Source organism: Amblyomma mixtum, chromosome 1 (assembly GCF_055824585.1).
Source record: "Amblyomma mixtum isolate Tamu chromosome 1, ASM5582458v1, whole genome shotgun sequence".
In the NCBI taxonomy this organism is placed as follows: domain Eukaryota; kingdom Metazoa; phylum Arthropoda; class Arachnida; order Ixodida; family Ixodidae; genus Amblyomma; species Amblyomma mixtum.
Window position 1 is genome coordinate 24,697,357 of NC_143012.1, and position 105,397 is coordinate 24,802,753.

Here is a 105,397-nt window from a genome sequence, read left to right on the forward strand (position 1 = left end):
TCTTTTCGAGAAAAAACGCTTTATAAGGATTTGGGTTACATAGCTGAAGCGCACAGCGCAGATTGCTATTTATCGCAACTCGCCAAAGTCACCTGCTTCTTCAGCGTTTACCGTAACATAGTGCATTGGCCGCTTCAGTGAGCTTTCTAGCCATTGCCAAGAAAAATGAAGGCGTAAGATTTCTGCGTTCGCGCTTAATTTTTTTTTTTGCTCTATATCGAAAGGCCATCAAGTGCGTGACGACCGTATTGTCCACACTATATCATAAGCTACCGGCGTGACCTAGCGTCTGGCGCTTAGCTGTAGTTTTGGGTGCTTCTGTCAAACATTTGAAGCGTGATGACACGCTTTTAACGCGGAACCAGCGATAGAGACAGTGCATGGCCTATGGCCAGAGGTAGGGCCACCGTTAATTACGTGGGCCAGCTTGGACTCGCATTACGTCGGAAGGTGGGAGGAACGATTAGAGCACGTTGTGATGAGCTATGGAAAGAAAAATGACAGGTGTAAAGACCGGAAGCGGACCGAGTTTGTTAGGGAGCAAACGCGTGTTAATGACATCGTAGTCGAAATCAAGAAGAAATGGACTTGAGCAGGGCATGTAATGCGAATACAAGATAACCGCTGGTCCTTAAAGGTAACGGGGTGGATTCCAAGAGAAGAAAAGTGTGGCAGGGGGCGGCAGAAAGTTAGGTGGGCAGATGAGATTAGAAGTTTGTGGGCATAGGGTGGCCGCAACTGGCGAAGAACAGGGTTAATTGGAGAGACATGGGAGAGGCCTTTGCCCTGCAGTGGGCGTAGTCACGCTGATGACGATGATGATGATGGTTATGAGGAGGAGAGGCCTTTTGCAGACTGCACTGATACCTCAAGCGCTTGCCTTCTACTCCATTTGAAAAAATTCAGGGGGCACTTTGACTGTCTAAAGTGCGTAGAGGCGAAAGCGTTTTCCGCACCACTTTCAGTGCTTCTGTGGCACTGGTGGCGTCACATGTAATTGAGTACTAATTACTAAGTGATGACAAATCACTAATTAATGGTTAATTACTGATTAATGCCTGAATGCTAATTAACTGCTAATTACGCTTAAGCTTAAGCTTAAGCTTCGCCTTTCGGAGTGGAACGCGACAGCGTGTTGTAGCGCTGCCAGGGAGTCCACGGAACGCCACCACCCGTTCGGCACGATGCCTTGCCCTTTCAACGGAACGGTTTTTGAGGAAAGGAAATGGCGCAGCAAATCTCTGTCATCTCGGTGGACACCTGAACCGCACCGTAGAGGAACGGAGGAAGTGGGAGTGAAAGAAGAAAGACGAAGATGGCCCGTAATGAAGAAAATGAAAATTGTATTTGAGGAAAGAAAATTACGCAGTAACTGTCTCACATATCTCGGTGGACACCCGTCAAAATTCAGGGGGGGGGGGGGGGGGGGGTCACTTTTTTACCTAAAGTGTGGTCACTGATGTGTGGTTAAGATGTTAAGCTTCGCCTAATAGTGGAACGCGAGAGCGTCTTGCAACGCTGCCAGGGAGTCCATAGAACGCTATCGCCCATTCGGTTCTACGCCTCGCTCGTCGGTAAATTGGTTTTTGAGGAAAGGAAATGTATTTCTCTCTCATATCTCGGTGGACACCTAAACCTTGCCGGAAGGGAAGGGAGGAGGATGGCAGTGAGCGAAGACACCGTATTCATTAGACGTGCCTTTGTTCATTCCAAACCATCGAGCTGGCATGGCGGAGTGGATAGCATGCTCGTCTCGCACTCCGAAGACCGGGTTCGATTCCCGAGCTCGACCAATTTCTTACTAGGTATTTATTTATGGCCTGACTAGAGAAGTTAATTAGGCTAATTGGGTAATTAAGCAATTAACTAAGCTCAGTCCCACTTACTTGGAGCATCACTATATGGTCCCTTCAATTGGTTGCATGGTTACTAGCCAAAGTACAATTGGCCCCGTTTGAAATTGGCGCACTGTGACGTCACGACCGTTTCGACCAACTGAAAAGCGTGACATTCTCTGTCGACAACTGCTGCTTACAACGATGAGACATTAAAGGCTTTCGCCTTAATAACATCCGTTTCACTGCTAATGAGAGCACTGTCTCTGAATTACCGATACTACTACATCGCACGCACTGTCTGGAAACACTCATACCACTGTAATAATAAAAACGCAGGCTTCATCTTCTCAGATGAAAGGTGCGAGTCAATTTCGCCACGTCAGACAGCCGGAGGAGAATCCGGAATACGATCGCTTACAGCGGTGACAGTTAACCTATATGTCTGTTTCGACACTCTGGTTACAGCGTACGAGCTTGAACCCCCCTGGGAACACGGTAACACGAGCCACCTTTGCACACAGTTACGAAAACCGAGTGCCAGGGCCATTGACGCTTGTACTCATCCTTGTTTGGCGATGGGATTCGAACCAACCACCTTCAGCATCCGACGCGGACGACCAAGCCACAAGCCCAGGATTGCGGTTCAACTCAGTTTAAAAAACAAACTAAGAAGCCACATATGCAACTACGAGATTCTTCCATATAATCAGAAAAACAGTGGGTTTTGGGTGGTCCTGTAAATCAAAACCTTTGAATAGCCCTCTAAGATATTTTTAAAAAATAGTCAGAAGAAATAAAGAGAAAGCCTCGCTGCGCCCTGCTTCTCCGGGAATAAAGTTGAGTCACAGCCGTCTCATGAAAGCAGATGTTGGAAGCGTTTGCCAGGCCATCGCAGGAAGTTAATAGTCTATAAGGATACTCTTTATCGCACTGACAGAAAAATAAATTGATCTTTAATGGCTGGTTGAATGCGAACCTGAGGTGATACGCAAGGTTCTTTATATTCTTCATATATTTATTCCCTCCACGACGTCAATGCACATGTATCAAGGCTAACTGCTTAATAGAATAAAAAAGCAGGTGGCCCTATACGGGATCCGTGGGATGTTCAGCAGCAATATCTGTGGGAAACTTACGGGAAGATTCGGCCTTCTAATGGTGTCCATCGTATAAAATGTGGTAGAAGTCGTATATGGTGCCAACCAGACCGTGAACAAGCCTTGACCAGGTCTCGAGGTGTTTATGCGGACGGCTACATAACAGGGCCAATGCCGAGTAGTCCAGCGCTTCTTTCTTCTAGCATAAAAGCCCTGTGACATCCAGATTTTAGAATACACTCGTTGGCTGCCGAAGCGTCCAGTCTCACACACTTCGCAGCACCACTGCCTTCCAGCTCAAGAACACGGTTCATATTTACAAATACCGGTAGGCGCCCCGTCCGCAAACTCGCAGCGGTGACCAAGTGATGTGGGAGGTCTGACTGGGCACACTTCCCTGAGATGGATAATCATTTCGGTTTAATGGTCAATAGCAGAATCAACAAATTCACAGAGTGCATGAGAGGAAGCTTACCCTCTTTTTACTCCTTTCAGCTTAGAGTGTAGCAAATAATTTGGTTTAGTTTGGTTTGGTTAATGGGGATTTAACGTCCCAAAGCGCCTCCGGCTAAGACGGAAGCCGTAGTGAAGGGTTCCTGAAATTTCGTCCGCCTGCACTGACATTGCACAGCACACGGGCCTCTAGAATTTCACCTCCATAGAAATTCGACCGCCGCGGCCTGTTTATGAAATTATATGTCTAAAGACTCGTAAATATCGTGCAGAGAATTAATATGGCGTACAATACGAGGGGGTACCCAAAAGAAACCGGACTAAATTTTTTGGTCGGCAAAGCTTCTGTGGTACCGCGTTTTGCCACTAGGAGCGCATAGAACGAACATTCCAGAGTCAGTAAGCCGCGTGCCGTCGTTGAAGGAGGTCAGACTAGTTTAGGCAGAGTTTTAGAGTGACGACTGTTTTGTGTGAATGTCGTTATTGCAATGGCTGATTTTCGTGAACAGCGTGCGCCGGTGAAATTCTGATTTTTGCTCGGAAAAAGTTGAATGGAAACTCTTGAAATATTAAAAAAGACGTACAAGGACGATGCTATGGGGACAACTCAAGTGTTCCTGAATCGAATCCTGAATAAAAAAAAAACAATCATGCCAATGGAAAACTTCAAATTCCCCTCGCCTCAAGAAAGCTCGTCAGGTGAAACCAAACCTCAAAACAATGCTGATTTGTTTTTTCGACGAGGGAGGAGTCGTCCATTGAGAATTTGTTCCGCAGGGTCCGACAGTTAGCCAGGCTTTCTACTTGGATGTTTTGAAAAGATTGGGCAACAGCGTGCGGTGGAAGCGGCCAGATTTGTGGCGGTCGGGTGACTGGTTTTTCCATCATGGCAATGCCCCTGCTCACACAGCCCTGTCTCTACGACAATTTTGAACCAAAAATGGCATGACCCCTATTCCTGAACCCTCATACTCTCCCGACCTTGCCCCGTGCTACTTTCTTCGTTTCCTAGAATGAAAAAAATAGGTGAATGGAAAGCGTTTCGCTGATGTTGCTGAGGTGAAGAAAAAACGACGGAGGCACTGTCAAGCATCACAAAAGATGAATTTAAACAATGTTTTGAAAAATGGAATGAAAGATTCGACAAGCGTATCATTGCAAGTGGGGAATACTTTGAAGGGGATTGAAGGTGTGTGCTTAAAATGTGAACAAATATGTTCAAACAAAAATGAGTCCGGTTTCTTTTGGGTACCCCCTCGTACGACGAAGATGAGGAGGAAAACACTTTTATTGGCAGTCCTATTTAGACGATGATGTCGATGGCAAGCCGGGCCACAGCTCCCCATTTTGAGGAGGGGCACTTCTCGTCGGAGTGGCACTCCCTCTTGGTGGCAGAGTCGGCATTGCCTGTCTTCTATAGCGCCCTGTTGCGTGGCCGTGTTCTGTTGCGAGATGGCTGCGATGCTTATTTGTTTGGGCTCTTGTAAATAAGGTTTTTACGTCTAAAATTATTGCATTGCAGCAAAAATATGTTTGAGAACCAAAAGATGACCGAGGGGTCTAAAGCTTCAGCAAAGCAGGCTACTGACTCCGCGCCGGCGTGGGTTCGAATTTCTCTCTGAACGCACGCTAAGCTTTGTTTTGGTGTATGAAAGGATGTTGTGTAGTTCTATCTGCATCGAACGCGCACCGCCTGAGCATATTAACGTTGCCTATTGCTGGATCTCAGTATCTATGTGCTTGCTCTTATTCTTGTCCTAAGGCTGACGATTACACATGCCTATTGTGGAGGATTGGCCAAGACTGCCCAATTGCGCATAAAGGCACTACTACTAATCTTTGTGCTCCCCATTTATTTCGCTGTTACGCGCCACTTCTGTTAAAAAAAAAAAAGTCGGCTCACTGCGGGTGTTTCGAAATGTGTAAGGCAATCAACGCCGTGTCGTCCCGCATCTCCTGTGCAGTACACTCGCCGCGGTGGCTCAGTGGTTAGAGCGCTTGTCTACAGAGGGAGGGTACCCGGGTCCAGTAACGACCGCGGAGGCCCCGTTTCGCTGGAGGCGAAACGCAAAAGGAGCCCGTATGTTGTGTGATTATATGGCACGTTAAAAAACCCCAGTTGGTGTAAATGAATCCGAAGCCCTCCTCTACGGCGCACCTCATGACCTTAGTGCCGCTTCTGGACGTTAAATTTCACAATTTACCATTCTGTTTTCCTAGGTTTTTCAGCTTTGCGTCGAGACAATTTACAGTTCACAATTCCTATGGCGTGCTTCAGTTGGCCAACGCACTGGTACGCTACTGAGCCATCGCGATAACACAACTGAAAGTGCGCTTCGTCCTGCGTAGTTCCGTCCCTGTGTTTTCTTGTAACTTTCCAGCTATTGTTCCACAACATGAGGTACCCACTAGACCAAGCCTGAGGCCAGGTGTGCACGTCGGCAAACCGGTACCATTTGCAAGGCTCAGTATGAGCGGGATCACTCTGACTGTGGTGCCGCGGGCTATCAAGCTCGGAGATCGTGTAGAATGGCTTTCGCCAACAAGACAGCGACACCAACACGATTCTCCTAAAACTCGCAAGACGTGAATCTCAGCGGAAAGTAAAGTGCCTCGACGTGACCGATGTTATAGCACGAGCAATGAGCATTGGAACTCCCTTGGACGTCCCATGGATGTCCTGAACGTCCACAAGGCGTCCAAAGAGGTTTGAGTGCACACTGAGCTCATGCGTGATAGTAACCAACGCTCCCATCGTTTCCGTAGGTGTTCAGACGAGGTCGCCTAGCCGGTTAAGTCCGCGAGTACTGCATCCCCGCCGTTGTTGAACGAGAGTGTCGGAAAAGCACGACGCTCCACAGAGAGTCGTTCTCGAGGGCCTCTCGCCCCCTTTCTGCGGTCAAGTGGAATGCGGCTCTCGCCAACACCGCGTGGGCGAGCCGGGCTCGGCTCATAAATATTTATGTGTCTCCGCGTGGACAAGATAGCCGCAACGCGGCTACTATCTACACCAACGCGACGTGCTTGAGAGACAGCCGTGAACCTTCTCTTTTCGGTAATGCCCGGCTGCCTTTTTTTTTCTTTTGCTTTCTTCCTTCGTTCGTTCACTTCTGCTAACCTTCCTTGCTTTTTCCTCTCCTTCTGTAGTTATCTGTCTACTTTCGCGGTCCTCTGGCTCAATCTTACCGATAGCGGGGCACGGCCCTGCTCAGACCGTGTCCGTAGCGGGACCTCTGGAAACGTTCTGGAGTCACTGCACCTCGAAACAGGGCGCTCCTGCAACGCTTTGTCGGGACGGTCACCTCAGCGAATCTGTTGCAACGGTTGCGGCAAGTGGGGTCGGTTTCTGCGTTTCCGATAGTAGGGCAGAGTGCACAAGCGCTGGCAAAGTGGTGAGAAGCCTGAGGAAGATCGACGCGCGGAAATTAACTTGGGACGAACAAATAATTGTGCGGAAGACACTGTCGCATAATATTTCAATTTTTGAGAGCCGGAAAATTTGCATGCATGCAGCGAGGAAGCTGCACTGAAATGATATCGAGATGTGGCGGCACCCAAGTCTTTCAGGCGATCATAGAGATTGGATAGTTGAAAACAGTGCACTGACTTTGGTGCTCAGTAAGTACATCCAAAGCCGTCGCACTGAGCCATTGCCGTTTTATACCTTTACCCGCCAAAGCAGACGCCTTTCCTAAAGGAGCTGTAGGGTATCCCCTATGTTTTACAGACCGGAACTGCTAGCTGGCTGGCCTCTGATGCCTTCCAACTAAAGTAGATAACTTAGTCTGAACTCATCTGCTCAAAAAGGTTAGAATGCGATGGTATCCCGCGATGAAGCACTATCCTCGCAGATATACTCATACTGCACGGTACATGGATTCCATGGCCAGCCAACCAAATGACAGATTCTTCTTGTATCGTGCCCACTGTGGTAGCTGAGTGGTTACATCATTCTCCAGCTGAGCCAGAAGACGTTGGATCCGATCCTAGTAGTGAAGGCCGCGCGCGTTTCGATGGAAGCGAAACTCAGAAGACGCCCGTGAGCGGAGCGATGATTGTGCAGGTGAATGAACCAGGTGAACCCGCGGTGGCTCAGTGGTTATGGTGCTCGGCTGCTGACCCGAAAGACGCGGGTTCGATGCCGGCCGCGGCGGCTAGAATTTCTTTGGAGGAGAAATTCTAGAGGCCCGTGTACTGTGCGATGTCAGTGCACGTTAAAGAACCCCAGGTGGTCGAAATTTCCGGAGCCCTCCACTACGGCGTCTCTCATAGCCTGAATAGCTTTGGGATGTTAAACCCCATAAACCAAACCAAACCAAGGTTGTGGAAATTAGTCCGCAGCTCTCCGCTACGGCGCCCCTTTTTCGCTTTCTTCTTTCACTCCCACCTTCATACTTCCTCTCACGGCACAGCTGAGCTGTGCGCTGGGAATCGAGACAATTACTGCGTCTTCCCTTTCCTCCAAACCAATTATGAATTTCACCGAGAATGAGACAATTACTGGGTCTTTCATTTCCTAATAAACAATTTTCTTCATTGGTTTTCTAATCTTCTGCGCTATATGGATTGATCACTATCTTCCGCAGTCGTTTAGAAACCCTAATCTCACCAGCTGTCCCCTGGATGACCTAACTTAATTCGTCTTCGTCGCCTTGATTCTTTCGCCGTGCAGGTCATACCTATGAGGTCGGTCCGCGCTAGTGTGCTTGTCTTCCCCTCCCTCTTTTGGGAACACTCACCTCTTAGCACCTATTGGTGCTTGTACCACGTACTCACTGCATGCCCCATAAATAGCCATATAATCATAGTATGTTGGAATAAAAATAATAATCTTTTCGTAAGTTTCTATACTACCATTTTAGGTAGGGACCAGTCGAAACTAAAAATGGCTTGAGGTACTGGGCCAGGAAAATTGGTTAAACGTCATCGAGAGAACATTGGAAATAGAAAGAACATTCAACAAAATCAGAAAAAAAAGTGTAACATTAATTTGAAAACTCGGAATGGAGAATAAGTAGTCTCATCAGTATACAAAACCACAGGATCAAATGAAGCAAAACCATTAAGAGCAACGCAGGACACCAGCGCAGTCTTCATTGAACGCACAGGAAGTACCATAAGTACCATTGGTAAAGATACTCACAATAAACACACGAAATGAAAGTTAGATAGCCCATCTAGGACAGAAGAAAAGGACAAATGGTACTGTGAGGTTAAACCACTGTCAAAGAATACACCGAGAAAAAAGGTTATTGTATCTACGTATTCAATGGTCCTGCACTGATACTGAAAACAGGCACTGTTGTGCAGGCATACAGGCATATCAGTTATTACGGCATTTAGGCGATTTTTAAAGCGCACCATTTTAGTCTTATCTGCGTTTACACTCACGCAGTAATGATCGAATAATGATGTTAATAACAATTCTCTGAAGCTCAATCACTATAAGGGATGTAGTTGTTGGGTAAACCGAAAAAAAACCATAAACATACGACGCATTCATTTCTGTCATTAGTTTTTAACAGTGTACGTAAGCCCTACTTTTCTACTTTGATGCGAGATATACCTTTACAACCGTTTTGTGAAAGTTTACAACGGTAGAAACTACTCCTCCAGGTTTTCACCCGTGCCTTGCTGTGTTCTTGTTTTGCGACGCCAGCGCTAGAGGGTGAGTCTATTGCGACTATAAAAACTGCTCTGTTGTGTTTTTCGACTGGGATATACACTTTACAAATCACAGTTAGGGGGCGCTCGTTGCTGGTGCAAAGCTGTACACAACAGAAGTGTGGACCCAAGCTACTCGAAATGGTAAGGCGAAATTCTGCACCAGCCCCTAAACCCGAAGGCAATATACGGCCTTCCAAAAGTGTTGGTATCAGCGCACAGTTGCGTCTTTTCTTTTTTTTTTCTGTCTTTGCGTCGTTACGCTCTTCTATCATCCCTACAGACCAATCCGTCCATGAGTACGTGTTGTTAAACCTGGACATTAGTTTGCCCCAATGCGTAAAGATCTGGTTCTTTCAATTCTATACTTCACCCACCAACTCCACATACTACGCAGCTGCTGCATTCTCGAGAGGCCGGCTTATCGTGTGGTCTACAATGTCGGTGAGATAAAACGCATTCGCTTCCCTTTTTTTCTTGTCCGCAACGTGTATCACGAAAGTTTTATAACGCTCACTTCAGTCCCCCACTCGATCGGGAGGTCCTACGCCACTTTTATCGCTGGAATTCATGTTACCACACAGTTCCGCCTATTTTTAGCGGCAATCAGAAATGACTTATCTCGAGAAAGTGCAGTTTGCGAAAGCTTTATATTGACCCCTCAATTAAGTGCGTCAGCACCGCAAACTGCAATAAAATGCTCTTAGCCATCTAGTCATGCATTAGTGCATTTGCAGCCCTGAATTCCTCTCTGGATACTCAGAAAATATAACGAAGCAGACTTTAGTCCAAGCCTGCTGGATTTTGGATTTCACCCGTTCTACAGTCGTCTCAGGGCAAAGTTTGAAAAGGGGCTAGTTGGTTGTGCATCTTAGTATAGGGGTACGCTAACAATATTGTGTCTTCTCTTCTGTAATATCGTTAGCGCACCACTATATATGCTAAGGTTGTCTATGAGCTTCCCAAGAAGTGATACAATGCATGCTATTTTGTTTCCTTGTTTATAATGTTAGCACAGCGGTGCCATTGTGATACTTGGTTTTGCACTGTGTTGTTCGTCAATATCAGAGACTATTATCCGCTTGTCATTTAAAACAAACACAACTTTTCTTTTAAATTCGACACCGTACTGTTCTGCTCGTCGGCACCTTTGCTGTCCATAACAGCTCGAGCAGCCCATTTCCGGCCTTTCAGGGTTACGAGAGCTCCCCTTCGTAATCTGGAAGCGGCGGCCCCCACCTCAAGTGTGCCCCTGACCATTCTTACAAGTTTTCATGTTTCCCTGTCAGGACCTTTATCTGCTTAATTCGGGTGGCCTAGATATATTTTCCCCTTGAAAGCTTCCAGTGCCTTGTTAACGATCGCTTCTTATATTTCTTCCTTGGCCAGTTCGTTGACCAATACTTAGAAAGGAGCGACAGACGGTGAACATGTTTCCTTTTCCGTTACAGAAGTTAGTCACTCTGTCGCGTTTATGTCCTGTTCGGCTCCTCCCGATCGGGCGAAGATCTTCGAACACTGTTCACGCTGCAAGTGCTATCGTCCTCCGCACTTCCTCCTTTCCACCGGCTGCAAGAGTGGCGTCTGGAAAAAGCAACAACAGCGTCTTCGAGGCGAAGCCAGACACGGTTCGTTCGCGAGGCCTTCGAGTGGCCACTCCATGTCGACGCCGTCGGAGCTATTATGTCTGGACGCACAAGGTCCTCCAGCCGCGTGTCTTCACACGCAGCGTCGAGCTTGAGTTGTGTCTCCTTTTCCTCGCTGCCATTCTCGAGTGTTGTTCTTTACCACCGCCTCGCGCGCGTTGACATGAGGGACGCTGCGATCTTCAGCTATCCTCTTTGCATGTTTATGTCCTATCTTTGCTTTTTTTTTCATACATTTTTTGTGAGAAGGAAGCAAACCACTGTGGCAGAAAACATAGGAGAGACCCAGAGTTTGGAAATATTGCAACAAGGTACCCATGTGGGCTAGTTGGTGTACATCAGACATAACTTGACCAGCGCAAGAACGAGACACCAGGAGAAGAAGAAGCGTTGTCCAGCGTTGTCCTGTGTTCTTCTTCTCCTGGTGTCTCGTTCTTTCGCTGGTGAAGTTATGTCTTTGGAAAGGTTCTATTCCGGTCAGGGAAAGGGCACTCAGGTTAGAAAATAAGATACTTCGAACCTCGCGATGAATGTAACATTTTGGTGCAGTGTGTTTTTCAGTTTGGGAAAGAATAGCAAGGTTATAAAATGAGAAACATCGGACGTTGCGATGAATGTAATATTTGGGTATAATTTGTTTTCCGGTTGAAGAAAGGACAGTCAGGTTAGAAAACGACATACTTGGAACGTTGCGATGAATGTCATATTTTGGTGCAGTGTGGTTGGGAGATTCCCTCAATGTGCAGCATGTTTTCATAGTTCTTTTTTTTTTCATAGCAAGAGGTGACAATAGCGGCTCCACACAGCTTTCGATCAAAAATAAGTAGCTTTCGCATCTTGTTGCGATGGCGGTCAAGTTTCCGGTTATCTTGCTTGGGTAGATTTCTTGTTTTCTTTGATTTTTTCTTACATTCTCAATATGACGCAGGTTGTTCTCTACCCAATTTTAGCATGCTCTCACACAGCTTTCGATCAAAAATAAGTAGCTTTCGCATCTTGTTGCGATGGCGGTCAAGTTTCCGGTTATCTTGCTCGGGTGGATTTCTTGTTTTCTTTGATTTTTTCTTACATTCTCAATATGACGCAGGTTGTTCTCTACCCAATTTTAGCATGCTCTCACACAGCTTTCGATCAAAAATAAGTAGCTTTCGCATCTTGTTGCGATGGCGGTCAAGTTTCCGGTTATCTTGCTTGGGTGGATTTCTTGTTTTCTTTGATTTTTTCTTACATTCTCAATATGACGCAGGTTGTTCTCTACCCAATTTTAGCATGCTCTCACACAGCTTTCGATCAAAAATAAGTAGCTTTCGCATCTTGTTGCGATGGCGGTCAAGTTTCTGGTTATCTTGCTTGGATGGATTTATTGTTTTCTTTGATTTTTTCTTACATTCTCAATATGACGCAGGTTGTTCTCTACCCAATTTTAGCATGCTCTCTGGCGCTATATATTTGTTGCCTTCCGCCGCGGTGGCTCAGTGGTTACGGCGCTCGGCTGCTGACCCGAAAGACGCGGGTTCGATCCCGGCCGCGGCGGACGAATTTCTTTGGAGGAGAAATTCTAGAGGCCCGTGTGCTGTGCGTTGTCAGTGCACGTTAAAGAACTCCAGGTGGTCGAAATTTCCGGAGCCCTTCACTACGGCGTCTCTCATAGCCTCAGTCGCTTTGGGACGTTAAACCCCAATAAACCAAACCAAACCAAACCTAATGAACTGTAGTCGTCAGAGGCAACAGTCACGTGTGTCTTAATTTTTTCTTTCCTTTTTTCGTTCAATCCCTTTCCTTCTATCATCCTCGTCTGTTGGCGCTGCAGTCTAACAATGAAGCCCCTCCATCTCCCAGTTCAGCATACTCTTCCAGGTCCTTTCAATGGCGCTCAGCCTGCACTTTTCCCTGTTTTTAAAGCAGTAGTCCGCGCATAAACGGGTTCTAACACTCTCGCTGCAGGCCTTTGCTTATTCAACACCACAGCCATCAATTGGCCACCCTGTCTTCGGCGTAACTACCGCTTACGCCCGCCTGAGATATATCACCCGCGTTTGGCCCATCCGCTTTTCCGGTTCCGCGTCTACTGATGACGTTGATCTAGCAAACGTGCTCGCCGCAGTTATTTACTATGCCGTAGGGTGTGCATAATTTGATATGCTGGTTGCGTTCGAGCTGGAGAATTACCCGTTACTTAGGCACAGCGATGAATCCAAAGCGATCACTAAGTGCGACTGCAAGCGCTGAACGCGTAAACACCATACGCGTCCAGGCTTGGGCTCCTTCTTTTGTGGAAGCCGATATTTGGTGTTGTAAACTTCCCTATGTTTGTTAAGCATTTGTTTGCTAAACTTTTGAGCTAGCAGGTGCGAATTCGTTTTAGAAATTTTCATTAAAGCAAACCAAGTAGCGGAAAGAACTCTAGGTTCGTATGGTGAAAGCACGAACACCAGGCGATGCTGTAACGAACAGTAACCGCCGTCAGTTGATGCAGCAGAACCTTCGCATTTGTTTCTAGCCAAACTATTGTTCTGAAAGCAAACAATATTTATTTTATTACCTTAAGCTCGGAGCTTTCTTTAATATGAAGTACCAGTCGACAGCTGCTTAATGACTAAGAAAACAGGTATATAAATAAGGGAGGAGCCGTGAAAGAACTTGATAGGCAGGTACTGTTCGCGCTACTTGCTTAACATGCACATGTATGCAGTGGCTTGCCCCGCCCCTTCCCCCCCATCTTCTGGTGGATGTGCCCTACCCTTTGTTAAGTAGCGAGTTATAATACGTCATCTTGTTCAGTCTGGGGGGGGGGGGGGGGGGGCGTACCGGGAAGTGCAATGACTCTCTTGTGGCAGCTCCACACACGCCCCCTTGACCTCCCCTATCGATCTTTTAATTACTCGTCGATTCCTGTTAATGATCGCACCACCGAACCGTAAACGAGCCAGCGCTTCTCAATACACATAATGAGGGATCCCCAGTCCGCGCCCCTCCTAGGCAGGCTGCACCGTCCCGTCCTTCCAGATGCCTTCGTGGGCTATGTTCCCCCGTTCGCGGAGCTGCCGCTGCTTGAAAGCGAAGTGAAGGCTAGGAAATCCCCCGCGACCTGCATGCGGGTCGCCGAACGGACGTTACTCGGCCGTTTGAGTCACGCCCGGAGAATGCTTCTGGGACCTCACCGAGCGATAGTTCCTAGGACAGCACCGGGCGAACGGGTGATGCATACACCCCCGGCAGTCTATTCACTCCTGAGGGGAACCGGCCGGACGGGGGAGGTGGTTTGTGTGGGAGCGTTCTTCCAGCACTGTCACGCGAAAAGCAGCAGGAAGACGACACACCGTGTTACCGTCGCACTGAGAATTTAGTTGGAAAAAAAAGTTGGAAAATCTAGTCAAGTTGGCTAATCCTTTTCCAAAGCCTAAAGAACCATGTGGTATCAAGCACCGGGATGCTTTTGTAGCATGTGTTTCTGGTGTGGTTTATGAAATTCCTCTGTCGTGTGGCTCTAGGTACATCGGTCAAACTGGCCGATGTCTGAATGAAAGATTACTGGAACACAGGAGGAAGGTAGGCAATTATAGAGACGGTAATCTTTCTGAACATTCTCATGATTGTGCTGAAAAGAATAAGAAACCATGTAAGCCTGTCTTCAACGCATGCAAGATTGTGGCCAAACATAGTTGTCAGGATGTGAGAGAGATAATAGAGGCAGATTTGATTAGAAAAGCCGGTCCATCCTGCGTCAGCGCACCATCTGTCACACTGACTAAAAAGGAAATAATGTTTTTGGGAGCAGCCACGTGATGTCGGCAGGGCTATCAGTTTGACGTCATGCAGCAAGGTGTATATAATTGTCCTTGTGTATGAATAAACCTTTAGTTGAAAGTAAGCGCTCGTGTTGTCCAAGTCTCTTCTCTGTCCGTGTTTTTTTGCGCTTGTACGTGTCTTCTATGAACAAACTAGCCCAAAGGTCTGTGCTGCTGAGAATTTAAGCGGATGAAACGAAGAACTGTTATTTGGTAGAATAGCAAGAGAGCGAGCGCTTGGAATGTTTCAATACTGCTTCGGTTTGAAGCGCAACTTTTCGTTGCTGCTTGAAGCACGCACTAAGCTGCATTGTTTCCGCTCACGAAACTTGCATTTAATATCAGAAGGGAAGGGCAAAACAGATTGTAAATGAAAAATGCGAGTTAAGTGGTACGGCCAGTTAAAAACGGCGAAACAAGTAACGTTGAACTGCCGCCGCATCACAAGCAGTTAGTGCATGGCGTGCTTGAATATGGCCATGAAATGGGTACTAAGGATGCAATGGCGAGTATTGGTGTAACCTATGGTATGATGGAGTGCATAGTCCGACAAATAGGCTGACGAAGTTCACTGCACGAAGAATGCATGAAGGTAACGTGGAAGTGAATTTAAAGCTTATCCTCGTTTTTTTTTTTACCTCTTCCACGCTGCTCTCCTTCTGTCTTTATCTCCCAAATTCCCCTCCCTACGCAGAGTAGCATGCCAGCGATATTGAAACGCCGGCTAAATCCTCTGTATTTCATTAAAGAGTCTCTCTCTCTCTCTGAATAGGGCAACCTCCTCTGGCGCTAACAAGCCGCGAAATTGCAGTAGGAGCTTTAATTTGCACACCTTCAAAAATATAAAGAATTCATTTGTGTCAACATTCAAGTCCTGTCTTGACTGCTCCTAAGTGTTTTACTGAAGAACATCTATTTCTTAATTAGCAACCTCTCTGCCCGCTCGTTCGAAGCGAATCTAGTCAGGCGTCAAATAGGATATAGAGGCGGGGATTACATGACGATTCGATTGCTATTTTATTGCATTCGATCACTTTTCGCTTTTCGTTATTGGTTGTTGCGACCTCACACCTCCTCCATCGGCGTTATCGGCCAGTCAAAGAAAAAAAAAACATTACACTGGCCTACAAGGCAACCACGCAAACAAAAAAATTGAAAGTTTCCAGTTCATCCGCAGCGCCCGAGGGGTGTCACTTTCCTCACAAAGAGGCGCAATAGCACAGAAAAATAAACAAAAAGTGATTGATTATGATGTCAGAAAAGCTGTTCCTAGGATCTCTCCCACATAATAGGCGTCGATTCGCCGAATCACCGACACGACGCGGCGGCGGCAATTACAAGGTCACGGTTGTTGTCCCTGCGCTGACGTTCACAAGCGATAGCCCGAGTGCGTGACGTTCAGCGGTACATCTTCGGCAATGGACGACCGGCCCACAAAGAGCGCATTCGTGGCACCCTTGAATTCTCTATAAGTTGCAAGGAAATCTATCATAGTCGCACGGATTAAACGGAGGCTTTTACCTATGACCAAATGAGCATTCGGATGATGTCACGACTCGAATGCATGCTTGAAGAAGGTCCGAGGTACACACGGGCTGTCTTCTTAAACCTGCCGTTGCCTAACAAGCTTGGCCAGTTTAAGCGCTAAACATGCGAGTCTGAATTCACGAACATTACGTAATCTGACTCACGGCAACGACAAGCGTGCATTGAATCTAAGGCAGATCTGCAAAATTTTTATACCTTAGTTAAAAACATTTGTTCATAACAAATTTGTTCATAATCGTTGCTTTTTGGTGCACACTATAGCTAAGATTTTCTCCGTGTGAATACGGAATGCTTTCTGCCTAGGATTGTGCCCTGAATCCCGTGCCTATACCCAGCAATATATGGCGGCATTGATGAGTTAGGTTCCACAGCGATCTCATCTCGGCTAATCATTAAGACGATGTTGATGTTAGTGATGCTAATGCTATTGTTCCTGGTGACGATCCCGAAAAGCTCATCAAAGGCATTGCGTTTACTTGCCCAGTGCACAGTAATTTCTGCATGATTAACAGTCTGTGTAGCGCATATTTTTTTTTAATTGTTATATAGCCCCGACAGCTGATGAGGTTAGCTCTGGAAAGCAAAAAGCACCCGTGTGCGGCTGATCGGCTTCATTTAACTCAACTCTCCTGACTGGGAACACTATGATTTCGTTTTCTGTACGCGTGCACTCTTCCATGTAACGACACAATAAGCAACGCTCGTGATTTGACGCAACCGTTTCGCGTAGCGCGAACTTTGTTCTGAACACCTTCATGGATACATCATGGATACATGAACACCTTCATGGATACACCTGTTACCAAACTTTCATTGCCTGCACAAACAGTATTCATAGCCTTTTTCACGCTGAACGACCGGTTCGGTTGTTCTTCAAAGCGCATCGAATTCTTCTCTTGGCATAGTAACAACTGTACGCATATCGTAAACAAAGCGACTAGTGAATCTTAAACGTTCTACAATGGGATACTACTCAAGAACGAAGCGGCTTTTCCCCGACAAAGGACCGCCTTCCAGGCAGTGGCGTCGGCTGATTCTCATGACCCTGCTGGCTTGACAATGCAAGGAGTGGCGGATGAAACAGGATAGTCATCTCCTTGCATTACCGTCCCGCTCCCTGCATTGCCACGCTAGCAGAGTCATTAGAATCGGCCGACGCCATTGGCTGGAAGGAGGTCCTTTGACGGGCAAAATTGGTTTCGTGCTTGAGTTGTATCCGACTTTAAGAAGGTAGCACGCCATGGTGCACGCACCCCCCTTTTAAACGACTCAGGGTCTAGATATACTTATCCAGTGCGGCATTCCTTACGCGGCATTTTCTTCATTGAGGAATTTTCCAAATGTAGCGCCCGTCGCTGCAGCTTAGTTGTTTTGGTGTTCTGCTGCTAAATGCAAGGACGCAGGATCTAACCCCCTCCGCAGCGACCATGCGTAGCTTTGAGACGTTAAATTTCGCCTCTAGAGAGCTCATGCCACAACGGCACGCAGCATCAGATTTCGGGGCAGTTCTTCCTCTAGTTGTCTTCGTAGTACTTGTTCCTTAGCTGAACAGTTCTCGCGGACGAGGTGGAAAGTGGAAAAACGGGAATAGAGGTGGTGAGAGGAGGAGGAGAGGAAGGGAGTGTATCGCCTTCTCAGTGACCACGCTACCACACCTGACCTTTCATTCGCTCCGGTTCACTTTTTCTCAAAGAACTTGGCGTGTCCGCGGCTGCCTTCTGGAGTACGTGCCGCACCCGATCGACAGATGGAGGTAGGGGGCGCACCCCTGCATCTCAACTTAACGGCCGAGCGGGGCAGGCCACTTATCGCGCCCTCCTCTCTTCTTCAATGATCCAGCGAAAACAACCCGGGGCGCTTTCGCCGAGCCGGCTTTGAACAGCCCCGCCACACCCTCGGGCCAGGACGACGACCAGGGTGGGATGGTTTGCACGAAAACACGTGCACTCTATGTTATGGTCGTCTTCTTTTTCTTGTTAATAATTTACGGCCCAGCTTACTAAACTAAAGGCTATCGACGTCCGCTTTGTGCAGGTGTTGTTGGAGTGATTCTTGTATACTCGACTGTCCACCACCTAAGGCGCTTTTTAGCTCGCTAGGCCGCACATAGCGTCTTTGCCCATTTCCCTGGTATGTAGAGAGTCGTCGGCGTTGCCGTCTTTCTCGTACGTCTTGTTCAGTCTCATTGGAGGCAACCGCCAGTGACCGCCGATAGAGCAGATGCTCAGAGGAGAGTCACGTCATCCAGCTCGTTTTGTTTCTCTTCTTCCACCAAGGGCCCATGTCGGTGTGGTCAATGCCCACCGGCCTTTCTGTATAAAACCGGTCGCCGCCAAAGTCCGGAGAGTGTTCACGCATAGATAACGAAAGTGTTTTCGGACGCGTGCATAATCTGCCTGCGTGCTTCTAAAGATAGGCCTTCGAGGAGCACACGAAAGACTATTCTGAGTGTTTCTGCCCTTTGCATTTTTCTTTTATGGTTTTGGGCAGGGTCTGCCGGGGTCCGATCGCAAGAGATCAACAAACTATACCAAGATGCGCCCTGTCGATGCCTCTTAGTTCGCAGCGATCGGCTTTGCTCAAGTTTTGAGTAGAAAAAGGCACCGAAGGGCAACCTCAAGGGTCACGATATTGCCATGGGAGTTGTTTACATGCAAAACGCTAGACGGACCATCAAGATGCAAATATGCTAGCCGCGCGGTGAATGTCCTCGGCTGTTTTAAAGGGCTCTTCAATCCGAGGCTGTTCCATATCTGTCCTATATATATGGCCGTCATTCGCAATTGCCTCCGTTAGCCAAAGCCTAGCATGCTCATTGTTTTTAACATTTCTTAACGTTTTCAGGCCATGCTTCGGATAGATTGGCTAGCTTTATTCTTATTAATATTGAATCGATGTCATATCTTAGTGACTATGATGTGCGGCTCCTGAAGGCCGGTTCGCGGGATCCAATCTCGGTCCCTGCGATCGTATGCAAGAGAGCCCTTGTATTGTTATTTCGGTACAAGGTAAATAATTCTCGGATCTCGAAATTATTCCGGAGCCGTCCACTACGGCGTCTCTAATTTTTCAAGGTTTTAGTTTTCTACGCAAAAAAACAACAAGAAATCAAATCTTTTTGTTGTCGACTTCGATGTTCGTGCAAACAGATCGACCACTGCGGCTTTGGAGTCCGCGACAATTGTCAGAGAGTTACGCTGATAAATTCACAAACTATCTCTGTGATGCTAACCAATGCCGACCCGGACTGGGTAGTGATTGCGGCGCATGGTCTCAGTCCGCAGGTGATGAGTTGATGAGTGCGGATGGCTTGGATGGTATGCCTGCCGATGCTAACTCATAAGGCGCCGGTATTGCCAGCAGGTCTGAGATCCTCGCGGGCGATATGAGAGGAGAGAATAAGGTAAACAGGTAAGGTAAGGTTATAAGGTAAATAGGTAAGGTAATAAGGTAAGGTAAAAAGTGAGATAAGCGGTTTTTTTTGTAAGCAAAGAGATTAGATTAGGCAAATGCGCTGAGATACAATGGCTGCGGCCGGTTCTGGACAGGACTGTAATTAACGTCAGTGTAGTAAAAGCTCTCCTTTTTTTTTCTTCATCCGCGCTGTCATCACTGTGCTTTGCATTTATTCACGCACACAATAACTGTGGCACTTCAGCATGAGGAAACATTTACCACGGTCATTTGCACTTGATGCAACACGTTCAAAATCAGGCTATACGCATAATTACCTGCAGTACATACGTTTCTGATGCTCTGCCTTTGCTCCGTGAGCTTAGTATCGTAATCATTATTATTTGCTTCAGTGCAATGTAGTTATCGTGTTTTTCTTTTTTACATTAATCGACAGCAAACTTTGTTTTCACTGAAAACAGTTTTTTACAGAATACTAACACCACTAGTTTTGCAGCTCACAAATTTCTTTTGCAACCCCAATTTTTTATAAACTATGGAAAACAGAGTTTTAAATGCACCTGTATTTCTCTATCAAGTAATCTATCCCGAGTTTAATGTCGCTCATGTACTTCTCTATGTTTATGTCAACTTTGAAATTTTGTCTTCTACAAAAATAGTTAACAGCCTTTTTTTTTCAATGCTTTTCTGTAATTCTTCTCTTCCCATTGCCTGGAAAATTTTACTGCTTTAATGTATGCTTCTACAACTCTAACATTAAATTCTGGCCGCGCATACATTTACTAATGAATATTTATATTGTTTAGACTGCACTATCTCTTTCTTGTCTTTCTATTTCGTCTAATATCGTATAAGCGATGGTTATTTTTCTTCTGCATTTTGCTTTCCATCATTATAATTCATTAAATAGCTTCGTTTTCATCTAAATCAGCATTTCATTATGTATATTAGCATTGCGACTACAAGTAGTACCTGTCTGTTGCGGCTCGTTTGCTTGTAATTTAGTATTGATCTATCGAGGGTCCCGTAACAGCCTTCTGCCATCGGGACCATCGCCTGCGTACTGATATTAATTGATTCACTGATCCCCCCGTACTAGAATATTCTTACTTTAACATGATTTGAAAGTGTCCAGCCATCGTCCAACATCAAACGTAACCTTACTGATGATGAGGATGAGAAAGTCGCTTATTGAGCGTACATACAAGGTCGACAGTTTTGATTAAGCCGCAGAATTAACGATGTGATCTCTCTGTGTCTGATGGACATTGTTTTATTTGTCTCTCTTGTGGTATACGCCGCACATACTTCATTAGGAGAAAGCCAGCAAAAGGCCGGCCACAAATGAGGAGCGTTTAGAAAGGATTGACCGAAGAGCAAATTGGTACACTCGTTTTTACGCAAAGAGCGATAGCGGCGCACAGGGAGCATAGACACAGGCAGGGACACGACGCTACCCAGTCGGAAAAACGACAGGACCCCGTCAAAAATACGACCAAATATCTTGTAGCTTTGCCCTAATGACAAATTCTTCTGTTGTTTTGTCGCATTTTCTGTAGTACTGTAGTATTTCTGAAGCGCTGTTCTGTAGCCTGTAGTTGGGCAGCACTCTTCAGTAGTAACTATGAAAAATTAAGTTGATGCTATAAAACCTTCTGTTCTTACTATAAGTTTTTGGTCCAAACATTACAGATAGTCTGGTGTGACGAAATAAATTTTTGTTGCGTTTTAAAACTGGGTATACTGACAACTCCGTGTTTTATTGCGTTTACTAAGACGAAGGTAACAACGTAGAGTAAGAAAAAGAGGACGAAAAATGCAAGAGGACAATGAACCAGCAAGTCTTTGTGATCGGCCATCATCGTAACACACTCTCGACGCCAGAAGCAACACTTCCCAGTGGAAAAACACAACAGAAAAGTTTCTGTCATCCCATCAGACTTTCTGCAACATCTTTGACCAAAACTTGTAGTAACAACATCATTTTTGTAATTAGTACAGAAAAGTACTACCGAACTGTATTTATTTTATTTATTTATTCAAGTTACCCCTAAAGGCCCTCCAGAAGACGGTATTACATGGGGGGGTACAATCCTAAGTAATCGCGATACATTTTAACAAGTAAGTGTAACAAAAAACGTTACAGAAAAGTTCTACAGAAAAATCTGTTGTTACGACGAAAGTACAAGAGGTTTTTTCGAGTTCATGTGGGAAAAATAGTGCAAAAAAAGACGACGACGAAAGAAAAAGTACAGACACGAGCGCTTTGTCGTATTTTCGACACAGTTCTGTCGTTTTGTTCGACTGTTTTTTTTTCTTTCAAACACACCAAAGCGCTGCGAACGCATTTATAGCCTCTTTTGTCGATTTCAGAATCTTCAACAGTCTCTCTGGTTGCCCTGTATTTATGCTCGTCAATAACAAGAACGCCTGGTAACCACGGCGTACAAATGCAGCTCTAGCGATGGGCAGCAAGGTCGCTTTTCAGTGCAGTTTTTCGTGCACGGTTGGATTGTTCGCGCAACCGTTAAATCGTCTGCCCGAAAACCCAACGTAACCTTTTTCTCAAGACAAAATCCAAGTAAAGAGCGATGAACTATACTGGCAACAAATAAGCCCAACCGTCAGCAACGTGAGACAGCCCAAAATTGCGAATTTTCTGGCTTTTCTCCACTAAATCTGAAAACTGCTTTTCGATTTTACACATCAAGAAGAAAAGTAGTTGAAAAGCAACAACTGTGTTTCCCAGTCGAAAAACAGGACAGAAACGTGTCAAAAATAGGGAAAGTATTTTATAATTTTGTCGTCATGACCGAATTTTTTGGTGTTTTTAGTATTCTTCTGTAGTACTGTAGTTCTTTCTGTAGTATTTTACTGTAATCTGTAGTTCTGTAGTTCTTTCCTGTAGTAACTGGACAAAATTCTGTTCTTACTACAAGTTTTTGATCAAAAACATTGCAGAAGATTTGTTGCGGCGACAAATTTTCTGTTATCTTTTCCGACTTGGTTGCCACACATATTTGTGGACAAGCAAGTTGTTGGGCGATTTGGCGACGATATTCCATAACTACGGCGCGGCGAAGGGACATGAAGAAAGGAACACGCAGGAACACAGCACAGTGTCGTGCTGTGTCCCTGAGTGTTCCTTTCTTACACGTCCCGTTTGTCACGCTAGAGTCATAGATAACTACAGAGTAATCAACAAATGAATTCTCAGACTTTGTTCCCTCTACTACTACTGTACCGCTACATGGGTGTCAATTAGCCTTCCAGATACTAGAGGCTCCGCGATCAGTACGCTGTAATTCAACGTTGCCTCAATTCAATCAGCCTGCCGACTGTGTTTCACGATGTATTCCCTCCGCATGCGATTTTCTTCGCTCTCTGGGCGTAATTCTTTTCACTGAGCTGCCCTATATTTATAGCTTACCAAGGGACAAAAAGAAAACAGAAGGCTAGAAGAGGCGCACAGAGGTTCGCCCAAATCGCCCCCCGTATGTAGGTCGTATAATGGGCCGAGAAACCGCAGGGATGCACGCGTGTGTCTCTCTGCAGAGACCCGCCGTGCCTTTTCTTGGGGTGCCTGCGACCGGCTGGCACGCATTGTCAAGCGCGGGCGGAGCTCTACTTCACTGTTTGTGTTTTGGTTGTTTACTTCCCTCGTTTTTGTTTTGGTTTGGTTTTGTTGCCGGGCGCGGCGGCGTCGTCTTCAGCCTGCGGCGTTGCCTCAATGAGCGGCTACCATTTTCTCCGGCTGGTCCGCCGACGTGTGCCGTCTGGTCCACGCCGACGTCTTACGGCCACCGCCCCCCCCCCCCCCCCCCCCCCTGCAGCCCTCTGCCACCTTGACGCAAAGCCCGGCTCAAATCTCTCCCGACGTAAATAACAGTGGCGTAACCACACAGAGACCCGTAGACGCATGACATAGACTTTGGCAACGAGTATACTTCTGTCCCTGCGAATACCGCCATTGAGGATCACTTTACTTTTTCTTCAAATTGTCGCGGGTGTCTTCTTCGTGACGGTTGAAAAAGCAACGCGAAGAAGCAGTAGCGCTATCCGGTACGGTTCAAATATACCCGGCAATTCCGGACAAAAGAATTTTTGAACGGAAAAGAGTTTAGGAACGCAGTTTCTTTTCATTTATTCTAAGATTCCAGCATAACAATCAATATACCCGCACATCATCCGTTGGCAGTCTTGCATTTTTTGCTATCAACGTTCTTGCCATCGTCAAAAGCGTTCTCCATTGGTTTTCTATGCCAGTCTTAGCTGCTCGATGCGGGCGATGGAAGTACTTTAAAAGAAAGATTTTGCTAGACATCAGAAGAAGGGACCATTACTGTCATTATTTGTATAACGGTACCTTATACTTATCCAATATTCAAAATGTTTCTCCAAGAGTGTTGGACATGATTTTCTATGGACGAAGCGGCAGGACGGAGTGCTTCGAGATTCCTAAGTTAGATTATACGTACAGAAGGAAAAAAAATTGCCCACGGATCTCTAATCAGCCTTGTCTTGTGCAAGTAGCGGTCATCCTATCCCACTAAATTTGTAATCCCTTCTCCACACGTTGGTTTTTTTTTATTAGTCTTCCTTTGCGTTTTCTTTCGCCGCGGCGGCTAGAATTTCTTTGGAGGAGAAATTCTAGAGGCCCGTGTACTGTGCGATGTCAGTGCACGTTAAAGAACCCCAGGTGGTCGAAATTTCCGGAGCCCTCCACTACGGCGTCTCTCATAGCCTTAGTCGCTTTGGGACGTTAAACCCCACAAAACCAACCAACCAAGCGTTTTCTTTCAATCGGAGCCGGCTCGTGTTACCCTGATACATCATCGGTTCTCACTTTCCTCCGATTGCATGTCGCGCTTACTGCATTGCCTCCTCCTGGTTCCCTATAGGATATCAACTTCTTATCGAATCTACGGCGCTCGTTTTCTTCCTCTGTATGTTTCTTCTACCTACTTTTCTCATTTCGTTTGCTTCCTGCAAAATCATCATTTAGTTCTAACGTCTTTTCGTTAGCTTCCAAATCTAAGCCACACAGCTAGGTGAGTGCTGGTGGAATGCGTTCACATTGGCAGGAGGTAAGTGGCGTCACATGACCGGAATTGACGTCACTACCGATAAATGCATGAACAGCTTCTAGTGCTACCGCATGCGAACGCATACTCTAAGTGTACCTGTGAATTTTCGAACCCCAGACGTAAGCTCCCGCTTACTTTTCTCTACGTTCAGTGATCGCTGTACTGCCATTTTTGGCAACTGACATTGTACGCTATGTTATAGAAGCGTCCTTAACATAGGGAACCCCGCCGTGGTGGCTCAGTGGTTACGGCGCTCGGCTGCTGACCCGAAAGACGCGGGTTCGATCCCGGCCGTGGCGGCCGAATTTCGATGGAGGCGAAATTCTAGTGGCCCGTGTGCTGTGCGATGTCAGTGCACGTTAAAGAACCCCAAGTGGTCGAAATTTCCGGAGCCCTTCACTACGGCGTCTCTCATAGCCTTAGTCGCTTCTGGACGTTAAACCCCAATAAACAAACAAACATATTATAGGTATCTGCCATCCGTCCAGAGAATCATTCACTCCAATCCCATCTCTGTTCCAAGGCGTGCATTGCTAAACAGCAAGTGTTTACGCGTGTCAATTGGCGGCACGGTGAACATGCGCGTGCTAGAACACGGTCCATCCCTCCGCCGATGCGTGTCGCACCCTTTATATTCCGGGTCACGAAACTATTATTCGCGCGCTTGCGCGACACACTTTTCCGCGGCAGGAAAACAAAGGAAAACGTCCCAGGTTCAAAGCACTTTCGTCGCGGCTCGGTCACGTCCCTCGCGAAGCCCGGCGAAGCTGTTCCGATAGCATGGAGAGACAGAAAGCCGGAGAAACAAAAAAAAAAAAAAGGCGAGACTGAAGCGAGAAAAAATGCGAGTCAGCACTGTCGCGATCGGGTTGTGCCGTGGAATTCGTCCCAGACCCGGTTACGATGACGGGCGGCCTCGGCACGTGCAGGCTTCAACCACTTCGACCCGGTCGGCGTTTCCGGAAATCGTTGCCGAAGAGGATGCGCGTCTGCGCAGTGTGTGTCGGCGGTGGTGGAGACAGTCGAACCGTGCCCGACTCGACACTGGTTGGGTTTTACGCAATGCTGCTGGCTCGAATATTCCGGGCCCCAATAATTGTGCAATTTAAAAACTCCGAATCAAAAAGCCGGATGCATCCTAGAGCCAGAGTTTAAGCATCGCCGATGATGGCGCCATCCATGATCCGGCCGGCAGATATCAGTGATGCTCTACAAGCTTTTGTATGTGCATTTTCAGCTGTTCAAGCAGTTCTCCTGTATCTCACAGCTACTGCGATAGTAAGCTAACTGGTTTGGTTTATGGGGTTTAACGTCCCAAAGCGACTCAGGCTATGAGAGACGCCGTAGTGAAGGGCTCCGGAAATTTCGACCTCCTGGGGTTCTTTAACGTGCACTGACATCGCACTGTACACGGGCCTCTAGAATTTCGCATCTATCGAAATTCGACCGCCGCAGCCGGGATCGAACCCGTGTCTTTCGGGTCAGCAGCCGAACACCATAACCACCGAGCCACCGCGGCGGCTAGTAAGCTAACTACTAAACTGATGTACTGAAGTTAGAACTAAAGTAGTGACCGCACTCTCATGCACGCCCTCTACCCATTTTGGTTTACCATAGTGGCAGCCGGTATGGGTACGCCTACTGCTTTATGCTGACAAAATTCGTTGCGTAGAAATCTGGAAACATCAATGTTTTCTTAGTACGATATGCAATTGATATCACATTCACGTCTATTACGATTAAACTGGAACCTCTTGCACCGTGTTCAAGACCAGGGGTGTCCAGAAGTGAAGAACATTACCAAACGTTTATCAAAGACTCTGCAAACTTCAGAATTAGCAGGTCGCTTGAACCCGCCTTCCTATGGCTAGGGAGACGAGTGTGCATACAGCGAAAACCAAAAGTAGAAGCTTTTTGAAGGGTTTGCCGCAGACTGAACTCGCACGGCCAAACGGGTTGGTGCTGAATTGACGCTAGAACGCCTGAGTGGCACCACCCTGGTTCACCTGCCTCCTTCCTCCGGCAGCTTTGGCTGAGTGGGCGCCCACTACCTCCGTTTTCTAACCTTCTGCGCACAGCACTGACGTTCCCAAGTTTCCAACCTTGCCTTTGCAATCCCACCACGTTTTCCGCCGGTGCAGCTACAATCGCAAATCGCTTCGCGTGTCTCTTCATGTCTCATGTCACGAGGGTCAGGCGAAGCGACCGAAAACGGATTAGGCACGCACACGTAGGCCTTTATACCGCTGCCGAAAATTCGAAACAATGTTCGGGGAGCGACACGCGGAAGTTTGCAATGACAGACAGAATAATATGAACAAGGTTTCGGCGTTCCAGATCCTGCCTTACGTAGCGCAAGGGAAACAGAAAGGTTTGCTTTCTTTACGTGGAAGCAAACAACGAGCAATTAATTATGTATGCATCCAAACCCCATAGAGTTTCGCTTCGGAATATGTCAGAAAGGTCAGACCGCCGAAGCCTGGTTCATATTATTTTGACCGAGAAACTTGGTTAGTTGTATGATGCATGGGTAGCATTGACCAAAGAGCACCATGGCACTAGATGTTTTTTGTCTAGACAAGGTGTGGTCAAAGGCCAATTTCCCGAGCATTTCACACCCCAAACAAACATAGCACCTATCCCGGCGAAAGCTTCCACCCACTGTATGACCGATGGGTGCCCGGCGGCACTGGGGGTCGAACCCCATACCACCCGCGAATGAGAGGGATGCTCAAAACCCTAGGCCGCCGCTGCCGTGACTTAACTTCGTGTCATACAGTGGAAGCGAAAAATACGAACGCAAAAGAATACCATAAAAATGTCTCACTTCCTCGCCTTCGCTGCGGTGAGCAGTGGTAGCGTTACCAGACCGATGGTGGTCGCAGGAAAGTCCCAGTTTTTTTTTAGTTAACGAGCCTAGTGTTAAAAAGAAACTGTATTGCTCGGAGGGACATGTATTAGCGTGGGCGCATAAAGAAATAGAAATAAAATTGCCCAACTCGAAACTCGAAGCGGCAGGGCCAGCTAGATGAAAATAGGTTTGGTTTGGTTTATGGGGATTAACGTCCCAAAGCAACTAAGGCTATCAGAGACGCCGTAGTGGAGGGCTCCGGAAATTTCGACCACCTGGGGTTCTTTAACGTGCACTGACATCGCACAGTACACGGGCCTCTAGAATTTCTCCTCCAAAGAAATTCAACCGCCGCGGACGGGATCGAACCCGCCTCTTTCGGGTCAGCAGCCGAGCACCATAACCACTGAGCCACCGCGGCGGCCCTAGATGAAAATAAAATACGTACTTACGCGATGAAGAGAAGGACAGATGAACAATTGTAGGACACGTGCAGTTCACAGTGTCCGACCTGTTTTTCGTTTGTCCTTATCTTATTCGCGCAGCTACGTAGTTGCAAGAATGAAACAACTGGCGGGACCGAAGTGTTAATTGCAAGGAAAGACTGCGCCCGATAAGAACCGAACTCAAAGCAAAGTTCTAAGCAAGTATAGCAGATCCTGGCTTTGGCCTATATTTAATTCCACTCTGAGTCTATTCGACACTTATAAACTAATTAGGTTTTCCTCCGGATGACTGCTGAGTGTGTACGCGTGTCATAGCTTGGGTCATTCAGTAGAATCCGACTTGCTACAGCGCCCCGAAGTTTTACGGGAAGCCGTCGTGTAAGTGCGATCCACCCCGCCCCATTTCCTGAAGCCCCTTGAAAAGAAGCTACCTGGACCAGCTCAGATGGGAGGGCGCGCTAATGTTCCCTTTCCTGCACCCTGGGAAAAGACTTAAGGGGGTGCCCCTGTTTGAACTTCCACCTTCGGGGAAAACCGAACTTCAGGAAGCGGTCCACACGACAAAAATACATGAAGGACAACCTGCCAGTTGTAATAGAGTTCTTTTCGCTTACTGGTGTGAATGGGCAGTACCTCTGATAGAGTTTAGGCCCAGTTTTAGGCCCAGTTCTGTGGCCATTGCCGACCTATTCCCAAGGCCTGCTGTAGCGCTCACTTCAAGATGCTTCAGGATGTTTGGACAGCGAGCAGGACGGGACTTTGTCGCTTTATGAAGCGTCCAAAGAGGGTTTCATTGAGAAGTTCTGGTCGCTGCCTGTGTGACATGCACGCTTTTGAACAGCCGTATTATACCTACTGGCAGGTTGGAGACCATTTCTATTCCGCTAAGAACGCCGCGGTATCGGCCGACGTACAGTTGTCCACACACCATCCATCCATCCATACGTACGTACGTACGTACATACATACATACATACATACATACATACATACATACATACATACATACATACATACATACATACATACATACATACATACATACATACATACATACATACATACATACATACATACATACATACATACATACATACATACATACATACATACATACATACATACATACATACACCCACCCATCCATCCATCCATCCATCCATCCATCCGTCCGTCCGTCCGTCCATGTGTATGGATTACTGTGCGAGCAGCCAGCCAATCACAGCAGCCAAACACGAGCGCGTCAGCCAATCGTGAACTGCCATTGCGCAAGCGGACTAATGTGAACATGGCCTCACGGTGTCTTGGGGAAGGTTGTCGCTTTCGATACGAAGCCGCGACGCTGTACTCTCAACTACCCGCTACGTCAACAGCAAAACCGGTGTCGCCCTCGGACGGAAAGAACCGGAGGGAGCAGAGAAAACTCCTCGCACTTTGTTTACCTCGCACCCCTACTTTGTACAGCCAAAGGAATGTGGCCTCGCACTGCACCAACCGACGAATTGGAGCTCCTTTCCGCTGGAGTACTGGAGAGCTGGTACGCAAGGCAGCAGAGGTAGGCGCTAAATATGCATTCGCGGTTCCTGCTCACTGACGTGCTCTAACAAGGCACGATTTTCTCTGTGCATTAAGACATTAAGAGAGAGAGAGAGAAACTCTGGCTGCGGCGTGGGAGGGGGAGAAGTGGAGGATGGGGGCGAATTAGCTGCGCCTAGTACGGACGGATGGTGAACCGGGACGCTGGCAACGTTCAAGGTACGTACAAGATCGGCAGCGGATGTACGACGGCGGTGGCCGAGGGGGGTGGGGATCCCGAGAGAGGATGCCAGGTAGATGGAGAGGAGGATCTTCTCTTCCTCAGTAGCGGGGTGAGGAGGGTCGTTCGGGGGCGAAGGAGAGCGCTTCTGGCCTTTGCCAAATCGAGGCCAGCCAGCGGGACCCCCCCAATGGACTCGGAGCTGAGCGCTGCACTCTCAGGCGGCAGCAGCAGTGGGAGCAAGAGCGGGCGATGAAACCGGCGACGTTGGAGGGCGAGGGCTGTGTTTGAAAAATTGGCGCCCGAGCAATGCCGTCGCCGCGTGGTCTTCTTTGACGAAGAAAAGTGTGTGCGTGTGGTGAGTGTGGTGGTTGCTGCTGTGGACGTTGACAGTACATGGTATCGCATACCTGACTGACATTACTGGACGCCACCGCTTCGGAGGCTGCGCTCTACCTGACGGCGCCGTGGTGATGCCTGCGAGCAGAGTGATGAGCTGGAAGAGTTCGCGGGAAGAGTGGCGGCGGTGAATAGCTGTAGGTGAGTATGTCCTTGTCGCGTGTTGCGGAGGGGGAGGGGAGGCAACCCTGCAAGGCTCCACGTATAACAGATGACAAAGACTACGAACATGGACGGTACTCCTTTCTGCTAGAAAATAACCCTCGAGAAAAATCCTGGCTGCAGTAGGGATAATCGTTTTCGCGAACATGTTTACCGAGCCGAATCATAGCAGCAGCTTCCAGATATGCTGAATGTATGCGGCAAGATCACTAGCTGCAAAAATATACTTGCTCAGCGAAACAATCAAAATTTTGTAGGTGATCAACTGAGTTTTAACTTTTTATTGCGTCATTTATGTGCATCATCCCGGATGCTGATTATCCGGGCACTGCAAACGTTAAAAAAATAGCTCATGCAATGCTTACTTTCGCTTTCTAGCTGACGGGTCACTCTGCACGTGACCGAAAGTGTTTTAACAGTCAAACTTTCGGATTCTCTAGTTCCTGTATTTGGAACGCTTCGTTTGTAGCTATGAATCCGAAGCCGTGTTTGGAGATGATCGATTTAATTTTCCATTTCATTCAGTACCCGCCGCGGTGGCTCAATGACTTTGGCGGTCGGCTGTGACTCCTGAGGTCGTGGGTTCGATCTCTCTTCTGCGGTCGTATATCAATGGGTGCCAAATAGAGAAATAACAAGCTCCCGTTCGCTGTGCGATATCAGCGCAGGTCACAAGCAGGGGTTGGACTTTTGAACTTCTATTTGGTGGACGTTCGGCACACTTTTTTTCGTCGCTCATCTCAGAACACAGGTTTCGATTTTGTTGCGCTTGTATTATTTCGTACGAACGAATTACAGGTTTCTCTCGGTGACGTAATGTGGTAATCATGTGCAATGAATAATCACTTATTGTTTATCTTATCTTTTCTTTTAAGCATCTGCATTCGGAAGCTGTTACGTGATAAGCTTTACAATGCCAGTTTTATGCGGTATGTAATTTTGATAATTTTTGAGAGGAAAGGTCTTTGGACGAACCTCCAATTACAGCTGAACTTCACTTAAAGTTGGTGTCATAAACGAAAGCTGTTCATTTGTGCTCACTCTCGCTTAAAGAGAGCCGTGTATTTCCTCCTGTCTCCCTTAGGGCCAAACAGCGGCTGATCTGCTTCCGGACAAAACATGGCTTCGCCGCGCTTGCCAATGGCCTCGGCGCTGATGTTCCCCCACGTGCTACGATTCGTATTCCTCTTAACCCTGTGTTGGAAACACGTGTCCACGTCTACGCAACCAACGGTGAGTGCTTAGCGGATCCACACGCGTGCTATTGCTCGCTTCTTTGTCATAGCTGTCGCTTTGTGCGTGCTATCCAGAGGTGCGAAGCTTGTTTCGAAAATGCCTATTTTTCCAACCTCGGGGTTTTGTAGCTTCTATGGAAAAGAAAAAAAAAAGAAGTGACAAATAATACAAAATCGCTGTGCAGCCTTTATCAGAAGTACAGACCAAGGGATTTGCTTCTAAGCTAGTGGGGTGCTATTTGCAGCCTATTTTTCGGAGGGGTGAGGGCCAGACTTCCTACAAAATGGCTCAGAAGCGAAACCTTTCGGCTCTAAAATTTCGACAAAGGTTGCACATCATAGCAGGAGGAGGAGAAAAAAGCTTTGCTCGAGGTCAGCACTAAGGCCCATTAAGCCTGAGGACATCATCATCATCATCACTAAGGCCCAGTGAAGGAGAGCGCTTGCTTCGCTAAGGCCCTTTGATCATCTGTCTAGTCCGAGTGATGCCAAGCACTCTGGAGTGAAGGAAGGGAAGGGTAAGAGAAATAGGGAGAGGTAATCGCCATATTACGTGAGAACAGAATGTGCTGTGTGTGTGCGTGTCTGCACTCATCTCCGGGTGGTTGGGACAGTGGACTGTGTCACGTCAGCCGAAGCTGCATCGAATTAGTGGGGTGAGGGAAGTGTTGGAACCTTACGAAGGACATTCGCTTCTTCTTTGTTGAATCACGCGTGTGGTTGGGGTGAAACTGCGCGGTTTTCTCTGGTGTTCTGGTAGTTTTCAGCTATTTTCTCTTCGTACGTTGCGGCGCCTTGCGCTGAGGTTGGATACGTCCAGGTTGATCGATGGCGCCTGGACGTTAATTTCGCGGGTCTGTTAATTAACAAACTTATTTCCCTTGATCCCAGCGGGACCAGGTATCCAACGCAGGGCGAATGGAATGTTCGGATATTACGATTATAGGATTCTATTAGAACGTCGTGTAGTTGGGTTCGCAGTAGTCGTGCGAATGGTTTTGCTGGAGTCTGTACACGATATGTTACTTGCATAATTCCCTAAGATATCTACTTATCCTGTTCGCACACCACGTTCACGTACTGTCTAGCATCTCCCCTCGTTATTGCTAATCTTCCGCAAGACTGCTGTTATTCCATGTTGTAATCGATAACTGTCAGATCTCATAATCGCTTTCGTAGGAGCACAGGCTTCAGTGAGGTGTTTTGTGGCGATCTCTGGCGGCACTATCTTTGGTTTTTATGCATATTGTGAGCTAGACAACAACTAAAAGAACGAAAATCCCCGAGCAGCAGAGTCTTCAGCGTCTTACGCAGTGATCGAAAGCACTCTAGTCTGTCTGTCAGCCCTTAGGTTGGGACGGTGAGATAGCGCTGTAGGTCTTTGGCACAGGGATCACTTTCACTTAGCATGTGGGACGACGAAAAGTTTTGAAGTTTCCTGTCGTTGTTTTTCTTTTACCTTTTTTTTAATAGTATCTGGAGATTTATGTCGCTCCCTCGTCACCGTCTAGCCAACCAGCTCATCTAGGTGATGCAAAAAGAATAACGAATTAATTAGGAAAGAGTAGTGTTCGGAACTCAGATTCCAACTAAAGCGGCAGTTGGTTTCTCGTTCTCGTGAAGCCGTCACATTGAATAAAATTGTAGCGCCGCTACGAGTAACTGAGCTTTGTAGTCAGCGTATACCAGGTGTCTCAGCTACAGGTAACCAAGCGTTTAAAAAAGAGGTACTTCCTAAGCAAGGGGAACTAACTGAGGTCTCTTGAGACACGCGTTGCGTTGCGGTTCCCAAAGTTTAATCATTATTGTTACCCAAAGTTATTGTCGCCCAAAGTTTAATCATTAGCAAAAATGAATTAGCTAGATTTTTAACTACCGGCTTCAGGAACAAAATATCAATTCAGGAGTTCTAGATCGTTAAAAAAAATACATGGCTGTAATGCTTGCACAACGGTACCATTTGCGCTGCCTTCTTTTTTTTTTGCCGGCATTAAAAGAAAGATCCCTCGTGACAGCTGCTGGCGCTTATCTCCCGGCCGCGGCGGCCGAATTTCGATGGAGGAGAAATTCTAGAGGCCCGTGTACTGCGCGATGTCAGTGCACGTTAAAGAACCCCAGGTGGTCAACATTTCCGGAGCCCTCCACTACGGCGTCCCTCATAGCCTGAGTCGCTTTGGGACGTTAAACCCTAATAAACCAATAAACCAAACACCTCGCCAAGTCCGCACGAAAACCTCGTCGGGGGCAGCACTTCGGCGAAACGCGGATTTTTTTTTTTTTTTTTCTGAGACGCGTCCGGGACCCTGAAGCAGTGTCGCTGTTATGTAGAAGATTTTGGAATTATGCGAGGTATATTTTTTTAAAGCCCGTAAAAAAAAATAAAAAACTCCTTTACGCAAATCTTTCCTGGGTGCGAACATTTCAGTCAGCTGTTTTTCAAGACGGCCTACAATCTCTGAGTGGATAAATAAAAAAATTGGTTTGGTTTGCTTTGGTTTGGTTTGGTTTGGTTTGGTTTATGGGGTTTAACGTCCCAAAGCGACTAAGGCTATGAGAGACGCCGTAGTGGAGGGCTCCGGAAATTTCGACCACCTGGGGTTCTTTAACGTGCACTGACATCGCACAGTACACGGGCCTCTAGAATTTCTCCTCCAAAGAAATTCAACCGCCGCGGCCGGGATCGAACCCACGTCTTTCGGGTCTGCAGCCGAGCACCATAAAAAAATTGCCGACGATTACGCTACTTCCTAACGCGAAATTTGAGCGCAGCTTATCAGCTGTTTCACCTCTTCGATAGATTGAGGCAAAGAATTCGAGGAACACGCATGTACAATTACAGACAACTTGTTATTTTTAACACATTTTCCTTCTTCCAGAAACATTCCACTAATCAAATCAAATCAAATCTTTATTTCCATCGGTGCTACAGATGGAGGGCTACGGAAAAAAAGCTGCCACTTGGCAACTTGACGAGTCCGCAGCCCCATATAGAAGGCAGCGTGTAGACAGCACCAGATAATGAAAAACGATAAACAAATCAAGACACTGCATCAGTGCAAAATAAAGGAAAAAAGTCCTGAGCTAGGTGAAACAAACATCAGAATAGATGAAATCAGGTTAGTCAATCGGCAAACATGTCTCTAAGTTTAACCGTGGAACAACTAAATAAATCAAAATTCAGTGACTGATAGTAGTTTAACAGAGATGGCAGAGAATAACACAATCGCTCCATACCAGAATTCAAGCGTGGTAAAGCAACCTTCCAGTTTTCTTCATGTCTACTCTGATAACATTTATCATTTCTTTCTAAATGTGCCAAGGCATCCAGGCTATGAATATTTTTTTTTTTTCACTTCATATTTAAACTGAGAACTCAAACGGTAACGGTATAGCTTGTGGGCTGTGATAACATGAGCACTGTGAAAAAATTCTGCAGTGGTTGCATTGTAGCCAGCATTGTACACGTGACGTAGATACCGTTTTTGCATATGGAATATTTTTTGTGTGTTAGAGAATGTAGTTGTGCCCCACACAAGCTGGCAGTAGTTGACGTGTGAACAGAAAAGAGAATTATAGACCAATATTTTTGTTTTAGTAGAAAGCATATATCGGAGACGACCAACTACACCGGTTATTCGAGCAAGTTTCACTAATACAAAATTCACATGAGATTCCCAGGACATATTGGCAGTGAATATCACACCAAGACATTTGAAATGGTCAACAATGTCAGCAGGATGAGAGTTTAAAACAATATCAGCATGAGGAGGAACAGGTTTATTTTTCTGCGGGAAGACAACTGCTTTTGTTTTATTTTCGTTAATCTTCATGTAATTGGATGAGGACCATTGCTGCAGTTGGACTATGGTGTCGTTACAATCAGTGATGAGTTTATCGATGTGATTACCAGAAAAAAATATGCTAGTATCATCTGTATATATAAATTTGGCGTTCTGGTTAATGTTAACAATGTCATTAATAATGCCGCAACGCATTACTGGCGCCGCCTAGTAGTCGCGCTCAGGAGGCTGGCGCGCGCTCTTCTTCGCCCGTGAGCTCGCTCGCTAGTCGGTTAGCCGGCCGGGACGATTCCGCTGGCGCTTGGACGTTGTGGCAAATACAAACCTGCCTACCTGCTTCTGTGACATTTTGGTGGAGGTGCTGGGTACATCCCATGTTCGAAGAGCTTTTGGGTGCCTCCGAAGCCCAGCTACACGCCGTGGACACACCTGTGCACAAGGCCAGCCGCCGCTTGAGAGGCTTAGCTCCCGAGTGTGGTCCCCTTCTTTCCTTACCGCGAACCATGACGACTACTAGGCGGCGCCAGTAATGCGTTGCGGCATTACAGGTTAAATAGCAAGGGGCCCAATATGCTACCCTGTGGGACACCACAAAGCAGTGGCCGGACTCGTGATCGCGAGTTGTTTATTTAGACTACTTGACATCGATGGGACAGATATGATTGTAGTAACTGTAATCCACACCCTCGTATACCGTAAAGGTCCAACTTTTGCAGCAGAACATCATGATTCACCAAGTTGAATGCCTTGGAAAAATCGACAAATAGGCCGACTACTATTGCCTTGCTTTCAAACTGCGTTAAAATGTATTGTTTCTGTTGAAGCAGAGCTAATTCAGTAGACATATTCTTCCTAAACCCAAACTGGTGTATCGTTAGTAATTCGCAGTGGTCAGAAAAACTTACAAGCCTACAGTGAATTATTTTTTCAAGAGGCTTAGAAAATATAGGTAAGATAGACACCGGACGGTAATTGCCCAATTCATTTCGGCTTCCCTTTTTAAAAAGCATTACTACTTTTGCAGTTTGCATTTTCCCCAGAAATGTCGATGTCGTCAGACATTTATTAAAGATATGCGTTAGAACTGGTGCTATGACATCTGCGACATACTTTACTGGTTTTATTTGAATTTCGTCAATATCCCTACTGGTGCTGTTTTTTAAATTTTTTATTGATGAAATTACTTCCTGCTCATTCACTGGCTGTAGAAATATTGATTTTTCATTCCGCGTGCTGATATACCGACATGCATTTGAGGAACTGCGTGGAGTACTCATACTTGTAAGAAATTTATTGAAAGTATCAGCCAGTTCCGCCTCATGCAAAACTTTGCCATCAATCGTTAGTTTAGAAATGCAGCTACGCTGGTTATCGTTTCTTGATTGTCATGTTCTTGATTGTCATGAAGGAAGCTTTGTGGTCGAAGAAATAGATGGCTATGCTCGACTTGCTGCACCAATGCCTGGTTCTCAAAGACGAGCTCTATGCAAGTATTTCGCGAGGTTGTCACAGCCTTGGGGCGGGGGGGGGGGGGGGGGGGGGGGGGGGGGGGGGGGTTACGAGCGAGACGAACGGGATGTTCTCCCGCATAAGGGGTAAAAAAATGTCTGTTTGTCTTTACATGTGCACTACAGTCCCCACCCACCCTGCTACCCTGATGGCAGCTAATGGTTCATCGCGAGAGTTCGCTCACCAGTGTCAGCGCTACACTTTCCAACCTGGGCGCTGCCATATTGTTTCCGGCGGCGGAACCGGTTTCTAGCAGTCCAGAGAGGAGGCTTTTCGCCGCTTCCACCGTGCTAGCGGGAGGTGCCCACTGCAGTCCAGGGAACAATATGGCAGCGCCCAGGGAGCCAATTATGCGCTCTTCCTTTCCTTAAAATGATCGGAGTGTAAAACGTTGTCAACGGCAACGCCAATGAACACAATGGACGCCGACGGCCTATGGCTTCAGCGCCGCGTTTCCGGCACAATGTTGCCAATGCTTGCAGCCCACATCTCTCTCTCATCACTCCACGTACCTATAAGCGCGATTCAGGCGTCCACTGACCCTGGCAGCCATTTATGCGACCTTCCTTTCCTTAAAATGGCACAACGTTGTCAATGCAAACGCATGCAGCGCACATCTGTCACTACCGCCACGCAGCGTAAAGCATGATTGAGGTGTCCACTGTTCCAAGAAGGCAGTTATGCGCCTTGCCTTTGCTTTCCAAGCTATACCGCTCCATTGGTTTCGCAGCAGCTAAGATGTCCACTGGTATAATTACAACGGACAACGGCAACGGACACGCCGCGAAACGCAGAAACGGGCGCCAAAGAGCTGCGCTCTTAAATTTGGGTAATTAGTCCTCACTAATGAACTTTGAAGTACGGAAATATATTGCAGATAGTCCACCCGACTCTAAACAGCTTTCAGTTGGTTCTATACTTTGCCTGGAAATTCTGTCTTTTGTAAAAGCTTAATTAGCTGCATCTGGGGCGCCCGGTATACCAGTATATCGATTCGTAACACAGGTTGGGGTAATGATTATCAGTCCTTGGTTACCGCCGCTGTTGTGTTTACTTCGTTCGACACGTTAGAAGTGCTTGAATATATTGCATGCGCTTGCTTTTCGGCATGCCCATTGTAAGAATTGGTTTGGTGTGGTTTATGGGGATATGAGAGACTCAGGCTATGAGAGACGCCGCAGTAAAGGGCCCCAGAAATTTCGACCACCTGGGGTTGTTTAACGTGAACTGACAACGAAAACTGCGTTGTCACTTTCCTCCAGTGTATCTACTCTACGTACACTGCAGCTTTCAAAACGAAGATGATGAAGGCATCGGCAACGGATAGCCACCAGTGATAGAGTGGCTACAAGTTTCCCCTGGCCTGTTTCAAAACTCGGGGGTGAAATTCTAGATGGCTGATGGCCCTAGATGGCTAATGCACATTCGAATATAGGCTGGCGCTACACAAGTAACACTACGTGCTTCGGCGCGTAGCACATGTAGCGCTTGAAGAATCCTAGCTTTTTGTTACCCGAGAACATGAATGTTAGCAATATGCTCCTTCCAGGATGAATCAGTTTCCGGACAGACCTTTTAGTGAAATAGAAAGTATTTTGTTAATTATTTTCGTTTTAATCCTTACTTGGAGGTCAACGCAGGGATCTATGTAATGTATAAATAAGAAAAAGAATAATAAGGTGTTGGCGACAAGCAACGAAAACTGCGTTGTCACTTTTCTCCAGGGTATCTACTCTACGTACAGGCAGCTTTAAAAACCGAGATGAAGAAGGCATTGGGGTTTGATCCGTAGTGCCACCGGATAGCAAATGGTTTTTTTTTCTTTATTGCCTGGCATTGAAACAGAAAATCAACAAAACACAATAAACGCTTTGCACATACGACTCGTTGTCAGCCAGCATGAATCTGGCTTCGCCAAATTAAAATTCACGTAATGTACAGAGCGGCTGTAGTCTTGAGAGCCACTCCGGAGCGTCCGCAGCGGCCTTCTGAATGGCCAGAAGCATGTCCGTACATTCGCGAAAGAAAATTCTGGCAGGTCTTGCGTCTCGGTCACAATGGTAGCCTGCCATTCTGGAGCGCCATATACAGTGGAGGCCTGTCAGCATTATTAAGTCAAAAGAAACCCCATCCTCATTTTCAACAGATAAGCACCGGATGCCATACGGGTCTAGTGGAAATTCTTTCTTTAGGGTTCGCTGCAATACATCCCAAAAATAAACCCTTTCCCAACAGTGTAAAAATACATGGTCTATTGTTTCCGGATTTCTGCAAATTAAACAGTGAGATCCCCAGGGTTAAAAAATTTTTAGAGGGAAAGGATTTATTTTTACCGAATAGCCACCGGTGATACAGTGGCTACAAGCTAACCCCTGTCCTGTTTCGAAACTCGGGGGTGAAGTGCTTGCAGCGGAGAGATTGCTTAGGCAGGTGAAGTATGGGGCTCGGCCAAGTGCAAGAAATGAAAATAAAAATAAAAGGCCGGCAGTGGTTCCATATGCGCACAGCATGTCCCATGGGCTTAAAAACGTGGCAGGCAGATATGGCGTTGACGTCGTGTTTTCTGCCCCGAAGAAATTAGGCAGGATGTGCAAACAGGTAAGGCAGAGGCCTGAGGGAAACAAAAGGGCTTGTCAGGTGCGCCATGTTTCCCCTTATGTACCTTGCGAGGTAGGGGTAGTATACAAAATTCCCTTCTCGTGTGGCGCCACATATATTGGCCAAACAGGAAGATGCATCAACAAGCGACTCATGGAACATGAGAACACCAGAAAAAAAAAAGACCCCCTGTCACACGGGGCGGTCCACTGCAGAAAGTGCAAATGTCAACACGAAAAAGATTACGAAAAAAGAAAATCTGAAGGAGACCCTCTCGCTAAAGGTGCATTCCGTTGCAAGAAATGCAAATGTACCCCCGACTACAAGAACACCAATATCGTGTCCCGCCATTGTGATAAGATGACGCGAGAAGTGATTGAAGCTTTTCTTATACGTGAGAAAGGCGCAACGTGCATTAGTTGCCCATCGGTCGCCCTTTCCGAAGGGGAGATTGGGTATCTGGCTTCACATGTGGCATGAGTTGACTATGGTGGCGAGTAATCTTTCCTAACTCTGTCTATATATTTGTGTGTTTTTTTCAATAAACCCAGTTGTTAGTCAGCGCCTGTTTGTCTTTACCCCTCAGTTTCCACGTCCCGTCTTTGTTGCGCTGTTTCAAAAATGAATACGTACCAACTTGCCCAAATTTCTGCTTTACTCTTGCAAAATGGGTCTCTGACCCCACGTTCAGTAAAGAAAAGTACTCTGTGCAATGGCCCCCTTTGTCCGAAGCGGCCCTTGCGTCATAAAAACTCATCATCATCAACAGAAGGAGGACACACGACGTATAGGTCAGTGAAGCAAGGCAGACCCCGCACGCATGCCTAGCTCATCAACGTGCTTCGAGACGCCATCACAGTCCAGTGGAGCCCGCATGCTGCGCCGATGAAAAGAAGAAGCCGGCAGCGAACACGCGAGCCGGGGACACGACTGGGGAGAGCGTTGAACCTGCTCGGCGGGCGCGCTATCGGCAGAGCCATCGACACGCGTGTCTTCCTCCTCCACCCGGCGGACCAAGGACAACATCGTCGCCGCGCTTTGCTTTCGCTGCCTGGGCGTCGTGTTTGCCGTTCTCGCGCTCCGCCCGTCATTCAAAGCCCGACCGATGACTTTTCCTTTTATTCACTTTCGACTTCGTTAACCGGCGGCTCCGATCTGGTTTCTGGGCAAAGCGAAGGAGGGTTCCGTGGGTGAGGGGCTGATTCAGAGCAGAGTAGTCTAGGGAGGGAGGGAGGACGGGTAGCTTGGGCGATCGAACGAGTAGGTTGCTCGACCACTGCTACTTCCGCGATGACTCTATGCATCCGAAGAAGGGCCGACTTCACGCAGGTCGGACGACGAACGGCGGGTCGTCCTGCTCGAATACCACACGGGACCCTCGAACTTCTTTGTCTGTGCCCGCCGAACCGAGATGTCGACGACCCGAGCAGCTTGCCGCTCGCTTGTGCGTGCTCGGGCTTTGCGGGGCGCACGGGCGGGTGAGGCTCGGAGAGGAGCCCTAATGAGATTCGTGGCCCGTCATCTTGAGCGCGTCGCGCCGTCAACCGCGTCGACGGGCTGCTTGCGGTGCGCGACATGTCGCCACCGCGCGGAGAGAAAGTGATCGAGTGGCGGGACGCCGTGACGAGCCGCTGCTCTGCTGCTTCTGTTTAAAGAGGCGAGGACAGATGCGTGATGGATTGCTTCTTCCGGCGCAGGGTTTTATTGGCACACAGAGCGCACTCTTCACTGTTCTATACCTAACGTGAAATGAATCGAAGCGACCCTTAATTTGTTTTTTTACAGGTAGAAGATTTGCGTCACATCAAACTAACATTCTCTTCCAATATCAGATTTCATCACATCTCAATATAAAAAGAAATTTAGCCTTCGGCATGGCTCCTTTTTTCGAGACGAAGACGCTGATGGTGACATGTAGTTTTTTTATTTTTGCTTTTTGATTTGACTGAGATTCCAGGTACTTATTTTTCTAATCTAAAGCCTGCAATACTATGGAGAAGCCTGCGTTGCACGGTTATTGCACTAATTTAAGTTATGTAGATTGGATACCACTGCTCAATTCAGCTGGTAGGGCCGGTAAAACCACTTGAAATGTAGAATTAATTTGAGCACGGAATGTGATTGCTGTTTTGAAAAAATGCTCTGATATGCTTCTTCATATCAAATTTGTTAACTAACTATAATAGCTTGAAGACATGACCGTTTATAATTTTGCAGTAGAAGTCGCCAGTCATTTAAAACACTGCGACAACGTCTTTGCGTCTGGCTCTGGCCGTGATTTGTGGAGAAAAAAAAAATACGTGGGTCACTTAAGTAACTTACGTGCGAGCATTGCGAAAGAATTGCAATTCCATTACAATTCTACTGAAATTCCCTTCAAATTGTATTCAAATTCTGTCCTATTCCTTTGTAGTTGGTGGATTTGTAAGTACTAGTACTTGCTATTACTGGTTAAAAATTGGTGTTTTCCCGCCTTTGAAGACGTGTCATCATTTCGAACAATCGCTAGTTTTGTGAAGCCACTTTTCTTTAGGACACTTTATGGGACGACATTTTTGGCGACGCCGAGTGTCCGCTGCAGTAAGACAACTAATGCTTTCGTATTAATAAAATAACGCCAGGCTTCAGGCTCTTATTTTGAAATACTGGCATGTATTTGTTTCAGATACACAAGGAACTAAGCCCGAAAGAGCTTGTAGACCTGTTTGCTGTCCACTCCCACACTGACGGTGAGTCGCTACTTACGCATCGTTGAGAACCACACTTCTTAGTAGCTGCAGCTTTTTAATACGGATACGCTAGTTTTGGGCGCTTGCGAATGCTTCGGCTCTTTCTATTCAGCTTGATTCTTGCGCTGAGTTATTCCGTAATACTGAACATCGACTTGCTCGGTTCCTTTTCAATCAATCAAGAAGTTTATTTTAGGTTGAGCAAAAAAAGTTACGGGTGAAAACCCTGCTTTCTATTGCAGCTTGACAAATCTCCAGTTACCCGAACAGCAATCACTTGTAAAGCATAGGCAGTTTCATAAAATATGTAAATAGTCCCTTGATGAACCGTCAGCAAGCGATGTCATTTAGGAATTCGGGTAATCAACGTTACCAAGACACGTATATTTACTATGTAATGAGTGAATTTTTAAGAACGGTACCAACCAAGCATCACTCCTCGTTTGAAGAAATTCAACTCCCAGTAATGTGCTTATGGTCCCGTATTGAAATGTATGCTGCGGTCTCAAAGATTTTTTGTTGCTGCTGCTGTTATTGCAACCATCCACCGACTTAAATCTGTACGAAACACCAACTCCAGATTTTTCTCTTTTTCGTTCAGTAGTTCGTCTATGGAAATTCTTTTTCTTACATATTTGGTAAACAGTTAAATGGAATTATGTCAATGACACGGGAAAACCTTTGCATTAAAACCACTTTTCTTTTTCGAATTTTGTTAGCAAAATTTACTTCGGCGATATTTCTATCTTGTTAACATTCGGTCGAGTAAACCTTGCCATCAAAACCACCTTTCAATTCGCACTGCTTCTCAGCCACCTTGATTGTAAAATTGAAACACTAAGCTTTACAGGGACACTGAGGTCAAATCGAAGTAAGCCTGTGTCGATTGAATGCCGCGTTCTGGCGCCAAAAAAACATAACGTTCGCTGAAAACGAAGCTTTTTCAAGCTAGAAAAAGCGGAAGAAATGAAATATAGATGTCGCCACCACCAGCCAATTCCTCAGATTAACTGCGGTGCGTTGACACACTTCCCGGACCACAGAGGCTATGCTACACCGCCATACACTTGATGCGGAGATCACGGAGTCCTCTCAGGTGTAGACGTCACCAGTTTGGATCGAGTGGAGTGAAATTTCTTAAATGCGGTTTTCTCAGCCATAATTGGCCCTTTTGCTAGCGCACAAACAACAAACATAGCCAGCAAGATACTTAGAGTCAGTTCTAGGCAAAGGCAAAAATTGGATACAGCCGTCCTCAGTACCCCTTAAGTGTCGTAAAGGGCCAACGAAACTGCACCGTTTTAAGGCCATTTCGTTCCACAGTGCCAAAGTACCAGGTGGTCAAGGTTCGTCTCAAAAGGTACGTGGAACCGCTGACCTTGCGGACGTCCCAGTATGGCCCCAGAAGACGCGAGCCCGAGAAGCTCCTCTACTACGCCCAGATTCTGGGACAGAACCTCGAGATGAACTTGAAGACGAACAAGGCCCTCGTCGCCCGGAATCTCAACGTAAGTTCCTTGCTAACCATCACTTTACTGTGATTTGTGTTCTTGTGAGGATGTACAGTCTTTGTCAAAAGTAACCCGGCTGGCTGCATGGTTTGCTTCTAGCTTGTATAGTGGGGCCCTTACAGCTTCCCTGAAGCTGAAATGGGGGTTAAAGGTAAGGACTGGGGGTCTTCTTACTTTCCAACGCCTTTTGATCTTTAGGAAAGCCACAGGGGCTCCTCTATACAATTATGAAAAAAAACAGCGCGAACAAACGAGGACGAGACGAATAATACACAGGAACAAGCGCTGACTCTCAACTAAAGTTTATTCACAGGAAACACGCTTATAAAAGGAAACAGAAAACAAACACACCAAAATCAGAGCGCATGTGTTACTATGTGATGTCCAGATATGCAACCTTACAGTCACGCAGGAGCAAAGAAAGCAAGATTGTGTGTCAGCAAACCATCCCTGGTCCTGCGTGACTGTGAGGTTGCATATCTGGATATCACTTTAGTAGCACGTGCGTTTCTGGTTTTGGTGTGTTTGTTTTCTGTTTCCTTTTATAAGCGTGTTTCCTGTGAATAAACTTTAGTTGAGAGTCAGCGCTTGTTCCTGTGTATTATTCGTCTCGTCCCCGTTGGTTCGCGCTGTTTTTTTGCATAATGTATCACCAACTTGCCCGCTTATCTATCCTCTATACAAGCTATAAGCAAACCATGCAGCCTGGTTACTTTCGACAAAGGCGGTACCTGCCCTTCGCGGCAACTATTTGCGGGATTAATGCGGAAGCTATGGAGTGAAACACACCCTTCCTTTTACCAAACGAAATGCAGTCTCCTCTTGCAGTTATACGTTATACGTGGTAGTTAAATTAATGGTTGACTGCGAGACGTTGCTCGGGAAGAGCAACCTGAGTCTCACAAGCCACACTTGTGGCCGCACCTGCCACCGCAGAGCAATGGTGCATCGCATAACCGTTGTACTACTGCACCAGAAGTGGTATGACGACTGCCAGGGACTTATGAATGTAGAGAATGACTTTCTGCATATTTGGGAATTAGTTCATTGCGCAATCGCCTCATACCCTTAAAGGGCAACTGCATAGGTTTTAGAAATAGACGAGCTTAAAAGGGTCGATATGTGGGAAACTTCCAGGTAAATTATGCGAAGTCGTTTTCACCTAGCATCTGAAACGGTGACGTAATCACCAATTAAAATAGCGACGGCCTTCAAGCTTCTCCGCAGCGCACAACATTAAGTGGGGGACGAATGATGGCGTCATCGAAGGTATCGGTACATTTACAACGCATTAACGCCTGCTTTGAAGGGAAAAAAAAACCAGCGCCACGGAAGGCAAAGCCCGCCGAACGTTGTTTCGCAGCGTCCAACGAGGCACGGTAGGGCGTGGCTGACGGCACCGGTAATTTGAAATCATACCTTCCGTGACGTCACACTCAACTTTCCCGCACTCCTCTGGTGCTTTGAGAAGAAGTGCAAAAATCAATCATTGATTACGTCACTATTTTAAATGGTAGTGCAAAAAAACTTGGCATGCTTTACCTACAGCCTACATACATTTGAATCCTTGAGTATCGCGAAATTCTCAAAAAGTGGCGCAGTTTCCCTTTAAGGCAGAGCTTAAGTGCTATTTCGCATATCTTGACCTTGAAATCTGGGCCTCGAACCGAAACCGAAGTAAAAAAAGAAAGTTCTAGCGCACCAAGTTCACACTTAGCCTAATCACGCTAAATCACCCGCAATTCTTTATTTCACTTCACTTCAAATAGTTGCATGGAAGTGTCTAAGGATCCCGAGTGTATTTGCTCTGCAGCAGCTAATATTCCTGTAATCTTGCGTTCGCGTTTCATTTGACCCTGATGGTAGTACATTCCGCTGTTCATAATTAGTGCAGTGTATTGATTGCGTGTCGTTTCCAGGTGATACGAAAAACGCGCGGAGGCAGGGAGGCGCCCATTTCGTGGAGGCGGGCCAACTGCCACTACATCGGAGTGAACGGCAGCGTCGTGGCCGCCTTCAGTGAATGCGACTTCAACGGCGGAATCGTGAGTGGCCGACGGCGCCCTTGTCTGAACTTTCTAAATGTTGTCTGCGCAAGTGACACATTTCTTCGATCTAACTGGCCGAGCGTAAATAGAAAAAGAGGAATAAACTTTATTAACCAAGAGTTTAAAGGGATGGTTCCTCCGTGTCCGGACAACCGATGTTCAAGGTCGCCCTCAAGGCCCGGTCGATCAGCTCAAGCTTAAATGGAGGCTCTTTGTGGGTCAACTTTGTCTCCCACTACGTACGGGTCGTTTCTGTGAGATTTCATTTCAATTCATTTTATTACCTTAAAGGCCCCTTAAAAGGGGTGTTACATAAGGGATGGCAAAAATAAAAGTACAAATTCACAATAACAGGAAAGTTTCTACATTATCACTGAAAAGACTTGGACAAGTGATGATGGCAACGTTGTTTGGAAGGCCGTTCCAGTCTGCGGCTGCACGAGGAAAGAAGGAATTAGTAAAAGTGGCGGTGCGTGATCGTGGACGGGCAACTTGTAGGTGATGGCTGGTGCGGTGAGATATGCGTGCGGGTGGAAGAATATAAGGTGTAATGTGCATAGATCGTATTTCATGAGTTGTTCGGGACAGTTCCATACCATCTGGAGTAGGTCTGAGACCTCACCGCAAGCTGGGCAGCTCTTGCTGGGATATTGTTCGAGCTGTATAGTGTGGAATCGAGCTAAATTTGGGAAAGTTCTTAATTGTAAGTTTCTCCAGATTACGGCCGCGCGTCAATTTGGGGATTGATGACGTTGCGAAAATCGCCGCCTGATGAGGTTAGAGTGGTTGATCATTTCACCGTATGTGTGGCATGCGCAAATCGTGAAACATAATTGGAAATGTAAAGCAGATGCTGAAACAAACAAAAAGAAACAAAGACGCGAATTCTAGTCTTCGCATGATTATCTGCGCTTGTTCTACGCTTTCAGGCGTCTACAAGACGCGTACAAGCGCAGTAAGAACTCACGTTTAGAAACGCCGCCACGATTATACAATGTCACTAATCCGCTGCGCCACCCCAGCTGCTTGTGATTCTGCGATGAAGTGCAAAGACTGCACCATCACCTGTCGCATGATATCACATGACGTTACGTTACCGGTGAGATTATGTTCACGTGACAGGGACGACAAAGTAAGGTGATGTGTTACGCCAACGACGACGCCGTACAAGTCAGGTAGTAACAGCTTCTCTGTAAACATATAACAAGCACGCACTAAAGCAATCTGAAGATATACTAACCCGGAAACGAAGTGAAAAGTGGCATAGTGAAAGGGTGCAAACAGGCAGCAAAAAGTTGTGCTGAAGCGCGACCACTACCAAACTAAGATATTGAGGCATGAACACAATTAGCAGAGCGCGAGCATAAATAGAGGCACGGACAGAAATAGTGAGTCGCAAAAAAAAATCACCCAAAGCTACTCAGGCAATGAGGGACAGTGTAGTGAATGTCTCCGGACAATTTCGACCACCTGAGATTCGTTAACGCCCACTGAAATCGCACAGTACATGGGTCTCTAGCATATCGCCACCACGAAAATGCAGCCGTCACGGCCGGGATCGAACCCGCGTCTTTCGGGCCAGCAACCGAGCTCCCTTACCACACGGCCAGCGCGGCGGCAAAAAAAGTTTATTGGCACAAAAAGAGACGAGGATGTGGCGAGTGGCTCGTTATCATAAGTAGCTCCACTCTGTTAATATGCGCAACATGTATGATCTTCCATAATTGGACGTGCGACAGATGACGCGTTCCCTTTACTCCCTTAAGGGAATATTCATGAGGCATAAAAGTTGTTGGAAGGGACGGGAAAACATCCTTGTGGACAAATGAATGGGGATACAATTGTAAAAAAAAAAACAGTCAGTTTACAGCTGCACGCCCCTTCGTCTAGCTCGGCACGCTTTTGAAAACCCAGACGTGGGCATTTCTTCTACCTGTAAGTTAACTCCGAGCACTTAATGCTGCTGCATCTTAGTTTGTTAACAGCGTTATTCCGTGACGCCTATACTTTGATGTCTAGATTGATCAGCCTGCGCTGGCTCCTGGCTCCGTTTCTAGTCAGGTGTTATCCTGCTTCCCGAAGAAGCTCTCCAGGTGAAGCCCGTCCCCAGTAGGCTTCGCCATCTGGTGCCTGACGAAGACACTAGCGGCACTGGAACCGCGGGTCCGGAGAGACAGGCACTCATCGAAACCGAAGACGTGCCGCACATCCTCTACAAGGCGCCGCCGCCGCCGCAGCAAGAGCCGCAAAAATCTGCGAAGATTGTGGACAACCGTCTATTCTCAGGTGCGTTCTTTGGTGTAGTCTTCCTTGGTACCTCAACACCGGCGCATTCAACTGGGGCGAGATGATACGACACTTTCGAGCCCAGACGCAGTTCCTCGCCGCTTCGATAAATCGGCTGATGACAGCATTTCTGGGCACGGGGTCAAAGACGGCGTACAATACCGACTGCTTTAAGGTGTAAAAGTTTTATTTCAGAGAAAAACACCGGACCGGAAATTTGTGTTCGCTCCAGACCTCTACGGAGCCTTTGGCGCTGAACGAGGGCTGCCTTCACTATGGTGCGCACGCAAATTGGCGATATCGCCCTTCTGGTATGCAGTACGCTGTTTAAGCCGTAGAAAATTTATCGTGCAGTTATCGCTCGAAACAAAAATGCAGATGCATGCTTAAAGAAGAGTTGAGGCTCTAGCAGCGAGTGTTTTGAATGAAGTGCGCCCCTAAAACATAAAAAAACTGCCCCTAGCTCGGCTTCAGTTGAATCATTCCGCGAGGGCCATGATGTCCCTCTATTTTCTGTCTCGTCTCTCCTTCCTTTATTTCCCTCCTTCTTTGTCTTCCTATTCTCTGTATTGGTTTATCTTCCGTCCTCTTCTTTGCTTCTTCTCTCTCTTATTATTCTTGTCTCTTTTGTCTTGACTCTTGTTTGGCTTGCGGTTTTCTAAGGCAACTACAACTACAAAGGGCTTCAGCTGCACTACCTTCTTCTTTCGTTTCTTTTTCTACCCCTCGTTCTCTTGGATTGGCTCTTGAATTTATTTGCCCTGACTTGAGGATCGCTGCAGTTATAACTGCTACAACGGGCTTCACTTGCACGACTACTCCGGGCGGGGTCGCGTAACGGCTCTCGTCGTAAAAGACATTATCTCTACATGGATCAAACGAGGGATCGCGTCGGTACAAGGCTTATCGCACTTCGCTATGATGAATACCTCTCTTCGTATTATGCCCTAATTGCACAGTACTTATGGACGCAGTAAGCATCAGTGCATACCGGCGACTCCTACGTCATAACCTACGTCACACGTCCGGATACTCATGTCCCCGATGGATACTCTCTTCCGCAAGCTGACACCCTGACCCAGCTGTTGATTTTGCATGGAGGTATTCGCTCCTCTCCGCATGCCGTCCGTACAGCGTATTTCGTGCAACGTGTCTATCGCCCTCTCCCCTTGCTTGCTCCCACAGGCAAATCACTGACTCGCGCCTAATAGCGACATACGTTCCTCTAAAAAGCCGCATGGATGGATGGATGGAAACAACTTTATTACAAAAAAAAAATCTTCCAGGGTGGTCACCTATTGGTCCAGGAGTCCACGGGCTTGTGCTTCACGTAAAGCCCGATCCACCAGCCATTTCTGCATGAGTACGCCGCCAGCCTCACTGCATACCGCCGTCCTCAAGCATATAGGCCGATCCCACGTGAATCCTTTTGTTGCATTCCCTCGGAAACCTTCCTATGGCACGAATACTCTTCCTCGCGTCCTTCGGGCCTTTCGAAGTGCGCTGGACTGCGCTGCGTGCGAGATTACATCAGGGGCCCATTGGCCCCGCGCCGGGGGAGCCATGACGGCGGCTTTCTCCCTCGGGCCCAGTGACGCGTGGCCACGGGACTCACGCGCCGCTGCGCTTTGAGGTCTCCGCGGGACGTAGTGTGGTTACACGCTCGTTGCGCCCGCGCGCTTGCTTTTTCTTGTTTCCCGCATATAACGGCGTCCCGCTGCGTGTTGCTTACGTCGTTAGCGATGTTTCCTCTGGAAGCCAATCTGTGTGTTCCTGATTTTTTATGGCGTTTTTTTTTTTTGTTCTGTCTTTGTGACGGCGCAGTGTCGTCCTTCGCAATGGTGCCACCACTTCCGATGTGATGTAATCGTGTATGACCGACGCATAGCTTCGAAGCCACTTCTGGTGCCAGTTTTCCTAGCGGGGCGCCTCACGTCGTGGACTCTACGGGAAACACAACGTGAATGCCGTCATTTTTGGAGGTCTTCAAGGGCAATGGCTGGTGGTACAATCCATTTTTGAATGCGAGAGACAAGCGGTGCAATTGCCACATTATGCGCATCCCCCCAATAACTTACCCCATCGCTACCATCAGTAGTCGTCAGTGTGTTTGTCGGGTGACTGGGTTGCCATCCGCTGTGGATTCTCCAATGGCACTCAAGACATTCCTAAGTGATTGAAAGTGCGGACGACTGTGTCGTGCTGAACCCTTGTGGGTTTTCAGTGCGCCGTAAGGACTACGAATACCCAGATGGGTACAAGTTAAACGTAGCGACTATTGTTACCTTAGACTGCGCTACCACGAATTCAAGTGGGTTACGGTAGTAAGTCATGACATCTTGGACCGAACAGCACACTGTGGGATGAATGTCTACAGTTGCACATATTTCCGTTGTTTTCGCCTATACCCGAGGTCGTTGGTTTGGCTACACCTTATATTTCCTCCATCGCGACCGCCTGGCCCCGAAAGTCCAAGGAATCTCGAAGTATAGTGATCGACTACGGAATGCTTGACCAGTATGGAATTTTACTTTCCGAGGTCTGTCTTTCATGCTGTGACACAGACAAAGGCGTCGCTTATGGCGACCAGCTAGGTGTTCGGCGCTTACGGAACGAGGAAATTAGGGAAGTTTCAATGTTCAAAGCAAACCGCTTTGGCCTTTCTAGCTACTCCAAAGAGTTTATGTAATTTCGACTTGCCTTTCACGCCATTTCAATTTTTTTGCTAGTTGTCAGTTCAAAGTTGCCATGATTGCATGGATACTTTCACGTTTCCATACAATGGCACGAGTTGAAGTGCCTTTTCAGCGTGCGACCGAGGAACTAACATTTCCGTCTCCTAAGTCTATAACCATCGACTTTTTTTCTTGCTTTGTTTCTAACGTTCCCGAAACCGCATCCAGCTGCGGGCTGCTTGCCAAGCCAAACATAGTACGGGCTTCGAAGCTGACTTAGCTGCTACGAAGCAAGAACCGCGTGGTGAGGACAAAGGCCTCCATGAATCAGCGCCATGCTCGTACAGCGATGGGCACCAGCTACAACACGGCTGCGGGCGGCTCCCGTGGTCACTGATGCACGATCGAAGGCGGGGTCGGCGGTTGTTGCGTGTGGGAGACGCGCCATAGCGTTTGACGCGAGTCCTCGGAACGGCTAACGCGCAGCGCGACGCCGGTGGCCACCTGCCAGCGAGGCATGCCCGACGCATTCTTCGAAAGGCGAACAGGGGGGGACTTTGACATTGGCCTTACTGGGACAGCACTGCGCGCTCGTTCGGACGGCCAGTCTCAGTGTATAGTTTCATGCAGCGCTTTCAAGAGCCGGGTTGGTGCCGTCCACAATACGAAGTTTTGATGCGATAGCAGTAAAAGCCTCATCGGGAAGAAAATGTGCCATCAGAATCTAAATTCACTGATTGGCTAAAGGGAAGTGACGTACTATGCCGGAGCTTTTCCACTGGCTGATGAGCTAGAGAGAAGTGACGTCAGAAAGACCGGAGCACTCCTATTGGCTGGATGGAAGTAACGTCACTTCCGGGAAATGCATCAACAGTGCTGCACCAAGAGCTGCCAGTGATATCTCGTTGCCAAAACATTCACGGAATTAGGTGTCCCTGTGAATTTTTTTCGCCGTCTGTGTCAGGGTCTCTGCGGTTGATAGGCGTATTGCTATCATTATAAATTAGCTGGTAGACACCCATGCCCCTAACTGGTTGGTTGGTTTGTGGGGTTTAACGTCCCAAAGCGACTAAGGCTATGTGAGACGCCGTAGTGTAGGACTCCGGAAATTTCGACCACCTCGGGTTCTTTAACGTGCACTGACATAACTATTTATTTCTTTATTTACTTACCCTAAAAGCCGATAACTGGGCATTACATAACGGGGAAATGTTAAAAAAAAACAGCAATCGATAACAAATGATAGAAGATGTACAGCAGTCAAGGCTGAGTTAACATTTCGGCATCAGAGAAGATTCAAGCAGCTATCTCTGTTGATTCTTCATCACTGCGGCGACCTGGCATGATGGCGATCGATTTGAACGCAGTAAATGTGCTTCTCGCTTGTTTTGACATTTCTAGTTGTGCGGCCTTCCTCAACACCGCCCAGAGAGCAAGAACATAAATGCATTCACCGCGTGGACCGTTTCGAGGATTGCATGCGGCGGGCTTACTTTCGGGATCAATATGGGTGAATACCAAGCGAGCATCGGTTATGCTGCATTGCCACGCCTCTTTCTGGCAACGCTGCCTGTGCAGACAGGGTGTTGTTTGTGGCACGTGCGGAGGAACTTGATTTTTCTGTATGTCTAGGGCAACCTTAACATACTAATTGTCTAGATTGGCCACTAGGTGACCATCTTCACAGGGGTGTCATTATGCTCCTTTCTATTCGTGGTGCTCCTGCCCATAAGATGCGATACTTTTGCTTCCGATCGTAGGTATGCATCTATGCGAAACTCTAAAACCAAAGAAACAGGGAAAAACGATGTCCCGTATGTTTTGCTGTGAAGCAAGCCAACTGAACAACTTCGCTGAGGCCATGCCATTCGTAGCATTCCAGGTTTCGCCATCACAAGCCGTAAATACAGTGGTCCGTTTGATTTGTTTTTTTTTTATTTGAATTTGGTATGGTTTGGTTTATGGGGTTTAACGTCCCAAAGCGCCTAAGGCTATGAGAGACGCCGTAGTGGAGGGCTCCGGATAATCTCGACCACCTGGGGTTCTTTAACGTGCACTGACATCGCACAGTACACGGGCCTCTAGAATTTCTACTCCAAAAGAAATTCAACCGCCGCGGCCGGGATCGAACCCGCGTCTTTCGGGTCAGCAGCCGAGCACCATAACCACTGAGCCACCGCGGCGGCTAATTTTAATTTGTTTGGATTTGAATGTTGAATTTGAATTCGAATCGAATATCAATTTTCTTGTTACGAGCGCAGTAGCAGTGGATCCGAGTAGAAAAACGCCACAGAAACATTACTGTCGTCACAACAGATGTTCCGTAACGTTTTTGCACCAAAAACTTGCGGCAACAATGACATTTTTGTAGTAACAGAATTTTGTGCAGTTACTACAGGAAAGTTCTACAGAGCTACAGATAATACAGCAGTACTACACACAAAAAAAATCTGAAGTGTTACAGAAGAATACCACAAAACAACAGAAAAATCGGTCGTTACAGCGAAACCACGAAACATTTTTTTGCAAAACTGGCACGGTCTGACACGGTTATGTCGTTGTTTTCGACTGGGATCGCTTGGCTCAGCTGTCCAACCCATGTACTGTACGCTACTGATGACAAGCGGCGAGCGACCTTGGCGTTCTTCGCAGGAATGCCGTTCACCGTCGGCCTTGTCATGCGGGCGCCCTCCTCGACTTCCCGCCAACGGCAATTAAGCTGTCATCCCGGCACAAGAGCCTCGGCTGACTCAAGCGAGAGTGCCGGCATCGCTTCGCTTGCGGCGCGTAACGAAGGCGTACCCCCAGTCAGCTATAATCGGGTCGCGAAACTGGCCAACCGCATCGACCCGCAGAAAGTGCTCTTGCAGTTTAGAGCGCGCCTTTCACAGGGAAAGCAGCAGCTGCATCGGGGTAGGGTTCTGCAGTTCATGGTCTAGTCGTCACGGTTGCATGCGTGTCGAAGTAGAAAACTCAGTGACGGCATCGCTCAGAGATCACGTGATCCCTAACTGGTCACTGATGGTGTGACCTGCCTGTCGATAACAACTAAAGGAAATGTTCTGCCGCCGCAACAGATATTTCATTGTTTTGGGGTATGAGCTTGTAACCACGAGAGAAGTGTTTGTACTAACAACGGATTTTTCTGTAGCATTGTGCTGTCCTTTGACCACATAACTACAATGAAATATTCCACTATAGACTAAGAAAATAGTACTACATAACTATAAAAAAAACGTCATCACGACAAAACAAAAAGCACTCTGTCGTATTTTGGACAAGATTTTGTCGTTTTTTTTTTTTGACGGGGAGTTTTCGGACCGTGAGTGTTAGATCTTTGGACGGTACGAATGTGCGATGTGCGGTCGTGTGGTTAACGCCTGTGTGCAACTAGAATGACCATTCTACATCTGGGGCCTCTAGCCAAGTCCGCATTGTCAAGGGCCCGAGACCCAACGATCAGGTTTAGTTAGGTTTACCTATAATAAGACATTACACTCCACAGTAAGCGCTATTAAGCAATGCTTTGGCGAAGCAGACATTGCATATCGCGCCTCTCTGGGGGCCTGCATGCACAGACGATTTCACTAAACTTGAGAATGTTCTGCGTAAACTTCTTTTATTTGTAATTTTAATAAATGGAGGATGCACCTAAGATTTCTTTTACAGCTCAGCAAGCAAGCGCGAGAAATGAAAGACAAAAGCAAATCGTCTTCCTTTCTTTCCTTCCTTCCTTCCTTCCTTCCTTCCTTCCTTCCTTCCTTCCTTCCTTCCTTCCTTCCTTCCTTCCTTCTTTCTTCCTTTCTTTCTCTCTCTCTTTCTTTCTTTCTTCCCTTATTTCCTCTTTCTTTCCTTCTTTCTTTCTTCCTTCCTTTCTTTCCTTCTTTCTTTCTTTCTTTTTTATTTCGTTCTTTCATTCTTTCTTTCCCTTTTTCTTTCTCTCTTTCCTTCCTTCCTTCTTTCTTTCTTTCTTTCTTTCCTTTTTCTTTCTCGTCTGTTTTCGCGCTCTCGACCAGAGATGAAACACCTCCAACTGTCACTGCGCTCTGCACTCAGAAAACTTTCATAACGAGCGAAATAAAGAAACCGGTTTCATGAAATAACGAAAACGTTCTACTTGATGTCCATGACCACCTACAAGTAATCATACGTTTTTACTTTTGTCGCAAGATAGTTCCTTTCACTGGAAACAAAGGTTAGCAGCTATTCGCGCAGAATAAACGTGAATAAAACCTTCTTCTCTGGGGTAAAAACTTGGCGCAACATAAAACCGTTCACCACCGAGACATACAGAACAAGGCGTTTACTTAAATAAAACATATTTGGTTTCTCGGGATGCTCTGAACTAAGACAACAAGCTGGACAAATGTGTATTGAACACTCGATAGTTTTTTTTTTTTCTCTGTCGAGTGTGTTAGACAGCCTCTCCTAACGCACGCGGTGTTCTTTAAATGTGTATGTGCAGTACGTATTTCGTGTGCGATATTTATTTTATGTATTTAGTTTTTCCCAGCAGAAGTTCAAAAGAACAATAGCTGGTACTGAAATTTTACTTGCTTACGTCACGTGAACAAAGAAAAATCTACACAAAGGAAAGAACAATAGCAAGTCCCTGTGAATGCGCAAACAATGAGAAATGAAGCACTTCGTTCTCGGAAATGCTGAATAGTTCATCAGGCGGCCGGTGCTAATTTTCACGCTTCTGAGAAAAAAGTACAATCTCGGATCTGTTAGTTTCGCAGGGATACTCTGAAAGCTTTTTCTGAAGTTCTCATATTTTTCTCCAGTATATGCTAGTCCCACAGCAGGCTGTTTCGTGTCAGTACCATCTTGGCCATACATTGTCTCACGAAGTGTCTTACTTGGTACTATCAGCTTCTGACCATGCCCTGGCACCTGGAATAGCTGTAAAGTTTTTACAACCCTTTCAGGCTCTGTGTGCACCATTGTCCCCACTGCAAATTCATAGTACCTGGAATGTATTCTTCTGTTTCAGGCGAATTGAGAACCCTTCAAATTCCAGACAGAGTCCTTTTTTATAGCAAGCGAACGAAGCAACTTACATTTTTAAAAACAGGGAGTTTGGCACCATGTTTTCCGCCGTTTTCCTGCAGTTGGATGGCAGCTTTTTCTTCCAACTCCTATAGCGTTCTGCGCACATTTGAAAATAAAATGTAATTCACAATCCCGTAAGCGTTAATTTCACAAATCCTTGTAAAATAGGCGGGAACACTACAGTTTCCACCTATTTTGATAACATGTACAAAATTTTCTACATGCATATAGCAAATTATCCACTTGTGTCTTCCATTGGAAAAGCAAAAAATGCGTTACTCAGGCCTGATTGAGGAATTTAATGTTGTAAAAAGTTTTAGCGAAAGCAGCACAGACCGTGACAAAGACGACAAACACACACAAAAGCTCATTAGAAGGTTGATAGGCACCAACTCTCCCAAAAATAAGTTTTAATGAAGATCATTGCTTAGACAGTGGGCCCGTCCTTGTGCATCGCCTTCTTCCTACATCGTAGAAGTTCTTGTATACCGAGCAGGCTTATCGGACGCCCCGGAGTTACGGCTACTCGCGTGCGAGGGAGGCTACGCAGAGACCCTACAACTTTATAGGGGAACTAGATTGAGGTATCCACCACCACACAGAGCACTGACTAGGGAAGAGGCTGTAGGATGGCGTAGGCTACAGACGAACACTTTTCCTAACCTGTACATATACAGCAAAATGTCACCAACGCAATTCAGATCAGACTGTCCCTGGTGCGGCGGTACACCTACACTCTATCACATTACCTGGGAGTGCGAAAGAAACATAGCATTCCACAATTATCAAACACCGAGTGAGGAGCAATGGGAGAGCTGTCTCTCCAGCAGCGAGCTCGAGGTCCAGAGGGCCTTGGTACAGCACGCTGTTGAAGCGGCACGACTCAGTGGAGCCCTGGACTGAGGGCCCACCCTTGCTCGAAGACTCAAGTAGCCAGCGCCCAAGCAGGACGACCAAGAAGTCTTCATCTCCGCGAATCTCTTGAAAGAGCAATAAAAGTTTTCTCTCTCTCTCTCTCTTGTATACGTGAGTCGTCTTTCTCGTGGTCTGTGTCTGTTTGCGCTAAAACTTTTTACGAGATCGATATGCACCAACTCGTCCGAAAATAAGTTTTAATAACTATACAATTTAGTTGGAAAAATATTTGTTTTCAGCCACAATGCTAAATGGATGCTGAAATGGATAAATAGATGAACAAAGAAAGTAAATAAAAATTGCGAGGACACTGGCAACTAAAGTGTTGAGAGGCGAAAGCCAAGGACACTATGCCGTGACGACTTCCGGGGAAGGTGACGTCACACCGTTCCCGTGGCTATATCGATACCCAAATGATACATATTTCGGGGATCTTAAGGTTTAATTATGTTTATTTACCCAATGTTATAACTAATTTGACACAAATCCGGAGTTTTTCTGACCATTCTGTGACAATTTTCAATATGCAATGACAACTCCGGTGGATGTGACGAAACACCGTTCCCATGGTAATTTCGACGCAAATTGACATTTTTGAGTATAATTAACTAATTACTCTACAGTCATCAAACGTGGCTTCTAGGTTCATTTTTTCCTCTTCTATCTCATGCAACCATTCATTTTCTCCTATCCTTTTGTAGTTCCCGAGTTAACACTAGATAAACGCTGCCAAATGTGTGACGCCCTCTGCTAACGGACGACAGTATGAGCCATTAAAAGCTTTCGTCTTAACATGTCTTATTTTTCACTGGCTTTTCGTTCTGTCTGTTCTCGTCGCAGAGATGACGTGGCTGAGGGATGAGCGGTTCCACCACTCGTCATCCAACCCCAAGACACGCCCGCAAAGAACGACTGTTCGCACCCGAAGCCGCAGTTTACACCCCACAATCTGGCCGCAGAGGTACCCACACCCTGACAGGTGCGTTCAAAGAAATGACTTCGCCTCAAAGGGGTGCAACTCCGGAGGACCTGAGAAAATTTCGAGCTGACTATCGTATATATTGCTTGGACCTACGTGTCTTAGTTCCGATTAATAGTTTTTAAAAACAATTTTAGAAACAAATTCAAAACAGCAAAAAAAAACGGGAAATCTAAATCTAAACTGAATTTGGGCCGAAGTATAATCTCACAATAAACCAGCATGCAACGCCACCGATACTACCACGAAACCTCTCGTGTGTATGTTGATTGGCCAAACTGCATGGCTAGTGCATTCATATCATTCATAGTGACTACATTCATAGTGCTGTGGCACCACAAGGACGTAGACGGAGTGACGACAACACAGTGCGCAAAGCACTTGTCACTTCGTCTGCGTTCTTCACCTTGTGGTGCCGCAGCACTATGAAACCGGAAACAAGCTCGACTATTTTTCCTTCAGCAAACGCACAGAGAAGATCGACGCGCATCCAGCTGGTGACATTGCACACACAAGGTTGGCCGTTGGAGCCGACTCGATTGAGGCCACGAAACGGGAAATTTTTTAATTCGTTCGTGTTGAAACAAAACGCCAGTCTGCTGGCAAATTTTTACCAAGGATGAGAAGACTATAGAATGAATGAATGAATGAATGAATGAAAAACTTTACTGTTACAAGGGTTCTCTCAGCGTAGACTATGGAGAAACTAACATGAAAGTTTAAATGAAATCCGTTGAGGTCAATTTTTCATGACATTGTTCACGGTTCCAATGCGTGTGTTCTGTTGCGCCAGTTTACACAGAGCGTCACGAATGTCATGTCCTTCAAAAGCCGAAGGAAAAAGGCTAGCCTCTCACAAATTATATTGGAGAGGTTAAATCGGCTTCCACTAGGATGAGGGTTTACCTTCTAAAGAATCATGGTTATTACTGCAGGAAAAAAGAAGGCAGCCAAGTCTAGTCATTATGACAACTTCTTGACGACTGGGACTTTACCGAGCTAGTTGGTGACCGAACAGCTCCATGCATTAAATTCCTACAGAAAGACGCAGATCACGCACCGAGCTACACACACGAACAGTTAGGTTATTCTTTTACCATATTTAAAGCCTTGTTTACTAATAACCGTTCTCTATAAGACTTAAGAATCGACAATTGCTTCAGAAATGCTATAAACGGTGAGACGCATAGCAAGAGCTAGCCAGCCCTCGGGGTGAAAAAAATCTATAATTCCAAAGGGGCATACGACTACATTAGGTGCTGATGGTACTGAACTTTGCTATTGGTATGTCGTATCATGTTACATATTACACGACACGCTACTACAAACAACAAATGCTACAAACGACAGGATATTACAGACGACTCAATACCACAAACGACACGATACTACAAACGACAGAACACTAGAAGACGACAAGGTCCCATCATACGACAGGTTTGTTGCTTTTTGTACATTCTTGTTATTTTTTTCGACAGGGATCGTTTGTTCTTTGGTACACATGTCCAGGTTTACAGTTTCAGGCAGTAGGAAATACGAGTTGTAGGTTATGTTAATTACAAACCCAATTTTTTCCTCTCAGTGAACCAATTGTTGTTTCATCCCTTCTCCAATGTAGGGAGTAGAATAATCATGGGTGGCTGGGAAGTATTACCCGACATTTTCATCACATGGGCGTGGCAAGGTGACATCACTTGTATTCACGGCGATTTCTCTCCATATTCGTTTTCAGGCGAAAACTAACCAGCAACAGTAACAGGCGACGAACAACAACGTCCGGCTCTCGCAAAACCAACCCTAGCTCTGGCTCCGGCTTTGGCTCAAGCTCACGAGCGCGGCCCACCAAGCCGTACAATGATCGCGAGCGACAGGGCGGCGCGCACGGGACGAGAGGCGAGCGGAGAGCCAAGTTCCTCGAGCTGGCCGTGTTCCTGGACGAGAAGGCCTACCTCAGCTTCCTGCACTTCCTGGGCAGTGAGCAGAGGCTCATGGACTTTGTTCTGGGCTACCTCAACCAGGTGTGTCTTCCGGTCTCACTCTCGTCCTTAGAACTGGTGGCTGTCTCTCTTCAATACCGCGGCCATAAAGGCCCCGCGAAGGCCTTTGGAGATGAGGTAACTGAGTTCTAAGGCGCATTGTGAGCAGTTACACAGCGCAAGTGTGGCGTGCCTATCGCTAAGGGCCTTGGAGGCCAAGGCGGCTTTCAGATACCTAGGCCCAAAGCGGCCTTCGAGAAATTTCGATCGCAGCGCCATCCAGCGTAGAAAACTAAAAGCAAAGAAGAGGTTATCTAAATAGCTAACAATGTTTCTCAGCATCTAAATAATAGAAAAAAAAACAATTAAGTTTTCCTGCATTCATTTTTGGAGTGGTGTATATATATTACGCTAAGATCTCAAGAAGACAAAAGTGCAGCTGTGCTGCATTTTTATAGCGCGTGCTGATGCCGGCCAAGACAAAAAAAAAATTCCTTCTCTAGCTAACAAGACAAACTGTCGTCATTTTATGGAAATAAATTTCTTAGCTCAAGGACGGTATAGAATACTTCACTCGAGTTTTGGAAATACTCACTCTGGCTGCTTTGTGCACAGCGAGGAGTGCTGAACCACGAATGTGCACGTTTCACTTGTCCCGTGCACTTACAATGGTACTGTTTTCAGGTTTTGCTCCGTTGGCGGAAAATTCACAGGGTGTTTAAATGCTAATTGACGTCATTTTCGGTCAGGTGACGCCATTTCCCTCTAGCCAACGGGCCTATTTTGTGATCGATGACGTATTTTTTTTCCCATTAAGCTTTCAATGATACCCCATTAAGAAATACACCTTTGCTGAAAAGGCTTTGGAGGAGTGCCGTGTAAAAGGGGCACTGAACTTCAGATGCGAGGCAGTAGAGCCGCTCGCGTCTCGCTCTGACAGCAGCCTTGAAGAATTCTCTCAGCGCGCGGTGCCATTCGACGACGAACTTGTTGCCAGTGTTGACATCGCGAGCGTTGCGATAAAAAAACGTTTCGACACCTGACACTTTCAGAGCTGGTTCTCAATTCCGTAGCTCCGACATCTCAAAGTAAGGCGACAAATTAGTGCCTGTGGAGCAAGTACAAAATGAGAAAAGCTTGAGTGCTCCAGTTCTCTGTCTGTGTTCTTACCGAAGTTAATGACCAGACAGTTTCTGAGAAAGTCGAACTTCCTTACTGCGAACCCAATCGTTTTTTAGCCATTTTCACGATTGGCTTCGCAAGAGTGGCACCGCCTTACCTCGCAAACTGTCGCCATCAATGTTAACAAACCATTAAAGAGCGCATGAGCTAAGCAATGACTTTTGTTCTCACGCCTTGCATCTCTTTTTTGTTACGCTTCTTTCTGTAGCATTTATAATCGCTCCGCTCTTCCCTGTACGTAGCCAAATAGTCAAGAAATTTTTGTTATATACAAGGGCATAATGCATAGATTAGTGCACAGACGAGAGTCCCAAAGTCAGAATGTAACGTGACCCTCGATAGACTAATTACTAAACTAACTTACAATCATGCAGCAACGGATATTTATACAATATTAAAGAAAATAAAAAGTATGAACATTATACGAGATATAGACACCGGGCGCATATGCTTGAAGAAAATATAGAGGTTGTCCATTCCTTGCGGTCCCGGTTGTATCACCCGCCTGAAATAGCGCGACGAAGTGCATCCTTGTGGAATCGCTTTCTATCCGTCTCCAGCGTTTTTAGTGTATTTTGTGTGTGTATTGCGGGGACGCCACCCCCGTTATACGGCGATGGATGTGGATCCTCCTGGGCATCCGACCAGACTGCCGGCTCCTTCCTCGAGTTCTTCGAGGAAGCGTTGCAGCCTTCCCAGTGACCCCGACAGCGAGGATACCATAGAGTACTTCAGCGAGGACAGTACTGAAGGTGAATTTGAGACATACCTCAGCCGCAGGACCAAAAGAAGACTATTAAGAGCCAGCTCCTCATCGAGCCAGTCCACGGTGAAGACACCTGGCCAAGCATCGAAGCATACTATTCTCATCCTGCCTGCGCATCGATCCCACAACATGAGGCGGCTTAACAGGCAAGCTGTCTCAATGCAACTTGAGGCCCTTGTGCCGAACGAAATTAAAGACGTTCGCGTGAACTCGCGCAAAAACGTTGTTGCTGTTGACGTCCATCATGCGCCAGCACTCGAATCACTGCGGGCCATCACTGAACTCGGAGGCATGTCGGTCCGTACAGTTATCCCGCTCGGCGAGGACGTTTCTTCTGGCGTCATCTATGACGTCGATGAGACGATCACGCAAGAAGATCTGCCCATACTTGTGAAGCCAGGAAACGAAGGCACCGTGATTCTCCGAGTTTCACGTCTTGGGAAATCTCGCTGTGTCAAGATTGTCTTCAAAGGCGACAGCCTTCCGTCACATGTGAAGGTAGGCCTTTTTCGTCACGCAGTTCGGCCATTCATACCAAAGCCCCTACAATGCACGAATTGTATGAAACTGGGCCATGTTAGCGGAGTCTGCGCCAACGCGAGTGTGTGTTCCCGGTGTGCCGAGCCTCATGATTCTGAGACATGCACAGCACAAATTCTCAGGTGTTCAAACTGCAACGGTCCCCATGACGCCTCATCTAGAGACTGCCCGCGGCTAAAAGAAGAGCGTGCTGTCCTAAGACAAATGGTCCGAGACAGCTCGACGCACCGCGAAGCCGCCGCGATCGTTCGCAAGAGACGTGCCCGACGCAAGAGGAAATCCAGACAGGCTGCTGCGAATGACAGCCGCAACGACGCGCTGTTGGCGCCTCCTGTTCACCCTCCTCCACCTCCTGTTCCACCTCGCCCCAGTGTGCTCCGTCCGACCTCTGTGGACAAGGGTGGCCAGATGTCATCAGGTTCCGATCCTTGGCCTGCGCTTCCGCCATTATGTCCTCCTGAGGCCCCTCCACGTAAGCTTCCATCGCCGAGCTCGTCGGCCGCTGCAGACGGGCTCCCGGAGCAAGACCGCCAAACCCTCGTGATTTTAAAGACCGTGGTCAACGCAATTCGGCCCCTCCTACAGGCTCTGCAATCCCCAACTGCTCGAAGCGTTTTACTAGTGCTGGACTCCCTGGGTTCAGCACTTCAAGGACTTTAATCCATAATGGCTGGCCACCTTCCCTCCTTTCGTGAGGAAGTCAGAGGCGCCACAATCTTCCAATGGAACGCAAGAGGTCTGAGGTCGCGAATGACAAGTTTTCGTCCTTACGTATTCACTAACTACTTCCCGATATTGGTAATCTGCGAGCCCAAATTATCAGAAGCAATCAGGCTCTCCGGGTACGAATCTTTCTTCGCCCCTACATGCGGGGAACGCAGCCAAGTCTTGGTATACCTCCGCACTGACATGACGTATGTTTGCTGCCCAGTTCCACCTCACAATGACAATCAATACGCGTGTTTCTTAATCAAGACAAAAACGCTAGAATTCACACTGATTGCAGCTTATGTGTCACCCTCCTCTCAATTAGACTGCGAAAGGCTGAAAGCCATCATGGAAGAAACCCGTGCTCCTTGGATCATTACTGGCGATTTTAACGCCCACCATTTGCTATGGGGAAGCACCAGAATTAACGCCAAAGGAAGACATCTGGCGTTATTTGCATCCGACAATGATCTGTATGTTATGAATGACGGCAGTCCGACATACCTGCGCGGCTGTAACTACAGCAGCTGCCTGGACCTGACATTAGTTTCTAGGTCGTTGCACCGGAGTGTTCGCTGGTTTTGTGATGTGGAGACCCATGGAAGTGACCACATTCCTACCTACCTCAAAATAAGCGGCCTTGGTGCGTCCTCCCCAACCCAACTCGCGCGAATTGACTGGGCAGTATTTCGAAAACATATGGAGGAGACGAGCAAAGATGCCCTCACTGGCAGGCTGGAGCACACTATAGCTAATGCTATGAACGTTGCGAGAAGTCACATCACGTCCTCAAGAATACGCAGTGATTTTGATATTGAACTAGAACGCCTGCGTGCTCTTCGGCGGCGAGCAGAAAAGCGATACAGACGAACCAAGTGCTTAAATGATCTACGGGAGGCTAGACGTACGCAGAAAAAAATCAAACGAAGAATGGATCAGCTGGCGAACCAGCGCTGGAGGTCCTTTTGTCAGCACTTGGATCCCCGCAAGCCCATGTCCCTTATATGGCGTACTGTGCGGGGCCTCCGTACGCTTCCGCAGCAAAGACAACCCTTCTATGCGTTGGCTGTCTATCAAGATCGACAGCAGTCTGAGGTAGCAACGGACTACTGCAGGAAAATTGCTGGTGTACCAATTGCTTCGAGTTCCCGGCGTGTTCCTCCTGCCTCACGGGTCTCAGCCATGGATGTCCTTTTTTCTCGCGAGGAACTCGACGCTGCTCTTGCAGGATGTCGGCGTTCGTCCTCACCAGGGCCAGATGGAATCACATATGCTGCGCTGTCCCACCTTGGCCACGACGCGCGAGAAGAGCTCCTCAAACGTTACAACGACTCTTGGCTCGACGGTGCTGTTCCTCAAGAATGGAAATCGAGTCGATTGATACCCCTACTAAAACCAGGGAAATCTCCACTCGAGCTCTCGTCGTATAGGCCTATAGCTTTGGCCAGTTGCGTAGGAAAGGTCATGGAGAAAATGATTTTGTCGCGCCTTGAGTGGTACCTCGAACACTACAAAATATACCCCGACGCTATGGCCGGCTTCAGGCGGGGTCGCTCTTCTATTGACAACGTCGTTGATCTCGTATCCACGGTTCAACAACAGAAGCGCTTGAAACGTTTGTCAGCGGCACTCTTTCTGGATGTAAAAGGTGCCTACGACAACGTGACCCATGAGGCCATCCTTGATGCGCTGGAAACTGTGGGCATCGGTGGTCGGATGTTTGCGTGGATAGAGAGCTATCTGTTCAAAAGATCATTTTTTATCCAATGTGAAGATGGCCCGACGCCTGAGCATTACACCTACCGTGGCATGCCCCAGGGCGGTGTCCTTAGCCCTACATTGTTTAATCTGACTCTCATCGCCCTCCCTGAGAATCTCCCCAACACCGTCCAGATGTGTATGTACGCCGATGACATCTGCATTTGGGCCTCCTCTGTGACGCGTCCCCAGGTGCGTGCAAGACTTCAGCGGGCAGCATCGATCACTTCTTCCTATCTCCAGAAGCAAGGTCTCAGCGTTTCACCAGAAAAGTGCACGCTAGTGGCATTTACACGTAAATGTATGACTCCATATCCGGTACGCATCGACGGTCAAGTCATTTCTTACAGCAAAACTCACCGTTTCCTAGGGATCCTGATCGACCGCAATTTATCATGGAGCCCGCATTGCACTCTACTGAAAAAAAAGCTAACATCTATCGCTCATTTACTGCGATTTCTAGGTGGAAAATCTTGGGGCTCGTCGGTCCAGTCAATGCTGGAGTTGTACAGAGCTCTATTTGTCGGATGCTTGCGGTACAGTACACCTGTACTCTCAAACACGTGCAAAACTAACATGCGTGCCCTCCAGTCAGTGCAGGGTCAGGCCCTTCGCACATGCCTAGGTCTACCTCGGAGCGCATCAACACTGGGTAGCATTGCACTCGCCAAAGACCACCCGATCTCTACTTATATTGTCCTAGACTGCTTGCGAATGCACATACGTCATATCTCAAGGATTCCACAGCATCACCTTGCACCTCTGCCACTGCAGAGACCACATTCTGCATTTGCAAAGGTGATAACGACGCAACAGTCGTCGATCCCACAACAGTTCACCCCGGCAGCACTACCTCCCTCTCCACTGTGGTGTATGCGGCTCCCATGTGTGCGCCTTGCTATTCCGGGGATAGCGAAGAAGTCAAATTTATCGACGCCAGCCATTAAGCAACTGACACTGTCCATGCTCCACTTCGAATATTCGGACCGCACTCACGTCTATACGGATGGATCAGTAACCTCTACTAGTTCTGCTTGCGCTGTGGTCGTTCCTGCGCGACAGACTCAAATTCACCAACTAATTTCGCATCGGACTACCTCTACTGGAGCAGAGTTGGCTGCGCTTCTTGCGGCAGTACAGTATATCTCACAACAATCACCTCAAAAATGGGCTGTTTTCTGTGATTCAAAAGCTGCCCTACAATGTCTTCAATCTTCCTTGAGACATAGCGACCATGAGCAACTTACAGCGGAGATACGATATCTGCACCACCAGGCAATCGAACAAGATCATGAAATCATCTTCCAGTGGGTACCAGGTCATAGCGGCATTGTTGGTAACGCCTTAGCTGACGATGCTGCTCGATCGGCTCACGATACAACCAACACTGTCCGCATACCACTGACAAGAGCTGACGCAGCAAGGCACCTTCAACTGCTCGCCCGAAACCTGACTGTAACGTCGTGGTCTGCCCCTGGAGGTTGGTCACCCCGCTCGCATCACTTCAACCTCCTGCTCCAACATCACATACCACTCGGCCTCCCCCGCGGTGATACTACGCTGTTGTGCCGCCTGTGGCTGGGAGTGGCGTTCACAAACGCCTATTCCCATCTGATCACAATGGCTGACTCTCCTGCGTGTGACCAGTGCGGTTGTGACGAAACGATCAGCCACCTCCTCTGTGACTGCCCTCGTTTTGAGCGAGAGCGCGGTGTCCTAAGTGTTTCTCTGCTCCGCTTGGACTCGCGTCCTTTAACAGAGTCTAACGTTCTGGGGCCTTGGGCTCAACCTTCCAGACAACGGAAAGCGGTGAAAGCGCTCCTGACTTTCTTAAGGGACTCGGGGTTGTATTCCCGCCTATAATCTTTAAGTTTTCAGTGCGCGCCCTCTGTCCCTGTGACATGGTGGTCGCTGGACACTTAGAAAACTCATTTCCTTGCCGCTCTTTTTCCTTTTTTCCCCTTTGTTCCCCTCCCCAAGTGTAGGGTAGCCAACTGGGCATCGCCTGGTTAACCTCCCTGCCTTTCCGTCCTTTTCTCTCTCTCTCTCTCTCTCTCCCTGGAGACCGCATTTCGTGGATCCACCTTTTACCTCGCCCAGTGAAATCTACTCATGCATTGCCGTTCCCTGTTTGCAGGTGCAAGCCATCTACGTGCAGCCGTCACTCAGAGAGAAAGTCTACATATCCTTGGTCCATCTCGAACTGCAGGAGACTCAGCCTGTGAGTTTGAAGCTGGACATTTCTGAGCTTTGCCGATGCCAATTAAGCTTTACTACATGCCAGGATTGAATGCCTATGACCATGTGAGTGAGTGAAACGAATTTTTTGTCGCGTAAAAAGCCAATCTTCTAACTGAATGTCAAGAGGGAGTTCTAGTAATACCATATAGCATTCGTTGCAGAAGTGCGCGTGCCAAAGCTGCCTCGTAATAACGGCCATTTTCGGAAGCGAAATTGATGAAAGGGCTTCCATTGCCGATAGCCGGAAGTGACGCATGACAGAGAACGCTTGGACCTACTCAGCCGTAGCCGTGGCGGTTCGGCCGTCCGCTATAGTGCGCGTAGCAAGAGTGCAGTGCGAGCGATACAAACCGCTATCACGTGACTTTAACGCAATGCGAACACAGGAGTGATGGGGCGCGTCGCACGCTTATGGCGTCGCAGTGAATTCATATCGTCGCAAACCTCATTGAACTTCTGCGGGACCTACGCATCGTAAAGCACAAGACTAGTTGAATTTCAATAAGACGACTTTGCGTTCAGCTCCTTCAGTGTGTCACATACTTGGCACAAGGCGAGTGCGTTGCTTTATTGCGAGATATATATCGCAATAAAGTAACAAACTCGCCTTGTGCCAAGCATGTGAGTACGCCTTAGTTGCGCACAATCTCTCACGAAATATCGAACACTGATGGAGCTGAACGCAAAGTCATATTATTGTCAAGTTTTCGCCTGGGCCTATATTGCGTATCATACTTTTCACGTCAACGGGATTTGAATAATTCTAGCATCCACATTGCAGCATTCAGCCAAGTCATTTTTATTAAGCGCGCCGCATTCAAGATGCGCACCTTTGTAACGTCAAAGAGTAGGCTTTATTTCAGCCAATTAAACAAAGCCATGAGACTAGCACAGCCCCAAGTATACTGCTAAGCTCCGAGAAACAGTACCACAGTACCAAAATAGAGCTCTCAAGTAGCGTTTTAGTCTCACTCTACGCCGTCCGCAATCCATACGCGCTCGCTGAGAATGACGGTCAGGCGAACACTCCAATTATTTCTGACAAGTGTCCTAACTTCTTGACATGCCTCCTGGGCCGCGGTTCGTCTCCTAACGCATTTTCTAAAGGATTCTGACTACAATGTGCGATTAGTAAGAATTATAAAACGTGGTGAAGGTCAGTTTTATAACATGTGCAGCACATGTAGAGTCAGTTTGACAAAAACAAAATTTTCCACTAGCCCTCTCAAGTCTAAAAAGTGTCCTTATTAACCATTCTAAAGAGTAGGTTCCAAGTTGTAAGGGCTGTTGCAATCCAAATTATTGTAGAAGTTAAACTGACCACAGCTCTTTTTGGCCGCTTCACCACACTAGCCTAGCACTGAAATTATTTATTTAATGTATTTAACTACATACTGCAGACCATGGTTAGGTCCAGACAGGAAGGGCGCATAAATACTACGTAAAACCACAGCAACAAAAAATACACTTTTTGCGAAAAATAATTGCGGGAAAATACTTCAACACAGTAATACATCAGCACCATAATATACTAACATGGAACATGGCTAACGTACAAAGGTTAGTTTTCCGAGGTTTGATGAGGTTCGATTAACTAGTTCCAGTCGTTTATGGTGCGCGGAAAGAAGGAAAACAACAAATCGGTCCGTGCAAAATACGGAAATCATAAATCTTTTAGGTACTGTCGTGTACTTCTTGTTGTCATTGGGGAAAGATAGGCTGAGCCGTCAAGAGTTTGCTACGCAGTAAAGAAAGAAAATCAAATAAAAAATTTTGCCTTCTGAACTGCAGTTCTTCAATACCGTGGGCGAGCATCAGTTATGACGGGGAGTCAGTAGGTAAAAAATTAGAATGTGTAAACCTAACCGCTTTCCTTTGTATGCCTAAAGCTTCCTTGTGTTGTATTTCTTTCTTATACGATTCCCAAACTGTGCATGCATATTCAAGCGTCGGCCTAATTAGAATGTTGTAGCGCAAGAGCTCAAGAGTTCGCGGGTGCGTTTTGAATTTTATGCCTGAGATAATGGAGCTTACGGAATGCGAGTGAACAGATGTTATTTATATGCGAGTTCCAAGTTAGGTTATTAGTAAGTGTTATACCTAAATACTTCAGGGACGTTACTTGTTGCACTGGAAAATATTCCGGTTTATAGCATACCGCACCCTCTGCAGAGGATGCACAGGGACCTCAAAATGGCTCAGAAATTCAGAGGGTGTAGCAGAGCGGTGTTTGGGCATATATTTTCTCCTCGCTTGTACTATCCTCATGTTCGGAAACTATAAACTCGCTTTTTAAGGCGAAAGCCTTTAATGCCTCATCGTTGTCGACAAAAGGTTGTCAGCAGAGTTGTCACGCTTTTCGGTTGGTGGAAATAGTTATGACGTCAGATGCGCGGATTCGAAGTAATGAGGTCACCCACGGATGCCTGACGCCCTCTTTTGGAGCAGACGACAACTAATAAAAAATAGTTGTCGTCCGCTCCGGCAGGTGGCGTAAGGCGTCCGTGGGTGACATGGAGGAAGGAAAACTTCCAAGGAAAAGTTCTTTCCTTACTCCATGGTGGGTGACCACATTACATACCTCATTACTGCGAACAGAGCCATGGATACAACCAAACTCTTCGAAGCACAGAGGGAGTCGTGCTCAAGAAGCAGTCAAAGTCGGCAAGCAAACTCGGCAGTCAAAGTGTGCTGTTGTAATGTGTAGTCAAATAAAGCACTAGTGCAACACAGTCTCGCGGTCAATGACAAACAGTGCGCCAGGAAAGGCGCAGGAAAGGCCTTGCAGCACTTTATAGAGCCAAAGTGCCCCCTGATTTTTTTCCTACTGTCATAAGAAGTCCCTGTAAACGTGGGTTTGCAGGCTGACCTGCCTCACTACAACGGCAATCGGGACCAGCTGCTGTCCTCTTTCTGCAAGTATCAGGCCAACAGAAACCTGGCGGAAGAGTCTCGCTGGGATGCCGCTCTCTACCTGTCCGGGTAATCAGCGATTCCACTGCAACAGCTGTGTGAGGGACTTTGCCCGTGAATGGTCGCTTGGCCGTCGATAAGGTGTTGCATCGAGACGAAAAATTCCCGTTGCCCAAACAGAATGTCGAGTAATGATTTTAAATAAGCTAATGTTCGTCAAGAAGCCTTAAATCTTACACATAAAGAAGCTGAAGTCTGAAAAAGTCAAAGCGCGGAAGTCTAAGTTTGAATGTTCAATTTCTGACAGAGATTTCACCTGAGTATGCTCAAAACACATAACAAAATGACCAGATGGCAGCATTTTTTCTATTTAGCATTTTTTTCTAACCAGCTTTCGTTTTTAGTGCGAAAGCATCACTTTACTAGCAAAGCTGAAAAAGCCGATAAGTTTCTGAAGCCGCGAGCTTCGGCCCTAGCCCTTAAAACTTTGAGATGAAATGACTTGAATACGATGTGGCTGGGGGAAGGTCACGAGGCACAAAAGTTTAAAAGAAATTTTCTTGGAATACAATATAAGTCAATGACTAGGCAAAAGTTAATTCAGCTGAAGGTAATGGTTAGGTAATAGTCAAGCTAATTCGAAATAAAGTGCTTTCGCACGTCATACTCGGTTTAACTGCATTAAAAGCCTCATTTTTTCTTTTTCCTGAAAATTTGGCGCTCTCCTTCAATATTCCCTCTTGTTATTAGACATCGATCTCACACAAAAAATGTTATTTCTGGATATTTTCTTCCATTCCAGGCTGAACTTCTTTTCCGTTGAAGACGGGCGGCGGAATGTCGTGACAATGGGTACGCTCTTGTTAATTCTCATTTTCAGCTGGCTTGGCTATGCGCGGGAATTCTTCGGTAGAAATGAATTCAAAGACGTTGGAACAGAAAAAAGACCAAACGGGAAAGAAAGCGGGGGAAAGCCCACGAAGATAGCAGGAGTGCATTCATTCAGAGCACATCGCAACCATTAAAGGAAACCTCCAACATGCTATCGCAATAGGATATTGCATTTCCGGCCCTCAAGTTGCTATCCTGGGTTAAGAATTTCCAACGTGTTTTAATATTTTTGTTTCTGTCTTTATTTCTTCTATTTTTTTCCTTCCTGTTTTTTTATTGCGCGCTTTCAGCAGCCATTCTCAGTTTTCAGCGAGTGCCCGTGTTTCTGAATTCTTTATTTTTTATTGCGGGGTGGGCTTCGGAAAAAACGCAGTAGCTGGCGGGGGCACCACAACCGCGCTGCGATCACTAACAAGGCTCAGTACATAGAAGCGCAGGTCAATACAGTATCCTGCAAGGAGCTAAGTACAACTCCTGTCCTTTTTCTTGTCTTAGCTGTCCTGGGTATAATGGTACATATCCAAATATCTACTGCCAGAAAATGTTACGTCCAACGCCCAGTCGAACACTTTAGCCCTGTCTCTCCACACCCGCCCAATCCGCCGTAGATAAGCTTGATTAGAAGCGGTTGTAGCATTTCTCAGATTTGTTTCGTTCGTTGAGCAAGTCAGCTCTACCGAGAGGCAATCTTAGCTTTTTGAAGAAGGTGGCGTATGGTTTATGGTTTATAGGGCTTGAACGTCCCAAGGCGAGTCAGGCTATGAGGGACGCCTTAGTGAAGGGCTCCGGAAATTCCGACCACCTGGGGTTCTTTAACTTAAATTGACATCGCAAAGTACACGGGACTCTAAAAATTCGCCTTCATCAAAATTCGATCGCTTCGGCCGGGATCAAACCCGCTACTTTCGGGTCAGCAGCAGCAAAGTTTTCTACCGATGCTTTGGTGTTAGATAGTAGTGGCACTGTGTGTAGGCACTTAACTGGAGAATTCGCATCCCGACAGGGCTGGCCCCCGTTGGAGGCGTGTGCCACCGGGCCCACAACTGTGTAATCACCGAGATCGGCACCACGAGCGAGAAGGGCAAGCCATACGCTTCAGCCGGCTGGACGTCGGCCTACGTTGCGGCGCACGAGATCGGACACAAGTAAGTCACACGTCTGGCTTTGTTCTTCTACAAACCGGTACAGGAACTTTCGTCCAGGTTGCGAATGTTTCATGAGAGAGTTTTAGTTGTATTCAAATTGTTCTTCTTATCATTTTACCACTCTGAAGATGAATAAAGGTAATGACGTCCCTAATGATCAGCCATGGCTGGGCAGACATCAGAGGTGGCGTCATGGGTTCATAAAACGTTCTCGCTGGCTAGTTGATCCCTTTAAGGGAAGTTAAAACTGATCAAACAGGACTATGGTGGGAGAAAACAAACGAAACGGATACCACTGCACCCGCGATGCTGTTTTCGCTTTTTAAGGCGAAAGCCTTTAAGGCCTCATGCTGTCGTCCGTTAACAAAGCGTGCCACACGCGTTTAACTCGCGAACTAAAAAAGACAGAAGAAAACCAATGGTTGCTTCAGATAGAGGTGGAAAAAATGAACCTAGAAGCCAGGTTTGATGACTGTAGGTTAATCAGGTAATTAATTGTACGCAAAAATGTCGAAATTGCGTCGAAGTAGCGCGGACATCGACATAGCCACGGAAACAATGTGACGTCACATCCGCCGGAAGTCGTCACGGCATAGTGAAAATTTTCACAGAATGGTCGAAAAACTTCAGATTTGTGTCAAATTAGATGTGGAAATGTGTAAGTAAGCGTAATTAACACTTAAGATCCCCGAAAGATGTACAATTTGGGTATCGAAATAGCCACGGCAATGGTGTGACGTCACATCCACCGGAAGTCGTCCCGGCACAGTGTCCTCGGCTTTCGCCTCTCAACACTTTAGTTGCCAAAGTGTCCACGCAATTTTTGTTCCCGCCCCCGTCCTGCTCTCACAGTTTTGGACATATGGTGATCTGTAGACGATCTGTACTGTCTTTTTCATAGGGACTGCGCAAAAACTATACACACGTAACGCGAGCACCGCTTCACGTGGCGCTAACAAGTCGTCCTTGCTTTTTTTGTCTCATGCATGGCGCTCAGCTTGGGCATGCTGCACGACGGCTGGCCCCATAATGACTGCCCGTCCAACGGCTTCATTATGTCTCCCAGCCGTGGCACCAAGGGAGAGACCACGTGGTCACCCTGCAGCGCCCTGGTCGTCCACAAGATGGGGTTCGTATACTGTTCTCTGCATGTGGAACTGGGCCCGACTTAGTAGTCATTCCGCAAGCAACATCTGTTCATCGTTGGTCATCAGACACTTTTTAGCACACCATGTACCGTGTTACCGTTACCGAAGTACCGGGTCCCCGCCCACCGCCAGTGAGCACGCGCTGATTGGTCCCGATGCTGCGGACGCGTGCGCAGATGCCAGGTACCTGGCGCCATCTGGCGCCGTCATGATGATTTGCGCATGCGCATTGGCTGCGCACGGGCTCCCGGTACTCCGCTACCAGTGCCGATAACACGGTACACGGTAAGAAAACAAGTTAGAATAGCGTAATAAACGCAACGTATTGCGCACGAAATAACGTTGAACGGTAGATAAGTCATAATCATCATCAGCCTGACTATGCCCACTGCAGGGCAAATGCCTCTCCCATGTCTCTCCAATTAACCCTGTCCTTCGCCAGTTGTGGCCACCATATTCCCGCAAATTTCTTAATCTGATCCGCCCATCTAACTTTCTGCCGCCCCCTGCTACGCTTTCCGTCTCTTTGAATCCACTTTGTTACCCTTGTGAACCAGTGCTCAAGGGGTACAAACTTTTTGCCAACAATATCTTGGTAACTTACTATCTCCCCTCCGCCAAAAGAGCAGCAATTTCTTAAGTCAATTCGAGACAGTCGAGCACCAATCTAGAATGCTTCAGATGGAATGAACCATGTAACTCCAACGCAGTTTGTGCGTCATTTCCAGTCGTGTTCTTAACAGTCCCTATCCATTTCCCATGATGCCTTTTCTGATCTGCCAGTTTTATTTTTATTTTTCAGTTCAGCAAAATACTTTCATAGTCCCCAGTGCACAAAGATGACTGAACTTATCGAACGAAAGACTAGGCGCATAGCGCGAACAGCCAACACAGGCCAAGAAACTTGCGTTTGTCCTCAGTATGGCTGCTCAATGTTAATTCTTTGCTCACAGGCGTATACAGACAACTATAAGCGAAACGTGCGGCCAGCACAAGCAGTTGTCACATTATCTGTTTATCTCAGTCGTATTTTTACCTCGTCCTTGAGATTAAATTCGCCTGGTTCCAGTCTTTTGCGTGATGTATTGTCTGAGCGGCATGAATTACGATGTTACCAACTAATGGGCCTATTTGAATTAACCTGCATCGCGGGTAATCGTGATGACGCATGAGTACTCACCCTGAGCAATTCAAATGCCGATTTCTCTCGACGAGTTGATTTAACACGGAGTCCATCTACACTACTGGTCGCGCAGAGACAGGACGTGCCTGTCGAACAGGCCCGACGGAGTGACCGGTCTGCCGGACTCGGAAGGCCCCGAGACCCTCCCTGGACAGGAATGGGACGCCCATGACCAGTGCAAGATATTTCTGCGGGACCACGACGCAGAGCTGTACAACGCTAGTCTCATCAACGTAAGCTGCCGCAAAAAAGCACGGCATCAGTGTACAGTCGACCCTCGTTACAACGAAACGGTTTATAACAAAATAATGGATATAACGAAGCAAATTACGGTTACCCTTGGAAGCTCGGTCAACACGGACTATAACGAAGCTACGATACAACTAATCACTGGCCCTCGGCCTCTTTAGCTTCGTTATAACGAGGATTAACTGTATATACATGCTTGCGTGTTCGTTGACATACTTTACAGATAAAAATGACAGCGTGGTCTGTCTCAAAATACCACAGAAATGTCTATTGTCCTGTCGATACGACAGGAATATTCTTTTCGTAGACAGCGCTTTCTACAACACTGCATGGTCTCGATAATGGGGACAGAACTGGCCTTGTCACTGCTGCACCCATTTTGCTCTAGCGACCAAGCCATTAATTTTGCAACGGCAGGAGTCAGTGTTAATGATTTATGTTCAAAAATGCCACAAATATATCTGCTCTCGTAACCATAAAATCAGACTGTCATCTTTTTCAGCTGGGTGGCATTGGTGTCACATACACGATGTTTGTCCAATCCTTCTCTCTTTTTCGCAGCATGTCTGCGAACAAGTGATCTGCAAGACGCGCAACCGCCAGGGCTACTACAAGGCGGGACCTGCTCTGGACGGCACCTACTGCGGCGACCACAACGTGTGTGAGCTTCGACAGATATGCTGCTCAACAGTGTGACATGTGTGGCACTCCGCGTTGGTGCCTCACTTGCCTACTCCGCAGTCTGGAATAATTTTGAAGCACTTGTCTTCTGTGGATTTCATCAGAGTACATATAAGATCTTTTGCATTGAGGCACTTTGACTTTTTAGTTCAGACTGCCGACGCGCATGCTCAGGAACGGGTGCGATGCAGTAGTCCCTGGAAAAGATTTTTGTACAGTCTTTGCCTAAAGTAACCAGACTGCACGGTTTGCTTCTCAATCGTATATTAAAGCTATTATGTCAGCCCTTAAGCTATAAATCTGTATGGTAAGGAGAACGCCTGTCCTCACCCTCAACGAACTTTTTGATATTTAGGGAAGTCGTAAGAGCTCTGCTAAACGAATAAGAAGCAAACCATGCAGCCTGGTTACTTTTGGCAAAGTCTGTACGTCTTTATTTCTACGGTAATAAGCTTGAATCTTGCGGCAGAAATGAGAGGAATGACGGAGGTTGGGTGGGCCCTGGGTCAGCACTCCAAAAAAGCAGGCGGGCCTTTACTCCTTCCAGAAGTAATTCAGGTAATTCAGGTCAGCCCATCATAGCCGCAGTTTGAAGTCCGTGATTCCCCGCAGGCGGATTATTTTGGAATGTTTCTTATCAAGTCTGAGACACAGTAGCGGCCGAATGCTGATTAAATGCTTCGTGTAAGCATGAGCCTCCTATGCGCGTTGAAAACAGCCCCGTTCTTTCCGTCGCTGCCAGTGGTGTCTGCACGGCCAATGCACGCCAGCCCGGTCCGGTTCCCTGAAGACGGTGCTGGGCGGATGGGGTCCGTGGCGCCGGGACACGTGCCACTCCGGGTGTCTGGACAACGCCCGGGGCTTCAGCCGGGACCGGCGGCGCTGCGATCGGCCCAAGCCGCGCAATACGGTGGCCACCTGCTCGGGCGACGCCCTGAGGACGAGGCTCTGCGACGACTCCAAGGCGAGTGCCCATATACTGCTTGGGTTCAGCGCCGCATGGAGACGGAAAGCCGCGGCGAGCGCGGGGCAGTGACGGAGCGAATAGGCGGCTGCGGAGCTGCTTCCAACAGGAAATTATTCACTTAACTTAATTAACTTAATGCACACGATCTCAGTATAGGTGTTAAGTACTGGACGTCTTCCCCACTGCAGCCCCAGTGAAGAAGACCCATTTGCTGTGGCGATGGTAAACGCTTTATTCGGTAAAGAGTTTTGCCTCCCCCGAACGGGGAGGGGCCATAGTCAAAGGATTCTACTGTCTTAGTTGCTTGCTGCCCCGGCTGAACCAGCTGTCTTTGTTCCTCTGGGCTTAAGCTGGACAGCACGGCGTTCCACTGCTCAGGTTGTGAGTTCGGAATTTTCGGGGCGACCTGCATGCTTGGGCAAGCCAATGGAACGCCCAAGTGCTCGCGCTACAAATCTGAACGCCAGTGCTGGCTTACGCTGCACTCATTAACGCCCCCTTCTTTTACCACGCGTCTTAGAGTTCAAGCTATGGTCGCCTGCTCGTAATCCATCACGAACATAGGTGACCAGAACAGCCGTTGGGCCTTGAGCACAAATCATAGGGATGTCTGCAAGCGTTATATTTATCCTTCTGCAAAGCGATTCCACCTTATTACTTCCTCATTAGTTAAAAAAAATAGCGCTCATTGGTCTATCGTCTCTTTCACCGTCGCCCCGCCGCGGTGGCTCAGTGGTTACGGCGCTCGGCTGCTGACCCGAAAGACGCGGGTTCGATCCCGGCCGCGGCGGCTTAATTTCGATGGAGGCGAAATTCTAGAGGCCTGTGTGCTGTGCGATATCAGTGCACGTTAAAGAACCCTAGGTGGTCGAAATTTCTGGAGCCCTTCACTAGGGCGTCCCTGAGAGACTGAGTTGCTTTGGGACGTTAAACTCCAGTAAACCAAACCAAACCAAACCTTTCACCGTCCTCGTCTGGTTGTGCACTTCAACTTTATATCATTAGTTCCTGTTGTGAGGTGTACAGCCTATGGACTTCTGCGTAGTTTTCAGTATCTTTCTGCAGATTTTAGCACGATATGATGGCATGGAAACATGGGGCGCACAAAAGCCTTACCTTGCTTCTTCTAGTTACATGTCCGTGAAAAGGGGTTTGAATTCGTGTCGTTAGTGAAATTTCTCTCAAGAGAGACCATGATGATGATGATGATGATGATGATGTCCTCAGGCATAATGGCACATACCCACGGCGGGGGATTCGCCAGGGTGCAAGAGAGATCTCCTGGTGGTTTCTTTCTTTGGTTTCTTTTTTTTTTTGTCGCAGTTTTCTAGCTTTGAGTGGACACTTCTGCTCGCAAGATAGAATGTCTGCCCACTATCGCTCCAACTCCGCTCTTTACCCACAGAGTTTTCACATTGTATTGCCAAAAAAATAACTATACCATGCATTGGAAGCAGGGGTGGCCCGCAAGTTTCCGAGCCATTGATTAAAGGCGAAAAAGAAAGCCTGTGCAAGCCGCTGATAGGAAAGTTAGCTTGCATGACCGTAATGAATTTCAGACTTTGTGAACAATCCTTGGCTAACTCTGTCGTAACAGGAGTAAACTAAGAGGTCATAAGTTCGGCAACGCCTTTATTTAAAATGGAGGTGGTAAGGGAGGCCACGAACCCGTTCCTTACTCTGTAAGAAGGTACAGTGCCAAAATATGAACCGGAAAACACGTCGCACACATGCAGCGCACGTAAAGATCTAGAGAGCCCGGGATCACCGGCTTGGGAACGGCCACGGCGACATCGTTTCGATGGCGTCCAATCACGAAAGCGGCCGGACACTGAAACTGCAAATGCGCGTTGAGGAATCCCAGGTCCTCGAAATTACTGCAGAGTCCTCCACTGCGTCTCGACTTGTAGTCCACGCTATTTCCTCGAAGTGCGTAAACAACCATCAATCAATTATCTCGAAGGGAAGGAAATCTCGCAGCGGCGTATACAGAGGGTTGTATAGGCCTGCCGAAACGCACTTCTCTTCGGAAGCCTCGCATGTAGATATTTACGGTCTTAACCGGACACGCAGCCCCGAGGAACACAAGAAGGCGCTCGTTGCACTGATGTATAGTTAGACCTAAACAAGGATCGGGTGCCGGGAAAAGCGTCTGCGCGGGCGCGCCGCAGCCGCGCTTTCCCGGAACGGATGCATGTCCGTAGCCTTCCGCGCTAATCAGGCACTATCGGGCGAGTATCCCACGCTCCATATGACGTGCCATTCACCGCGCGACGGCCCTTGTTTATTAACCGTGTTCGTAATGAGTTGAAGGCGATGAAACAAGAGTGTGAGGAACAATGCCCAGCCGAGGCAGCCTCGCCTCGAGGTCTCGCCTCAGGGTCTCGCGCGAAGCGACGGAAAAGAGAGTTTATTACTGTCATTTCCGGCATAGAGTCCACGGAATTTAAAAGCTTAAAGAAACTATTATGCTTTAAGGACTCTGGGGTTTTCCTAAGACACAAGAGCCTCAAAGATTTCCATAACGAATGCAGTAACGCCCATCAATATATCCGCACATCTCCCGTCGACAGGCTTTCATTTTCTTGATGCTAACCTTTTTGCTGTCGTCAAAAGCGTTCTCCATTGATTTTCTATGTAAGACTTAATTGCTGGATTCAAACGATGAAAAGAGTTTAAATGAAAGGTTTGGCTACAGATCGGAGTAATGGAACATTACGTTGACTATGTCTACAGCAGTAAATTACAGTCTTCCAAAATTATAAATTTTTGCGCAAGCATGTTAAACATGTCTCACACGCAGCAATGACAGTGTGCGGCTGGCTGAACGGCCCGGCAGGCAAGAAAATAATGATACTATGGCAAAAACAGGGACGAATAGCCTTTTCGTGACTGATAAATGGCAGATCTGTTTTGCTCCTACAGCCCTTAAGTACACTACTCAGGGCACGTTTTCAGACTGAGGTGACAACTTGTTCTCGGAATGAAAAATGATGTGGCGATGATGGGTGTATTTTTTAATTGGTCTATAGTACAGATTCTGAAGCAATGGGCGTGTGTCAATAACCTATAGGTGCCGGTTGTACACCTGGTTTGCACGGGCTTTGTACCAAAAGCGGACAATCTAGTTACGAATGTTTTCGTGCTTAAATCGAGCCCTGCGGGCGCGAAATAAAGTCCGGAAAAGTGATGGTAGCTTGCAGTTGAGTGTAGCGACTCTGAGGAAAAGGACAGTGGAAGAGTAAAGGCAACCTGTGGCTGGATGCAACTCAATGAAATAAACGCATACAATTGGTATTTAGCGCTCGGGTATGTGTACGTGAATTCGCACCTCATTTCGGTTGTTGCGCGGACTTTTTCTGAGCACATGTAAGCCTTTCATAGAGTTAACGTTCAGCTGTATATGCTTTCTTTGCGGACACAGTTCGAAGTTGTTGCGCCTTTCGGAACATGGGACGTACCCTCGTGCGTGATAGGTCGCAGAGTGTAAGATTCGCATCTTGGTGTTACGCACAAAAAAAAAAAAAAGAAAGCCAGACACGAGCTGAAAATTCATGAGCAAGACGACTCGAGGAAAAATATTATGAAGTATTAATGCTGTTCTGACGTAACGCACTAGAAGGAGCTAGGGCTTTCGCCGTGCTCTTGGTTGCCTTTTGTGTCTAGGACCTAAAGTGAAGTTTAAGGCTACAGGCTTCCTGGCAAACTGAGTTCTACAATGATCGCAACGGGCGCACGGTCGCGCGTGGGCACGCGGACGGCGCTGGTCACGTGGCCGGATGTTGACTGTCCACGTTACGCGGCTGAATCCGCCGGGCAGAGTTCCGTATAACAGTTCTCGCTGTAAAACGCGTCTACACTTTTCGCAGGACATCGCTCGCTCGTAGCAGCTGCGTGATCATCGCTTCTTCCGTTTTCTTTCGTCAGTTCTGAGGAAAATTGTGATCACCGCGTTTGTCCTTGGCTCTTACGGCCACCGCTCTTGACCAATGTACTCAGAATCCTCACCTCCCCCCTTCCCCCGCCTCCACCCGAGAGACATGGGAGACTGCCCTCCTCAACTGCTCCACACTGGAGTCCCAAAGGGCTCTAGTAAAGCGGGCGCGAGACGGGGCCTCATCGTGCGGTGTCCCGGACTAAGGATACCGACCATGCAGCGGGGTTTTCTGACCCCCAAACTCTCTCTGAGTATTAAAGTTTTTCACCACCACCACCATGTTCTTCATTACAGGGCAGAAAGAAAAGGGCAAAATGGTATGCCTAAAGGAAAGGCTTTTGAAGCCTTCCGGGTTCAAACACGTTGCGAGTACATCTTGCTCTTTCATTAGCCATTTAGATTTTTGGGTACCCTTATAAATGCGCGTTAGACACTCTGGCATATTCGCTTCACCTTGTACAAGAAAGTTTCCGAAAGAGTTGGACACCCTCTGCAGTGGACCTGTCTCGAAGAACTGCAGTCAGCAGGAACAACACGCACGTTCAGCCTTAAAAGAAGGCGTCCACTTCCTGTCTCATCCAGGGCATGTGTCCCACCTTGGAAGACTGCTATCCTTAAACGAAGGAACGCCCTCTAAACGTATCCGCGTAAACGGCAAGCCAGGAGGCACGCTTGCCCAGAGTCCACCGGAAACCTGCAAAATGACACTACGCCTCCCATGACAGGTCGCGACCGAAGAAGACAGCACAATGTCCAGGCCAGCAGCTTGCCTGAGGCGTTCGCGTCCTTCCCGAAAAGGCCTGCTGATGTCTTCCCTAGAATCGGCGCTGCCTTGCTCGACACAGTGTCTGGCGCCCCTCGGACACGTTCCCGGTATAGACAAAGGAAAGCGACAACTAAAGCCGCCGGTGACGTCACACGCGGAAAACCAGACCCGGCAGAGAAAGGAGCACGTGTTCTGCCGCTGCGAATTATTATAATGGGGCACAAACGCGCTGCCGCTTTCTATGGACTGCCGGTAAGGAAACGGCTGGACTAGAAAGGGCGCCGGCGCGGTACCCCAAAGCGCGCGCCGCCACCTTGTAACGGAATTCTTGGTTATTCCTCCTCGTTATACACAAGAAGCCGAGGCCATACCACCTATTAGGGGCGGTACAATGAGAAAGCTCAGGCCGGTACGGAAGGGCTCAGCGCATGCGCAGTTGTGTTTTCTTTTTTTTTCTTATGTTCTCTCCGTTTTTTGTTTTTTTTTGTCGTCCTTTTACCACCTGCGCGGGGGAGCCGGCCAGCTTGGCCGCGCGGAGCAGAAAAAAGTTAGCCCGAAAGAATACCCCTTGAGCGGCGGTATCCGAATCGCGAGAAAATGGGCCTCTAATGAAGATGACGAGGCGCCGATACCGTTGGGATTGGAGTCTTTACAACGGCCGCTAGTATTTCTTGTTGAGGTGCGCCCCGATGCCGCCCACCGTGGTTCGAGTTTTGTGGGTTATCGCAGACAGCGCTGGGCATGCGTGCGATGAAATGAAAAATTCGTGGAGGACAAAACTGAGCTTGCAGGGTGGTTCGTGGTACTCCTGGACGACGGTTTAAGGTATGCAGTATAGGTGGGGACGCAGTACGCGAAGCCCACTGGACGTCAGCGACCAGATGATGACGATGATGATTAAAACTTTATTTCCACCGATGTAGGAGGCCCCCTACTCTCCTCATCGAAAGTTCTGTGGCATGTGTGAGGCCTCAGCTTAGAGGGAAAAAAAATTCCTTACAGTAAAAGCATCGAAGTTATCGTCAAGGACAATCTTTTATTTCTCCCGTCAGGTTTCATGCTCATCCTGTCATTTTTTTTTATTTCTTCCGGCGACGTTTCACTGCTCGGCCGGTAGAAGACGCTGCAATCACAGGTGCGGTTGAAGGTGCATCACTAATATGTAAACTGTTCGCTGGGACCCAAACTAAGGGGATCTTGCAAAATCGATCGCAAGACCACCTTAATTTGTGGTGCGTCAGACAAGCTCCAGAGAGGGAGACACGTACTACCAGCACTCGTTTTTCACACAGCGCACCTGATAAGCCCATCACTGTACAAAGTATCTCATACTTGGACACTTTTGTATAAATGTATGTCTGCGCTACCGAATCACAGTTTTACCGTCTTTGTCCAAAGTAACCAGGCCACGGAGTTTGCATCTCAGCCGTACAGTGTAGCCTTTTTCTACGAGGAGAAGTGTTCTTCTTCCCTTACACAGATGTAGAGCTCAAGGGGGGCCATAAGGGATCCGCTACGTGGCTGAGAAACAGACCATGTTGCATGGTTACTTTTGGCAAAAGCGATGCGTGTTGGTCGGCTCTTGTGTCGCAGGCGTGCGGTGAGGAATCCTAATGAAGCGCTGCAGAGCGATTAACCAGAACAATCGATTTGCCACCCCACACCTAGAGTAGTCATGAAAGGCAAAAGATAAAACCTTAGCTTCTCCACATACACGGACAACGAAGGGGCAGTGCGATAACTTGTTTACATACCCCTCCCCCCCCCCCCCCCCCCTTTACACGTACACACTAAATGACGTTACAGCGGACCGCGCATCACAGCTGACTGCAGCACCTCGACACACATGGTGCAATCGTGATCTCGCTTGGTTGGCATTGCCGTCGACCAGCAAGTGCGAGAGTTTTCGGCTACGACATACGGCGTTGAAGAAACACCTGCTGCTATTACTTCCAGAAAGTCATGGGCTCTCTGCCGTCTCTCGGGGTGATGTAACTGGCAGTGATAGTCGTTAAGTGACGGCATTACTTCACACCAGCCAATAACGCATTGAACCACAGCAAACTTTCCTGACAGAGATGCCATTGCGATCAGAAAGAAATAAAGGGAAGCTCTGGACCTTGACCACGGCATTTGTTGCACTCTTTGTCATTTTTAATATATGCAATTCCTGCGCGTACAGTTAAACGCCATCGTAGTTTCAGTAGCGTGGCCTCTTCTTAAATGAAATGATCAGTTGCAACCCTCTGTTTCTCAACAGTCACAAAAGAAAAGTGCTGGTTTTCTTTTACAGCGAGATTTGTTAAGACGACTTTGCCTCTTGATGCGGCGCTGGTGTCGTCGTCGTAACACACCAGGTTCACCAAGCCACGCTGATTGATCAGAATAGAATCACACCAGTACGACGTCATAACAACGCATAACGCTGATTGGCCAGTATGAGGCGACGTCCCTCTCGTCGTCATGACGGCGCGCCACGCTGAATGGTAGAAAGCAGGGACGTCACGCATGCAGTCAGACAACGCGTCATGCAGATTTGTCAAAATGAAAGTCAGTGGTTGATCCTAACACTTTATGTTCTACATGGATGAATATGGATTAATGGATGGATAAGCGACCATGCGTAGCCGTGCGTAGCGTGTTTAATCGCATTTTGCACCGCCTCAGCTGTCGCTTCAATTTATATATTGCCACAATGGTTAACGTACAGTCGATTTTTTTTTCTCGTAACCTTCCCGCCTACGCAAACCGTGTTTTGTAGCGACGTTCTTTCCTCATTAATCGCTGCTTCTTTCCGCGTTGTTTTTTTTTTTTCCCCCAGCGCTGCCAGCGCAAAAGAGCGCGTCGATCCCGGAGCGTTAATGGCCACCATGTTGGCTTAATTAGATGCGTTCGTCGTGTTTGAAGCGCGACGTTGCTAACAAACACGGGGTCCATTGACTGATCGCGCGTAGGGGACATAGTGTTATACACGTCATGGCTCAGCTAGGGCGTTTACCGGGTGGTCGTAAATTTTAAGGACGGCAGAGACTCGGGCGACAAATACACGCGTCGGACGCATGTCGCTCGGGAAAGAAGCGTGCGCGTTTCGCAGAAACATTCTTACTTTTCACTGCACCTCCTCCGTTCTCTGCACGACCGATGCTCCGTTCGCCGCCGTAAATAATTTTGCGGCGACAACACGCGAACTTTCGTTTAAGGTATAAAAATAAATGCGTTAGTCGGAATAAGAGTTCCCCGTAACGAAGGTGAGACGCGGGACAAAGAAGGAACTAACAAGGCATCCAATCGGAGCGCGTATACGTACCTCTCATTTCCCTCCCTGCCTTTTTGCTCTGAATGCATAATGTGAAACAGGAAGAAGCCAAGTCTAAACATCTTTAGGATTGCTACTTTCTACTGGTTGCGGGCGTTGTGTGCCTGTTTTTCTTGGGGGTCGGGACATACAAGAAGGGATTGCTAAAGCAGAAACTGAGATGACAAAGATAATCAACTGGTCCAATGCCAACGGTCTTAAGATTAACGCAAAAAAATCGAAAGCCATAATTTTTAAACCAACTGGCAAACAGGCTACAATGCATCGTCTTTTAACACTCGGTACTGCTACTATTGAACTTGTCAACCAACATAGTATCTTAGGAGGGACATTCTCGTCTGGTATGAAATGGACACACCACATCGATTTCTAGCGCAAATCACTATCATCGGCTGCGGGAGCACTTGCCAGATGCCGACATTATCTCCCGGAAAAATAAAAGTTCACATTTACCACGCATTATTCACATCACATTTAAACTATTGCGCGCTTGTTTGGGGTACAACAACGATCAGTAACATTGACGCAATTTTCCTTCTACAAAAAAAAGCTCTTCGTAATATTGCTAATGTATCGTACTACCATCCGACAGAAAAATTGTTTGTGAAGTATAAAATATTAAAAGCAAAACATTATCTAGAATTTCGCTTACTGCATACTTTCTTTTACGCAAATAATGCCCTTCAAACGTTTTTAAAGAGTACCGCAAGTTTACGTAAACAAAAAAGCGATGGTCGTACTCGCAGTTGTGACAAATGGTTTGTACCACACTGGCGTACCGATTATCTCTGTCAGTCCCTACAGTACCTGCTTCCATTTCTTCTCAACGATTATGAAAAGAAGGATGTATATTTCGAGACCTACAGTAAAAAACAACTGCGACAACATTTTGTAACCCACTAAACAACCTGTGCACAATAATAATGCTAACTTTGTATCAGAGTACGACTGACATATGTGAATTCCGCTATGTTTTCTGATGTTCAGGAAGAATTGAGGCACAACGCCAATCACCTGAAATTCTCATTAACAACGATTGTTTGCTAATTATTGTACTCTATAGTTGTTCGAATGATTGTTTGAAGATGTGTACTCACACTGTAATTTAGTCTGTAACCACTGCTGCCTTGTATGGGCCCCCAGGCACCTTTCAAGCTGTCGTAGAACAGCTTTTTCGCCTGGGGGCCTTCAACCTCGAGTTGAACATAACTGAATTGAATTGAATTGAGTAGGTGCCTTCATGTTTCAACTCATAGCTAGAACGTAAACATATCGGCATAAATGTCAAACGCATTCTTCGCCTGTTTTCCTTTTGTACTGTCCTCGTGCTCCGCCTTTTTACGAAACCATGCACGAAAAAGTGTATTAATTTGTATAGTTCGACAGAGGTTTGTCTGGTCGGGTGCCGAGCTAAAAACGAAAAGGACTTAAAACCACGTCCAAATGTCTCGTGAGAGGAAACACGACGTTTCAGTGCCGACGCAGTAGCCCTAAAGACGGTTCGGTCCACTGCGCATCTTCTTGCGCAGAAGGTGCGCATCGTCTTCCCGCAGAAGGTGCGCATCGTTCACTGCGCACCAGATCTTCGTTAGGCCTACTTCGCTGCTTCTTCAGGACCAATCCTTCCAGTGAATGTTTTTTCTTCTGAAGGTGGGTTTCCTCTAAAGTTTTGGTTCGACTTAAATACTGGTTTCATTTCATGGGGTTTAACATCCCAAAACAAATCAGGCTATTAGGGACGCCGTAGTGTAAGGCAGCAGATAATTTAGACCATCTGGAGTTCTTTAACGTGCACTGACATTGCACAGTACAGTGTCCTCTAGCAACCCACGTCTTTCGGATCAGCAGCCGAGCACCATAGCCAGTGAGCCACCACGATGGCTTAGGCTTGGCCCCACGGAAGGTTAAACTCTAGTGAAGATTGGGTTTCACTTTATGTTTGGTTTCCCAAGCTCGGGTTTTCGTGTAGGTTTGGTTCCACTGAAAGTTTGGTTCTATTGAAATTTTGAAGTTTGTTTCCATGGTTCCCACCTGGACATTACAGATTTAATTAGCATAATCCACCATAGAGTATGGTTGGCCTCGCGTATATATACGACAGGTATTGTTCCTTAAGCTTTGGATGCATCTTATCCAATCCTACTTATAAACTCTGGATTGTATTTTTTAAAACACCTTCTCTATGGATTGTTGCGAACCGGTCCCGCTGCCGCTTTCATCGTGCTGGCTCCGGGTGCGGACAATAGCCCACCGAGCAATATGGCAACGTACAGGGATCCCTTCTCGCAAACCCTTCAGTAAGAAATTGAGCAACATTTTCCAAATCCATTCTGCCATAACCTTTCTGACCTTACGTCTCCTATCTTCACACATATCTTTGCCTCGTAGGTGTTGCGTGAGTCTCAAACGATTTGGTTTCCTTCAACTGTGGCACTCTGCAAAATTGTCATAGCCGGCTTGGAATACAATAATGTGTTCCTGGGGTATCACTTTTGTTCTTATCATTCTCATCACCGTTATTTCTCTGCCACTTCATCAGTAACAATTGGATAACTAAATCGAACTTTCAGTGCTTGCCGCAGTAATACCTTAGCACTTTGTGCAGACCCTACAAGCCATTCAACCAGAGACGACTGCGTGATCGCGGGCAGCATCTCCGTCGCGTGTGTGAAAGTTTCAATCGCTCCGGAATTGGAAAAATCTTTTGTCACGAACGGAGCCTTTGTTGCGGTATCATAACGGCGGCTATATACAGCATCTCGAGACAAGGCCGTAAATACCGGGCTTCGCGTCGTTCTAGGGCGCCACGCGAATACCAGAGCGCACACAATCGGGAGGAATGCGCACAAAGAAGTTTCATCTTTGCGTTTGGCAGGACAGCTTATGTTTTTTGCGTTTATTATTCGCTTCGTGAGGTTAAGGGTATAGTTAAGAATCTGACGGAAAGAGAGCTCGAATCAACTGAGCATTGAACTTCGATTGTGAGCTCGTTTTCGCACAAAAGGCATCATCTCAACTGTCCGACCTTCGGGCTCGCCTGCCCACCCTGTACTTCTTCAAGGAGGCTCGCAGAGCCAATGGCGTCGCGCCTTCTGCAAGCGAAGACTTCCGTGAACGCGCCTTTGGACGCAGGTGCATCGATTGTGCCCGCCAACAGCACTTTATCACGCTCAGCGGGCGCATGTTCATTTTTCTTAACATCCTTACGGCGGCTGAATGCTTGCGAGGTTTCGCTATAGATTTCCTTCGACTGTTTCTTTTGTCTGTCTTCACGGAAGCCAAGGTTTGACAGCCGTGCCTTCGCATTTCATAGGTCACAAAAGGCCGCCGAATAGATGCTTTAACGCATGAAAACTACCGGTTTGAGGGATCGGGAGCGAGGCTGGGGAAGTTGGAGGCGAGGCTGGGGAGGTAACACACAGAGCTGTGACTATTCTTTGTGTCGCTTCGTCCGTCCTGTCTTTGCGCAGGCATGTATTTTGATCGTGCATCGAATGGACCAAATGAAAGCTTTTCCTCGACGCCTGGAGCGGCCGCCCAGACAGCACTATGTGGCCTTTTTCTGTACTGTTAGGCTGCGTGTTCAATAATTTAAGCAATTGTTTGTAATTTTATATAGTTAATAATGCGCTAACATTACTAAGCCTCTGAAGGAAATAAAACGCGTCGTCAATCACATAATTTCCAGGACCAGACGTGACGGGGACTGTTCTGGGGACCACTAGCAAACCAGGGACATACACACTAAACAGAAAGGAGTAAAAAGGGAGTAATCTTTGCTCTGGTGAACTCCTTTTTTTAAAAGGAAGTGCGCCAGAGGACAGCTTACTCCCCCCCATATAGTGATGTATTCATGTTTAGAGCGTAGCTGGGCACTCAGCTTCCTCTCTTGCGGAATGAATAACAAGCATGAATGAATAAGCGCCCCCTCTATCTTGGGCAATGAGTAATGGAAAAAAAATCGCTGAGGCTTAGCTAAGGTTAAGCCTAGTCAGATGCGAAGCATATTGATGGCTAGGCTTGGTAATACATGGCTTTCCTTGGTTGACGTTCATCCCGCTCTTCATCGGTCTCTGTGTAACGCTGAAGCTTTCGCTTCTCGTTCAAATCAGCCCTGCTTCTAGGCGGCATCCCAACACCTGGCCGCCTCGTAAGTGCCCGGAGAGCGAGGCAAGCTCAGCTTTATACCGCTGCTGTAGCGTCACGTGGTCAGCCGCCGCGCCTCTGATGTGGAGTCTCCACCGCCGCGGCCGACCGCGCGAACCGGCAGCCCATATCTCCTCTGCTGTGACGTCATGTTGTCACGTGGTGTCACGTGGTCACGCTCAAGGTCAATGGTAGCTCCACCGCCGCGCTCGACGGGCTGAAGTGTAGCTCTAGTAATATGCTTTGCATAAAAATATGCGCTAATAACCATTGCAGCCATAGCAGTGACAGCTCCGCAGCAAATGAACTACCGAAATCTTTGCGCAGATCTGCCCCCGTCGTGAAAACCCCGTGGCCTACGCTACTCGAAAGTGCTCCGAGTGGAAGACCCTCGTCCGGGACCTATCCTCGAAAGGAGCCCAAGTTCGCCACAACCCGTGTAAGTTCGACAGCACTACTGATGCATTTAAGGCAGAGTCAGGACTGCAGAGTCAGGACTGCTCCAGTGAGAAAATGGTGTTGTAGCCAGCAGTTTGTTAGCAGTGTGTTTACAGCGCAGCATGACGACACATATGCACAGGACAGCGCCGATCTGTGTATCCTCTCTCTGAATCGTACTATACCGCTCCAGACACGTTCCGGTGCTCCGTTGTTCCTGCAAACGGTTTCGGTGCTCCGCGGCCATCAGAAGCGCGATTCGCTGAGAGTTTTTCACCACCACATATCAAAAAAACTTCATTTTCAAAATCCTTGGCTAAAAGTTTTATGTCCCGAGACAGCTGAGGACACTAGGGTTATGAAAAAAACTGAAAAATCAAGAACTTTGAATAAAGTGGCCGTTTTATTTGCGGCATCCCTCCTTAAGTGAGCGTACGAGTTTGTGAACACCAAAATAAATTCGACCTTTTTCTATGGCTCTGTAAATGACCACTAACGTACTTTTCCCGTGCGGTTCCTCATAAAGGTGACCTTTTTCTAGATAAAAATGTGCTTTGTTGAATTCAGGACACTTTAGTAACGGCTCTGATGTTTCTTATGTCGTGTTTTACAGCAATAGCTATTAGGGCGCGTTTTATTGTTCTACGGCACTGGCCTCGTTGACATAACACCGCGCCACAATCATCGGGAAGCATGCATGGAGTTCACGCATGACGTCACTGCAGCGCGCCATGACAACTCCTCACGCTGAGCGGACCGAACATAGTGAAGTCAATAGTGACAGCTTACAGTGATGGCACGCACACTGCACCTGAAAAGACAAATAACAAATAACCAATATTATATTCACTGCTATCGCGAACAGCTGTATCTAATTCTCGCGTTCCAAAGTGGTAACCGTCCTGTGATCTTTTTACCCCTCCGCCCTTTCTCCTTGCAGCTCGGCCATGGCAGGCGTGCGCCATCTACTGCAAGATTACCGACGGTCCCTGGTACACTCCGCGAACTGAACTCAACGACCTGGGAGGATCCTTCTTCCCAGACGGCTCCTGGTGCCACAACGACGGTCGCCGGGACTTCTACTGCCAGAACCACGTGTGCCAACCGGAACCGTCCAAGACGGCCTCTTCCAAGGGACGCTCGCTGTGGCTACTCCAGGACGTGGACGTCGAGCCGCGCTTCCAGAACGCCCGGCCCCTGTCGTCACTGCGGGCGCTTCCGTCCCCCGTCTACGACGCCGCGTTTGTCTACAACGAAGACACTTCGCAGCCCGTGGGTGTTGTGCAGACGACGCGAGTGGACCTGAGCTTGGACGAATCGGAAGACCAGGAGTACGCAGACAAGGACTACGTCACGCTGCCAGCGGACAAGCCTAGATGACGCTACCCGACAGCAGCTAAAGAAGATTTTAACGACTCTCAATCAGTCATGGCTGGTGGCGTAGGCAGTCCTGCTACGCGGTGAGCGGACGATTGTCTTGCTACTAAAACAGCATGAAGTACTCGTGGGTATCCCTCGAGTCCCCCAGATTCTGCCAGAATAGTCTCCGGCCATCAATTCACACTCTCCAGTTGTCGAGAATAGCTTGCAATTCAATGCAAAGACTGAGAGACATGTTGCAGCACTGCACACCGTAAAGGAGCAGAAATCTCATTCTGGAATAATTTCTCATTGATTGTGCATCTCAGTAACGTTTATGGAGGAACTCCTCCGAGTACCAAGCCAAAGTTTCTTTTTGCGCGTGCCAAACCGTCGTCTTCATCATAATGAAACGTAGGGGCCGAAGTGACTCAACCCATGGGCTGACTCCTTAAACCGGCCAACAAGCAGATGCATTGTATTGCGCGAGTTGTACGTACACTTCCTTGCTGGAAATTCGTTCTTGGCCGTAGTTCCACAGCAGTGATTATCTGGAGACTCAACCTTGCTTTGAAGCGCTCATGACTCTGATTCGACAAAGAAGACGAACAGCAATGCGTTTGAGAGTTCACTGTTGAAGCGTTTTATGAGACCATGCCGCCTGGAGATGATCCACTGTGAATGCCTCGACGTTTTACTGCAGCGCCTGTCCTCCTGTGACAAAGAGAGCAAGCGCAAACGGCTCTCCTAACTGTTGAAATGCACCTGAAACTTCAAAAATGGCGCGGTCGGCTTCAGCAGGGGCAAGCTCCTATTGGGGCATTTTTATTAAGCATTTCGGCTCTTGGGAATTACTGGACAAAAGAACGGAAAACACAGAAAATCATGTAATACTTAGTGTTACGTCTGGAGGATCAGGTTAAAGGCGTAGTTCGCAGATATGCGGAGCTATTCCTTACCAGCAACTAACAGGACGTCTTGAGATGAAGTATCGCGGGGGGAAGCATCCTGTGAAGTCTCATTAAGCCCCTTGTCCCCTCTCATATCTCAAGCCCGTACTGACACCCTCACCGGCCTCCATAACGTGCCTCTTACAGGCTAAGTTTACCCAGCTCAGGAAGTCTTGGCATAGGTGTGTCTGGATACTTTGTGGATAGCTCAATATAATGTATTCTTTCTTCCTTCGAAACCGCAATCCGTACCAACTGTGCCAAGGATGTACAGTCTTTGTCAAAAGTAACCAGGCTGCATGGTTTGCTTCTAGTTCGTACAGTGGAGCCCTTACAGCTTCCCGGAAGCTGAAATGGTTGTTAAGACTGGGGGTCTTCTTACCTTCCAACAACTTTTGATGTTTAGGAAAGACACAAGGGCTCCACTATACATGCTGGAAGCAAACAATGCAGCCTGGTTACTTTTGACAAAGACTGTACATGTCCAAACTAGGGCATTGAACTGAAGCTTCTAAAACATTTTAGTGCGAAAGGACTGCTTCACAAGCAATCCTAAAAAGCCGATAGGCTTCTGAAAACTTGACCTTTGACCCTTGACATTGACCTTTAACCTTTGAGATGAAATGACTTGTATACGAAAGGCTGGGGGAAGGTCACTTGGTACAAACATTTTAAAGAAATTTTCTCGGAAGACAATTTAAGGCAATGTCTAGGCAAGAGCCACGCGAATTCGAAGGACTAGAGTCCACCAATTATTCATGGGCATGATCACCCCGTGCAACTGTCAGGGAATTCAACAGCGCGCATACTTTCTACACTCCCATGGTCCAAAGTGTCTTCGCTATTCTTCCCCTCCGCTCAGACTAAGGGCTTCCAGGATTCTGGAAAAAAAAAATAAAATGAACAGAGCGATTAAATAGACCTCATATGTTTCACTGTAGGGTCACTTAACTGTCAGAGGATTACTTCTGCTTGTTGGTCGCCATCCTTCAATCTCTTCTTGCACTCTGCTTACCTCTACAAGCAATTTGCAGCAGCGTAAATTAGCGCTAAACATATTCAGAGTCGAAGCGCCCACCTATGGAGATCGACGACTTTTGCTTCCAGAGTCTTCAAGACATCACTGTCGATAAAAGGCATTGGCAGAAGCCGTATATGGGGTGACTACAGTTGGGATGGTTTATGCTTTTCGTTTGTATCAAGTGATTGAGGAGACACTGTGGTCGTGCTGCTCCAATGGACCCAAGAATACAACAGTCGGCACAGGCCTTCTGACTTGACAACCGCTGCATTGTTCGTGGTGCCAGACAAGAATCCCTGCAATAATCTAGTCTGCTTTGTGCAAAAAAGCACATGTCAATACCCTTGTTCAGTATTTTTTGTATCTCTTTTGTAAATAAACAAGGTCTGCTCGTTTTCTTGAAAGGTCCACTGGTGCTCACTACGGCGCTCGTCACAGTTTCGTCAAAAGATCATCGCTGCTGATATCCGTTCACAGGTTAGTAGTAATTGGAAATTGGTCGTTTCTTATCTGTAGGAATCACTTGTTTTTAGTTTCCCCTTCTGTCTTATCTCTCATTTCCTGCGAACTTCTGGCTTTTGTTAACTAAGGGTCCTTTATTACTTTTTATAATGATGATGGTGATCATGATATGCAGGGAGGTGATGATAGATATACATGGTTTAGAGCTTAAAGTTTCAGCAGCAATACCGCATGATTAAGCTTGCAAAGAGCTTTGGAGAAATCGAGAAAATGCAGTCAGTCATTGAGTTTTTTTTATATAGATTACAGCTGCAAATAATGTGTAAATGGAAGCGTTAGAGTTTCACATGAAAATGAAGGATAAAAGTCATGTAGGGCACATTTGAAGAATGAGTTACATATTAAGAAAGCAAGTATGAGAGAACACACAATATGCTCATAAGTTAACACGAAATGCTATTAATGCAATGGGTCGGTAATTCTGAAGGAGGGAATGCTTATTTCCTCATTTATAAAGGATTCGTGAAAATTCTCTATTTTTCATTCTTAAGCAGCGTACCGTGATGCAGCAGCAGCGGAAAAATTTTTGTTGTAGAAAGAGAACAATGCAATTTTGTTTTTTTTATTTATATTGTCATTTCCACATGATGATGGCACTGTGAAACAATCAATAAGCTTCACACTGACCACGTAATAATCATATTAAAACAGCGGACAAACTTCGAGGCATAATAGATTACAAGATACATTTGCACCCGTTGAACAAGATATCGCTGAAAAAAATTCTTCAAATAGACATGGGCAATCCGCTGGATTAAGAGGCTTAGTACATGCATCATTAAAGACTCAAGGAGACTTTTTTTCTGCAGAAAGTGAGGGCGACAGTTTTTCTGATAACCTGCTGATCTGTCACTCATCGCACCAAGCACAGCAACTAGAAACTGAGTCTGTTAGGCGATTGTGACCCCTGCTGAGAATAAGCTGACGTGGTTTCTCACTGGTTGTGATGTTCGGCTGCTGACCCGAAAAACGCGGGTTCGATCCCGGCCGCGGCGGTCGCATTTCGATGGAGGCGAAATGCTAGAGAACCGTGTACTGTGTGATGTCAGTGCGCGTTACAGAATTCCCCAGATGGTCGAAATTTTCCCCAGCCGTCCTCTACGGTGTCCCGCTTTGAAACGTTAAGAGAGAGAGAGAAACGTTTAATGCGGACTATGGTTGGGTGGGCGCCCATTCCAGGAGTCCATTGGTTTTTGCTGCCGCTCTAATTGCCCGGTTAACCAGCGAAACCTGGTCTTCCGAATGTGGGCTAGACAGCGCAGCCTCGCAGTCCTCAGTTGTTGGTTATGCAAAGAATCAATACCCCACAATTGAGACGTTAAATCCCTTAAAGGGAAACTGCATAGGTTTTAGAAATCAACGACCTTAAGAGGGTCGAATGTGTTAAACTTGCAGGTAAAGCATGCGAAGTCTTTTTGGGCTAGCGCTTGATATAGTGAAGTAATCGCCGGTTAAAATCCGCACGCCCTTCAAGCTTCTCCGCAGCGCACAACGCCAAGTGGGGGGGGGGGGGGGGGGGGCGCATGATGACGTCATCGAAGGTATCGGTACATTTCCAACGTACAAACGCTTGCTCTAAAGGAAAAAAACCAGCGCCACCGAAGGCAAACCCTGCCGAGAGTTTTCTGGCAGCGTCTAACGAGTCAGGGCAGGGTGTGGCTGACGACGGCGCTAATTTGAAATCATACCTTCCGTGACGTCACGCTGAATTTTCCTGCACTCTTCCGGTTCATTGAGGAGAAGCGCAAAATTTAATCGTTGATTACGTCACTATTTTAAATGCTAGTGCAAAAACACTTGGCGTGCTTTACAAACAGCCTACATAGATCTGAATCCTTGAATATCGCGAAATTCTCCAAAAAGTGCTGCAGCTGCTCTTTAAAACCGGAAGTTTCCTCCTCCTCCTCCTCCTCCTCCTCTTCTTTTGAGAGTATTGCAGAAAAGCTGTTAAATGTCCTTATATGCTCACTGCTGAAATAATTTCGTTCATTTGTTCATTTATTTTAGCCTCCTTCCCATTCGAAACAGGAAGACGCGACTAAAGGTTTTGAAGACAATGACAAGGGTCTAGTCTTCTTAGATGATGGCAGTACAGTTCGTTGCAGACGGTGTCAACAATATTGCAAATAAGAAGACAATACAAAGAAAACGCCTATAGAAACGTCCCCGCAGAGTTTTCTGCATTACAGAGTAAAGAAACGGATAATTTAATTAAAGAAAACCTGTGCAGTAAGTACAAAGCAATACGAGTAAATTGCATAATACAACCTGCACAGCCTTGTACAAACAGCAAGTGCTTTACGGAGAAATGCTCTACTTTGCGCTTAATAAAAAAGAAGCTAGGAACAATTTACCAGAAAAACACTCATTAGTGTGTATAGGACAAAAAAATCACAAAAATAAACAGATGGAAAGCTTCGGTTCATATGTTGGATAAAACTTTGTGGAGTATAATATTTTATGCAATAAAGAATACAACAATGAACCAACGCGAACGACGACGAAGCTCTTTGGGCTGCCTCCGCTGCCGGCTAGCGCGCGCTTGAGAGAGAGAGAGACTCTTTAATGAAGTGCAGAGAATTAAGCCGGCGTTTCAATATCGCTGGCATGCTACTCTGCGTAGGGAGGGGAATTTGGGAGATAAAGACAGAAGGAGAGCAGTGTGGAAGAGGTAAAAAAAAAACGAAGATAAAATGCGGCCATGAAATGGGTACTAAGGATGCAATGGCGAGTATTGATGTAACCTATGGAATGATGGAGTGCATAGTCCGACAAATGGGCTGACGAAGTTCACTGCATGAAGAATGCATGAAGGTAACGTGCAAGTGAATTTAAAGCTTATCGAGATGTCCAATGTCTTTTAAATGTGTGAATAGAAAGTTCATTGCAAGTCTCTGTTGCCTAAAGTAGGCTAAGGGACCTAAAACTTTGTCCATTGTTAGGGGCACTGGGCAGAGCTTCTGCATGTAGAGCTCATGCTTCCCGGGCCTAGACCTTACGTTCCACTGTTTGACCCTCTGAAGGCTGTTTCACACGATGTGATTGTAGACACAGCGCAGCGCGATTTCCGGCGTTCTGCTACAAAATGGAGCATCGGTGTTGTCCCAAACTCCTGACGGACTTTCAACAAGATTCCAAAGAGTGTGTGACGGACTTCCAGCGTGTTTTGCCGTGCTCGTCGCACTATGTGAAATAGCATTTATGTACAGGTTCCCGTCTGCAGAGCTTCCCGCGTCCCACTGAACTCCTCTTCAATTGAGTAATGCATGGATGTCATAGCTGAAGCGCTGTTAGTAACAAGACGTTTAAGCTTTTGTTAGAAGCCATATTTCCGTATGCATGTCAGTCGAAGTCGCGTGTTTTCTTGTATGCGGTAAATGTATGAAATTATTCTTCGGTTCAAAAAACATTTACAGCTTAGCGAGACTTATAATTATAGAAACAGAACACTGGGAGATTAATATATTTCTCGAAAAGATCAGCTGTAGGATGCCAGTAGGATATATCAGCAATACAACAACTCTTTCTTGAAGGGCAGTTTGGACAAGTCCGTAACGCAAGTCGTGCTCCAGTCTGTGTCACTGTATAGAGGAAACGATAGTACTAGTGAATTATAAAAAAAAAATACATTTGACAGGCACAATTCCTCTCTGTGTATCAATATATGCCAACAGTGCGACATAAAACTGTGTGCTCTAAGTTAACTTTTTGTGAAAAGATTCCGAAGCAATGTCAAAGCATCAACTACTGTATCTTCATGCAGTCTATTCAAAACTATAGGTTGATAGGTGTTAAGTGGTGCTTTCTTTTTGGCAAACATAAAATTGCTTTTCCTTCCTTCGAGCTTATCCTTACGTTATCTGCAGTCTTCCAGAGTTGTAGATCAGTAAGGGCTGCCTGCCACGAAACCTGTGACTTCGCCTTGCCCACAAAAGTGTCGTGTCGTCATCGTACCGGAAAAAAAATTGCGCAGTCGGTGCAAAGCAGGAGATAACGAACGTAAAATAATGAATAACAGCGATCACAGGACGCCGCCTTGTGGGACGAAAGTAGACTCAGCGAACATGGAGGGATTTCTGCCGAATACGCCAACATACTGCGTGTTGTGTTGTGTTGGGTTTTATGGCACATAGTCCAACATACTGCGTTCTGTTTTCAAGGTATGATTTAAATAGTGTACGGAAAATTCCGCGAACTAAATATGTGTAGAACTTGGACATATGAATCGACTTATTTACGATATCAAAAGCTTTTGTGACTATCAAACTATCAATATTGGTCTAGGCCACAATTTAGAAGCCTCATGGGGCCAAAATGCATAGTTGCAAATAACAGTTTGCCATTGGCTTGAAGTGAGTGCAGTCATTAGGCCGGACAATTGCCATTGACTGGAGGATTGTGATTTGACCGGGACGGATAATCCCCATTGTCTGGAGGAAGTGAGGTCATCGTACCGGAAATTATGTCACTTCCGATAAAGGCATCAATAGCTTCCAATGCTATCGATTACCAACACCAAATATTGTTAAGTGTCCCCGGGATTTTTTTTTTTTTTTTTTGCAGAAAGCTTCGCATATCATTTACTTTACGTTACAAGGGGGGTATCTGTTGAACTGTGCCATCTGAAACTTTCCTGAAAGTCAAGAAATAAAGCATATTGCCTGAAGAATGACGAAATTAGGATGCGTTATATTTTTGTATCCCTCTCGAGAAACTTGCCAAAATAGAAATAAGACAAGAATTGTCTCTGTTTCTATCCACTTATTTAAATATATGAAAACTCGAACAACCAGCATTTCCTAGGGAAAAATGCCTGTAAAGTGAATTTGGTTATAAATGCTGGCGATAACTGGACAAATTTCGTCATAAATATATTTTACCAGTATCACCCACACATTATTTTTTTTTGTTCTGTTTTTATTAGCATTCGTCGAAGTAATAACTTCTGAGCAATATTTGAGAAAAAATATATCTAATGGCTAGAACTACCAAGAGTAGATAACACTTTCGTATGACGCCACAACTTCAATTTACTGCAGTAATTCCGTTCAAGTTCGAATAAATTTAAAAAATAAATCAGAATCCCGTTCATTTCTATGCTGCCCCGACCCGATGTCGACCGAGCACTCTATCGTGCATCGTCAAGGTTCACACTTTGGAAAACACGGCTTTCAAGTGGATTGGAAAGGCTTTCAAAACCACGACACTCGGGCACATCGAAAAGACCAACCGTCATTACGAATGTGAAACGTTTCGTGTTGACGTTGCATCGCCCCTCAGCTAAGTTCCATCGCCTGTCTTGCTATACAAGTGTCTTTGGAGTGTCGGTGCAAGTATTTGATGGCAAGTTCGTACTCGAGGTATAATCACGCCCAGGAGAACCACTGTAACGCAGACTTCCCGCCATAGGGCCTCCTTCTTGTAATGTGGCGAAGCCTCCATCACCATGAAATGATTTGTCATAAACAGCCAGAACAGCCCCGCATGAGCTACGGTGAAGTAGCTGCCAAAAAAATCAAAAAACACTTCATGGCGTAACGAGATGTCAACCCTCGCTCGTTGTTAACCAGTTTAATAGACCTGTCACTGCCGATCTCCTGTTCCCTGAAGGCCCAATCATCTGAGACGTATACAAAACTAAACAAGTGCCTCGAAGCTTTTTCGTCGACTCGTTTTTCTGTATAGATTCTGAGGTGCGCCTTCAATCTATAATCGAAAGACGTTACGCAGGCTTTTTTTTTTTTGCAAACAAAATTTAGAACCGTGAGCAACTTGGACAAGGATTTACGACAGTCGTGACCACATATACGTCTGGGCAGGCGAGAAGGTCTGAAGGTGCACGGTTGCACGCGACTTAAATTATCTGTAAACGCAAGGCAAGAAGCGACGCCCCATCGTCTTTATGGAGCATAATAGGTGAAGCATATATTTCTGACTATTTTCGTCAATGGGGTGAATGTTAACGCTATAGTTGCCGTAGAAAGGACGCCGCTCTATAAGTACCAGGTTTATCAAGTTATTCAACACAGATTTTTCTTTCTAAAGTCTCTAAAAATACGTCGGTGTGGCCTGCGCAGGTTGATTTCCCGGCAAGATTGATATGACTGACGTGACTGTGAGTAATTAAAAGAGTAATAAATAAAGCTTGGTTTTGGTTTTGGAATGCCAGATTGTATGGCGAAATCGAAGGCCATTGAAATCGAAACCCGGCCCAATTCTTAAAATTTAGAAATTGGTATTGTACTTCCAGATATGACACTTCGTGAAAGTGCCATTTAAAAAAAAAATTGTCAACGGTATTTCCAACCACGCGCAGTGAATGAATGGCGCCGCTAGAGTTTTCAGTCCTGAAAACACTTATGCAGTTGGATTGCTTTGTGACGTGAAAGTAGCTGACATTGTTTCAGTGACGGCTGAAGTCTCAGCGGCGTCATTTTGTGAGTGTGTAGCCTGGCAAATCCAACATTAAGAGAGGAGGAATAACCGCGAACTTGACAGGACTGAAGAGCGAGAAGAGGACAGGACGACCGCTCGTCCTGTCCTCTTCTCGCTCTTCAGTCCTGTCAAGTTCGCGGTTATTCCTCCTCTCCAACATGTCAGACCAACTGGCCCAAAGCTTCCCCTTGTTGAACCAGCATTACGAGTGTTAAAATATTGGAGAACACCCTTAAGCTCCGCCCTAAGGGTATGACGTCATTGCGTAGTAGATTAATGCCCATATTTTGTGGATTGATAATCCTCTACTTAACATTCACAGATTCCAGGGAGTCCTCATACCACTCCTGGTGCAGTGGTGCAGCGGCTAAGCGTTGCGCCACTGCCCTGCTAATGCAGGTGCTGTCACCTGTCACCACAAATGGTAGCCAGGTTGTTCTTCCCGAGGAACCTCTATCGATAAATCATTAATTTAACTGCCACCTGCCACTACGGTCAGTTTGCGCACAATGCGGTGGGCATGTTGTGATGACGCCTCACGGTCTCGGGACCTAGTGGCCTACCCAACGTTACTAGAACAAACGTTGGGCCTACCTAGGCTTTTAAGGCAAAAAGAGGGCTAGGTGGTGCTTAGATAGAGAGGACATAGTACTAGCGCTAAAAGACAGGGATGGAGGGAGAAAGTAAATCACAAACGCTACTCCCTTCGTACCTATCGTTTTGCGCTCCTACTGCGTCCCCTCTGTCCTCATCACTTAGCTTGCCGTAGCGGCCGGTTCCTCCGGCTGCGATCGGCTTCAAACGGTCGCCGATGCCACCGACGCCAGACAGTTTTTTTCCGACGCGGGGGTACTAACGCTCTGGCGTTAAAATATGCCCGTTAGGCGGTTAAAGAGACTGATAACTCTGTGTGGGATTGAAAGTTCTCCTCCTGTGCGCGGAAGCACTTCAAGCTGGACGCCGCCTTAAAAAAGGCACTTACATGAAATCCGGCGGAAGAGTCGTGATCCGACGACCAGTCACGGCCTCCGTCGCTTTCGCTAGCGGTAATTCAGCGCTCTGCGAAAACATTTCAAAAGCGTGTCTAACACTACATCAGAGAAGAGTGCATGAAATACTGTGGCCGTACACGGCTGAAGAGGCCCCTGATTACCACGTTCGAACGTTCGCTTTTTGAGAAATCGTGACGTCTCTTTTACGCCGGCTGCCTTTGCCGGAGGCCGACGCCGTCCAAGACGCTTTTCAAAGGAGCCGGACCGCGTGCCGGACTCGCCGTTAACGAGGCCTGTCTTGTCCCGTACATTTCCTATAGTCGTGCTCGAAAAGGCAGAATCTCCCCCGAACTTTCTGCCGTCCGTGAGGGGGTGCACGGAAGTTATAACTGCGCCGTCCCTACCCCATATGAAATGAACTTTTCCACGGCCTGTAGACAACAGCTTGAGCGCGACGACAGATGACGCATATTGTTGCGTGACATGCAACGTCACACTAATCTCAGTGCTTTCTTATCACGGGTTGCCAGAGCGGTCATGTAACGGATTGTCTCCTAGAGCTGGTACAATATTGCTACTGTCATTACTAGTACTACTTTCAAAGGCTGACGGGCCTGGTAAAATTAACTCCATGGCTATTCTTACCACTAGCTACTATTACCTCTCCTGCTCTTAATACTACCACTTATACTGCTAGTACGGAGGCGAAATTCTAGAGGCCCGTGCAATGTCAGTGCACGTTAAAGAACCCCGGTGGTCGAAATTTCCGAAGCCCTCCACTACGGCATCCTTTATAGCCTGAATCGTTTGGGACATGAAACCTCATAAACCATAAACCAACTATACTGCTAGTACAGCTGTAACGACTGCTTTGTCACTCTGGCGTTCAGCTGATGATCCCAATTTTAAGGGAGCCAATCCTGGCAGCGTGGACTTATTTTAGTGGAAGCGAAACCCAAAAATGCCAGTGTGCTTTTTGACAACTTCATTCTGAGGACTGCTTTGTCACTCTGGCGTTCAGCTGATGATTCCAATTTTAAGGGAGCCAATCCTGGCAGCGTGGACTTATTTTAGTGGAAGGGAAACCCAAAAATGCCAGTGTGCTTTTTGACAACTTCATTCTGAGGACACCTTCACTTAATTATCATTCGCGGTAAAAATTGATGCTCTGATTCTTTCTGGCAATGTTGACGTTTGTCTGCCGGTAAAAGACACAATTATCCCCGAGAAACTTAGGTTTAACTCGCTCCCCAGCCGCCAGACGATTCAAACTGGTGCGTCCTTACCGAAAAGGACGGGTTTGCACCGTTTTGAATTGAATAGTGGTGTAGCATAGCCTTTGAGCTATGCCAGCATAGCCATTCTATGCTGGGTTATGCTAGCACAGCCATTCAGGGCTAGCATAGCCCTGAATGGCTGTCGACGCACTCATTTCAGTAGCTAGATCGGCCGATGGTGGCGGCACCTGTAGTTCGTTTTTTGGTCTGTTCTAGCTTATTAAAGCTCTATTTTCTGTGAGAGCGGCCTCTTTGTAATCAGAACGCGGTACTCTGCAGACAGAGAAAACTTTAATTTCTGCTCATAGTCCTTCTAAACCCTACATAACAACACTCATACTGCTGTACACTACTATTACTACTACCAAAACAATCGATCTGTTGGCTGCTGGCTAGCGCTACACTCTAAATAGAAAAGAGTAAAAAGGGAGTAAGCTGTTGTCTAACTTACCCCTTTTCAAAAAAGAGAGTGCGCTACACTCTTAACACAAGTACACCTCTACGGGAGTAAAAATTGAGCAAGCTGTCCTCAAGCCCACTTTATAAAAGGGTGTGCGCTAGTGGACAACTTACTCCTGCTTTGCTCCTTTCTGTTTACAGTGTTGAGAACAGCCTACTCCCTTTTTACTCTCATATAGGCGTATTCTTGTTTAGAGTGTACGATGATCAAACGACGAAAGCTGCGCCCTCTGGCAGCCATTATTGCCGCCATTTTGTTGGAAGGTCCGCCGCAAGCGTTGTCGGGCCAGCGCGATGAAGCTCCGTCGGGCAACAAGTAACAAGCCGCGAATCGCCCGTGCGACACGGCCGCTAATCCGCCGGCCTCGCGCGGCCTGGCTTTGTGTCGTCCGGCTCTCGAATCTCTAAGGCTGTCCGGCGCGAGCTGTGACCGGCGCGGTCGGCGTAACGAACTGCGCTTGTCCGCAAACGCGGCGAGGCCGCGCCCTTTAGCCACCGCCACAAACACGGGCATTAGGCAACGACATTCGCCAATGGAGAAATCAGCCGCCAAGGAAATTAGCGCTGCAGCGGCGGCGCTGTCGTGGCTTAATGCGCATCGATGCTATTGAGCCGTTTTCGCTTTGACTTAATATCGGTGAATGGCTGTCGAACTATGCCTTCCCCTTTGCTTGTGTGAGCATGCTCGCTCATAGCCCATCGAGGTGAAAGTTTAGGCCAGGTGGTTGACGTACATTTCAGTGGACTTCATGGAAAGTTAGAAAAATTAAAAAGGGCCGACCTTTATTACCCGCCGTGGTGGCTGAGTGGTTAAGGCGCTCGTCTACTGAGCCGGAGTACCCGGGTTCGAACCCGACCGCGGCGGCCGCGCTTCCATGGAGGCGAAACGCAAGAGGCGCCCGTGTGCTGTGCGATGTCAGTGCACGTTAAAGATCCCCAGGTGGTCGAAATTATTCCGGAGACCTCCACTACAGCACCTTTTTCTTCCTTTCTTCTTTCATTCCCTCCTTTATCCTTGCCTTACTGCGCGGTTTGATTGTCCACCGTGATATGAGACAGTTACTGCATTTCCTTTCTTCAAAACCAAAACCAATCAAGACCTTTACCGGCAAACTTTATTGCAAGCTTTGTTGAAGAAGTACTTTGGTTTGGTGTAGTTCGTTCACAGCTAAGGTTTATTCTATAGACGGCGCAAAAGGGACAAGGAAGGCTCAAGAAAACACAAGGAAAGGCTTTCATGTGGCGCCTGTTCTGTTGTTTTCTTGTACCTTCATCGTCCTTGTACCTTTCGCGCTGTCTTCAGAATCAAGTTTTGTTGGCCACGTGTTAATCGACTGGCGGAAAAATTTTCAAGTCCCATTTTCTCTCGAATATATTCCTCTTTTGCTGCAGTAGAAACGTCAACACACCCAGAAAGAGCCAGACACTTAATTATTACTGACAACCGTAATTATATGAAGTTAACCTCAGTATCGGCTTACGGCCAGTGTCTGGCACCACATAAAAAGTTTAAACTAATACGAAACAACAGCGTATAACTGCAATGAGGCATCATGGGGAAGTGCCTTGCAGCTGTACTGCAGACACAAAGACGGAGAGAGATGCTATTGGCTCAACAGCTATTGATCACAAATGTTCGATGTGGGTATGGTTAATAAACAAAAAGGGTCGACCACGAGATACGGAACTAGTAAAGGCTGTATGTTTTTATTTAATTTTAATATTTTTGTACTTCCAAGCCTCCTGGTATAGAACATTGCAGGGGGGATCGGCATGACAGTTAATTAAACAACAGTGGTCTCGATTGCGTCCTGGAACGGATGAGGTTGATATTATGCACGGCGCCCTGCAGTTGACGAAGGTAGATTTCGGGGTGATATACTGTTTATTACTTCGACTCCGGCTTCTAAGCTGGAAGATGAATGGTAGAGAGTTATTTATTCTGTGCGACAATAATAAACTATCAGTTGTTAGTGCGCCTTCGTGTGTGCGTCGTGTATCCTTCTCCGACTGCAGTCAATTTTTTTTTCGACGCTGTTTAGTAATAATTTTCACACGCCAACGCTTCCATAGCCTATGGGTCTTTACACTGACAGCTGCCGCTGCAAAAAAATCTCGATGGAAACTCTTCGCGATGTCGTATCCTTTCCTTTCGACACTTTTATGTTCTGTTCTTTTTTCTAAGAAATGCCCCAACCATTGTAGAAGGTAACACTCGGCGAAAGCTTCGGCGTACTGAGCGCGAAATTCTGTTCCTTACAACTCTTGTCTTATAACGAAGTAATCGTCGGGCCCCTTCAACTTCGTAATAACGAGGCCCAACACTACGTCCTCATATAGCACTCAATAAATCTCTATAGCTTGGCAGTGAGCATGTCGCACATTGCCTGACATGTGCAGCTTCCGAACACAATGTAGCACAGAGACAGCGCTGCAAATAATATATGCCCTCATATAGCATCTCAATAAATGCTTATAGCTTGTCAGTGGCCATGCCGCTCTTTGCCTTATTGATGCGGCTTCCGAACAATGTTGTGAATTTATAACATCCTAGGGAGATAAGGTAACAAGTTTTTTTACATTTATATTTTGCCCCTCATAGAACGCCCCGTTATGAACAGAGGTTAATCTTTAGTCAAAAATTCACAGCCCTTTGGATTCGCTTTTGGGTCTTTCTGCTTGTTTTTGTATTGCAGTCTCAGCGTTCAAAATCTGAGGTAAACTTTCAGGCTTACTCCTACAAAGCTTAAAATTTTCATCGAGGCTAAAGAGCCCTAATTTACTGCTGAAATGAGCATTTTTGAAGACAAGTGTAAGCCTGTTCACAATGCAGCACGATATGAGGAGCAAAAATATAATTATAAAAACAGGCTGTCACTGTATCAATGATTGGAGGTTTTCAGTGTCACACCGATTGTTTTTTTTTTTTTGCAATCTAGGCATCTGCATGTAAATCTACACCAAGTCGTGGCCCGTAAGACGACAAAGCGCTGCAATATTAGCCTCGGATTACTCTCTATTTCACTCGCCCGTACAATTTTCACGCCATTGACGACAAAATAAAAAAGTACAAAATGAAAAAGTTGACACACAAGCGTAGCTAATAAGCCCCGAGTCTTTGTGCTGACTGGATGTCAGGGTGATTTCCATAACCACCGATTTCGGTCGTTCCTTTCTCTATTCTTTTCCTGAAGTGTGTTCGATTCTACTTCGCACGACAAAAGGAGTCGGGGAGAATTAAAAAAAAGAAAACAAAGTAACATAACAGCTTTCCGTTCTTTGTATTATTTAAGTCGTTATTTTTTTACTATTTATTTCCTTGCCTTCCCTTTCTTTCTTTCTTCTTTCTTTCTGTCTTTCTTTCTTTCTTTCCTTCTTCGTTTCTTTCTTTCTTCCTTTCTTTCTCTCTTTCTTTCTTTCCTTCTTCCTTCCTTTCTTTCTCTCTTTTTTTCTTTCAATCCGTCTTTCTTCCTTTCATTCTTTCTTTCTCTGCGACAGTAGCGGTTTCCTGGTGCAGAAAACGACGTGCACGGAGCCGAGCTATTGAAACGGGCGATCGCAGTGTCACGTGACACCAGCACATAACAGCTGGAACGAGTTGTCGAAGGAACGCCGCTCTCAGCCGGCGAGTCGCCGTAGCGCCGCATCGTCACTCAGTCGATGGGATCCGTCTCTCAGGGCGCTCTGCCCCCTGACGCCATGGATCCCACTCGGGGTTGCTCCAGGTCGGTCTCCCCCTGCTCGAGTTCCCACGAGGACACTAGGGGCGTAGCGACTGGCAGCCTGATTTAATTCTGCCTTTTATTGGATTCCCGAGCTCCCCAGGTGCGCGGAACGTCGTTCTTGTTTCACGTTCAACTAGACTTTCATTTGACTACGACGGTGGTGTTTCTGAACTTCTTTTTGTGCACTCCGGACTTGCAGTACTTCACTGGACCACGT

General features: G+C 47.0%; 1 protein-coding gene across 1 annotated transcript; it reads left to right on the forward strand.

Moving 5' to 3' along the window:
* The first annotated feature begins 31,268 nt into the window (after positions 1 to 31,268).
* On the forward strand, positions 31,269 to 89,915 carry LOC149365769 (A disintegrin and metalloproteinase with thrombospondin motifs adt-1-like). Its single transcript, XM_089544012.1, has 18 exons — positions 31,269 to 31,382; positions 41,957 to 42,020; positions 43,344 to 43,528; positions 45,451 to 45,576; positions 47,637 to 47,865; positions 53,026 to 53,036; positions 57,353 to 57,489; positions 59,222 to 59,507; positions 66,557 to 66,640; positions 69,524 to 69,642; positions 70,376 to 70,425; positions 71,468 to 71,609; positions 72,607 to 72,738; positions 74,014 to 74,173; positions 74,751 to 74,846; positions 75,613 to 75,834; positions 88,330 to 88,441; positions 89,381 to 89,915. Exons 1-18 carry the CDS (start codon positions 31,269 to 31,271, stop codon positions 89,818 to 89,820), a joined length of 2,709 nt encoding a protein of 902 aa, XP_089400138.1. The 3' UTR covers positions 89,821 to 89,915.
* Positions 89,916 to 105,397: the final 15,482 nt, after the last annotated feature.

Bases quoted from the DNA above. Each gene is read 5' to 3' on its own strand.
- LOC149365769 (XM_089544012.1), top strand. From the start codon at position 31,269: ATGGCTTCGCCGCGCTTGCCAATGGCCTCGGCGCTGATGTTCCCCCAC. The intron at 31,383-41,956 runs GTGAGTGCTTAG...TATTTGTTTCAG, and splicing joins CCACGTCTACGCAACCAACG to ATACACAAGGAACTAAGCCC. The intron at 71,610-72,606 runs GTAAGTCACACG...CATGGCGCTCAG, and splicing joins GCGCACGAGATCGGACACAA to CTTGGGCATGCTGCACGACG.